The sequence below is a fragment of the Agelaius phoeniceus genome, chromosome 8 (genome assembly GCF_051311805.1).
Source record: "Agelaius phoeniceus isolate bAgePho1 chromosome 8, bAgePho1.hap1, whole genome shotgun sequence".
Classification (NCBI taxonomy): Eukaryota; Metazoa; Chordata; class Aves; order Passeriformes; family Icteridae; genus Agelaius; species Agelaius phoeniceus.
This window is the reverse complement of record NC_135272.1, coordinates 8,961,150-9,079,903: the sequence shown is the minus strand read 5'-3', so window position 1 is coordinate 9,079,903 and position 118,754 is coordinate 8,961,150. Positions and strand designations below refer to the sequence as shown.

The 118,754-nt window shown below is 42.5% G+C and overlaps 2 protein-coding genes across 5 annotated transcripts; one reads left to right on the top strand and one right to left on the bottom strand.

Annotated features, from left to right (window-relative positions):
- Positions 1-4,034: 4,034 nt before the first annotated feature.
- KIFAP3 (kinesin associated protein 3) lies at positions 4,035-74,319 on the bottom strand. 4 transcript variants are annotated; one of them, XM_077181944.1, is made up of 21 exons: positions 74,151-74,319; positions 69,760-69,891; positions 68,372-68,526; positions 67,219-67,274; positions 66,589-66,730; positions 65,439-65,538; positions 64,417-64,541; positions 63,859-63,957; positions 63,011-63,189; positions 60,743-60,905; positions 46,512-46,612; positions 42,130-42,238; positions 40,957-41,069; positions 39,839-40,004; positions 39,513-39,641; positions 38,800-38,898; positions 37,931-38,016; positions 29,329-29,518; positions 24,808-24,907; positions 23,039-23,064; positions 4,035-4,414 (listed from the first exon to the last, which is right to left on the bottom strand). In XM_077181944.1, exons 1-20 carry the CDS (start codon positions 74,180-74,182, stop codon positions 23,040-23,042), a joined length of 2,301 nt encoding a protein of 766 aa, XP_077038059.1. In that variant the 5' UTR covers positions 74,183-74,319; the 3' UTR covers positions 4,035-4,414; position 23,039. The 4 variants fall into 4 exon arrangements, with proteins under 4 accessions (XP_077038059.1, XP_054494642.1, XP_054494643.1 ...); XM_054638667.2 differs by lacking the exon at positions 23,039-23,064; XM_054638668.2 differs by lacking the exon at positions 23,039-23,064 and having other exon boundaries at positions 39,513-39,638; positions 74,151-74,318.
- Positions 74,320-90,261: 15,942 nt separating this feature from the next.
- Positions 90,262-112,206, top strand: NTMT2 (N-terminal Xaa-Pro-Lys N-methyltransferase 2). Its single transcript, XM_054638672.2, has 4 exons — positions 90,262-90,593; positions 99,739-99,914; positions 107,660-107,909; positions 111,245-112,206. Exons 1-4 carry the CDS (start codon positions 90,440-90,442, stop codon positions 111,517-111,519), a joined length of 855 nt encoding a protein of 284 aa, XP_054494647.1. The 5' UTR covers positions 90,262-90,439; the 3' UTR covers positions 111,520-112,206.
- Positions 112,207-118,754: the final 6,548 nt, after the last annotated feature.

Sequence of the window (118,754 nt, the reverse complement as noted above, 5' to 3'; positions counted from 1 at the left end):
GGTGTGATTCATGTGGCTGTCAGGAAGAAAAAGCAAACTTTGGCTGTTCTGCATCATTTCTGGTGTGTTTCCTTTGCTGGGCTGTCTCTGTGGAGCAGCATTTTACCTTTTCCTGCTTCTCCCGAGTGATCCTGCTGTCCCACACAGGCTGAAGTGGCACTGAGGGGTGTGCCCTGCTCAGGGCCCTGTCCCCAGGTGCTGCACAAACACCCCAGCTGGGTTTCTGCCCCCACACTTCACCCTCTGCCTTTGCTCCTCCAGAGAACCACCCAGGGATTAGGATTAGGGAGGTGTGAACCCCTCAAGGGCAGAGATGGAACCAGCAGGATTACAGAGCTCCTAGCAAATGCCTCATCAGGACTGGAACTGATTCTTTAAGTCAGGGAGGCAAGAAAAGATTGGCATAGTGGAGAGAGAGGCAGCTGGTGACTGCAGAGGGGGATGGGGCCACAATCACTTCAGTGGAGTGGAGCATGTGAGGTCTGAAGGCACAGCTGGGGAGCACTGCCTTAGCATCCCAGAGTGGTTTGGGTTGGAAGGGACCTTCAAGCTCATCTCATTTCAACCCTGGGCAGGGTCACCTTCCTCTAGACCAGGCTGCTCCAAGCCTGTCCAGCCTGGCCTTGAGCAGCCCCAGGGATGGGGCAGCCACAGCTCCAGCCTGCCCAGCTCACTGGCAGCTCTCAGTAGAGCAGAGATGTTCCCAGCTCTCTGGGAAAGGCACAGCAACAAAGGCTGCTTCTCCATCATGTCCCACTCCTGCATGGCCATGTGAATTACAACTACAGCACAGCAGCCTTTTGCCTCCAATGATATTTCTCAATTTCTTAATAAACAGAAGTGAGTTTTATTTTATGGGGCAGGGACCCCAGCATATTTTTTCCAGCTCTGGAAAAGTCCATGTTTTCATTCAAGTGGCTGTCCAGACCAAGTGGCTGCAAGAACCACCTTGTGACTATGAAACCCATGCAGGGGAGTGCAGCCCTCCTCTGTCTCTGCAGCTCCTACACCTCCCTTGGCACCTCAGAGCTCTTTCAAAAGAAAACCCCACAACCTTTACCTGAAGGAAAAAATGAGCAGATCACAAGAGCTTCAAGGCAACATGAATTGCAGCAGCAGTCAGCTCAGGGTATTTAATGGGTTTTGAGGATGGCCACAGAAGGAATGGAGGCTGTTGTTCCTCTCAGCCTCTGGCCATGGTGAGTGGACAGTGAGTGCTGCACTACAGGAATTCCACTACAGAACCTGCCAGAGAGGCCCAGAATCTCCTGTATCTAAACAGAGCTTGTCCTGCTTATTCCAGAGGAAGACACATCTTGTTCCTGTTTCATTTAATCCAGAGTGGAGACAATTAAACAGAATCAGGGCAGTCTGATTGCAGAATGAAATGCACATGTTGGACTGCAGACAGCTCCACAGCCCCCTGGTATTTGAGAGACCTTGAATCAGGTCCTCCATGAGCTCTCAGGGAGGAGAATATTTGTTTACTTTTGCTTTCCCCCACTCTGTTGCCCTGGAAAGCTCCTAAGTACTGGTGTAGTACAAATAATAATTTAACACAAGATCTTAGGCGGCTGCATGGAGCAGATTGCTCCTAGAAATGAGCCTGTCCATCTGCACAAAGCCTCTCTAATAGCTACCAGACATAGGAGCTTCTCAGCCATTGCTTATTTCATTGTGCTGTTAACTTTACAGCCTCATTATATCTAAAACACTTGCCTAACCAAACTCATTAATTAATTAGCAGCAGGCTGGGAAAGAGGATACTCCTAGGATGGTTCAGGATTGCTGCTGTAGGGAAAGAAGAGAGGAGCTCCACAAAGCCTGGAAGAGAAACTAGAAAAAAAGAGGACCAAAGTTGCAGAAGTTGCTAACAGAAAGCAGATCCCTCCTTGCCCTGTTCTGTGCAGTGTACAGTACCCAGGGACTGAATCTATAAAATACAGATAATTAAACAGCTCAGACTCTCCCATCTTCCTCTGACACCCACAGGAAACGTGATATAGGAAATGTGAAAAGTCTATGTGCTCCTATCTTTTTTTTTTGCCCTTTCTGGCTCAGGAACTGTAATTAAAGGGAAAATCAGCCTCTCCCCTGCCTTGGAAGTGCAGTGGCACAGCTGGTTTTCATCTTGGCGAGCAGGCTCTGTCCTCAGGCTACTAAGTGCTGAGTAATTTTTACCAAGCTCTGTTTGCAGATAAACGATGTTCTTTTCTTAGCTGCTGCCAGGCAAAGCTACAAATACTTGATCTTTTATTCATTTCCCATAAACTCCTAACATTGAATACTAAAATTGCAGCCAGAGATTTTTTTTTTCCACTGCCATTTATTCTCAGCATGGTCACAACTGGATTACAATTACAGACACCCACCCTTCACTGGAGCTCCACTGCAGCTCCTCGTTAACCTGAAGCTTCCAATTAAAGGCTCCTTCAGTTTCATTGATAGTTTGCATATACTCTGAGGACCCACTTCATTTTGGTTTTCCCCCAAAACACATTCCATGAGCAGGGCAACTGCTTTAAATAACTTCACACTAATTTCTGGAAAAGCCTGATGAGTGAGTGCCAGGCTCAAAGAATAGCCTGAGTGTGCAGTTTGGGGGATTTCTCTCACAGCAATAACTATAAAAATATCTGAAAAGCTTTTGACTGAACATGGCACAACCTCTGGGCAAATCCAGTGTGGACTCAGAACAAAGGAAATGATCTAGAAAGGTACAACACTGGAAACCTGTTTGAGTAGTTCAAGTTTTCTGCCGTGTTTCTTACTGAGAGCTTACCTGTTCTAAGAAACTGCGTAAGAATTAGTTAAGAATGGTAAAGAAAAGAATTTCAAAAACACTGCTTCATCTTGGCAACTCTTCTTCCACCTACCTCCAGTGAGTGAAGCCCTGAACAAGGAGCCAGCCCAGAGAGAAGGCTGAAAACTGCTATGAAATACCATGGCTAATTTTAGACTCATTTCCAGTCACGCAGTTGGAACACAGGGAGTAATGGTGCTTATAAAAGTACTTGCACACACTTTGTAAAGATAACACAGGGTTTCAAAACAATTTTTATTTCAAAGGTATTTTTGAAGTATAAGACTAAGAGTTTGTCAGATTCCCCAAACAATCCCATGCCTTTGAAGATCACCTTCCCAGCACAGACCCCAGTGTTATGGAATTACTAGTGACTGGTCTCTGTAGGATCAGCCCCTGATGCAAGTCAACTTTCTGTTTAAGCCATAAAGGAGGGAGGAGGAAGGAGAAAAACAAATCTGCAAATCAACAGGCATTAACAAAAGAAAAAGGATGAGGTAGAGGTAACTTTTCTTTTAAAAAGTGAAAATTTGAACTGCTGCCTTGGTAGCTGTGGCAGAGAGGGCATTATCATCCCTTTCTGCTGTCTGTTACAGTGGGCATGCACAGCTGAAGAACAGCTTCAGCCTGAATTCAACATTTGCAGCTTATTTCAAAGCATGACACAAAACAATCACCACACTGCAAGTGCAGCATGAAAGGGTCCTGGCCTGACTCTGCTGCTCACTGATCCCTGCTTAGATCCAGCTTAAACCCCAGAAACCAGCAGGACAGGATGGATTTGTGTTTCCAGATAGGAAAGCTGGGGTAAAGGCTCTGCTTGGGATTCTGAACCAAGGTACAATGTTTCTTGTTCTTGCTGGCCTTTAGGATGGATGTGGCTGTCTTCTCTCAGCCCACAGAGCTCTGTTTAAACACTAGGGTAAAGGTATTCTGTTGTGTAGTTTCTAATTTTAAGTGTTTTCAAGCATTTAAAATGGACTGTAAATGTCTGAAGCTCCAGGGGAGTGAATCTGTGCCATCTTTCCATTATTAAAGTGGTGACCCAGGACTGGACTTTGATCCAAACTATGTGTCAGGGCAGTGCCAGGAGATGCTGGGGCTCAGTGCTGTTCTGTGACTCAAGTGTGAGAGGGAAACAGTCCATGTTAAACACGCTGCACATGGAGCACTCTTCTTAAGTGCCTTGTAAAACACATAAAACATCACTTAGAAACACATTCACCACTGCTGACCACACAGGTTTTTCTATTTAATAGAAATTAAATTAGTAGCTTAATATACAGAATGTGACACTTTCCAGTCCAGTAGTTTCCAATTCCCGCTTTCAAGTCGCAGTTACTGTACAAAAATAACAACAACAAAGAGCAACCCAAGACTAAACACTGTCACTAACACACTGGGCCCAGGAAGGCTAAGTTTACATGGAGCTACACATGCCAAAGGATACAGAGAGCTGGAGCCCGGGGTGCAGCATGCAGGAGCAGGCGGTGCTGCGGCCCTCACCGTGCCCCGTAGCCGTACAGGAAGGGCTCCTCTGGCCGGTAGCCGTAGGCAGTCGCGGGGCGCCCGGGACCCGCCGTGCTCGGAGCGAAGCCATCCACGGCCAGGCTGCAGAAACGAGAGAGAGAGAGAAACTGCACAGCTCTGTGTGCCAGGGAAGGAACAGCAGTGCTGCTGGCTCCAGCTGCTCCTGCTGCTGCTGCCTGTCTGGGCTTACCTGAAACAGAGGGCACACAAAATAAACAGCAGTTCTGTTTGTTGAAGGCCCTTGACGACAGGTCAAGGATTTTCACACTTTTGTAAGTTTAATCCCCAATATGGAAATGGACCAATCTTCCAATTCCAGCTTCAGCTAATGAAATCATTTACCCCAAGTTTGCTCCCCCCTAACTCACTTTTGGTTACATCTCTCAGGGCCTGAGGAAGTGAGGTGTCCTTGATAGCCAGGCCTGGAGAGGAATTGTGTCTGCCCAAAACGTCAGTAGCTAGCACTGTATATGGAGTTTAGAGCTATACACTAAAGAACTGCAGGATTGCAAAGAGATGAAAAATATACAAGCTAAAATCCTAAGGCATGATGGTTTTGTGAGGGAACTTTGCCAGCTGTGTTCCCCTTCTGGACACCACTTCCCTGGTGGAAAACGAAATGCTGTGGAGACATCAGTGCAACTCCAATCAGGGAAAGGCTTTCAGATCCAAGAGGAATCCCAGGAGAGACCAAAGTCTTCTCTTCCCTCCTTTCTCAGATTTACTGGCCAAGCACTTTCTTCCCTGACTCAGTGTTTCCCTCTGTACATTACAGTTACCATGTCCTTCAGGCTTCTGGCAAAACCTGCTGTAAGCCTGCCCTGCACAGCACATCTGAAGAGTCTCTTTCCCTGCCTTCAGTCCATTTCTGAGGTACATGGAGAACACCAGCTAAAAGAGAGAATATCTGATGAAAGATGGTGCTTCTGGTGGGATACAAGAGTGGCAGCCAAATGGCAGAAGGAATTAAACACATACTGAAAAGCTATGTACTAATGAGACAGAGTAATTATTTTTTCATGTAAAACAGCATCTTTTACACCTAAAAAGTCCCACAACAATGAGTTAGATACTAAAACACAAGAACTGCATAGGGAAAAGTGGCACATATTTCATGCTCAGCAATAACTCATGCAGGAGGTAGAGGAAAAACGAGCATTGCCCAAGACACTGGACTGCTGCCTATTCAGAGCTATGTCACTTCTTAGCTTCCCCTTCAGTAGGGGACAAATGGAAAAGGATCCTGATTTATTGTCTGACTAAAGATGCATTGAAAGGAGCCAAACTTCCCCTGTGAAGACTGTCAAAACACAAAGCAAAGTGCTTTTGGAGTGGGGAAAAGCTGAACCTCATTACTGCCAATTATCCATATGGAACATGGGTTATGCAAGAGCCAAGGCTGGGAAAGAACGACCCCTGCAGAAGATGTACAATGGGTGGGCCCCAGGCCCTGGCTCTGCAAGAAGCTGGCACAGCTGAATTGCTTGGGCTGAAAGGGCTCAGCTGCATGGGGGGGACCACGTCCATCTCTGTCCTCACAAAGGCACTTTCCTTGGATTGTATCTCAGTGAGGCCCTAGAAAAGGATCCCTAGTGCCTGGTTTCTCAGAAAAGGAGCTCACTCATGGGATATCCTGATAGTCAGGTGAAGGTGGAAGGTCTGAGGCTGAGATTTGTCCTTTGAGATGGAAGGGGCACAATCAATAGCCAAGCTACAGAGAAAAAAAAAATCACTGTTTTACTTGATGTATCTTGAGAAATGCTGTGAGCTGAAAGTGCTTTGCATTTCCACATCTGCCTGTGTGTATCTGAACTGGCAACACCCATCTCCTCACTGCTGCAGAGCCCTCAGCCCCACCCTGCAGGCTGACCAGCCCTTCAGCACAGCAGAGAGCAGCAGAGTGGCCCTGGTGCATCCTGCAGTGGTGAATGCACTCCTCTCACCACCCATTCCTGCCTGTATCCACTCCAAAGCCCTCTTACCCTTTTCCAAGCCCATTAGGAAATGAGCTGGTGACCTCTGAGGCACCTTCCCCAGATGCCTCCTTTGTACCTTGCCAACAACAGCTTTCTCATTATCAGGCCTGAAGCTTTGAAAGACTCCTGAAAGAGGGGATTAAGAGAAATCCTGTTACTTTGTGTTTATCTCTCATCTCCAGAAACCCCAAACCCAGCGGTCACCTCAGCCAGCCCCTGCCTCTCGTGTGTCACTGCTTTCAGTGTGCAAAGGCACAGACAGACAGACAGACAGAGCTCACCCAGGCTGCCCTGGGCTGCAGTGTCTCCATATCAGGCCCAAAGCTCTTGTGAACAAGCCAGCCAGGACAAGCATGAAGCTGACCAGTTTGTTTGGCAGTTCAGAAAACAAACCATTGAACAAACTTCTATAAACCAATGCCAACTCCTTCAGGGTTCTTTCAGTACTGTCAGTGCCACAAGTTAACAATGTACTAAAAGGAGGCACAGTGGGAATTGGGAGTGCAGGGTCTGGGTCTGCTGTGCTTCTACAAATTCCCAGTGACACCAGAGATGTTCCATTGCAGAGAAGCAGGACCCTGTAAGGCTACCTTTAAACTTAGGAGTTTCATTGCTTTCCTCCAAAGATCCTTAAAACATCTACAGCTGATTTCTAATGAAGAGTTATTTAACAGAAAATGCTTTTCTGGGTTTATCTTTCCATGATGTTTTCTGTGACTGTAACAATGTTAGCTGTGGGTAAGTTGGTACAATAGGGCCTTTTTGCATTCCTGCCAAACACTGCACAGCTCATTCTGGAATGATGCTCAGGTGACTGAGGAGGCTGTGGCTGCCCAGGGCTGCTGACTGCAAGTGAGGCTTGCAGCAACCGTGCCCAGGCTCACAGCAGTGCCCTCCTCAGGTCCCTGTGGCAAAGGGACACATCAGAAACAGGAGCCTGGAACGTGTCCTGAACTCCTTGGTACAGCCCAAGCTGAGCCAGCACGGGCTCTTGGGGCGAGGTGTAATAACGGCCTGAGCCACGCGGTGGCAATGGGCCTCTATCCCTGCAGGCTGAGCTCTCCCAGCCACTTCCAGCTCAGGAATCCTCACTCAAAGAGCTTCTAAATGTATTTAAACTGATAACGAGAGCAGGGAAAATATGGTTTCAATCACATTCTCAACAAATCAGGTTTTTAATATCTTTTTTATAAATGTGTAAGTAATTAGGTAAAGATCCCTAGAGTTTAAACTTTGAGGAGTATCAGTTATTTCCAAATGGTTCAGACATATGTTAGTGTCCTGAAGAAAACTGGAAGAGATGGATCAGCTGATAACTGCTTTGGACAGTCAAAAAAAAAACACCCCTCAAAAACCCAAGAACAACCACAGAAAATCACATTAAAACACCTTGATCAAATCACTACACTCCCTCCTATCGAAATCTTTCCCTGAAGTAAATGAAGTCTTGACCATGCTTGAAAAGAACTGGCCTCATTTTTGCACATTAGTGCTCTTGAAGCATAGCAGCTTTGCCTGCTGGATTGTTTGCACTGGCAGCCTGCAGCACGGAGCTGTGGGAGCTGAAGGAAGGGTCCTGAGCCCAGGAGGTGACACAGGGTGGGACAACCACAGAGCCAGCACGGGCCTGGAGAGAGAGCCTGGCTCGCTCCCGAGGCTGCCAGGCCAAGGGCACAACCACCGAGGTGAGGATGGATTTAAAAACAAGTCCTGATGAATCCCTGCCCCTTCTGCCAAGAACAGCACAAGGGGAGAGCCAGCAGAGATGGCAGCTCCGTGGCTGTAAACACTTGCTGGATAACAACTGGCCTGAGATCATGATCTGTGCCATGTGTGCTCAGATTTATACCAGCAATCAACCTCAAGACTTGCTCCTAAGAAAAACATTGTTGGCTTTATGCTACAGCATCTACCAGGAAATTCAGTGCAAGCAGCAAGCCTGTCTCCCATAATAATGATACTTTACTTGACTCAGTCCTCACAGGGATTATTATTCTTGCTGGGATGCTAATATAGCTGTAGAGTTTATGCAGGAGAGGAATTGTCCACTGGGGCAGCAACACTCATGCCTGAGCTGGTGTTTTTCCTCCCAGTGCTGCCTGGTGTGTACCTGGGCAGCCAGAAGTGCAGGCAGCCCTGCAGCTGCAGGGTGATTGGGAGGCCAGAGCAGCAGAGCAGGCTCAGCTGCAGGCTCAGCTGCAGTCACTGCAGGCAGCCCTGGCTCACAGCACAGCCCTGCTCTTGTGCAGAGCTCAGCCCCACGCCTGGGGCTCATGGAGTTAACCAGTGAGCAGCCCAGCTAATTACTGTGTACTGCTAACCTCAGTTGCTGGTTCATTTTGAGACCCTTTAAAATATGAACTGTGTATTTTACCCCTATGCACTCTCTTAATGATTTGTTTTTTTTAGACTGAAATCACTTCCAGCCATCAGTTATACTCGAGGTCTCTACACATGCACTTCTCCAAGCACAAATATTTCTTTTTCCTATTGGTCTGCCAGCCCCTGTCAGAGCAAATTTCACTTTAAACTAAATGCTGTGATACTTAAAACCTCTTGGATTACTCAGGCTGCTAGTGTGATCTATGACCTTCCCCAAATGACAGCTGAACTTTCCAATTTGCTTGTACTGCTAGGGAACTGAGGAACACATGCTGAAGAGGAAAATGTTCCTGATGTGCATGAGTGAGGAGAGATTTCTGAACAGCCCTGCTTATTGGTGATTCAGAGCATCCAAATTAATATAGCCATGTAGGATCTTAGGTGCCCTGACAGAATTCAAGGTGTAAAGAGCAGTTTGTGTCCTGTCTCCCAGCAGGAAATGGAAGCCAGCATCCTGCTGCATCCACAAACCCCTTCTGAGCTAGACAGGCTTTGGACCAGACAGAATCCATGGATGTGTGGAAGGCTCAGCAGGCTCCCACAGGGAGCACTCCTCTGGGAAATCCTCTGTGGGGTGTCTGTGCTGCTCCCCAGGGCAGGGCAGAGAGGCTGGGCTGGGTCATTAACACCTGGCTAATTAACACCAGGGTGCAGAGTGACCGTGGCACTGCACACCCCCACCCTGTCCACAGCAGTGCTCACACTGGGACCAGTGCTGCTGCTGACAGGGGCTCAAACCACAGCCTAATTCCCAGGTACTAATTCCACCAGCAGGGCCTCAGAAAGAAAAGTCCAGCATCACTGGGGAGATTCTTGGTCAAAAGTAAACACCTGAAATCCAACTGAAAGCCCCCAGTAGGATCCATGGATCTTGGAGTGGTCCCAGCAGGAAGCAGTGCCTGGGAAGCAGGTCTGAAGCAGTTTGGCACACATTGTACCAGACTGTCACTGTGTAAGTGACAGTGGCTCCAGAAAAGCCTTTGAGGGTGAAATACCAGTTTAGGAACTTACACTTTAGAGACAAAATTTCATTTGTTTCTGCCCAAAATTAAGGCACCCTGGAATCACTGCCCCCTGAAAATGAACTGCAAGCTAAACACAGAGCGCTTCCACCAGAGCCAAGATTTTACCTCTAATTCCTTTCATTCTAAGCTTTTTCTAAAACCCAAGATACAAGATTTATAAGCTTATTAAAAATAAAATCTGTTTTTGTTAATCTATAGATTTTTAATGATGTAGATGCTCAGACCAGCCAAACACTACTTGCAACTCTCAGCTCATCAGCAGCCCTACCAATCCCAGTGAAGGGCTCACACCCAAAGCTCTCCAATGCTCCAGGGAGCTGCCAGGGGGTTTCCATGCAGGTGTCAACAGGCAGCCTCTGCTGACACAAGTGGCACCTCTGATCACACCTGCAGCTCTCCAAAACCCCTCTTGAGGATCAGAGAGAGGGGTTAGAACCAGAGGGGCTCTGAGCATCTTTCAGAAGCCTGGTATCAGTTCAGTTCACAGCAGTCCCACTGTTTCCTCTGTACCTTCTCTGGCTATTACACACACACATACATAATACCCTGGTTATTACTGTTCCTAAAAGTCACTCTGCACTCCCAAGCCACCCCCACCTCAGCCCAGGCAGGTGTTCAGAATTTCAGCTGCACATCACTTAAATCCTACATTTTCTGTTCCAGGAACCCACTCATGTGTGACAGCACAGTTCCCATCCCATTTCCTTATAAACTCTCATGCCATGAACCCCTGTATTGCACAATGCTGGACTGATTCCTGTGTGTAGCAGACAAAACAAATTCTGTTCTGATGAACACTGGAGGCTGTGCTTTCCCCTCAGGAGGTGCCAGAGCCACGGGAGTGGCACAGCAGTCTCTAATCTCCAGACAAGCACAGCATTATAACCTGTACAAATGAGATGCAGCTCACTGATCAGAACTCTTGCCAACAAAACCCAAGTTTGCCAGCAGCAAAGGCTGCATTTTTTCTCTCATCTCGGTGTTTGTGTTTGTTCCTGAAGTGTTGATGAGAGCTGGTGTGAGACAAGGACTGCAGTACAGGGCAGTGTAATGACAAGGGGGATGCTCAGCCCTGCCAGCCCCATCAGCAGACTGCTTGGTGAATGCTGCAGCTCCCTCCCTCCCTCCCGAGGTTCCCTCTGCACAGAGACCAGGCATGGAAAGCCAAGGGAGCTGGGGCACCCAGGCCCTGACCCATTGCACAAGCAGGGATTAAGGCACTGTGTGGACCCCAGCAGAGCAGGTGGGAAATGGTTTTGAATCCCCCAGAACACACAGACCTCCAGCTTCCAAAGCTGCCTGCAGGTGTGACACATTGAGCTAACCCTCTGCAGGTACCAAGGAACCTTCCCACCTGAGCCAAGGCTCAGAGCTCCTGAAGCCATGGACTCTGGGGCCTTTCTGCTGACATTCCCTGGCAGATGAGCCCTGGGTGGCACCCCAGGTGAAGGACATCACAAAGGGACACAGTTCCTTCTGTCCTTGCTTTAAACCCAGGGATTGAGATGATGATCCCATTTCCTCCTACAAGCCAGTTACCTCTGGTTTGCCTTCACTGACCATAAATCTTCTGTCCTTCAGAGTAAGAGCAGAAAGCAGGGGTTATGGAGAAAGTCCATACAACTGAGAAGCCTTAGGAAAAAACAATGTTTCTTTATATAATGTCTTGTAACTGTAGATTCTCCCACTGCTGCTAATGACGTTAAACTATAAACCACAAATCTCCTAAATTCTGCCTCTCATGACCCCAAGTTGTTCTCCCCTATCTGTGAAGCTTTTTGTTTTCATGCTTTTTATTCTTCAAGCTCAAATGGGAGGGGGGTTTTGTGGCAGTGTCTGTGACTGTGCTCGCTGCATCAATCACCCAAGTCCATCCCTACATTAGCAATAATGTCCCTTAAACAGTAAAATTGTACCTGCTCACAAGACAGAAAATATCCAAATGAACCTGTGCAATAATACTTTAGCTCCCTTGTGCATCATAACACAGCTTTTATGGATATGATCATGTCTGTCCTTTCATGTGATCCAGCTTTCTTCAGTCTACTTAATGACTTCAAGTTTCCAATTGCTTCTGGACTTGTTGCCCAGTTGTATCTCAGCACAATCCTGCTGTTTCTCCCATTTAATTACAAACAAATGGAAAGCTGACAATGCTGGAGAAATGAGCACTGTGTCTTCTGTGTCAGGCTCCAGCTATGCACCAAGCAATAACCACGCCAAAATTCACTGGGGGAAGGCAGCATTAAAAAAAAATATTTCCCAACTGAATAGTAAGAAAGCATTGAACCCAAACCAAATGACCTTGCTTAGCCAAATTCAGTGTGAGCCTTGCTTGAAAGCTGTAGCTGCTGCCATCCCTGCTCTGCAAACACAGCCTGGGATTTGGCCTCATTTTCTTGCTCTGTCAGTTACCTGCTGTGTGATCCTGGACAAGTTGCTCCTTTTCTCCATGACCTCAGTTTCCCATTGGAGTATTGGAAGAGAAAACACCCCAGACATTAAAGACAGCCAAATGACAAACTACAGTAATGAGAAGACTCAAATTAGACTGACATAGACAGAAAAGACTTTTGCTTATTCTATAAAACTCTTTAGGAAAAAAGATTATCTGTGCTCTGCTAGAAAGGCAACCAATCCCCAGCAGGGCCAGGGGGCAGGACAGCAGCTCAAAGGCTGCAGTTGTGTCCTGCAGCCACATTGCTCCTGAGAAGGGCACCAGGAGAGCTCCTGCAGCATCCCTGCAGCCAGGCTCACAGCTCTGCCACACAGACAGGGAGTTACTCAGCCATTCTCTACAGGATTTCTTAAAAGGTCAAGTGCACAGACAGAGCTGGAACGGAAATCAACAGCTCTGGCTTTCCATTCTAAGCCTGACAGAAACATCTCCTGTGCTCTTGGCTCAACTGTCCAAACCCACTGATTAGATACATCCATTTCTTAAGAATTAATTAAGAACTAAAACAAATAAAAAAGCCCTAAGGAACAGGCAGTAAAAAGCAAGATGTCCTTTCCTCCCCCTCTCTGCCTGCACAGTCCAAAGTGTTCGTGTCAACTCCATAAACTGAAGAGTACATTGCCTTAATGTGAACTAGGGATAGGCCTGGCTTGGGAAGCTTTCACACCTCTCCTTTAATTCTCTTCAGCAAGCTCAGTGTTAGGCTGGGGACAGAAAGCTTCAGGCAAATACCTGAGCAGAGTGAGATGCTGAAGTTCCACAGGGGTGACTGGTGTCACTGCCCAGATCAGGATGTGCTCCAGCTTCCATCAGCCTTCCCATTTGCACACAGAAGTGCTCCTTGCTTCCTTGCAGAGCAGCTCACTGAAAACGTACTCAGAGACAAGTAGCTGAAGCAAAAATGCAGCTTTTTGGTGGAGAACTTTCCCTTGAAATGTTTATACAAACTCCTCAAGCCCAAGCACAGCCACTCAGTTCTGCCCATGAACACCAATGGTGGCAAAGGCCTCTGTTGTGCACCAAAGCAAGGCCCAGGGCACTGGTGACACCGTGCTGTCTGCAGGGCAGCCCAGTGGGGATGAGAATCCAGATGCTGGAGGGAAGGAGGGAGGGAGAGTCAAGAAATCTGTTCTGCTCTGGCTTCCAGCTGCAGCCAATAAAAGCTTTCAAAGCCTTTCTGAAAGTGAACATTGCTGGGGGATTTGCAGCGCTCGCTCCAGCACACGCAGCAAATGCAGTTGCTGTGTTACTACTGATGAAGAAACTTTGAATATTCTTTTACCACCACAGAGGATTGTCCTGATTTCAAACACTTTTATATATATCAGCACAGGGCCCTAGTGAAATCTTGTTGAGATCTATCCCAAATCAGCAAAGATTTTCGTGAAAATCAAGAAGAAAATAAATCTCAATGTCTCTTACTGATTTTTTTCTTAGGAATAACAATGGATATATCAGGAAACAAGGCAGATACAAATACAGACAAGGAATGTGTTCTTGGAGATCTATATCTTGGAGTAGCATTATTATATAAAAAACTCAAACAAATGAAAAATCAAATGTTTCCAGACTAAAAAGGTTGATCAGGGAGTACTGGAAAAAAAAATTTAAAAAGCTCAAAATCCCAAAGGCAAATAAACTTTGTAAGCCAATTTATTATTTTTTTAAATCTCAGAGTTAAAAAACCATCACCCTGGTTTTCCAGAGGGAAAAGGGTGGGTCAGTCTTTGGAGTTGGATGGTTGAGACTGATAAACACAGAATCAGAATAAAATTTTAGAATCAAAACAATTCTAAGTATTTGGCAAAGAAATTAATTTGATATATTCATTTTTATGCTAGAGACTTGCTCAGAGCACATGTTCAGTTCAGATAATAACCACAAGAAATATCCCACTGATATATGGGCCTTTTTAAAACTCCTCATTTTAAGTTTAATTTTGAATCCTGTGAGCATGCTTAAACCCAGCACACAAAACACCCCTCACTTTATTACAGTTTTAAATCTTTCTTCCAGATCTGGCCTTGCAACCACTTGTCTTGATAAAATAGGTCACTTGAAAAAGGAAAGCTCAATAAAATGAATTACAAAACCAACAAGATTAAACTGATTGTGCTGTTTTTGTACAGTGCAGCCGAATTCTGCAAATATGCTGCTGGCTGTGGTTTGGCATTTAACAGCATGTGATCAGTGAGAAGGAGGAAATTTTATTCTCATTAACTGTTGCAGATTTACTGCAGTGAAAAAGGGCTATGTAACCTGAGAAGTGACAGAATGGAAAGATCAAAGCAGCAGTCTGGAAACTAAATAAACCTTCTGGCTACTTCCTGCAAGGAAAATTCACTCTGGCAATGTAAAACAGAGTCCAGTTAAAAACTACTCTCAGTTTTATGAGCTGTCACAGCAGCTTGAGTGGTTTGGACCAGTCAAGTTTAGAACATTATATTTCCTTGTTTTTGTCTCAGATACTTCTGTAAGCAGTTTTATAGTTTTTTTTCTTTTTTTTTTTTATTTTTTCTTTTTAAAGAGAAAAATAAAATTCTTTTCTTTTGGTTGAAATCGAGAAGGTCACAGCTAAACTCATTAAAAACAAGCAGGTCTTCATTTGCACATTCCATTCGCCTTTACTGCATTTTAATATTTTACTTGGAGATTTATAAGCAATGTACATTTGCTTTAATAACTCTTCCGCATTCTGTTCACTTATTGTTTAATATAAGTGCAAATCAGTTTACAGAGCCCAGATGGCTTGTAACCAGGGAGCCAGTCTATTCCTAGTAGCACATCTGGAGGGACTGAGCAGCAGACAGAACGTGGGAATTAATTAATGTTACATTTCAGAAGAGACAGGCCCAGGTTTGGGGGATTTTTTGCTAAGACATTCCAAAGGACTTGAGCTCACTGCTACAGCATTTGGGTATTCTTTTAAAATTCTTAATAGCAACCTAAACCATGATGGTTAAATGAGGCCAACTGCAGGTGGAATATAATAAAATAAAAAGCAACTAAAAAATGTAAAAAAAAAGTGACTGCAAGTAAAAGAGGCCCAAGTATCCTGTATTCCAAAAGAGCTGAAGTGCATTAAAACCTCAATACTTATTCTCTTCCCAAACAGCATCTGCAACTTGCTGAAAAAACTCTGCTATTTTAGCACTGTTAAAATATTCCCCAGCAAGCTATTTCATCTCTACCATACTGCTGCAATTGTTGGAGCAATTAAACCTCTCTTACAGTAAATGAAACAAGGGCAACCTGATCCTTCCCAGCTCCAGACCACACACCTTGGTGAGGTGGTGTGGTCTGGTCACTGTGGGAGGAATCAGGAGAGCCCTGCCCTGCTCCGTCCCTGGCACCTGAATCTCCAGGAGGAGCTGCCCTTCTCTGCTCCATCCCTGGCACCTGAATCTCCAGGAGGAGCTGCCCTTCTCTGCTCCATCCCTGGCACCTGAATCTCCAGGAGGAGCTGCCCTTTCCCTGCTCCATCCCTGGCACCTGAATCTCCAGGAGGAGCTGCCCTTCTCCTGCTCCATCCCTGGCACCTGAATCTCCAGGAGGAGCTGCCCTTCTCTGCTCCATCCCTGGCACCTGAATCTCCAGGAGGAGCTGCCCTTCTCCAGCCCCATCCCTGGCCCCTAACTCTGCAGGAAGAAATTCCCTTCTCCTGCTCCATCCCTGGCACCTGAGTCTGTAGAAGGAACTGCCCTTCTCCTGCTCCATCCCTGGCACCTGAATCTCCAGGAGGAGCTGCCCTTCTCCTGCTCCATCCCTGGCACCTGAGTCTGCAGGAAGAAAATCCCTTCTCCTGCTCTATCCCTGGCACCTGAATCTCCAGGAGGAGCTGCCCTTCTCCTGCTCCATCCCTGGCACCTGAATCTCCAGGAGGAGCTGCCCTTCTCCTGCTCCATCCCTGGCACCTGAGTCTGCAGGAAGAAAATCCCTTCTCCTGCTCTATCCCTGGCACCTGAATCTCCAGGAGGAGCTGCCCTTCTCCTGCTCCATCCCTGGCACCTGAATCTCCAGGAGGAGCTGCCCTTCTCCTGCTCCATCCCTGGCACCTGACTCTGCAGGAACAAATTCCCTTGTCCTGCTCCATCCTAAGCACTTGAGTCTGCAGGAGGAACTGCCCTTCTCCTGCTCCATCCCTGGCCCCTGACTCTGCAGGAAGAAATTCCCTTCTCCTGCTCCAGATGTGGCACCAGACTGCAGGAGGAACTGCCCTTCTCTGCTCCATCCCTGGCCCCTGACTCTGCAGGAGGAGCTGCCCTTCTCCTGCTGCAGATGTGGAATCTGACTGCAGGAGGAACTGCCCCTCTCCTGCTCCATCCCTGGCACTTGACTGTGCAGGAACAAATTCCCTTCTCCAGCTCCATCCCTGGCACCTGACTCTGCAAGAACAAATTCCCTTGTCCTGCTCCATCCTAGGCACTTGAGTCTGCAGGAGGAACTGCCCTTCTCCTGCTCCAGATGTGGCACCTGACTGCAGGAGGAACTCTTTCTCCTGCTCCATCCCTGGCACCTGAATCTCCAGGAGGAACTGCCCTTCTCCAGCTCCATCCCTGGCACCTGAATCTCCAGGAGGAGCTGTCCTTCCCCTGCTCCATCCCTGGCCCCTGAGTCTGCAGGAAGAAATTCCCTTCTCCCTCCCTTCCCTTCTCCCTCCTTTCCCTTCTCCCCCAGCTGTGCTTCCCTGCCCACCTTGGCTGTCAGCTCCCAAGGACTGTGAGCATTGGCTGTGAGTGGGGGATACATGGAGAGCTCTTGGGAGCTTCTCCTCATGCTAAGGACACAGTGACAACAAATGAACACCCAAGTACATTCAAAAGTTGTTGTAGATCAAATATTGGATATGAATAATCTTGTCCTTTTATGGATATTCCTCAATTACAGCCCTAATCTTTCAGTGGTGCAAAAATTCTCCAAACTCTGGGAAAATCACATTGATGAACTGCCACAGGGTAAAATCTTCATACTCTGGAATAATCAGACACCTGTCTTCCAAAATGCTCCAGTAACTGTCCACAGCATAACAGCAGAATTTGGTCAGACACTTATTAGTGACACCTGAACTGGATTATATGATCAGGCTGCAGCACCTCTATAAACAAGGCTTTGAGCAGACAGTGTGAAAAAATAATGAAGTGACAGCCAGCAGGAATATGACAAGACCCCAAAAAAACCAAACCAAAGCAAACAAAACCCCCCAAAAACAAAACAAAAAGCCCCACAACAACAAAAATCACACACACAAAAAAAAAATCCCAAAAAACCCCACCAAACCAGAAAGAGAGAGTGCTCTAGTTTAGTACTGATGCAGAAACAAATTCCTGTAAGACACAAGGAAATTGAAGCTCTCATTCCAAAGCTCTCAGCAATGAAGCCTTGCTGTTCTGGAAGCCCCAGTGCCACAGGTCAGTACTGAAGGAGAATAACTACACAGTGAATTTTGGGGCATTTTAGCTGAGCCATGATCCAGGCAGGACCTGGAGCAGTCAAGTGAAGTCTTTATTCAATAAACTTGTCCCAGACTGTGACCAAAACCCTCCAAAAGGCAGCAGCTCCCACTTCCTTCTCACATTCTTTTAGATGTAAAATCTCAATTCCAGGAGTATGTAGCACCTGCATAGGCACTGAGGAACAAAACATCTCTGCCAGGTCCCCAGGAATAGTCAGTGCCTTTAACTTCCATAAAACTAAACTTGTAGGCACAGTTAGGATAACAGAATATGATAAAAAGGGGACTCTGCTGCCACTAAGAAGATTTTTGTGGGATTAAAAAAAAATACATGAACCAACCAAAATAAACTCCCTTATTTGTGTCCAGGAACTTCATTGGTTCTGGGCTTTTCTTTAAGGTCTTTTCAAATTCCTTTCAGTGGGATTTACAATTTGCTAATACTGATGTGTGATAAACTAATAAAACCTGCCTGCAAGGTTATAGGCCCAATTTACTAATAAAACCTAATTTAATTCTCCTGGGAAATGCAAATTAAATAGTGTCCAAATGGCAGAAGCTGAGTACAACTCTGCTGAACATATTGCAAAGGCAACTAAGTTGGGTTTTGTTTTTAAAATAAGGTTTAACTGTGGAAAAGAAGAAATTCTGCCCAGAGCTGTAGGAAATATCATTATGGTAAAATGATTCAAAGTAGAATCATCTTGTAATAGTAATTTATACTCTTTCAGGTTTTCTTTCCATTAATTAAAAGATTTTATACTCAGTATATGACCACCTCTAAGACAGGGAAGTATTACTGCCTCTCTTCAAATGGGGAGGAAAGATGTGAGTACTCTCAGCACAGACCCTGCATGAGAACAATTTTTGTCTAAAGGAGCATGGAACAGTTTGTTCTGCCTCTGATCCCTGCTGCTGTCTGCTAACACAGTGGGTTTTCAATTTTCACCCTCAGAGACAGCCTGCAAGATGGTTCTTACCTCCTGAAAGGCTGGGAAGGGAATGTTCCAAATTCTAAATAAATTGTGCTGAACTTTACTGAAAACAGAGGATGGATGAGACACACTCCCTGGCTGGGGCACCAAGATCACCAAGTCCTTCAACCCTTTCCTTCAGCAAATCTAACTGAAGGTGAGGATCTGTCTGGAACACAGCTCTAGATGTCAAAGTAGGATGCAAGTTACAGGTACAACCATTTAAAAGCAATTTGATAATCATTCACAAAGTGCACATTTGCAGTTCCTGTAGTTGACCCAGATGGGAATTCACACCACACTGCAGCAATCAATGGCAGTGAAAGGCTACAGCTCTGGGTTGTTCCACCATGAAAATTCCCAGGTTTCCAAGTGAAAAAAGGCCATGGATAGGAGCATTCCTGCCATTCAGGGTGGACTTGCAGCACATGCAGACATCAGACATGCTTAGCTCAGCTACAGATGAGCCAAGTCCCACTGAGAGTGTTGGAGCACCAGGAGCTGTGGCCAGCTCCTGTTTCCATCAAGCCCAGACACAAGAGCCTGGCTGTGCAACCTGGAATTTGCCAGGAGCAGCCACAGCTTCCCTGGGGCCAGCACAGAGCAGCCTGCAAGGGCCTGGCTGCAGGCACTGAGCCCCCAGAACATCCCAGGGACCTGTCATGGCAAAAACATGCAGGCACAGCTTTAGGCTGTAAATGCAGGCAGAGGAAAGCTGTCCCACCAAGGACAGAGACATGCAGTCACCCCATCAAACTGGCTGTGCTTGGCATGCCAAACCTCAGTGCTTCCTGGGAAGAAGCCTCAGTCAGATCTCTGCTGGGAAGAGCTGGGAGTGCACATGAACAGTGCTGGGAACAGCACACACAGCAAGGCCTTGGCTCAGAGAAAATGAGGCTTGGGCAATGGCAGCTCTGCTGCATTTTATAACAAGGTTAAAGGATCCTGCACTGGAGAAAAACTTCCTCAGGGGAAAAAAAAAAAAAAAAAAAAAGAGTTCTGGCCAGCTCTAGCATTCCTAACTATTAATCTTTTCAAAGCTATAGACTGAGAAGATTTGAGAGCTCTGTTGAGGATATTAACCAAAAATTGGCTTTTGCACTCAGAGTTTGTACCATTACCTAGCTGTAGCTGGGAAAGGTTAAGAAGTTGCCTCTTCCCCAAGGGGCAAGAAAAATACTGTGGCTATCTCTATTATAAGGTATTTAGCCATCACTATTATGTTTGTGTCTTAAGAAAGTAATTAGTCTCCAGAAGGTGATTAAAATGTGATGAATGACCATAGATTCTGGAAGATGTCTTTCAGCTGGTCTTTATCCCCTGCAGCTCAGACACTAAGCTGTCATCACATCAGCCAAAGGTGAGGGATTTTTGTTTGCCACAATCATAAAACTTTCACTCAATATTAAGCCTTATCAGAACCAGAAACCTTGAATTCAGATTTTCATAACAGATGAAAATTTCAAATCTATGCCTAATGCCCATCTGCTTCTGAAAGACAGAAAGATGATTCAAAGCTGGTAATCTAATCACAAAAGTCTTTTCCCAGCCAATGAAAAAAACCTGGATAGAAGCTGTCAAAACAACCTCCTCAGCCACATCTTTTCTGCTGAATGGAAAACATACCTTACAATCTGTCTGCATTATGCTCCAAACCTTTGAGGAAAACAAGAGATGCTGTTTATGGACTTGATCACTGCTCCTGTGGATGTTACATTCTGAAATAATTCTATTTATAGGCCTCATAGGTAACAGTACAACTCCACTAAGAATATAGTTCATGGATAAGAGCTGTAAACAGGAGCTGCAGAACACACAGGCTAGATCCCCAGAAACACAGCATTTCCCTGGGTGGCACTACCAGAAAAATGGCAGCTGCCCAGGTCTTCACTTTTGTGCTGCTTCTGCTTCATGATGACAAGTAACAGAAATAACAATTATCAGGATGTGGACATGTCCTGAATACAAAGTGAATTCAGGGCTAGATACTTTTACAATTCCCTTCAAAGTTGCTCTTTACTTCACAGTGCATGATGAGGTGAGGTGGCATTTCCAGTTCCTGAGAGTAACACTACTCCAGGTTTCAAAGTAAAAGATTCCCATGAAGGGAAGGCAGTGTCTTTGAAAAAAAGCCTCTTTCCCCAGATCAAGAGATGCTTTTACTGCCAATGCTGCCACTTCATGTTTCCCTCTTGAAAATGACAGGGAAGAACAGCCCCAGTGTGATAACCCAGTGAGTGCAGATGCCTACCAATAATTCAACTATTTGGAATTCCTGTTCTGCCTGATTTCACAAAAGCATCTCCCTACCCTCCTAGCACTGTGCAGCAGCTCCAGGTGTGTGGGTCCAGGGTCTCCTGGGGCAGGGACTCCACAGGAGATGCTGGTGGTATCCCTGCTGCATTACTGGAGAGTCAACCACTTCAGCAACTGCACCTTTGCACCTGAATCTTCCCAAATGAAGCAGCCTGGAACTGCAATGGCAGAGTGTCCTGGTTTGAAAAGGATCTGAGTTTTCTGGGTGCCCTGGAGCTCTGCTAGAACAGCATCTCCCAGCCCTGAGAGTTCACAATGAAACTGGAGTAACAATAGGACACATGGCAGGTGGTGTGGGCTGGGTTATCAAACAGAACTTCCAGAGAGAATCTTCCAGACAGCTTGAGTTCCACTGTGGTCCTTGAGAGCCATTCCTCACAGACACAGTTCTTTGGCTCTAAAAATTAGGATGGTGCTCAGAACACACTCAAGCCCTGGTAATGCGCTGAGGGCACCAACACCAGTACAACACAAACTCAGCTTCTCAGCAGCCACTAAAACCATGGGACTTTCTGGCTGCCTTTTCAGCCCTCCTGGAGGCAAGGCAAAGTCCTGATCCACTGTGAGCACATTGCAAGGACAGGAAACAGCCTCAGAGAAATTAAAGAGGTAACATATCCTCATTCTTTCTCATAGGAATGCAGAGAGGAGAAGAAAGGATTAAATTATTCAAGGCTGAGAAGCAAGAAGTCAGCTCATGGTTGTTACCTACCTCAAAATTCACAGGGTGGTCTGAAGTGGCAAAGAGACTCTCTCTTAAATGACAAAGAGATTTCAGAACTCACCCCATTGCTTAGCAAAAACTGCTTCTATTACAGAATTGAAAAGCCCAATATAAAAGGCAAAGACCAGAAGACAGAGGCATAACAAATAAATGTATAATAAATGAAAAAGTATAACAAATTAAAAGACCAAAACCCAGAATCTACTCATAATTAGCAATCTCTCTCTGAACTTCCAAGACATGTTACTATTAACTGACTTGCTAATTGTCTATGAAAACCACAACTCAGCTTTCTTGCTAAAAAAGTTCCTGAAAACATATTCAAGTATTATTAATAGAAAAAATGAACCATTTTTTATAACAAAAATCTTGATTTATTAAAAGCTGGAACTGGTTAAAAATAAATCCTTGACATAAGGTTCTTGTTAGCTTTAAACTGTAAGCATAAAAATCCCCCAGAATTATGTTTTGGTATGGCTGAAATGTACACTATATAACACATAAAAAGCGCCTTGACTTGCTGCTATTATTTTTAATTAGGCTCTGTAGCACGTATGGTTTTACCTTCCAACACCAATTCCAGTTGGGAAAAGGGAGCTCCAGACCCATGGGACTGGCAATTCCATGGCTCATGCCTTGGAGCACTAATGCATTTTACATTAGGTCTGAGCATCAGGAAATCCTGGCTGCTGGCGCCAGGCAGCTCCAGCCCATAATGACCCACATGTGAGAAGTCAGATTCACCACTCAGCTGCCAGTATCTATTCTATCAAACAATTCACTCCTGCTCTGCTACAAATAAGACAGAACATTTGCACACTCCACACTGTTTCCAATTAGTCTGTGTGTCTGGACTGCAGATAAGTCCATGGAGCAATCAGATTGAAAGAAATCTTCCTAGAAAACAGAAATCCCAATATTTCCAGAGGCCATCAGCAATGGGCCAACCTGCAGAATTTTCTTGCCTTAAAACATGCAAGAAAATTCGACCAATACTTAATTTAACTAGGAATACACCAGATGTATTTTGCTACTCATGTCTGTTGGAATACAATCAGATTAAAAAGCAGGTTACTGTTAGAGATCCCTGATGAGACTGATGTGCCTTCACTTTTAACCAAGGACATTGAAGATGCTTTTGTTTCCCAGCTGAAAACTCTCTGTTTTCAGAGTATCTTGACTGGGACTTTCTCTAAGTTCACTAAGTAAGGAGTTTGCAAGTTCTACCCTACACACCTTTCCCCACACCTCCAGGTGGGCCTGGAGACCACAGGGAGCACCCTCCAATGTTCTGGTGTACAGAGAAATCCATCACCTCGTGGTTCTGTGTCTATGGTGAAGTTAAAAAGGGTGAGTCACCCACTGAGACCCCAAGAGCAGCACAGAGCTCACACTTACCTCAGTTTCTCTCCCACCTGCAAGCTCTGCAACAAAGGTTGAACATTTGGAAATGATCAGTCCAGGCACCAGCATCCCCTCCCCAAACACAGACTCACACTTACCGAGTAGAAATATTTACTTTTTTCTAGAAGATCCATCTTAAATCCTGCTTTTTTTGTTCCCTGAGCATGTTAGTTATTTTAATTTATCCTTAAAAATGTTACCACCACTCTAACCCACACTCAATGTTCAGCTTTCTGGGGCATCACAGTAGAATAAACCAACAAAAGTAACTGTCCACCACCCTTGACTAATTACAGGAAGCCAAAGTAAGGCAGGAAAATCTTTTTTACTTCAGCTGTACCTACTGTGAATGACTTGCATTTTACAAATGTAAGGTGTTAGTGGTGAAAAGAACATTCTTCCTCTGGAAAGAAACAGCTTCAGCCCCAGGGCTGGGCATATCCAGATAGCTGGATCTTGGTCAAGTGAATGCTGTACCTTGACTATCAAGTGTTTGAAGTATTTCCTGCTCATGAATGCACAGAATTCATGTTTTATAAAAGGCACTTCCTAAACTCTACAGCATCAGGATTTATGAAGATTCCATTCTTGTAAATGAGTCTTTTCTCTTTTGAACTCATGGGAGAAGTTTACTCAGAAATTTAAACTGGAACAACTTGCCAACATTGAGAGGGAGAGGTCTTTGAGCAGAGGGGAAATTCAGAGAAAGATCTCCCAGAATATTAGCAAAAGCTGATGCCTTTTGCCCCTATAGCCCATTTTCAGGAATCTAACTGAGAATACCTTGGGAAGACTTAGATTAATGGAAAAAGACCAAAAACCACCAAACCCACAGCAGCTGAAAGACTTCTTTTAAATTTAGGAATACTGGAAACAAACATCATCTGGGTAATCAGCATCTCAAGCCTCTCTCTAGATGTTTCCCAGTGTCTGAAGAGTGTCTGAGTAGTTGTCATAAGAGGTGGTGTATTCTGTGTGATTGTTCTATTCCCCAGCTTTTGGAAAGCTGTGGTGTATTACAACATGTCAGGATGCTAAAACAGACATGTGATTCAGAACAACAAACTAGAACTGCTCATGCAGTGGAAATCATTGCACTACAACATGTCAGGATGCTAAAACAGACATGTGATTCAGACAACAAACTAGAACTGCTCATGCAGTGGAAATCATTCCACTACAACATGTTAGAATGCTAAAACAGACATGTGATCCAGACAACAAACTAGAACTGCTCATGCAGTGGAAATCATTCCACTACTACATGTCAGGATGCTAAAACAGACATGTGATTCAGAACAACAAACTAGAACTGCTCATGCAGTGGAAATCATTGCACTACAACATGTCAGGATGCTAAAACAGACATGTGATTCAGAACAACAAACTAGAACTGCCTGTGCAGTGGAAATCATTGCACTACAACATGTCAGGATGCTAAAACAGACATGTGATTCAGACAACAAACTAGAACTGCTCATGCAGTGGAAATCATTCCACTACAACATGTTAGGATGCTAAAACAGACATGTGATTCAGACAACAAACTAGAACTGCCTGTGCAGTGGAAATCATTGCACTACTACATGTTAGGATGCTAAAACAGACATGTGATTCAGACAACAAACTAGAACTGCTCGTGCAGTGGAAATCATTCCTACAGCTATGGGGGCAGTAATTACTGAGCACTACAAATGAAGCCCTGAAAGAAACTTGAAGAGCCATTGTTGGATGATAAGAATTCTTCAGGAGGAACAACTTACTTGGCAGAGAAGGGGTGCTGCCCAACCAGGTCTCCATTCTGCAGCTGGTAATCCCCAAAGATATCCGGACTCACTGCTCCATCAGGGACTATCAGCCCATCTAGAAAACAAAACACAGCCACTTGTCAAGAGCAGGATTGAGGGCAAGCGGGCAAAACCACCTGTCCTGGTTTCTTTTAGCAATTCATTAGGAATTTAACTTACAGTATTTCTGTGAGGAACAAAAATCAACAATAATACTGAAACCCAGCAACTTCAAGTACGTAAAAGTCTTTACTGGTGCTCCAAGGAGCTTCAGCCCACTGCCCTGAAAAATGCTTTACCTAAGAAAGATTCTCTTAGCCCTTCTTCCTTAAGACTATAAAAGTTATTTCAAGAAAATCTTGTCTCACCCATCAAAATAAGCCCAGAGAATAAGTAATGAAAAAGGTAAAACATTAATCTGGGCCAACAGCATAAAAATAAAAAACCAGCAAAGATCTTAATTGTTCAGATTTTATACTGCACCACTGTATCTCTTCAAACTTGTAGAGAAAAACAAGAAAGTGACTTCAGAATTATTTATTTTATCTTGCCCATCTTTTAATATCCCAGAGCTCTTTCCAACAAGGGCAGGCTTTTCCTGTGATATCCTCTCAAGAGCACAGGTTACAGATTTTCTGTGCTCCCTTTACATTACAGCACTACATTACAGGTGAAGATGCAGACATTTGTAAAGCCAGAAGTATTCCTTAAAGGCTTCACAGTCTCTGCCTGCTTTATGAGGAAAAGAAAATCAGGAGCTAACATCTTCCTTCTGTTACATCAGTGTAAACCCAGAGAGTGTCTTTGAAGTAAAGGCACTGAACTGACCCCAGATGAATGAGAGCCCAGCTTAACTCTTTGCTGCTCCCATTCACAAAACACATTTCTTTTTAATATTAAGGGCACAGTTCTTACTTGGTAATTAGTATTAGGCTCTAATCAGATAAAACAAGCTCTTTCATTTAAACAGCCCCTACATCAGTTTGTCTCCATCACTGTATGAAAACCATTCCAGACCTGAAGTGCAGAAAGCATCCCCATAAACCAGGGCAGAAACAGGTACATCCAGACTGATCCATTAAGAGTTTAAGAGAGGGAACACAGAGATTCCTAATGACTAGGAAGTTACAAATGCCATTCCACTTTAAAGAAAGAGAGATAAGATCCAGGGAGTCACAGGCCACTTAGCTTAACCTCTGTGGTTTCCAAACTACTAAAACTGCCTGCACAGGAAGCAGTGCAAAGTTACTTACAGACACAAGGGCTTAGAGATGACGACTCTGGCATTCAAACAAATCTCCCCGTGCTTTATGAATTTACCTGATGTTTTTTGAAGATAATATAGTGACAAGTGATAAAAGGAATAGAATTGACACATCTAGATTTCTAACAGACATTTGATGAGGTGCTACAGAGATTCATTTAGAAGATAATACCTCATGGGAAAGTGACTGAATGCAAGGCAGCAGATTGCAAATGAAAAATGCCAGCCATGATCAGACCACATTGTAGCAGCATCAGATTGCTGTACATGGCCATGTTCTAATTGCAGACATGTGTGTACAGTATGTGAAGGAGTATGAGTTGACAAGCAGGAGTTCTGGCAGGGATCAATATTCCTGTCTCTCAGCATGTTCAGAGGACATGGGTGCCCTGTGACATCACACAAAGAGAAAATGTCCAAAGAAGTGAAAGTTGAAATAGCCTTTATTAAGGCTTGTGCCAAATTTTTCTAGCTCACCTCCTAGTCTGTATGCTCCACTGAACTGAAATGAGGAGGACCATTGTCACTTTTATACCTGCAGTACTTCAGATCAAAAGCAATCCATGTAAGTGACTGTGAATTCTCAATAGCCAGGCTAGGTTAAGAGAAACTTGAATACAACATATGTCTCTGTATTAATAAAGCAAGCACTGCATTTTAACTCTGAGGCTACTGCTACCACTACTTAAAGTGTCTTCAATCAAGAGTGTTAACAGTCAAACCATAACACTCAGAGTTATGGCTCCCATGAATTTATAGGAAAATGAAAGCACATGGAGAGCATCAGCTGCAGAAAATGTGATTACACAGTTAAAGGACATCTGTTGTTATGTACATTTCAACATAAATTAGGTTATGTACTTTCAGAGCAAGAGAGGCACTGAGCTCAGGAAGGTAACTTCAGAGATTCTACCACATTTTTCATGTAGATTTAAATTACTGTGCAAGAGAGAGATTGGTCTGTCATGAATTAAGGAACTCATCTTGCCATCAGTGAGCTCAAAAACGATTATGGTCAAGGTGGGACTCGTACTGTCAGCCATCAGTGTAGATCACTTCTAAAATTATCAAACTGAAATACAAGTATTTGATTTCTGACTGCACAAAGATTTGTACTTTTGGTGGGTTTGAGTTTGTTTTTGTTCACTAAGTAATGTAATGATCTGTCCTTCAGAACCCAAATCTCTGCTCCAATTGGTACCTTAACTTTCAAAGGAATATTATGTCCCTTTTGAGATGCCACATTTCAAAAGTTGAAGTCTAGGAAATTGCAGGAGCACAAAATTACTGACATTTGCTGCAATGAACCTGAGAAGTGAATCTACCTTTTGAATATAGCCACTCTTTAAAAAGGGCTACTTTTAAAACCAAAACCACATTTCAAACATCTGCAGAACATATCACCAGAATTCTACCCTTCCTTTCCAGTCAAGTATCAATTCCAGCACAAAAAATCCAAAAGGGAAAAACTATCACACTAAGAGGCAAGTTGCTATGGCAGAAGAAAAAGAAGCTTTATGTTCTGATATCCTTTGAGAACAGTATTTGAAATGCTACTGAGATCTTGCACAATTATTTTCTTGCAGCAGCTATGAGTGAAGACAATGGGGTTTAGTGGTTTTGTTTTTCTAATTACTCTTCCTACAAATGGATCCAGAGTCACAGAGTTTTGTGACTCATGCTTCATGGCAGAGGACTGGACACTTGTGTGGAAAATCAAAAACACAGACTCAAACCCAGCAATTAAAAAAAAAGCAAAAATTCATGCAGTCAGTTATCCAGGAGTTTGAAAAGGATCTAAACCCACAAGTTGGAGAGGGTAAGCCAACTCCTAGTTACAAAAAGTTATGAAGACATTTATCCACTAGGCCAAATTATTTCATTATTGTCTGCTGCAAAGTTTTATTGCACCCTCGTCCTGAACAGCTGGCAACACTGGATTAGATAAATCAGCATTTCCAGAGGAGATTCACACACCTCCCTAAATCCTAGATATACAACAGCAAAAAATCATACAGATAGATTAGTTTAAAGTCATGAAATGATGGCCTCTGCTGAGGAATCTGCAAGTTTGCTGAGAATCAGCAAACTGAAATCTTTCATCAATATCTGCAATAAAAATCCCACTGCGCAACTAACACAATAGGCAGAACAAAATCCAGCATAAATCCACACAGCTGTGAATTTAACAGGGATGAGAGGATTTTGTTTACAGAGCAAATAAACTATGGACACAAGAAATAGGTGGGAAGAACAAGGCTGGGCCACCTTTACTTGACTCCACTGTCATGGTCCATCAGCTCTCTGAGACAGGTCTACTCATATTCCTGAAGACCTGTAACATTTCCTAAAATCATGGATATCCAGTACTTAATCCATCACTATCATCCCAATGCCTTAGGAATTTAGCTTTTCTATTTTTCAACTCCAGTACTGATTTAGTGTATAACTCTAAATTCTATATAGAGTGCTAGCTGCTGTCTTCACATTTTGGTCAGAAAAGTACAAACAAAAAGTGAAATGGGGAGGAGCAAACTGGGGGAATATGACTTCATTATCTGAAGCTGTAATTGGAGGATTAACCCTTGGTATGTAAATTAAAAAACTTTTAATTGTCTGAAAAACTCATGACCACTGTCCATCTTGGGTGCAGCCCCTTGGAGGCTTTTGGAGGAGGCTGCCCAAGGAGGAATGAAAAACAGATTTTCCTTTGCACTTTAATGTGGTTGCCCTTTAATTGGCTCTGTAATAGGGTTCATTTGATGGGATTCCTCATACTGAGCCAACACTGCTGTACAATAAGTAGAAGGCTCATTATGTTCAAGGCTCTACTTAGTGATTTGTTACATTCTTCATTTAAAACCTACTGTTTACATGAAAGATTCAATTAACCATTTACTAAGAAAGAAAAGATTTCTCTTGTCTAGCTATTCAAAAGTTAGGCATGTGATTTTAGCTCTGTGCCTCTATAAACCAAGGAGAGAAACAGATGCCCAAGGTGTAGCTATTTGAAGACCTTCAATAAACACCCACTTTTATTGTCTTAATCTTGTTCTAGGTAGCCCCTCCATGGCATCAACCTTAGCAAGGACAAGCCCATCCTTGGCTGATCAGTGCTGCTCCCAATGCCACAAAACAGGAACTGTCCTGCTTTGAGTCAGGCCCAGCTCAAGCTCCCCCTGCAAATGCAGAGGTGGCAATCCCAGTGCTGAACGCTGCCAGTGCTGCTTTACCTGCATTATAGAAGAGGTCAGGTCTCTCCAGAATGTCCCCCTCGTGGATGTAGGGCTCGATGGGATCATCCCCATACAGGTACTGCTCGCTGTCGTCCATCTGCCGGCTCTCCACCATCTCCAGCCACTGCGAGTTGTGCCATCGGAACTTCTCCGTCTGGATTTTTTTAGCCCATTCCTCATCATATTCCTGGTAAAAATCACCACACGCTGGTTTAGGAATAGTTGTAGACAAAGCTGGTGCAACAGGGTGACACCCTGCCATTTCCTGATTTTTTAAGATTTTTTTCTAAGCCTTCTGATGTTTCCATTCTTGTAACGAACTTTCTCACACACTTTCTGTAAATAAATTATTGTTTTGCATTCTTTTATGGAGGAGGAGAAACTTGATGGACTGTCCAGTGTCATTGGAGAGGTGGCACTGTCACCCTCCAGTCCACTGTCACTTTTGGAAATCTATAAATGTTTGAGTCAGAAATTAATCTTCCCTTTTTCTTCACCTTGAGAGCAGCAGTGTGTGTGCTTGTGCTGTTTTGTGTCCTATAGTGACATCAGGGGATGCCAACATCAGCAAAAGATGCCAGTTCAGGGCCCAGTGACTTAAATGCTCTGTTCAGCTGCATGTTCTTTGAGCAAAAGGGATTTTGCAAGCACTGGGCATTATTTGGGTTTGTGCTACAGCAGTACAATCTTCCCTTCATTGTTTGGAACTTCACTCCATCCAGAAAAAACTCCTGCTTTGAACAGAACAGTTCCATCAGCAGTCTCCTGATTTGGTTTAATTAAGAAGACCCAATTACTGTCAATCTTCAGGGGATTTTTAGTAATTAATTATTAACACTGGCCAAATACCCTGCACATCTTCATTAGATGAGCATTTCCTAGGACAACTAGTTACTAAAAACCTCTATTAAGAAAACAAGCTGTGATAAAACCAATAAATTTCTTTCCTTTCATGAGCTCCAGCAAGAATTTAATTTCAACTTCATGTCAAATTTTATGTATGATGTCTAACAACCACAAAAATGGTAGGCAAGTAAACTCTGAGGGGAACTTCTCCAGAAAGCTGAGTAAAACAGGATATAGGTTCCAGTCACTATGGAAAACCATGCAGGCATGACATTTCAATCTGGATTACAGCCTAATTGTACTCAAGTGCTGTGATAGTCATGTAAAGGAACAGCAGCATCAAGTGAGACAGCCTATGGCCACTGCAATCAGCTGTTCTGAGAGGGATCTCTGAAGAGAGCAGATTTAGGGCTGGTGATTTCCCATGGGTAACACTCAGCTCCTCAATCCTGCTGGGATGATAAGGCCCAGCTATCTCTAGGAAGCTCATCAACATATGAAATCTGCAGGTGGTATCCATTTGGGAATAGTCACAAATAATGCACCCCACCTGGTGCTTTTTCAAACCAAAGTATTGTGAGCAAGAATAATATCCCTTAGCAAGAATGTTTCTTCTTGTGGGAAGAAATATCCTTATGGAACACATCCCACTCCACTGTCTTCTAACCTAACTACAAAAGATATTTGAAAATAATTTCTGAACCTTCATGGTGGTGAACACATGATCTAGACAGACTTTCCTCAGAGATCTAAGGCTTTAAAAATCTGTTTAACTTAGCCCTGAACAGGAAGATGTCACACAATTAGTGACAATGCCTTGCTTGTGGAAGTGGGAATTTCTGACATGCCAAAGTACATCTGTCTACAACCAGAGGCCATAAAATGGCAGAGAAGGCAGAATCAGCTGGCTCAGGAGCTCAGGTTAAACTTCTGAAAGCTCCATAGGCTGACTGGACTGACTTTTAAACTGACTCAATATTCAACCAGCCTTGTCTTCATTGCTGTCATATGTGTTCCACACTCTCTGCCCTGTGCCTTTTCCACCTTTGGGCTGGTGGATGACACAAAAGCCCTGCCAGTCTGGCAAAGGCTTCTCTGGCATTGCCAACAGGCATCTAGAACATCCAAGATTTCATTATTCTCAATTTCTCCAATTCCACCTTTGATCAACACTAATTCCTAGACCTTGCTAATTCCACTCCTCACCTTCCTGGCACTCCTGTTCACTGATCCTGTCCAAAACCTGGTGTCCTGCACAGCTTCCACACCAGGTATCACCTGTGGGATCTACAGATATTCTTAGTGCCCAGGGAAGCAAAATCCCACTTTGGGTCTGGCAGGATTACTGCAGCCTTAGGAAGGGAGAAAAGACAAGACCAAAACCCAACAAACACCCACACCTCATACTGCTTGGAAAAGAACACCTCTTGATTTTTTTTTCCCTCATTTCCACTCTCGATTATAAAGAAAAACTTGGAAAAAGCAAGCTCATCACTGAGATTTATAAAATTACCTATAAAAAAAGACAAGGCATGACTTTCAGTGATGACATCTGACCAGCACCTTGAAATCAGCTCCATTGCTGCATCTGCCAGAGCTAAACCCTGGGCTGGCTGTTATGTCACCCTCCAGCAGTTGGAAATTACTTACAAGCTTTAGAGAAACATCTTGTAAGTGCCAGAAATCATAGTGCACTCTCAAGAACACTATTCCCAGAAGTCATGATTGCAAAGAAGGGGAGGAAAATAAACAAATTTAACAAACAGCAAATTAGATTAACCTCTGTGAAAGCTGAATCCCTTTTACATTATCCTGTTTACTTTGAAAAGTTTTCAAAAGCCAAAAGGCCATCAGCTAAATCACCTCATTCACATTTACCATCAATGCACTTGGAAAACACTTGAATATTCCCAGAGTTTCAGCCCTAAATGTATCCCACTTTCAGACATCAGAGCTCCAATCACACCACTGTCTGAACATGCTGACTGTCTGTCAGAAATAGACATCAACTTCTTCTATCTTATTGCAAAAATCATTTTACATTTCTCAGATTCTAACTGATTTTTCCTTCAGCTCATGACAGCAGGGCAGAGTATTCCTATATATTCTACATTTCCCATCCTATATTAAGAGGTTTAAGAGCCCCAGGTATTTTTCCTCTATCATTCATCTAAATTTTGGAAAACTATTAGCAATTATTTTGGAAAAGTATTATTTTGAAAAAGTATTAGCAATTGAACAGCAAATACTTAAAAACCACAATTTATCCATTCAAGTACTTTGACATCTTTGTTCTTGTTCATTCCCAGTGAAAACAACAAGGTACAAATGTCACAAAGAAGTGACTGCACCAGAAGTAGATCAATGAGCTAGTTTTTCAGGAGTTTCATTCTGGCAGCAATCACAGAAAAGGAAGATCTGCAATAATCTAGAATGATTTACAGAACCTCAACACTAAAGAAGTTCATTTAAGTAGTGCTAGATCAGGGATATGTCTGTAGATTTTCCATGGAAATATGCAGAACCACCACTGGGTAAATGATTAATGGAGTAACATCAGAATGGAAGAAAAGCTGTAAATGCAGGACTACAGCCAAAAGGCACAAAGAAACCAAATTAAAGACATTTCGAGCAAAACAATTCCCTAAAACACTGCAAGCCTTCCAGTAATTATATTTTGAGCTATTAAAATCTTTTTTATTATTATTTTGTGGGGGAGGGTTGTTTTGGTTGGGTTTTGGTTTTTAAACACATGAAGCACTCCTTCTTTACAAGGGGATTTCTGCAAACACGAAACCAGAAAGCAAAAAATTATGAAGATCCAGCTATAGCTTTGAGCCCTCCAGTGCTTTTAAATGTTAGGCTACTGGAAAAGCACTGCAAGGGAGAATGAGAAGGTGAACAGAATGTGCCTATTTTCCAGCAGCACCCCCCTCAAACATCGCAGTCATGGTCAGAAACTTAAAAGGAGGAATTCTCAAAGCTGATTTTATTCTCTTTGGAGCTCCCTGACATCACTGCTTTTAACATTCGGTTTCCATAAATCCAGAAGTGTCATAGAAGATGTATGGCTTGACTCTGGGAGGAATGTGCCATCCTTTTTGAAGTTCTCCTTGCAGCTTTGTTTACTACTGAAGCATTGAAATATTATGAAGCGTTAACTGGCCCATTATCAGAGCGTGTCTGTTCCCTATCAGGGTCCCCTTTGTCACTGGCTTCCGTCACACCTTGTATCTGATTAACACACTATAGGATAACACAGAGCTACACAGATCTGCTTTGTGTTCCCTCACAGCTGATGAAAAACAGATTTTCCTTTGCACTTTAATGTGGTTGCCCTTTAATTGGCTCTGTAATAGGGTTCATTTGATGGGATTCCTCATACTGAACCAAAACTGCTGTACAAGAAGTAGAAGGCTCATTATGTTCAAGGCTCTACTTAGTGATTTGTTACATTCTTCATTTAAAACCTACTGTTTCCATCAAAGATTCAATTAACCATTTACTAAGAAAGAAAAGATTTCTCTTGTCTAGCTCTCTGAAAGTTAGGCATGTGATTTTAGCTGTGTGCCTCTATAAACCAAGGAGAGAACCAGATGTTAGGGATCACCTTCTGCAGGTGTCTATCACACCTACCTTAGGGTAAGCACCACTGCAGGGCAATTCCTTCACAGGGCAGGAAAAAAAAATCCTTCCACCCCTTCCACCTGTGCAAGCTGAAGTCACTGCTTCACAATCAGCTTCATTGCTATGAATATATTCTGACAGGAAGCTCACAGAAATCTGACAGCTGGAACTAATGGCAAGGCAAGGAAAAAAGAGTAACCATTGATGTCTTTAAATTTAGGTGGATCCATAAAATGTAGGGCACCCTCAAAGTTCCTATATTGGAAGTAGCAGACTAGAGAAACTTTTTTTCCCCTCCTTTTTGGAGGAATGTAAGATATCTCACTGGCAACCTGCTATGCTGGTACCAGATCAGTGGCTTGGCTCACCTTCCCAGTCCCACAAAGCCAGAGAGCAGGCACCAGTGCTGAAAGGGAATCTGGTCCAAGGCAGGTTTCATTTGAAGACAAAAACTATCAGGACACTCTTAGCTGCCTGTGGTTACTCTGCTGCAGGCAGAGACACAAAAAACAACCAACACCAAAACAGGCTGCTGGCAAATTGAACAATGAACAGAGGAAAGTTCAGCTGCAGCCCCAGCCCCTCAGCGCCCTTCTGCCCACCCTTCTGTTTTCATGTTTGCTACAGGGTAACAGGGCAACAAGATGCATCACAGAAAGGGGGTCCTGTCAAGTGAAGGGAGAGCCCTTTTTTCCTGGAGTGACTACAGCACTCTTCATGGAAGAGGACACCAAGCTGGAGTCAAAGGTTATCTATTTTCAGAGCATGCTGCCTATTCAAATAAAGCCCACACCAAATCCCTGTGGTCTGCTCTTCCTTGACTCTAAGAGAGCTGGCCAACATCTCATACAGCTGGCCCCAGAGCACAGAGGGTTCACAGCACATTCCTGCTTCTTAGGTGAAATTCCAGCATTCCCAACATGCAGGATTTCTATCAGGGAGCTTAGCTAACCCAGAAAGAGGCAAGCTGTTCATTAACAATGAATTCCATACAAGGCAAACATTATTTGCCATTTATTACAAATACCCAGGGCAAAGAATGAGAGCTGGAAAATCACCTTAGGCATGAGGCCCTTCCTAAATCCCATAGACAACGCTGCAACTATCTAAAAGATGTTTTACTGCTGCAGGAAGTGGTGTGATCCACTCTTGATCATAAGAGACACAAGATGGTACAGCAGGTCTGGATTCAAAGCTGCAAAGGCACCCAAGAGGAAAATCAGGGGAAAGGGAGAGGGTCAGACTAGAGAGTCCTAGGAGCTGATGATGGTTAATTAAATATCCTTTGAATAAATGAGGAAAATAGTTTGACTGCAATAAAACTCAGCTAGGAGCAGAAAAATAATAAGAAACCTGAGAGATTAGTAGCTCCCTTGGCTCTTGATAATGTTGTCTAAAGTGAACAGAATAAAACCATCTCAGGTAAGCTGACATCTCTTTCCACAAGCTTGGAGTTGCAGTTCTCCAGGCTTCTGAAGCAGGGGAAAAGGGAAATGAATTTGCTTGAGACTCCTATGCCAGCTGCTGATTGCAGGCTTTCAGCTAAGCCCTGAGAGCTGCCCCACTTCAGGGGTACAAGAACACTGAACTGGCTGCTTGCTGCAAAGCTCAGCACATGACTGACACTGAAGCACCCTTAAATCATCAGCTCAGACTTTTTCTGACAAAAGGGGTACCTTGCTTCTCCCAGTGCAAAGCTGAAACTGCCCAGTATATATATACAGTGCTAAAGCAGCACATCTGTTTCAGTTCATCAGTGGCAGTGTCCAGCCAAGCTACATTAAACAAATCATCACTAGTGTACCGTTTCCATCATTTCTGTGACAATTACTTTACTACAGAAAGCATTTCTCCCCTAAGGCTTATAAGCCATGTGATTTTCTCCAGTGCTATTTCAATCACAGCATATACAGCTCATTGATGAGTGAAAGAAGCATTTGTCTCCCTGAGTAGAAATTATTTTCAAATCTACTCCCCAACATTTATTTCTGATTTCCATCAGAGGACCTATTCCTGTCAGCATGTGTGCAACATGACTGAGAAGTGAAGGTTTGCTTGTCGTGGATTTAGCACAGATAAGAAGTTCCACCACTCTTGGAGACTGTTCAGTCACCTCAGCAGGCACTGCTGGTGTAAAACTGCCCTCCAACCAAACACCTCTGTGTTTACAGCCTGCTGTAACATTCCTTTAACACCTACCCACATCTGAGCTTCTGATAACTGACTCTCTTACAATTCCTATCACCACTATTTAGAATACATTGCCTTTTTTCCTTGTGATTTTTTTTGTACTGAGAGACACAAGTGCAACCAGATTCCAACATGACTGAGAAAGCAATCAATTAATTAGTGGTTCATTTTTGTCTTCCAGAAAAGAGAGCACATTATGCTTCCTGTTCCCCTCAGGGGCATGGTGTTTATGCAGCTTATAGCCCCAACACCCAGATAATAAAGCCAGAAAACCTTCTTGGAAAAGGAACTCTCCTAACTCACCAGCTAACACCATTCTGAGTGTAGCATTGCTCCACAAGAAAAGAAAAATATAATTTACCACACTATTCAAGCTGCTCTCAGTATGTGTTTGGTATCTCCTCCTCCACCCCCAATAACCAGAGTAACACATCACTTCTTCCCTTTATTCTTCCTCAAGAAAGAAGGAAGGTTTTTTCCTTCCTGAAAGCCCTGTCCAGTGCTTTTTGCAAGCTGAGGAGCCTTTCCTGTCCATTATCTTAGCACTCCTCACTGACTCACGGTGAGCATAAAGATTTCATGTTCATAGGAAGGGAAAAAAGCCAAGTACATGTTATTCAGATGGTAATACTGAATATGAAGCTGTGTTTTTGTATGTTCATTCTTCTAGATTCTATAAATTTTGCTTAATAATATTACAACACACTTCACTGTAAAGCTTTCCCATAGGAACAAATCAACATGTGAGTCACTTGGAAATTGCACTGGCCTCAAGGTAAAACAAGTGTTGGATGCACTCAGATTGTGTAGCCTCACCCAGAAGAGAAAAAAAGTCCTTCCACTGTTCCCATTGGAGATGTCCCTAGAAATAGCTAATTGTGTTAAAGTGAACATGGTGCCCATCATAAATAAGTACTAAGTGCAAATTCATCTGAGTTTAAATCTAATCCTTAATGAGAATCAACAGCAACTCTGCCTCTGGAGCAAATTTTCATTCCATACCTCCATGAAGAAAAGACAGAGCCAGCTAAAAAGAATTCCAGTTCAGAAAATGTTATTTCACTATTAAATTAGAAGACTTTATTAATGAGTATAACAGAAGAAGCCAAACTAGACTATATATAGTATTTTGCAGTGTAAGTTAGGCTTACACTGTTCTAACTAAAAGTTCAACTATATTGAACTTTTCAGAGAACAAGCTGCAATACACGTAATTAAACTGAAAAAGGAACAATATAGATGACTGAAAAAGTCACAGGTACTGCTGACTTGCTAACTCTTGACTCAGTTAAATTGTTTTTGACTATAAAATTTAATTTTCATGACAACTACTCTACACCCAATAGGATGCAGAGTCACTACAATCCTCAACAGCACTTGATAATTCAGTATTCTTTTTTCCAATTTAGCAGCACAATACAACTGTTCCAAAAGCTGACTGTGATCCATGGATAGCTGGACAAACTAAGTTATGTAGCTAAAGGAAACCTATCCAAAAGGTGAAGACAATATTACAGTGCCTGTTCCCTCAGCAGGGAACAGCCAGCATCAGGATTGCTGCCACATTTTCTTTTTGAAACAAATATTGGCACCAGGCAATGCAGAGAAGCTGAATAAATCTGCTGGGTAACAAGAGCCATTTGTTTGGAGAACTAAGAAATAATGAAAGCTTGGCACACTTATGTAATGTGATTAATTTATAAAAGTCTAAAAGCACTTTTAAAAAGTGTAACGTTAACTTGTATGAATTTTCAAAGTACACACACACTTCTTGATGTACAGCCTAATGATTATCATTGTGCCCTGAAAATTCATCTTTTATCCATATGATTAGAATGTTGCACAAGAAAAATACTTCCAATTTGCAATATATTCAGGTCTTTTAGCACTGCCTTGTGCAAAGAGGCTCTGGAGGGATGAAGGAAGGCAGACCTACCGCTATGATATCCAGAGTGTTGTCACAGACCTTGCGGATCTCAGCGTTTTTATCGTGCATCAGGTCTATGAGGTATGCTGGAGCTTCTGCACAGCAACTGTTAAGGAGAAAAACATTTTTCCCCCCTCCCACAACCCTAGGTTCTTCAAATTTCACTAATTTGCAGGAATTTTTCATCTCATGCAGCAAGAAAGCATTTTTCAAATGTTGGTGCTTTATCGTTCCAGAATTAGCAAGAGATGCAACTTCTTATCTTTAATTTTTTAAAGCCAGCAACCTAGGAGTCCATCCAGAACACAAAGAACAACCACCCAAATGGCTTCTCAGATATTCCACAGAGACTAAAGGCAAAAAGAACATGAAGAAGGGTTCTTTGTATTGCTAGCAATGTAATCACTGATTTGCTATCCCTCCCAGGGCTCGTTCAACCCATTCTGAATGCTTCAATAAAATTCAACATTCAGTTAAGGCCCACAAAATTTCAGACCACGCAACATATTTGTATTATGGTGCAATACAAAAAGTTTGTTTATGCTCTACATATGTTCTTCTATGAACTGAATTTCATTATGATTTGCAAAACAAATTCAGACAGTAAATCAGATTGGATAGCAACTAATGAGTCAGCTGGATCAGTGATCCCCTCCTACTCCCCTCCCTGCTTCAAAGCAAACTAAGTTTTAACCTTTACTATTAATCTTACAGTACCTTTCCATGCTTAGGCTGCTTGGGTTTTTTCTTCAGCTGAAATAAACATTTACAAAGAAACCTCTGAGATCATGAGGTTACTGCAAGAGAAACAGAAGTCAAACACCAGCAGTGGCAAATTAAGTGCTGCAATTCTAGATGTTTAATCTGTAAAAAGATACGTGTTTCCTTGATGATGACATCTCTGGTGGCTTGGTGGAACACCATCTGATAAAATACATAGATGATCTGGCACACAAACTCATCATCTTCCTGCTGAGCTGCAAGGAGAAGAAAAATCCAGCACAATTTCAAATCTCACAAATAGAAGTTTTTGATGGTTAAAGAGTGTGACCATGGTCACAAGGGTTTTCAGGATGAAGAAGAGACGAGAATGTTGACTCTATGATCAGAAGGCTTGATTTATTATTTTATGATATATGTTACATTAAGACTATACTAAAAAGAAATAGAAAGGAAAACGTTTCTTCAGAAGCTAGCTAAGCTAAGAATAGACAAGAATGAATAACAAAGATCTGTGTCTCAGAGCAAGAGCCAGCTCTGCCATGAGTGGTCAGGAAATCCCAACATCCACAGGAGACCAATCCCAGGTCTACCTGTTGCATTCCACAGCAGCAGATAACCATTGTTTACTTTTGGTTGCTGAAACTGCAGCTTCTCACAAGGAAAAATCCTAAGAAAGGATTTTTCATGAAAGATGTCTGCGACAAAAGAGTTGTGAAGGTGTGGGAAAACCCCAATCTATGGAACAACCACTCAGAATCTGTCACTAACAGAGGAACTGCTGCTCCTTCCTCACACCAACACCAAGGCCTGCCTTGCAAGGGAACAGCAATGCCAATGACAGCTCCTGCTGTCACACTGGCCAATTTACCATTCAGCAGCTCGATGAGGGCAGGGATGATCCCAGATTTAGCCAGCAGAGCAGCACAGGAGTCATCCATGGACACGGTGCCAATCATGATCACCACTTCCAAAACAAGGTCATCCTCAGCAGAACCTGCTAAGGCACAAGGCAGAAGTAGGAAGTATTACCTCTCTCAGGAATTCTTAATCCCATCTGCTGTCATGATTCTATTCTTCAGTGTTATGTTTTCCTAAACAACCACAAATTAGAAAGGTAAATGGACTCTACTCTGAGCACTCTAAATAATCTTAGTGAGACTCTGCTTTGGAAGCCCAACCCAACATTGTACAGACCTGGTTTTAACTTGTCCTTGAGATATGGAACCAGTTTGTATTCCTTCAGCACAAGTTCCCAGTCCAGCTCTGGTAAGGTCAAATTTGCAAGTGTTCCCAGGCATTCAATTACAAATTCTTCTTCTTCTGAATTTGATATTTGAGCTGCTAAATCACCAACATATTCCTGAAGAAAATACAGCAACAAGCATTACAAATGAATAATCTGGGTTTCTGAAGAACTCCCATCTCAGCCAAACTAAAGCTAGTTCTCAAAAGAAAACTAAAGAGACTTTGCTCCTGAAATAAGGACTAATAAGGCAGTTTCAATTCCAGTTGATGAATAATCCAAGAAAACATTTCAGCACTCGTCCTCTACATCCTTTCACTTTCAAGGAATGTGGATCTTTGTTTCAATGTTCCAAAAGTAGTTACTACAGCACAGAGTTTCAAAAAGCTCTTAGAAAAAAAGGAAAAGAAGAGAGAGAAAACCATCCTGTGGTAGTAATGGAGTTCTTTACCTAAAAATTTTAATAACTAACTATAATATAATATATAACTAATTTCTGAGGACAGGAACAGGGGAATAATGGCTTCTACTTATTTTATACTGCTTTAAGACAATTTGATATTTGATTCACATTTTAAGAGTATGTTTAAAATCTCCATGATTAGAATGTTGTGTTTTCCTCCTTTCTTTTGACAGGGTGGCTTTACAGGATCAATATTTAAATTTTTAATATTTAAAATACCCACAAATAAGACACACTTAATACAGTGGCAGAAAAAAAAAAACAGCAGATTTTTCTCTCTAGGTCCAAAAGCAGAAATTTAGGATAACTTAATTGTTATGATGTTCACCCCAGCAGCTGGGGCATTTTTGTTTGTTTGCTTGGGTTTGTGTGTTTGTTTTGAAACTTACTGGATAAGGCTTAAGGCCTGTTTTCCCCTTAGTGGGGGATCCAAACTCTGATCTAGCAGCTGAGATAGCCTTATAAAACAAAACATAAATCACCCCAGGACAGACAAGGAAACTTAAACTGGACACCCTACAAAACAAACCACGGCAGCTCTCCAGAGCCAGACCTTTCCAGAAGGATAAAAAACAGAGATCACATCAGGTAAGACCCAATACTTACAATAAACTGGCTTTTAGTTGGCCCATCATGCTGTGAAATATTTCTGATCATCTTCATTAACAATGGATCCTTAAACTTCAAAGCCCTCTTCATGAGCATTTTCAAACCATTTCCTGAAAAGAAACAAACACTTAGAAAAGTCTCCAAATTAAAAAGAAAAGGAAAAAAAAAAACCCAAGAAGAAAAACCAGGGAAGTACTGGCTGATCAAAAATCAACATGCACACAAACAAATGCTTTAAGCTGTAAAAGTTTAGAAAGAAAAAGTGCACAGCAGTTAGTCCAGGCACAGAGACTGCTCTCCCCATTCCATGGGATAAATATGTTGTTAGGGTTTTAGAAGTTTATTTACCAAAGGTCAATGCATGGGAACAGATCTGAAGTACTTGACCACATAGAACAAATGCCAGTGTTACCATTATGTTTACCCTTGCCTACCTGAAAGGTGCTGCTAGCTTGAGTTTCACCTTCAATATAAAATTGGATCTCCCTGCTCCCCCTTCTACAGAGCTGTGTACAGAATTGAAAAGTGGAATTTCACAGAATCTCCTGACAGCAATTGTCCCCTTTGAAGGCCAGAAAGTGACTGCAGCAGTTTTTGGGAAAATGTTGAGCACAAGTGAAAATTGGAGCTACTGAGTAATATTGTTTCATTTAAAAGTGCTAGTATGAAAATAATGAAACTTTAAAAGCAGTCCAGAATACTGAAAGAACATCAGAATTATCTAGACCATGAATCAAAATATTAGAGCCCAAAAGAAGTTCAATTATCTTAAAAAAATAATGGAAAGATGCAACTGAAAGACATCTCTGCTATTCATTTGATACTGGCAGGTGAAACACCAGTCAAAGATGGATTTTAGGCATCAGGCAGAATGAAATCCTGATGTCTCCATACAGCCATAGTTTCCCATAGCAATGTTATCAGCTTGTTTTTCAGAACTGTGGGCATCTCCTTCAAATGCCATTTCTGCCACCAAGAGCAAACTGTGAGGAGGATGTGGCCATTTGTCTGCAATCATTACCCAAACACATGCATTTTATTTTTGAAAAACACATCCGTACATTTATAACTAACTCAAATATACATAATTTACTTATGTTAGTATAATAAAGGAGAAGACACAAAGTGTTGTCATCTCTAAAGCCCCCAGCAAAACCTCAGTCCAGTTACCTTCACAGATAAGCTGCACATTTCTTTTGTTGGCAGCAAGGTTAATACAGAAAGAAATAAGTTCCAGGTCAACTCTCTCATCAGGACATTCAAAAAGCATCTTCATTAGCTGCCAAGAAACACAAGCACACTTGGGTCATTAATCTTTCAAAAACATTAGAAAAGCAGTGTTATGATATCAACTGCAGTACCTTTTTTAAAAATCAGTATTCAGCATTTCTGCAAGAACAGTGAAAGTTACACAGGTCAGGGGCATGACATGTAGAGTTCCATTATTTAGGGATAACAATCCTTTAAAGTGCCAAAAATGGCAATCACTCATCACCTTAAATTAACTTGGCTTAGTTACATTTTATTGCTACCACTGAAATTTTTGTTTGACTGGTTTTTAGTATTTGTGAATGGATAAATTTGTTTTGAAAGCTTAGGTGAATTTAATATGGGAAAAAAACAATCCTACAACTTAATTCCACAGAAAGTCAGATTAATACCTATTAGCTTAATAAAATTATGACTCTAAATGGGTATTTAAGTGCAAAATAATTCTACTACTATTTTGCTGTGAGTTACTCCATCAATAGGTAATTTTAGCTGTGTCTGCAGCACTGTTCTTTCTCTTTACAGCTGCCAGTGTTCAGCTAGAGCTGAACTGCCACATCCCACAGACTGCTCAGCAGTAATCCCATTCTTCTGTAACATTCATGTAAGTAGACAATCACCTACAATCCTGTTCAAACTGCTCAGCAAATGCCAGGGAATTCCCAAGGCTGCTACCCCATGGACTGCCATCATTTCACACACCTGGCCCTGCACTGTCCATTACATCACAGGCTGCCTATCCTGGCTCATTTGGTTCAACAGCAACATTGAAAAGGCATTTGGAATATATGAACATGACTGAAATAAACCCATTTCTTTTCCCTCTGGTTCCAATCCTGGCAGACAAACCCTGCACAACTTCAGGGCTGGGGGACATCACCCTGTTTGCTGCTAAAACCCACTCAGTTCACCAGACATGGTTAGATTCTAATGCAAAGCAGTGTGATGACAAGACTGAGATCACTGGAAGAAGAAACAACTAAGCCTAAAGATAAGCAGGACATAAGGTACAAAAACTGCAGCTCAGAAAGGGATGGGAGGACAAGAAAGCAACAAATCATTAAATTTCATGATTAACTAATCATTAAATATTTGTGTGCTTGCCCCCTGGTGGAAAGACAAGTTTGTAATGCATTAAAAGCTAGAGAAAGTAGGTGAAGAATCCATTTAAACAGGAGAAAATAAAAAGAAACAATAGGATTGCAGGAATTCTCTCCAAATTATTTTACTCCAGCCATTCTGTATGTTTACCTATTAGCAGATATCAGGCCCTCATTCCAAAGAGAACCAAAAACCCCCAAAATAAAAACTACATTACAACATGGCTATTTATGACTTTCCTGAGATTTTCATGTACTCATTTAAAAGCTATCATTGATTTCTTCCTCCTTTTCTTAAGAAGGTAGAATCAGATTTCTCTAGGTTGTTTTAAGAACTTATAAAATCCCTGGTTTATTAAATCCTTAAGCCTGACAGTCACATAAGAGGGAATTAACAGAGAAGAAAATTGCCATTTAACAAGTAGAACACGAGCATTCAAAAATCACCCCCTGCAACTCTTCTGTTACAAAACCTTTAAAAACAGATTTTTAAAACCCTTCAAATAATTTGAAGGGAAGCATTCTCATTACTTACACAATACAAAATCTGTGGAAATTAAATGTTTAACAAGATGGGATTACACTGTTAATTACTGAACTACTTCTCTATAAAAGAAAGAATATATCCAGTTTCAATTAAAGCCGTTCAAATTTTAAAATAATAGTTTCATACGAGTTCCATGTTTCCCATTATGTCTTCATTTAATTTGATTGCTTCTTGTGCCACTTCAAAAGGAAGAGTAATTGCTGCCAAATAGGAAATATTAAAATTAAATTTGTTCTGCTTTTACTATGTCCATTGTCATCTTTTACTGATTTAACAGGAAGGCAGTAAAAAGGCTGCAGCATGTGCAATGAAGAGGCAGTAGTGTTCAATCAGACAAGTCCCATATTGAGTATCAGATACCACAGACCAGCACTGAAATCACTGTGTCTAGACTCTCTGGCACCTGCCTTCACTTATTTACCAGTGACCAGAGGCCAACCCCCACAGCTCTGTGTTCACATACACCTCTGTCCAACCCCCTCCCCAAGGCCAGCTCCAACATCTTTGAATGATTATGCCAGAACTGCATGCCTCAGGAATCTCTCCTGAGCGGTTACTCCCGACTCTGCTGTTTGAAGTGATGCTCTGCTTTCTGAACTTCAGCAGATAATGGCGGACAGGAGCAAAGGGGGCTGTCAAGAGACGACGTTTACCAGCATTAAGCTGAAAAGAAGCTTAGAGATCAAAGAGGGCCCAAACAGGACAAGCGTGGTGGAAAACATGTGGGCAGCTTTGGAGAACCTTGCACACCGCTCTGCGGTAAAATATTAAATATCACCATGACATCACTGCCTAACCATGCCCTTTGATTGGCCAGGTTATTACCAATAAAGGCTTTTATAAGCATCTGGATGGCATTTGCACCTATTTAAACAAAACACGCATTGCTGAGGTCTAAACAAGAATGAACTGTTAATACTCACTTTTAACTGTTACTGGAGTAGCACTCACTAACTCCTGCAATCCACGAGCCAGCCCCGGGCAAGCCCTTCAGGCAGCCACAATCACACAGGGGCTGCTTTCTCCAAGCACTTGCTATACTGCTAAACATTAATTAGTATTTGTTAATGAACACCTTTCCTCAAAGAGACAAACCCACACGAGGGTGTATAGCATTCTGAAAAGAGACAACACTGGAACATAGAACACTGAAAGGAGATTTTGGGTTTCTCTGGTAGAATTAGATAGCAGTGAGTCCATTTAAACCAGTAATTGTCTTTTCCTGATGCCTTACCCACTTCCTAATGCTTTCTGCTACCTGTCTTCCTTGATAACCATGCTAATTTTGAACATTCATTAGTAAAATTTAAGCTCTGGTTGCTCAGCTTCTTTTTGAACAGTGTGCAGATGTGACCTGTGAAGCATCAACAGCCACAGTTATACTTTCCACCTTGGTTGTTTACTTCACTAAAGCCCAGTGAAGGCAGCAGAATTGCTGCTCCACCAGTCTTTGGAGACAGCTCTGCAAGGATTGGGGGTGCAGGAGTCACACCAAGATCCCCTGAAAGCACAGCACAAGCAAGTCCTAAGACACCAGTGCAGGAGTTTGAGTTTGGCTGGTAACTGCCAGAACAAAACAGGTGCCTTACATCACACAAATGCCTTAAAAAGTAATTCCTTCTTGTAGTTGAAAAGACAGCAGGATGTTTACAAGACCACTTTGTAACATATATTAGTTATTCCCACCAGTTCTCCCCTCTCTATTACCCAAAATCATCTTGCATGTGGAAAAACTTCACTGATTTTGCCATAAGGTAATGAGCAGAAACATTCTGATAACTTTTCTATGACAACTTTCCATTCTGGAAGTGTTTGATGTTAAAAACCGATTTGGCAGGAAAGAAGATACCATGGTGCAATTCTGAAAAAGCTACCAAAGAGCTTTTACACTTGGGCAACACAGGCTTTCTCAACTCCAGCCTCACCAGGGCTGAGAAAAAGGTCAGTAAGAAAGGACTTGGTACTTGAGAAAAAGAACAAACTAAAACCAACAAGAAACAAAACACATGCACACAAAAACCCAAACATACCCACAAACCCCCAAGCCCCATGATATTGTGTCTGCTTGAGTCAATGAGTTAAGTAACAAAATGCAGGCTGAAAGAACAGTGCAGAGCCTTCCACAGCCATCAAGTCTCCCTTGCTGTACATGACTGCAGTTGGAAAAGGAATTGTCATGTAGGAATGTAACCCTCCTTGGCTGGTTTCCAGTTCATATCCTGCAATACTGGAGACACTGACATTTTGATACCCAATGGGATCAGGCAAGAATGCCTTCTAAAACTGTAAAGGAAATACTTTCCACTACATTCCCTAAGGAGCTGCTCTGCACAAGCTTTAATCTCTCTGAAGCATTCCCAATCTTCTGTAGGAATCCTTCGGGTCACCTGTAATTTCAGGAGTTCATTAGTGCAGCTCAAGTGTCAGCAACAGTGACAGAGCTCAGCCACCTCTGCCTTTGCAGGGCACCGTGAAATCCCAGAGAACATTCCCTGCCTGAGGAGGGGGTGCCTCAGTGCCAAGCAGCTCCGTGGCTGTTCCCGTTGTCACCTGCGGGTGTCAGTGCGAGCTCTGCCATGAGCAAGGGAGGCACTCGGAGCACGAGGGAAGAGGGATTTGCTGGGCTCATCACGTACCTGAGGGATACAGTCTGTGTATGCAAACATCGATTTAAAGCAATCGTCCATGCTGATGTGATACAGAATGCAAATCGCGACTTTTTTGTTATTTTCGTTTCCTAGAAGGAGAAAAAAAAAATTATTACTCTGAGAATTTTTAGCTGTTGTTAAATATTTAAAAGAGGAAAATGAAAAGCAGAACAATCCTAACTAATAGAGGGAAAATTTAAATCAGAAATGACACCTTAATGAAAGGGTCCTGGCCTGGCCTAGCCAAATGAACCACATATTAGTGCATATTAGAGGGAACCAGGGCAATGGTAAATACTCCTTCCTCTTCCCAGCACCTCAAAACACTTCCTTAACTCCACTTTACAAGGTACTTATTTTGTGAAAGGAATGCCTAATAATGACTGGCCATGCAGAGAAAGGCTTAATCAGTTTCCAGCTAGAAAATTAAGATTTAGCTGTGGATATTCCTATTGAAATTAATAAAGAATGCACCAGTGGCAGAGAGAAAAATAAGAACTACCACTAAGAGGTGGTAGAGAGAAAAATAAGAACTACCACTAAGAGTGAAGGAATCCACTGCCTTTCAAGCAAATACTGGTTGTTTTACTCTCCTAAATAACAATATAATCCCATTGGTGGCTTTTGTGTTTCATACATATCAAAAACTACATCAGAGTATGTTCACAGTGATATTTACTAAAGAGAAAGATTCCTAGGGAAAACTGGAGCAGTTACTGTGAGTGGGGTATGAAGTATTTAACTGAAAGGTTCTAAAAAATCATCTTACACAAACATACAAATGTTTAAGAACAACACAGACAAATTTGCTTCTGACTCACTGCTGAAACCCACTGAGCATTCTCAAGTTCTCCTCCAGCCCTGCACTAGCAGGATATTGGCTATATATGGGATAAACCCTGCATCTCAATGTGTACATTAGTTAAACCAGGATGTAATAAGGTCACCAACTCCAGATTCATTCACAGTTCTTACACAACTCATCAGCAATACCCTGCCTCCCACTTCTATTGAAGCTAAGTCAGAAAATATCTGTGTAACAACTTGGCAAAGCACAAAGACCTCAATCAGCAAAATTTCCCTTCTGCATACATCACTGGGAGCTGGAATTTCCTTTGAGCAGCAAGGATATCATGCCTTTATCCTGAGAATGAGTGCTTTTCAAAACTGAATTATCCAAAGAGACCCATGAAAGGCCTCTGGCAGCTGCCATACCAGTGAGTGAAGCATTCTTAGCCATGTTAAATCTAAAATCAGAGCTGATGTTTCAAATCTTTTTAGAGTCTTACCTGTTTGAAAAAACATAACTGATACCACAATCTTCCAAACATATAATTGTGGGAGGAAGGATAATGCCCAAATGTGAAAGCTATTCTGATCATTATGAAAATAAAAGCACTGAAGGTAGCAGCAAACAAAAGGAAGTGTGTGTTCTCTTTAGTGCTTCTCCTGTGACTGGTCACATTACCTACCTATTCACCTGCAGAACACTGGAAAACAGTAATTTCATGAGAAAAACTTCCCATACATACAGGTCAAGGTTTCTTCTATACAAATTTAGAAGTTTACAGAAGAAATTATTCCTCCAAATTTCACAGGTCTAAAGAAAAAATCTGTTTACAATGCTCTTAACACTCCAAGACTGTATTTAGGACTTTTAAGACTCAATTGACAATTACACTTAGCTGGGTAATGCAGGGAACTGTGTGTGAAATAAAAGGTAAGCCAGTATAAAAGAGAGAAAAGCTCCCCAAAACACCAACAAGAAGAACTGGAATAAAGTTTGACCAGACCTTCAGCACACATGAACTGCCAGACCATTAACAAGAATGATACTAAATGTTACTGTTTAACCTCTGTCCTTTGTGGGTTTTTTCTTCCTCATTTTTGCAAGTGTCATTTGTGCTAACATAGAGCATCAGTGAAGGTACAGTTTTATATTTGGTAAGCTCAGCAGCTCCCTGGTATTTGGCAATATTAGTGGCTTATTTTCAATCATAACAGGCTGATATAACAGTAAAGACCTTCTGTTTTTTTTCTTAGAGGAAACTCTGCAGGATTTTCTAACCCCTTTTTTTTCAAAGGTCTAGCTGGTCACAATAAACTTGCTGATGCCTGAACACCACCTTGGCTGTCAGTGCTAAATGACAGCACTACCTCAATTTCAAAACTGCCAAAAATAATCAAAAATACCCAGATACTCAACCTAAAGTGTGAAGAATATGTGGAATCCAAATAAACTTATTTAATTCGAACAAAGTCTTAAAGAGTTGCTTTCTAATGACCAGAACTTAAATAATTCTCCAAAAATGCATTCCACAAAGTAGATTTCATGACACACAAAAGGCAAAGACAGTTCTAGCTTCCAAGAGAAGAACTGAATTTCAGTTCCTCCTTGCTGTGCAGTTACCTGACCAATTTTCCCTGGATTGCCCTATCCTATTGTCAACAGGGGGAAGAGAGAAGGGTTTCAAACATTTAAGTCACAAACAACCATTGCACAGCCTCAGCAAGGAAGTACTTTTCAATTGTGAGTAAAACAAGTGAACTCTACAAACTTGTGGATAAAAGTAAACTACAGAACAAAAGCTGAAGGCAAACAGTCTGCCATTAACTCATCTTTGAAGTATTTAATGGTGTATGTGTTTTAAGTTTCATTTCATTTCAATTTCCCAGAAAGGAAGAGATTTCAGGCTGATGTCTGCAAGTTTCACTGTTCTACTTTCCCTAGGGATGCACATAGGAAGGAAAAGCAAAATCTTGTGATTTTCTAAGTTCTCACACAAAATTCAGGGACAATTCCTGATCCAGAGAGTAAAACACTGCAGGAAAATCAAGAGGAGGTGGTTGTTCCTAAGCACATGATTTAACACAACTGTTCATCTCATGCTCACTTGGAAGCACACAGCCTGCAGGGAAGCTGACTGGAGAGCAGGGACAAGGAGTTGGTTGAAGATAGGAAGGGGACAGACACAGCAGCTGAAGCATTTAAACTCAAGCATCACCTGCATTTTAAATTCAAGCATCACCTGCATTTTAAACTCTAACATCACCTGCATTTTAAACTCTAACATCACCTGCATTTTAAACTCAAACATCACCTGCATTTTAAACTCTAACATCACCTGCATTTTAAGCTCGAACATCACCTGCATTTTAAACTCAAGCATCACCTGCATTTTAAACTCGAACATCACCTGCATTTTAAACTCGAACATCACCTGCATTTTAAACTCAAGCATCACCTGCATTTTAAACTCGAACATCACCTGCATTTTAAGCTCGAACATCACCTGCATTTTAAGCTCGAACATCACCTGCATTTTAAACTCAAGCATCACCTGCATTTTAAACTCAAGCATCACCTGCATTTTAAACTCAAGCATCACCTGCATTTTAAACTCAAACATCACCTGCATTTAAACTCAAACATCACCTGCATTTTAAACTCAAGCATCACCTGCATTTTAAACTCAAGCATCACCTGCATTTTAAACTCTAACATCACCTGCATTTTAAACTCTAACATCACCTGCATTTAAACTCAAAGATCACCTGCATTTTAAACTCAAGCATCACCTGCATTTTAAACTCAAGCATCACCTGCATTTTAAACTTGAACATCACCTGCATTTAAACTCTAACATCACCTGCATTTTAAACTCAAGCATCACCTGCATTTAAACTCGAACATCACCTGCATTTTAAACTCAAACATCACCTGCATTTTAAACTCAAACATCACCTGCATTTTAAACTCAAACATCACCTGCATTTTAAACTCAAACATCACCTGCATTTTAAACTCTAACATCACCTGCATTTTAAACTCTAACATCACCTGCATTTTAAACTCTAACATCACCTGCATTTTAAACTCAAGCATCACCTGCATTTTAAACTCTCACATCACCTGCATTTTAAACTCTCACATCACCTGCATTTTAAACTCAAGCATCACCTGCATTTTAAACTCAAGCATCACCTGCATTTTAAACTCGAACATCACCTGCAGGCTGAAGGTTACACACAAGGGGAAGAATGACAGACTCTGAAAAACCTACCAAGCCAATTCTCATCCTTTTACATTGGTACTTCATTTCCAAAAATATCAACTGGCAGCTGCTGACTATTACTTGAATATGTCAGTACCAAGCTCCTTTTTTCTCATTATTTTCTACTCATCTGAATGCTAATTAATTAACCCTGAGTCAAGCATTGCATAAAGATTGGCTGTAAAAATGTCAAACCCTGCCCAGCAGCTGGCTGGAAAGCAGCTTTCCAAAGCACCAAGTGATAACTTTTCTGCTATTTTTGACCACTGCTGAAGGCCACACATGAAAAAGGAGACATTGCAAGGAAGATTTCCTTATGGCTGGGTAGAGTAAGGATCAATTATTGCCCTAACTGGAAAAAGCAAGAGAAAAAAAAAACCCAAAAAACAGAACTCTGCCAAATGTGTTCATAAAAATCACCAAAGTTTTGGTGGGGTGCCAGAAAATTGTGGCCTACAAAAGCTGGTAAGTTTTGAGCATCAAGCTTTTTATGACTGAAGGTGGAATAGCCAAATGGCCTAAAGCAGTAAGGGCAGCCCTGGAAAATAATGGCCTAGTCATTATGGATTCTTCTGGTATTTATAATAAAACATGAATCATAATGAACTCATTGGATATTAAATGTGGGGGTCATGAGCACTTTGATAGGATTTCCACAAGAATCTACCATTAATTAAGCAAACAATTATTTGAAAGTGTAACTGAATTAGCTTTAGTTCTTATACAGCCATTCCTGAGAAATTGGTCATTCCCAGCTGAGTGCAGTTAATGCCTTAACAAACCAGTCATTAACTGCAGTTACTGATTTTGTGGGAATTATTGTGTTATAAAATACACTCAACAGTTTATAGAAACAATACTTAAGATTTTTTTTTTTTGCAGCTGTAGTTCAGCTGGAGCAGATGGGATGGAAAAATATCAGGTCCCTGGGGCTGTTTTCACAACTAGTTTTCTGCAAATTAGAGAGGGAAATAAATACATGATGGGTTCTGAGTTCAAAATGGCTTCAGATTTTTAGCCTTTGAACATTAATAAGAAGCCATGTGCCAGTTCTGGGGACCAATGCCTGAATTCCATGTTTAGTTCTTATTATGGTTCAAGATCTAAATAGGATTAGTAGCAGAGGCTAAAGAAAAAAATATGATTTCTTGATCACAAGATCAAGTCCTACATTTTGGTTGACTTTGTGAGCTTAAAATAAAAAATCTTCCATTAGCTCCATGACAAAAGAGAAACCCTAAAGCTGTAAAGCTGAATTGCCAGTCTCAAGAGCAGCATTCAGCTTTCAAATGCTAAAGTAAGGAGGAGAATATAAATTATGGATTAAATTATTCCAATATAACACTATCAGTAATCAAGCAGCCATCACTTCTAATGGAATAATCAATGTCTCCACATTAGATATGAAATATGCCCTATCCCACCCATGTGCAAAACATTAACAACACTAAATCAAAACCAGAAGACAAATGAGGATAAATACCTGTTAAAATAGCAGAGTGAGTCTTTATTTCAGTTTCAAACTCTAACACCCTAACATGATCTGCTGCAGGATTAGGCAAGCAAGAAATCTAGATTATTAGAAATGCCACAAACTGAATATCAGATCTATATCTGTCTCACCCTAATGTCAGAAAACAGATTAATCAAGAGTTTATTCAAATGTATCATAATTAGCAGTGATTTTAGGAAAAAACTGATAGAAAGCTATCTCCACTTACCTCTATCCCATCTCATTCCTCACAACCAGCTCTGAAACAGTTGGACTGAGTTAGTCCATGTGTGCTCTAGACACATATTGGTTTGATTTACATATGTAAATATAAATCAGATTGGCTATATCAGTTTATTTTATCAAGAGAAACTGAAAGAATTTTCAAATCTGCTCAGACTCAAGGAGACTAGACATTGTAAATAAAACATTATGATAGTAATTACATACTAATAACCCCTCCTGTGCCCCCTTTATGTTATTTAAAACTGGCTTTATACCATAAGTCTAATTTAAAATCTCAATGTTGCCATGGTTGGGTTTGGGATTTAATTTTTTGGGATTTTTTTCCCTTTCTCCCAAAGAACTCAGTACATGCCACATCTGAAACCTGGTTACATTTTTTTTCCTAGGACACAAAAAAAGAACTTTAGTGATGAATCCTAAAGGACTAAAAACGGACTAATTTGAGTTATTTAATGTTGCAGCACAAGAAAAAACAAAGCTGCATGTCTGGAACCTCAGGCTCTATTTCTAAGACAGACTGAAAAATATTCAGTAAGCACCTCAGTGTAGGACTGCCACTCAGAAAGGCTGGTAATTAACACACTGCTCTAATTAGGGGTGTCCTTTTGTGAGGCAAAACATACCCCATTTTTTGTCCTTAGGATGGGCTATAACCAATCATACTTGAACTCATGACTTCACACAGAAACTGGAAGCTGATTAGTTGAGGTATATCCCAATATACCTCACAAAGCAGAAAGAAATCAACTAAAATTCAGATTAGAGAGAAATCAAGAGGCAATAGGATTATCCCTGAAAGAAGAAGATAAAACTGCTTCTCTTTTCTCCACAGAATATTATGGTTTGGGTTAGGCTATGACCAAGAAAGAAAGCAAGAAATAGAAAAAAAGAGTTAAGGACTGTTGTTATTACCAAAAACCAGAAATCAGAACAGGTTCTCAGTCTGATTCAAACTAGAGTAAACACACACTTCCAAAGTAAGTGGAAAAAATTCTAAGCAAAGATCTTCTAGAAGTCTCCACCATATTATGTAGATTAAATGGAAGTGTACAGGACATGCATAATGTTTGCCACATCTGCACTATGATTTCATTAATTCAGTTGATTTCATCAACTGCTCTGATTAAAATTACTAGAAAATATTGAGACTTTTTGGATCTAAAGACACCCTTCTAATCTAGTTTGGCATTCAGAGGGAAATAGGTGGAGGCTTCCTGTGCTCCTCTGAATGGATGGTGCAGCTGGATTCCAACATGCTCCTGCTTGGAGGAGGAACAAAGCAATGCAGGATGGGTTCTCTTGCCTTGAGAAAGGGATGATTCACCACTCTGAAATGGAAACTGGTTTTACCTGTCTTGAAGATGCTGAAGTACAAACCTGAGGTTCAAATCTACAAAACCCAAAAAGGGGAGTTAAATATTGGTTGAGTTTTGAGTCTTCCAGATAGCAAAAATTGAATTCCATATTCTTCAAGCACCCATTTAAAAGGGTTTGAAGAGAATATTAACAACTGACAAAGCATTTCTCACCTCAGCAACTGCAGATATGAGGAATCTACAGTTGATTTCTTGGACTGCAACAAGCATTTGAGAAACTCTTAAGTAAAGAACAAACTTGTGAGTTAAGATGCTTCCACATCTTAAAGGAAAGCAGAGTGTAACCTTCTCCCTTACATCTGAACTTGTAAAATCCTCAGGAGCTCCAGGACTACCCCAGCAGCAAAATTGTTCCATGTGGTGCTTTGAAGGTGCCCCTCTGCCTGCAGCCTTCACAGCAGCTCTGGGAAAGGTGCTCCTCTCTTCCAGCCTGGCCCTCTTCATGATGATGTTACCACAGATCAGGAAGATTAGCAGAAATGCCCCACCCCTTCTTTATGGGGATTTTTTCCAATAAACCAGAACTAGTTGTGTTCTGTCATGCTTCAGGCATCCAAGTTAAGCTCTGTAAAGCTTTCAGATGTCAACAGCTCAGCAGAAGATTTACTTTTTACTGTTAAATATTAATTTGCTCTTGCAATAAGCTAAGAAATCATTAAAAGCATTGAATTAATCAGTCACATCTTGTAAGCTCTACAACAGAAATACTGGCTCAGGGATCTTTCCATTCCGGAGTTCAAAGAATTTCCAACAACTTGGCTCCCTCATCTTTAGATTGCTGCCATCTCTTCCCTCCTGTCCTTGCTGCTGCCATGAGCAATTTTATTTTCAGTCAACACACATGAAGTTAGTTCCTTATTTTCCACTGAAGTTATCCTCTTTACTAAAAAAGCCAATAACCCAGGTAAATTCACACAGGCACTCATGACCAGCACACAGAGCAAGGAGCTCCACTCACCTGACAGTGATGAGTCTCTGTATTCAGTTCTGTATTTCTCAAAAGGAGAAGTCATTTCTTCTTTAAAGTTTGCTGTCTATATCCACATTCAAAATATCTAAATTTAAATGCTGAGTTCTAAGACACATTGTGCAACCCCCTCTCCTTATATCACTCAGACATGCTTAGGTCTATCTGCACTTCTAACAAGGATTTTGAAAATTAATATTAAGAGATGGTTTTGGTTTGTGGGGATTTTTGTGTTGGGGTTCTTTTTGTTTGTTGTTGAGGGGTTTTCTTTTTTTTTTTTTTTTGGTAAGTCATGGCCATACTCACCACAAATGATAAAAAAACTACCATTAAAATAAATCCCTTAATAATTGCTGCTTTCCAACAGACTGGTCCCTGTAGTTGAACTGTTACTTAATGTGCTTCAGCCAGCCTTCACAATAAAGGAATGGAGACACCCCAGGCAATATTCACACAAGCAGTATTGGAACCAGCTGCTGCAGAGCCACCTTAGGAAAAAAAGGTTTCTCAATTTAATTGGGAAAACAGGAGGAAGCATAAATTTTACTGCCATTAATAACTTCAAGCAATCCCGATATGACTTTACCTCACCCTGATGGCTGGACATGTGCTTTTTGTTAGGGTCTTTGCCACATCTGACCCTCATTGTTTGCTCACTTGATCAGGTAAGAAAATGTATGTTTCTTTATAGGATAAACGAGGCCTATTAAAGTCAGAAAAAACACTGCAGTAGCCTATAAGAAGCTCCATTTTTCAACAGATGTGTGAAGCTCCATAATAAGTTCATTACAAAAAGGCCAAGTGAACTCATAAAGAGAGCACATCTACTTTAAGCCTTCTTAAAAGAAACTTTCATAAAAGGAATAGAGCATTAAAAGCCCACAGCACTCCGTTAATTAGAGAGCAAAGTACTACTTGGCTTTTTAAACAGCAGTCACCTTGTAATCCAGCTTGGCTGCAGACCATATCAAGCCTTGATTGTTAAGAAGCCCAACATACAACTGTTTGGCAATTCTTTGATTGCTCATTAAACCCAACTTGTAAAGAATGGAAAAATATCAGAGGAATTTCAGCAGTTCCCAGAAAAGATTCTGTCAATGAATCCAGTGAAGACAGGCTCCTCACTGAGGACTAAATGTGACTGTCAGTGCTACTCTCTGCTCTGGTTTCTCCAGCTTCAATGAACAAGACAGAGAAGCCTGACTTACTTTGGAGTTTCCACAGCCTGTGAATTTTTATCTGAAATTAGGTGGATACTGCTTCTTATTATGCTTATAATAAAGAAATGAAGAACATCATGCCAGGATGCTCACATTAATAAGGCAGAGAGGCTGGGCACAATCTGTGACTGGGAAAACCAAACTGGTGCTCCCTGGGGCTGCCCACACTGTATTTCAGAGTGCTGTATAACAAACACTGCTCTGCTTGGCTGAAACACAAATCCACAAGGCCCAAGTGCTTTCAGCCACTGTAATCTGTGCTGGAAAACATAACCCAGGATGTCACAGACATCTTTCATGAAAAATCCTTTCTTAGGATTTTTCCTTGTGAGAAGCTGCAGTTTCAGCAACCAAAAGTAAACAATGGTTATCTACTGCTGTGGAATGCAACAGGTAGACCTGTGATTGGTCTCCTGTGGATGCTTGGATTTCCTGACCACTCATGGCAGAGCTGGCTCTTGCTCTCTGTCTGAGACACAGATCTTTGTTATTCATTCTTGTCTATTCTTAGCTTAGCTAGCTTCTGAAGAAACCTTTTCCTTTCTATTGCTTTTTAGTATAGTCTTAATGTAACATATATCATAAAATAATAAATCAAGCCTTCTGATCATGGAGTCAACATTCTCGTCTCTTCTTCATCCTGAAAACCCTTGTGACCATGGTCACACCCAGGATGTTCCTCACCACCTAAAATCTATTTGAGATTGACTAGCTTGGCACTGTGTGGCACTTTCAAGGCTGTATGCACAACCCTTCTGCACTCCAGGTTCCCTCTGGGCCTGATTTGCAACCAATCCTGTTTTGTGACCCACCCACTTCTCAGCTCAACAGGGTCTGTGTTCAGTCTTCAATTTTTAAAAGCAGACAGTAATTGCAAGCAACAGAAGTCTGACTTCCAAGCATAATGGGTTTTTATTCTTTCAGCATGGCTTGCACTGGGGAGTGAGTGAAAAGAAAATGGCATTTCAAGACAATATCTATTGAGTACACCTGAGAACTGTCCAGCAGCTCTGGGAGATGAACACACACATCATCAGAGATATTTGTTCCCTGCACAGTCAGTTCTACTCCTTTTACTCTCTGAGCAGCACCACAGCTCCTTCCCACTGGAACAGCTTTTGCAGCATTCCCTGTAATTTGCAGCCTTGGACAGGGATTTCTCACTGATGGGAGGAAGCAGAGATGCCAGCACTGCCCCCCACAGAGGGATGCTGCCAGGAGCTGCTTCTCAACAGGGCTCCAGCAGAGCCTTTCAGGCTGCCTCAAGCCCCTCAGCAGCACTCAGCTGGCTCTGCTGTACCAGCTGCCTGCTGTTCTCATGGCAAATGGGCAACTATTTGTCTCACTTCACAAAGGCTGTGAAACAACTCAGAGTCAGCATAAAACAGCACCCTTATTAGAAGACTATGCATCACAAGCTGTGCCTATATTTAAGAGAGCTGTACTAAAAATTTTGTATTCAATTTGGCCACTTAACTGAAAAACAAAGTGGATTTGGTCCAAACAAAGAGTGAGGGGGTTTTATTTTTCCTTGAATGTTTTCTTCTGTTTGCTGCCAGGGCATTTACTTTAGAAGCCAATCACACATCCAGGGGAAGAATTATGAAAAAGGGTAACATTTCCCTTATGTCCAACAATGGAAGAGCATTTCCAGGAATCAAGAAAACAGATTTGTATCCTGTTTTGAAGTTCAGCTCTGTGTTTCCCCCTTTCCAAACTCTACCATAATTGGAGCAAGTCATTCCTGTTCTCCACTTCCCCTGAATTCTTCCATGCAAAGCACAATGAGAGCACTCTAAGAGTGAAGCAAACCTTCATGGAATAGTGTGTAGCAGGCTGCTTTGGTCCTTCTTTCCAAGGGGATGACTGGAAGACACTGAACCTGTGTTTTCCACATTTCAGGCAAACATCTAGTTTAAACCACTTGGTGAATTCACATGAATTCTCACCTTAGGCAACTGAAGTCACACTTCATATATACTGGCATGGAAAGGAAAGATCACTCTAAACATAATTTCTAAGTATTAAAACAAAGCCACACTACAAAAAACATTCTCTGCAGGGCCCTGGTGATTCAACATTTAAAAGGTCTTCTTAAAGGATGGAAGTCACTCAAAGCAACAAAATCTCTTTTCCTAGCTCCCAACCACCCTATGTATGGAAAAAGCTGAGTACAGCAGGCTGTATCTTACAGGCCTCCACAGCTCTGCTCCAGCTTCAGATCTCAAGTCTGAGGCCAACCTTCCCTCAGCTGCACACAGCTCTTGGAGAGTCCCAGCCTAACAAAGATCAGCTGCGGCTCATTAATTTGGGTGCCTGCAGGGAGCAAGAGGAGCTTTGTCGCATACAATGCTTAAAACTTGTGAAGAGAAGCAAGTGGTGCTGACTGGCACAGCTACATGGGGAAGCAGGCATTGGCACCATTAAAAAGAAAAAGCCAATTAAAATGGAAACCAAGACTTAAGCAGAGTTTCTCATGTCCATGCTTTCAACAGCAGCCTCAACACTCTGGAGTGTGATGGAAAGAAAGATGTTCCTTCTCCATCACACCCATGGTGAATTTATTCCTCTCCTGAGAGCTCAGTTGGAGCCAGTTCATCCCCACTGCTTCAGCCTCTACCTCCACTTGGAGCCTTCCTGCTCCCAAGCAATTCACTGACCCTTGGGAAAGCAGAACATCCTCCAGAACTGCACACTGCATTCAGCTCCATGCTCAGCCCTAAACCCCTGCCAAACAAATCCTTTCATTCTTTGCAATCTCAACTCTCCCCTTAACACCTATTACACTTAATTTGTACCCATCTCAAACGCAGTGCTAAAGACTCAGAGGCCCAGCATGCATAAATGCTAAATTTCAGGAGCTTGAGTCAAGCACACTTGACCTCTTGGCATTAAGAGTTGTACAAGGACTTGTCAACAGCTGTTGTGCTGTGTTAGCACTTGGAGATGACCTGCAAATGTAAACTGAAGGGTACTGACTTGAATAATGTGTGTTTAATACCCAAATAACCTGTATAAATGGGGCATCTGGCACATGGCTGTTTTATTATTCAGATTGCAGACTTCTCTCAGACAGGATATGGCAAGTGATGCATTTGAGAATTGTTCAAATCACCATACCAAGAAAAGTCTCACAAACCCCAGTGATGGCTTAAAGAAGCAAGTAATAGAATTTTTAGCACATCAAAAGTAAGTATCAACCAATTCTACAGGGAGAAGCAAGAACAAACAGCACATGCCTCTATGAAAAATTCAAATTAAAAAAAAAGAGAAAGAATGGTTGAATACATCCTAGATGAGAAAAGAAACACACTGAACATTCTGGAAGTACCAGCAGGACTTGCAGTAATTATCCTAACAGCTACAATTTTAGAAACCAGTTCTTCTGAGCTAAACAGCCTTCACACAGGCCTAGTTACAACTCTAAGAAAATGGCATTTGAAAAGCAATTCTCCTCTCCACATTACAGACAGACACTAGAAAGCAGATATTTAACTGGTGAGCTCAGTCTGACTCTGATACTAAATGGAGAATTTCTGGGAGCAGGGACTTCAGTGATTTGTGTCATTGCCTGGGGTGATAAATCCCCAGAAGCCTCCCTCAGACCACAGCATTATCTGCTCTATGAACAAAAGGGACAAGCTCCTGCTCCAAAAAACTTACAACCCAAGCTGAACCAAACTAACCAGATCCTCTCTCAAACAAGAGGAAAGATTTCCCCATCAGCTTCCATTTCTGTTCACTACCAAATAACATTGTCTTGAGGATAAAAAGATAAAGAAGAAGGCTTTCAAATGCCAATTTTCATTGTCCTAGCTCAGACCAGAGCAAAGAGAAAGTATAAAAGGATGTGAGGCATTTCAGGCTGTACCTGGTAGCTGTTGTATAATAATCACCAACAGGATTAAGGCTTCCAAAGCACTCTAAGTTTTCATGGTGTTCACTAAAGAGCACTAAGGCTTTGTTGAGACTGAAGTAGAATTGAGGAGACAAACAGCCCTAAGAGACTTCACAGTTGGAGGAGAAAGCTCCCTTGCCCCAGCCAGGATCTGATCCACCCTCTGCACTGGATTCAGCACATCCCAAAGCCAACAGGTTTCAGAAGACTTTAGCAATGTCTTGCATCAGTGATTCACACAGACAAGATTCCCTATTCCCACTCAGCAATCCCTAAAGTCAAAAGCTGCAAAACCTTTAGTGTATCAACCAGAGCAGCCTCCAGGCAGTATCAGCCAAAGAGCACAAAAAGCAATAGAGTCCCTCCTCAGAACTCCAGCATACAACAGTGATCAAACAGAACAATCCTCTGCTTTTTCCAAATTCCTTATTGTTTCCATGGCTTTCCCCTTGAGACAACAAAAAGTTTCACTTGTAACTGATGTACTTACATGATCTTAACACAAGTCTAGAAATCAGTACTGCCTAGATTGAAAACTAACAAAATTGGGAGATTTCTGATCTCTCTGGACAAGTTACAAGAGCTAGCAGGTATACCAAGCTTCACTAAAAATAAATATTTAGATATCTAGTTTGTACCTACATCACCTAGGCCCTGTGAAGTTGCTGGCTATTTTTCCTAGGTGCTCCCCAGAATTACAAACATCACTCATGTGTCAGCTCATGTGGTTTTCAGACAGCTACTGAAGTAATTTTTAAAGACTGGAAGATTCATTCTACAGTTCAAGAAACCCTAGAAGCAAATCTACTGGAAAGCTGTGTGTGAGAGGATGATGTGAATGTCAAGAAGCTGGGAGTGGTGAGGAAGTGGCAAAAACAAGAGTGACCCAGCAACTTTTAGGTACATCATACCATGATGCAAACAGCTTCACTGAAATGCCTGTGTTAGACCAAAAGAAGACATACCCAGGAGTGCAGTGAGCTTGGGGAGCAAACCAACATGGACCATTTTACTTCTCAGGCCTGTGTCAAAGGAGAGATTCAGCAGCAGTCGAAGAGTGATATTCAGCAGGTCTTCATGTTCACATGGTACCATTTTCACAAGTTTTTCAACAATATCCATTTCAACCTGTATTTCAAGGGAAAAAAAAAAAAACCAAAATCATAATCCATCCAAACTTACTCTGGCTTCAATAGCCAATTTGTAGCCATAACAGTGACTGTTAATGCAGTTTCATCTGAAGTAGTTTCACTTATGCCTTTGTGGTTGAAGTCTTCTAGATTGGCTCACTGGGAAACATTGATTAAAAAAGGCTTTGAACCAACAAGTTCATGTGTCTTGGAAACATTCCTCACTGTTGGAATACTGCAGGAATGTGGTAAAGACATCACCTGCAAAACTAGTTTGGGGTGAACAAACTCATTTAAACTTTAACACATGCAATCCTGCAGCAACTGCCAGTGGAGTCAAAGATAGACCCAAGTGAGAAAGACAGAAAATTGGCACCCAAAAAGAATTTGAGACCTTTCATTATGAATTTCAAATGAACCCCTAGCCAGAAGTGTGCATGTGCTCTCAGAAGAGACATGCCATCCTACATGTCAATTTAATAAAAGCATGAAAGTCATCTTGAAACATGTATCACTTTCAAATTAAAAACTGGAATCCAGAAACTGAGAAGTGGTATCAGTTCCTGAGATCATGTTCACTTTACCAGCCAGAAAACACATCTGAACTGGCAAGACTTCAGAAAGTTTTTATCATGTTTTAAGCAACATTTCTGAGCTTTTATTTGACACAATCTTTTAAATGCATTCTTTTTTTTTTTTTTTTTTTTTTTTTTTGTTTCCCAGACCCTTCTTTGGCCAGAAGGAGGCACATAAAATGACTTGGCATTCCTCAGACTTCTCCATGTACATTACTAGTCTGGTTATAAATAGACACTGAATGAACACTAAGAAAAGAAACTACAGCTCTCCCCACACAGCACAGTGCAATCATCAACAACTGCCTGGACAGCTTTGATCAGAAACAATCAGAGAGCAACAACTCCTACCTCACTGCTTTGAATTTCATATGGCCCTGCAACAGCCAAGGAAAGAATGTGCTATAAATACACATGGATTATTCACTTGTACTCAGAATCAGGTGCTGCACAACTCATCTTGGATCATTTTGTATTACTGCCCAATACAAACATCAGAACCCCTTCTCCTTCACTGGTAGCTTTCCTTAATAATACCATGGAGAAAAAAGCATCATCTTTGTTATCAGTAAGGAATGCTCCCACAGCTGACCTGAAGCACACCAACATTTCCAAAATTGTTAGAACACTCTGAAATCAAATTGATTCAACAGCTTTGTTTATCTTTCCAGTAAATCAGGAGGAATGGGGAAAGTGTGCCAGCAAATCAGTAGCTGCAGAGCTAATTCTTATTTTCCTAACCAAGTCCCATATATAAATACGGGAGATACTTCTTGTCTGCACTGTTCAGTGCACATGCATGCAAAGGTCCAGTTAATTCACTGCTGCTTTTACACAGATCTTTTCATCTCACAATCTCTGTACACCACTGACCTCAGATTACCTCTTGGATAAAGCAAATGTATCATTTTCATCTAATTAATTGAAATAGAGGCACAAAGGTGAAGTCAAGCATCTATTAAAGTATCAGTAAAGGAGGTACTTGGCTAGAGTTTGAAGTCACAAAACAAATTATGCTACAATTTCAGAAGTGTAAGACCTCACCAAAAAAAAATTATGAAGAATAACTGCCTCCAGTTCTTAAGAGCTACTGGCAGCAGGAAAGAACCAAACTGACACAGGAAATAAGTAAATTACAATGAAGAGAATAAATATCTCTCTTCCTTAGTCAATACATGGCAGAAGCAACAATATGTTGCCCCAGGAGTATAGTCTGGGGGCAGAGTCATGGGCACCACCACAAGTGGGAGTATAACAAGACTCTGAGGTGCTGAATTCAAAATCTGGAATTTTTTTGGATCATATTTTGCATCATATTGTCTGTTTGGGATTTCCTCCAATGTGTTTGCAGTAGGTTACATCTGGATGTTGTGCTTTTCTTGCACTCATTTTACTTGTAACAAAACAGGATAATCAGTGCTAGAGATACTCAGTGTGAAAACAGAGATGTTTCCCTTTTCCCTCCAGCCACACAAAGTTTTCAGATCTCCAACCTTTCCAGCATTCAGTAGAGTGCTACAAGCCTCACCATATCATTTTTGTTCTCCATGAAAATGCTGAGTTTCTTCAGGAAGGTTACAACAAGGATGAGCAGCTCAAAATTATCCCGGTCCAGTGCTTTCACCAACATGTGCACAATGTTCTTGTTCCTCATCTTCAGCTCAATGCGAGTGTCCTCAGCCAGGTTTAGCAGCAGGTAAATCGCAACTGGCAAAGGTCAACAAAATCACAGCAACAGATCACACCCACCACAGCTACACAAGTCTCTATTTACTCTTGAAGTGCTCAAGACAAGACTTTCAGAAGCATTTTGCTCCCTTTGCAATAAATTTTCAAGGAAATTGCCAGTGAATTCTTTTTTTTGGCCTCTTTAAAAAGCATTAAGACCATTAATCTAATCTAATTTGAATCGTGGCTCTAAAAAAAATCAGAATTATGATAACTAGAAGCTTTTTATGTTGTGTGGTTTGTATTTTTTTTAATTTCAATTACAACAGGAAGCAATAAAAAGCCCCTCTCAGGAAAGGTTTGCCACTCAGATAATTTCAATTTAACATAAAGTGTATTTTAGTACAAAAACTGAGATAGAATGAGATCTATTCAGAGTCAGATACAAGCTAAATTAGGCAAATTTCAAAAAACCCAAAAAGAAGAGTGGATCACTTTTGCTCTTCTTCTGACAAATGGCTTTTAAAATTATTAATAGTGTCAAACAATCTGATTAAGTATTTGACTTTTCCCTATTCTTTGGCAACACTCTTCCATCCAAATCCACACCTTCAGGATGTTTAAGACATCCTGGTTGTAACAAGAATCAAAGAGGATCCCTCAGCCATTTTACCAACAACAAAATAATTTGCTATTTGGATTTGGTACCTCTAAGCAGCTGCTCCTGCTTGACAACCAGCCCTTTGTATTTCTTGTAAGTTTTCTCATAGTCCTTTTTCAGGGTTTGGTTTTCAGGATCTTCATCAAGTGAATTAGAGAAGTTAAGGAGTTCAGAGAAAAGTGCTACAGGCTAGATGACAATTGTCCTCTAAAGTGTTCCTCAATCACCAGTGAGAAGCAAGGCATCTGTGGAATACCCAGTGTCAAGACTCTCCCTGAGCACCAGCAATCCAGGCCATGCCTGTTCTCTCCTTGGCCAGGATATTTTACACCCTCCTAAGCAGCACAGATGTTTTAAGACATACTGCTGATAAAATACAATTTTTGGTTTTTTTCTTGTGTTGCTTTAATAGCTTCAGCTTAACCTCTTCCACATCCCAAAATCTTCACTCTTGGTCTTTCTCATATCTGCAATTCTATTTTGCACTTTCTGGTAAATTCTACTGTTTTTACAGAAGGTGCTGTGTACTCATCTTGTGTGACCCAACAACACTCATCAAGACAAGTCAGAAGTCATTAGGCTACACCAGAACACCAAAAGGATATCAGCTTTCTTCTTTTTAGCAAGTTCTTCCTGCCAAAGTTCATGTCTCTTCAGCTCATGGTCTATGATATTCATACACAGAGCTCCAATTTTGTAATGTGTGATTATCCCATGAAATTGAGAGAAACTACATTGAAGAAATAATACTTGTGAGGAATAGATGCCAACAAATCTGTATCTACTGTGACATCTATGGTAGTAATACATGAAATATTAAAAAAGGTATTTACAGTTTACCCCATTAAAGCACTTTCCTATTGGAAAATTATTTCAAAACAAGAACAATCCCTGAAAATATGAATATTTTCTCAACTTGCAGAAAGATAAGGAATAGTTTGTTGATCCAGATCAAAATAAAAACACATTGCAATTTTCATGCATAAAGGAAAAGGTTTTCCCCTCAGCCCTGCCTTCCATTCTGCAAGTACTTCAGAGCACTCTCTCCTCACCAGAAATAGAATAGAGACCTAAAATCAAGGTAAATGCAACTTCTGCTTGAATTATTTCTAGGCAGGGTATGCAGAAACACTGGCATAGCTAAATAAGAGCAAGTGCTCACTTCAGTTTTGAACATTGTTTCCCCCCTGTAGGTGTGCAGATGGAAATTAGAGGTGGCAGCTCAGCCACCTTTCATTTCTGACACAAAGCAATGAGTCAGAATCTTTACTAGCTTCTTCCCAGCTCTCTTACAAACTTCCTCACCACGAGAGTTCTTTTTGTTATAAGTGATAAAACTGATAAAACTGAGCTTCTTCCCAGCTCTCTTACAAACTTCCTCACCACAAGAGTTCTTTTTGTTATAAGTGATAAAACTGATAAAACTGAGCTTCTTCCCAGCTCTCTTACAAACTTCCTCACCACGAGAGTTCTTTTTGTGATAAGTGATAAAACTAAGGCACAAGTGTGTTTCTGTCTGTTTTTGCTGTTTCAGTGAAGTTTTGCAGCACAGAGCAATCAACAAATGAAAAGCCACTAAGCAGAGCTACATTCTTTATGTTCCTAAATCCAGGGACTCTGCACTCACCTCGAAAAGCAGAAGAAAATGTAAATGATATTGGTAGCCAGTTCAATGCTTTGTTTCCAGTCTTCCCTCAGCACTCTAGCCAATGCACCCAGGGCAGTTTCTGAAGTGAAACAAGATTTAGAGAAGCATCAGCATTTTTGTCCCTCCTTTTTAGCCTGTGAGCCTCAGAATTTGAATACATCTATCTGTTTTCTAGTGGAACACTCTCACAGGTACCTCACTTTGACAGGCAGCACTGCTCACCACTTCTGTTTGGAGGCAGTAGCAGAGAGTGCCCTGGGTGGTCACCCTGTCACAAAAGCTAAGGGGCAGCAACATGGAAGGAAAGTGCAACCAAACACTGAATTCATCTCCAAACTACCACTAACCTTCAGATCCTGTGGCCTCTGCCAGCTCTGTGCTCCACACTACATTGTGTCCCTGCCTAAAACACCGCAATTTTCACTTTCAAATCCCCTTTAAATTCTGCCTGGACAGACAGTATTTCTCATCCATCTTCCCATTTATTTTCCCCCCTGAATCTACTTCATATTCTTTAATAATTTGGTTTCTTGTCTTATTTAATTTCACTTTCCCAGTCACCTTCCCCTAGCTAGTCTCTATTCATGTTACACCATGTTCTTTGATCAGAAAAGCAGCAACTAGGAACATGAAGCACTAAATATTTTCAACAGCTCTTAGGGATAAGCCATTATTTCATGGCTCACCATTCCCATGCCATCTTCCATGGTGACACTAAAAGATGGGCATGAATTGAAGTCATCAATACATGAGGGTATAAGGGCTCAGAAAAAGAGACAAAAAGGTCAAGGAAAGAAAATGAAAAAAAATTAACTCATGTCAGCTGGAAAATTCTCTTTTCAAGGCAAGTTCCCTGATCTACAGAATACACCAACACATTCCCATCTCCACCAGTAATGCCAGCTGGAGTTAATTGAGCATCAAAATAAGGAGGAGGATTTCAGTAGTAGGCTCACCTAAGACCAGTCTGAGCAGCATCCATTTGTAGAGCTTTGATGGCCACCTTATTCTATACAGAGAAACAGAGCCTAGCAAACTAAAGAAAATCCCAAATGAAAGATGAACTACTTTCCCCTGGACACAAATGAACAGCACATCAAGAGAAATTACCATTGGATTTTAAAATTACCATTTATAAGCAGCTCTTCCAGATTATCAGGATTCCTGGCCAGCTGCAGGATGAGGGCAGAGCCCCTCACCTTGTCAGGAATGTCCTCATACAGTAACTCAATGTACTCATCCATGTCATTGATGTTGGCAACTTCATCAATCTGAAAGCATCAGAGCAAGGCCTTCACTGAGGGACAGGGCAATTCAACACCAGCAATCACAATGTGACTCAGTTGTCACACCAAAGGGCACTCAGCTTCTGAGTACACATCTTAGGCAAAGATAAAACACAAGTTAAAAAACCCCAACACATGCAGAATGACTGTCAATGAACAGCAGGAAATCTGAGGAGATAGAATTCCTAAAAATCAAAGGATGCTCAGGATGTCCTGTCTGATGTTCCAGTCCTCACTGTCTGTCCTGCTGTGTGCTATACTTGGAGGGGTAAGTATGCAAGTCAAATATTTTACCCTTTTTGGAGATAATTTTTTCCCATTGTGCAGTATTTCCAAACCAAGTTCTTTGTTTAAAAAACAAGAAGCAAAAAATACCACAAGAATTCAGCATTTCCTCTGCCCTCCTCCCTTTTGTAACTGCTTACTGGAGTAGTAAACAGGGTTTGCATTCCTCTTTTAACACCAATACTTACCTCTGTTCCTTCAAATGGGGGTGGATCTTTTGGCTTGCTGGTTTTCTCTTTCCTTTCTACAAAGAAAAAGACATGGGTGCAGTTAAGTTACACACAAACACAGAGCAAACACATATCCATTGTTCTCATGACCACTCCAGTTAAATCAAGGTCAAAGTCCTTTGGTGTCCAGCTGACCTGCCAGACTAACACAGGTTTCTGAACCTGAACAGTCCTAGGGAGTAAAACAAATCCTCAGCTGCCTTGTGACAACTCAGTCTAAATGATCAGTGATAGCCCTTATCAGGTGGGGAGACAGAGGCTGATAAACCTCAGAGCAAGCCCAGAGTGACAACACTCACTCCCACAGTGAGGGACATCAGCAGCTTTGATCCTTCTTGTGCCCTGTGACACACCAAGACACAGAAATGCAGAGTGAAAGAGGGTAAAACATGCAAAGCTCTTACAATCAAACCCCATATATTACATAAATCTTCATTTTCAATTTGTCTCACTAGGAATCCAGTTTGAGAACAAAGCTTACCATTTCAGGCCTGCAAGAAACCTGGGTAACCACAAGGTAATGTAGAGTCTAATGTCAAATATTTGAGCAGAAAGTTTAGGGTAAACTTGAGACATAAACAGGAGCACCAAGAGGCCAGGAACTTTAGATGAGAAGATGAGAGAAATACCCCAGGCTGTCTGCTACACTGGACCAAGGCTTGTGAGGCTCTGAGACTCTCCAGCTTTACACAGAGCCCAAATTCAGCCTAGGCACACTCTGTACCCTTGCAAGAGGTGATGGCAGAGATCTTTCTAGGAAGATCCCCTTAGAGACTTTTGATGTCACTCTAAGTGCAGATTCAAGATGATGAGGCTGTACCCAATAGCCAAATCTGTACCTCTCAAGTCCTGCTAAAGCACAAGGCAGCCAGTAAGAAGCATCAATACTAAATGTAACCAAATAATAAAATTAATTTGGTTATTTAAAAGGTAATTTCCTCACTTCAAGATCATAATTATTTCCAAGGGTGATAAAGATATGTTTCCTACTGTAACCATCCCCAGAGAATTGGTACATCAGGCACATTGGGCTCTCAGCCAGGAACACCTCAGTATTTGTTCAAGGCTGAGGCATCTCAGGCCCAAGCTGCTTTGTTCCTGTATTTTTTACCTTTTCCTGCTGAAGAATCTCTGCGATTCTGCAGGTAGTACAGCAGCTGCTCCACTTCTCCCAGCTTGGAGGGGTGAATGAGCTTGCATTCTTCAACCACCTTTCGAGCCAGGGAACCAATGTCTGTGTTTGCATTAAGGCTCTTCAGCCGAATTCTGCAACACAGACAAGTCTCTTTTCAGTTTTAAAATTCTTTTTCTCTTCAGTCCTTTGATTATGTTTATACAGTCAAGAATTTCTCAAAGCAGAAATGATCCTGATACACCCAGTGCCTGTGCCTTTCATGTCAAAGTGGTGCCTCTGAACTCCAAATGGCAAGCAAGTGTCAAACAGATTTGGTGCAGTGTAACTGTTCACGAGCTGACAAGCAGCAACATTAAAGGCAGCTGCATGAACAGATCCCTTACAGGCACCTTGGATAAAAAAGACAGTAATTGATTTGGATATACCCCATAAAAACTGCACAGGACCACAAAGGAGTATTGCAGACAAATAAAGTCCCAAATGAGAGACAGCTCTGGGTGTTTGTCTGCACAGAAAGGTTCTTTTGCAGTGCCAGGAGTCTCCCACAGCTCTGGCAGATCTGCAGCCAGGTCCACAAGCAATGAGCAGGAAGAAATCTCTGTGGTAATTAACAACAGGCTGGAAAAAAAAGGAATTCCACCATCATGAGGATGCAAATTTTGTTGATTATGTTGATTCATCTGATGACAGAAGTATGCTTCTGATATTTTCAAAAATTTGAGACAATTTAAGGATTCTCTTTTCTTTTCCCCCCAATTATTCTTCTAACACATACTCACACAGGCAGCCACTTCAGTTCAAATTTTCAAAAAGAAATCAGTACAGAGATAAACCCCCCCTAGAACAGATCCAACCTTGCAGCTTGAAAAATGCAGTTAGGAAAGTTCTCTTAGCTTTTCCAGTGGGGAATATTTTAATGGTCTTGAAAGAAATTAACCAGGCAAAATTGAAATGCAGATCAAGCAGTGAATTCACTGGTTGGGCAGATCAAAACACAGGAGAGGCAACAGCTGGAACACAAGGCTGTCAGGAGGTTCCCTGGTACTTCTTGCTCCAACATGAACTACCATTTGCACAGGAAACAATCACTTTTCTCTGCCTCAAGTACCCATCATGTAAAACAGAAGTCATCATTTTTCTTTACAAAACACCTTAAAGGACATGGCTGAAAAGCAATTCACAACGTGTGTTTCAGATGTTACCCTTCCCAGGCACGTGGTATTTCCTGCCTTTGAAATCCTCTGCTAGTCCAGCACTAAATTCCATAAAGATTATAAACTACAATTTCTCAGAGGTAGGTGGTACTCTGAGTCACTGAATCTATGAAAATTGAAATAAAATATCAGAGCTTGCTATGACCTTACATTTTCTGACATTCCTTGCGTTCCCCCAGCATGGGGTCTCCCAGCTCTCCCAGAATCGTTGCTTCCACTTCATAATGGACAATGAGGGCTTTCTCAGATGGATGCACATCTATGTTACCTCCTTTTACCTTCCTGTCATAAAGGGGAAAAATGGATTAAATGAAAAGCTCAGAAAACACACCAGAGCAGAAATCAGCTACCTGCTATGCAGGCCCTAAAGCCAAGCAGTGCTCTCCTTCCACACCATATTCCATCCCACAAAGCCTGGTGCTACTGGCCCATTCTTGGCTACTACCTGCAGTACAGAAATGTCCAAGCCACTGGTACAGCCTCACTCACAGAAATCAGGAAAGAAATCAAAGAAATCCTGTTCCACATCACCACCACCATGAGTACAAAAATGCATTTCACCAAGCAGGTGAATTTCCCAGTTAGTTCCCTATTACCTTGTCAGTATTGACAAATCTTTGTCCAATGGCCTTCACTTAGTGCAGTCCTAACTCCTAGTAGTTCCAATTCTCTGAGACTGAATCACAAACCATTTGTATTTCAATTTAACTACTCTCTCTTGAAACACAAACCTCTTTGCTACTGTTCTTCACCTCATTGTGCCTGCTGCCAGGCTTGAGGGATTACAAAAACCAACAGCTGCCATCAAAATCTATAAATCATGTCTACCTGCTTTTCTACCATCAAAATCTATAAATCATGTCTACCTGCTTTTCTACAGCCACAGATCCTTGGGAGAAGAGAACAAAAGGGCCTGTCCTGCTCTCTCCTCCTTTGTGCCAACAATTCTGTGTCCATGCAGATCCAAGGCTCCTGAGGAAAGGCTCAGATGGATGAAGACACAGCTCATTCCTGTTTTCAAGTAGTGGCAATACAGGGACCCATTTTTATGTATTGGTAAAGATGACACTTGTCCCTTTTCCACTTGTACAGTCATGCCATGAACCAGGCTGCTAAACACTGCAAATTAAAAGTACCTCCAAAATGTGGGTTTGGCTTTTGGGATGTGGAGTGGGTTTTTTGTTGGCTGTTCAGGTTTTTAGACAGATCATGTCCTTAAAGAGAATTACAAGTGGCTTCACCAGTGGTCATATCAGCATCTTGGAGATAGCCATGGCATTGGGTCAATTAGATCAGGAAAAATTACTTGAACCTCATAAAGCTGGAAATGTCAGCAAATCCAGATGCAGCCTGTGCTGTAACCATTCTCAGCAGAAAATGTTTGAAATGTGTCTCCATCTACCCAGCTACTCTGCTATCCACTTTTCCTTCGGCAGATACAGCTGCAAAAAATACCTTTGTCCTGAGATACAGCTGCCCAAAAAACCCCACAAACCACAGAAGGGTCAGGAAACGAAAAATCCAGTTCAACTACAGCCTTGCAAGGACATAAAGCTACACAGAGCCAGCAGAAATATCTCCCTAGTGCTGGAGAGTAACATTTTCCATGAAAGCATAGCAAAACTCCCTTTATGACTTGAGATATTTTAAAGAGACCTGGCTTTGTTCTCCTTGAGCAGTACCTTGAAGCAGGTGCTTCATTGCAGTCTGTGGTCACCAGGTGCAGGCTTATGGCAAATCTATTTCAGGAGAATCCCTCTCCCCACCTCCAAATGTATTTCTCCTACTGAGATCTATCAGGAGATGCCAACTGCAAACACTCAGGCTCCTGACAGCCAAAGCTCTGCTTAGAATATTTACAGGGATATTAGGAATATTTACAGCTATAAAGACAATGGATAGAGAACAGAGTTTGGTAAAGTTTTGGTAAAGTTTTACAGGAATAAAGCTGGACTAACAGCTGATCATTGCCCAAAGGATTAGACCTTGCCATGTGTTCCCTGCTCCTGGCAGGCACCTTGCAGTTCAACATGAGGACTCATCAGTCCCTGTCACAGTCAGTCCCAGCAATCCAACAGAAAACTCTCCATGGTCTGGAGAGGAACTTTTCCACTCTGCAACAGAACTAAAGTGCTCTGTAGAAAAGGAACAACACTTCCTATTTCTCATCAGGGAAAAGAAGGAGTGAAACCTCCTCCTTTTGGCAACAGTAAACCAATGATGAGCTTAGCAAGTAGGAGAGCCTTAGCTTAAGACTGCTTAAAGAGTTTTAGGACTCCCCAGATTTAATTTTTTCTTTCAGAGGGATAGATGGGTAAACTGAAGAACTTAGAGCTGCAGAGATTTTCTGCCCTCTCACACTGACACCCACCCTCCCTGCCTGAGCTATTTCTGAGCTAATGAAGTCACCAATCAATGCACAGCCAAGCTCCCTCCTGAAATCCTACCTTGTGAAATGCTTGAGGACCTACACTAAAATGTACTCTCCAGCCACTGAAGTTGTTTTTCATTTGGAAAACACTGCATTTGGACTGTCAGCATCACAAGGCAAATCCTCATTTACAGAAAAAAATCCCCTCCTCTCCCCCAAATCTACAAACATCTTTTTTACTGACTTTCTACACATCCTGAGTCGGTAAATCACGTCACAAAACATTTGAAATTGCAAATATTATAATGAGCAGAAACAGCAATGCACTGGGGAGCTCTCATGCACATCAGCCTGTCCTTTCACTTCACTGCTTGCTTTGTCAACAAGAACCCAGCTCAGTTCAAGCTTTAAAGAGGAAGGCCTTTTCTACAGACAAAAGCTGCAAGCTGAGCTCACATAACCAAAGCTGGAGTGTTAATATCCTTTATTAACTGATTCCTTTAGAGGGAAAAAGCAAAAGCAAACTATCCTAATGAAAAGTGGCACAAAGCACACGTGGGTAAGGCTGAAAATTCAATAACAAATCCCAGCGAGTCAGACTGGGTGGGAGGGGGAGTGCCCATGCAGGGTGACAAAGGGAAACAGGGAGCAGAGGAATACCAGACTTGCACACCAGCCTGGCCACATTAAACAGCACAGCAGGTAGTTCTGGGTTTGTGCTCCCAAAAAAGAGAGACAACTACACCTGTTGCAGGGATGACTACAAAACAAAGATTCCTACAACATCACATACGATGGCACAAACTGAACAGGTAAGGCTAAAAAAAAACAGGCACTGCTCTAAAGTTACAGCTGTTGATTCAGTTAAGGGTGGTATTTGATTTTTACCCATCATGGCATTGCTATGACAGAATAGATGTTCAAAGATTATCAGGAGGGTTTTTTTCCTCTGCACTGATTCCAGCTGTGGAGTTTAATATGTGGCATGTAAGGGGAAAAAAAGCAAAACCTAGACAGTGTAAACAGGAAATTCTGCAGATACTAATAAATGGAAAGGAAGTAAAAAACAAGAGCAGGAACTCCTTAGGATTCAAGACAGGATGGATAAAATCACCAGCACGATAGGAGGAAGTGACACTGTCCATTTGTGACACATGACATCTGAACAGAGGCCTAGATGACCTAGCATCTTTTGGGATTGATTCACTTTTGCTCTGAAACCACTGACAGAGATCCAAGAGCTGCCAGCTCAGGCCCTATTCTTTATGGTGACTGCTCTCACTGCCAAACTGACAGATAAAAGGCACCATTCATTCATCACACCTGCAACACCAAACCCAGATCATACACTTTATACCCCACAGTTACCTCTGGCATTCACAATACCTGTCCTGCCCAATCTTCCATGGCATTCTCTTAACATCTCCTTCAATTCAGTCTCCCAGCTGCTCCCTGAACCTGGCCTTACTGTCTCTTATCCCATCCCTGATCCCCAAAGCAGCCACCTGCACTAATACACAATCATCCTCTCCAGTCATCTCCTAATAGCACCTATTCTCCTCTCAACCTGCTGTCACTTCAGTGCCTCATCCCAAACACACCATAAAATGCCACCACAGCCATCCCCAGGCCAGGGCACCCTCCAAACCCCACCTCTCTGCCCACCCTGCCTTTGTAACCTTCACTCATCCTTAACCCTCCCAGTGCTCATCCAAACCTTCTTCCCAACAGGCCGGGGCAGGCTAAAGAGGGGGATCGCCCAAACAAACCTGTCTCCCATTCCCTCACCCAGCACACCACAGCCCCCAGCCAGCTTCCAAACCAGCCCCTCCTCACTCGCCATACCTCCACCCATCATCATCATCATCATCATCACCCCTCCCAAAACACTCTCCATTGTCACCTCCCCAGCTATAATCACCCACCCATCCCCAACCCAGTCCTCACTACAGCCTCAGCCTCACACTCCACCCCACAGCTGCCCCATATTCCCCCCCTGCAAACACCCTGCAACACCTGTGTCTCGCACCCCACAACCTGACACACTCCATCCTCCCTCTACACAACCTGCCGCGCCCCAACCGCCGCGCCTTCCCCCCACCCCCCCTCACCGCGTTCATCCCCGCAGCACGAACCGCCGCCCCTCGTGCCCGTCCTCCTCCCCGGTTACCTCTTGAGGTACCGGGCGTCCTCGCCCTGCATGGCGGCGGTCAGGGGCCGTGAGGGGAGGGGATGGGATGGGATGAGGGCGGGGGGGCGGCCCGGGCAGGGCGCGGCCCCGCGCGCGCGGTGCTCGTTACCAGGGAGAGCGCGAGCCCCGCCCCGCCCCGCGCACGCGCGCCGCCCTCACCCGCCCCCCCCGGCCCCGCCTTTCCCTCCCCGTTAGCGCCCCCTGCAGGCGCGGGGGAGGCGCTGCCCCGCCGGCTGCCGGCCCCTCACGGCGGGGAGCGGGCCCTTCCCGTTGGCTTCCGGGGAATCACGACGTGAAAAAAAAGAAGCTGTGTTGGGTTTTTTTCCCCTAAATAAATATATACGCAAAAGTGAAGTTTATAAACTTGAGAAATGCTGCGTTTCTGGGCGTCGATATGATTCAGGCCATTTGACGCTTGGCTGACAGTGAAAGGTGACCTGACCTCAGTACAGTTGAGGCAGCATGGTACACTTTACTTAGTCTTCTGTATTTGTTTAATGCTTATTATTTTGAAATTGATATGCATCACTGCCAAACTATGAAATGGTTTTTCAGTTAATCAGCAAGTTGTTTTTGGTGAGAGGTACTTGAGGACACTGCGAGCAGCAGGAGTGAGGGAGCTGGGTTGGAAGGGACCTCTGGAGATCGTCCTGGCCAAGGCAGGGTCACCCCAAGCAGGTGACACAGGGATGCACCCAGGTGGGTTTGGGATTCCACATGGTGAAATGGTTTTTCAGTTAATCAGCAAGTTGTTTTTGGTGAGAGGTGCTTCAGCACTCTGCAAGCAGCAGGAGTGAGGGAGAATCTCAGAATGCTCGCAGAATCACAGCACAGCTGGGTTGGAAGGGACCTCTGGAGATCTTCCTGGCCAAGGCAGGGTCACCCTGAGCAGGTGACACAGGGATGCATCCAGGTGGGTTTAGGATGCCTCCAGAGAGGGAGAATCTGCAACCTTCCTGGACAGCCTCCTCTATCACACTCCATGCAAAGAACATCCTCATGTTGAGGTGGAACTTCTTGTGTTTCCATTCATGGCTGTTGCACCTCACCCTGTCACTGGAGAGCATCGAAAACCATCTGGCACCATCCTCCTGGCACCTCCCTGGAGACATTTACATGCATGGATGAGATCCCCTTTCTTCTCCAGACCAATCTGTCCCAGCTCCTGCAGCCTCTCCTCATCCAGAGATGCTCCAGACCCTGTGTGCAGTATCTAGAGGAGGATTGAAGAAGGGCTCTTGTGGTGTCCTGCCCCATTATGGCCACCTGAGCTGGTCACTGCTCCTCAGCACCAGCTCCTTGACTTAAGGCAGCCTTGGTGTTTTGGCACATAATCTTCCTTTTGGGTCACTGACACACAGAGAGCACGGGAATGACACAGCTGTAGCTCCAGACTCAGGCACAGTGCCTGCATATCCAAAATCATGTTGGAAAAGTTACATAGTCAGCCAGCACCTGAATTTTCTGTCCCTTTATCTTGTCTCCAAGCCACTCTAAAGAAGAAGCAAATAGCATCATATCCAAGAGGTCTCAGAAAGGCTCTTAATGGGATGTAGTTTTCTGGAGTACTCTTTACAACTGAAAATTCTGTCTGCCCAGAGTCATGGGGTAATGCAGAAATAAATAATAGACAACAAAGGTTTTGGTTTTTATTGTGGCAAAATATTAAGACTAAATACTTAATATCTACTGATCCCATTAAAGACTAAGAATTTTTATACTTTCATAATCTGTAACAGAGCAGAATAAAGTATTTTGTGGAATCCACACAGTGCCTGCCTTTGTTTTAACAGAAAATGGAAAAAGAAAGTACCCCGTGAAATATGAAGTGCTACCTTAGTGCAATGAATTTACAAAACATTGCTAGAACATAACACCCTTGTTACTTATTCTATTTTTATCACAGTAATATTGTCATAAAGAAAAAAAAATGCAGATACCTAATCAGAATGATAATTCTCCAGTGATTTCAGCAGCTCTCCTGATAAGCATAAGCCAAACATTAAACTCTGAAGCCATATAAATAGTCTGATATTTCCTGAGCACTAAATGCCTGACAGTCTTCATTTATTTCACTACGAATTTATCTTATTGATCTGGTCACACGTGCCTGTGAATGGAGTCTAGTTTTAGACACCTATGGAAAACAGGCCAAAGATTACAAGATGAGACTGATACAGAAGAATGTGAGAACTGAAAAAATACAAGCAAAGGAACATTTATTCCAGGTAAGTGTGCCATGATGTTTGGGCTAAAATTGGCTGTTTGTCAGGACCTGAAGGGACAGCAGAGGCTGGAAAGAGTCCAAGTGAAATAAATATCTCAGCTTTGTAGGTATTGAGCCTACAAAGATCAGACAATTCTGCCAAGATCAGACAATCCTGTTGGGCAGTGACAACCAGTTGATGCTGGGTTCAGAAAACCACATGGCACAAACACCAAACCCCAAGTATTGCATGCTGGATTCTTCTAAAATTCAATTGTAGAGCACGTGCTGCCTGGGGTTTTGTTCTGCAGCCTTGCCCTGAGCTTCTGATGTTGTTTTGCACAATTCCTTACATCCCTGTCCTTACAGTGTGATGAGGTTTATGGGATGGGAACTCTGGAGATCCCTCACCTGCATGGTAGAAGTAAGAGGAGGAAAGAGAGGGTGGAATTTGAGGCAGAAGGGTGATCAAGTTGCAAGCAGAAGCTGGAATACACAAGATTTTTGTGTCTCTACTTTGTTCTTTTGTTTGTATGGTTTTGGGGTAGTTTGGCTTTTTTCATAGAACAGTTGTAAGAAATATGGTTCTGGAGTCAGCTAGAAGGAGAGATTTTTTTGTAGTGAGGGAATATAAAGGAGGGTGTGAAAAAGCTTGGGAGGTGCAGAGAAAATCAGAATAGGAAGAGAATGGTGGAGAAAGTTGCATGAGAAGAAGCTGAGCAAGCAGAAGCTAGAATACACAAGATTTTTGTGTTTGTTCTTTTGTTTAGGTGGTTTTGAGGTGGTTTGGCTTTTTTCATAGAACAGTTGTAAGAAATATGGTTCTGGAGTCAGCTTGGAGGAGAGATTTTTTTTTTTGTAGTGAGGGAATATAAAGGAGGGTGTGAAAAAGCTTGGGAGGTGCAGAGAAAATCAGAATAGGAAGAGAATGGTGGAGAAAGTTGCATGAGAAGAAGCTGGGCAAGCAGAAGCTGGAATACAGAAGATTTTTGTGTTTGTTCTTTTGTTTAGGTGGTTTTGAGGTAGTTTGGCTTTTTTCATAGAACAGTTGTAAGAAATATCGTTCTGGAATCAGCTTGAAGAAGAGATTTTTATGTAGTGAGGGAATATAAAGGAGAACATGAAAGAGCTTGGGAGGTGCAGAGAAAATCAGAATAGGAAGAGAATGGTGGAGAAAGTTGCATGAGGAGAAGCTGGGCAAGAGGAGTGAAGCAAGTGGGTAAAAAACAAGAGGAAAGAACTGTGGAGTGTTCCCATATGGTACATGTATCTATGTGTATTTGTATATATATTTATGGTAGAATAAGCACAGATGGAGTAATTAACAACAGTTTTATGCAAAAACTCCCAAATTTATATTTTTTTGGTCAGGCTGCAGACATGTGGGCAGAATACACTCAGTGACATTGGAGCAACACCTGCCACATTGCCTCATGGTAAACTTGATTTTATTTCTTCTTGTTTGTTCTCTTAGCATTGAAAAGTATTGATACTAGCAGTGATTTTTAGGTCAAAAAAGGTGTTTCCATTGTCTTCAATGAGCCTTTGGTATATGACAAGACTGCATGTTGAAAATGCATTGGGACTGGTTTCTTTTACATCACTGTAAAAAAAAAATTCAACCAAAATAGCCAACATTGTTTTTCTGTAGCAATAATGTTACATTATTGAAATGTAACAGACTAATCTCTTGTCTCTTGTGGAGTTGAGAAACCAAAGCAACCCTGAAATTTGTAATCTATCCATCAAAGACTGCATCTTGCTCTCAGGAAAAAAAAAAGAATCCAGTGGTTTGTAGGGAAAAAAATAATGAATTTGGGACATTTGCCTAGACCTTGTAAAATGAACTGTGCCTAAAACTCCTGAAGACCCTTTATTAGCTAAAATAAAGTGGAGCACTCTGAAAGGATGACTTCCAGGGAAACATGCTAGGTGATTAGGCTGTGCAGCTCAGTGGGGGATGGAGATGATGTTGTTCTGCTGGGCTGTCACACAGGAAGGGACTCAGGAATGGAGGTAATGAACCCTGGGCTTAAAAGTTTATACTGGGAGGAGGAAGTGAGACAAGGCACAGAAAATCTGATACACAAAGGGAAAGTCTGGCTTAACTCCTCTGGATGGAATTAATCTTGGAGCACAGATCAAGGTGATTCCTGAATGCCTTTTTGATCAGCAGTGACAGTGACATCTGCACAGGAGAAGGTCATTTTCAGTGTGACATGTGGTTGTGCTGGCACATCCTGAGTGCTTTTGTTATTCTTGAACGTGAGACTTCACAAAAATGAGAAGAAGAGAACAAGATCCTCCATGAAGAGCTTGGTTTGTATTTTATAATATATTTAAAATACAAAATATTTTAAAATAGATTTAAAATACATTTTAAATGTATGAAATATATTATATATATAAATATTTAAAGATATATAATATATAATATATAATATATAATATATAATATAATTAAATAATAAAAATTATATCATATATATTATATTATATACTATATTATATCTATTAATATATAATATATTTTCATATATTAATATATATACTATATTAATATAAATTAATATTTATATATAATATATTAATAAATATAATTATACATTATATAATATATATTATATATATTATATATATTCTCAATATATATATTTCTATTTATTTTTATATTTAAATGTATTATACATATATTTTAAATATATTAATATGATGTTATGTGGTATGATATGATATTATATAATGCAATATAATATAATATAATATATTTATTATATATTGAATATAAATTTATTTATTAAATTTATTACATCTTTTAATATATATTTTATATATATTATTTCCATTTAAAGATATTATAAATATATTTTAAATATATTAATATTATGTGATAGATGATATTATGTGATATTATATTATATTATATTATATTATTAGTTTAATATAATATAACATAACATGGCATAATAACACTAAGCTAAGTAAATGCATCAATTTTCAACTCATTCAAACCAGGGAAGAAAATTACCTGTAGGTTTCTATTGTTTCAGGTGTAAAAAGAAACATCTGGAGATGTGAGAAGAAGCAGATCTCTTCACACAGAGTTCACTGTAGAGCAGAGTGTGCTGCTTTCTCCTTTGGCCTATTGAAATCAGAATTGCTGCCTTCCATGGGACTGATCTTTGATGGCCTTGTAGCTCCTTCTGGAGCTGGGGTTGTGCTAAAGTAACAAACTCCGTGGATTTCCATGTGCCTGACTTGAGACCAGGCCTTTAAGAGGGAATTTTGCTGTGAGGAAGGCAGAACAGCTCATTGTACACTGTCACAGAATCTTAGAATCATGCAGGTTGGACAGACTTTTAAAATCAAGCCCAAGAATAAACCTAACACTGCCAAATCCACCACTAAAGCACATCCCCAAGTGCCACACCTACCTGCCAGCGTATCCTGGATATGGATGTTCAGTGTTTGTGCTGCACTAGGATTTGCATTCTCCATTTCTCCTCATTTTCTGGCAACCAGCCTGAAAAGATTAAATATGGAAGTGTCCACACAAGAAGGAACAGATGGCTTCTCTCTGTTTGTGTCATCTTGTGACCCCTGATGACAATGAGGGGCATTTCTTGTGCAAAATCCTGGTTTTGCTGAAATCAATGGGAGTTTACCACTGACCCCAGTGGGGACAGAATTTCACCTCTTAATGTTTATTAGATGCAGCAGGCAGAAAGCAGACTCATAGCTATAAAGGCTGTGACATTTTATGGTTCTGACTCTGCAACCACTCAAGCACATGGTTAATTTTGCCACAGTAATAAAGTTAAGCACTAGCTAAAGTGTTTTCAAGGAGGGGTCTCTTTTACACTTGAACAAGTCTATATTTCATCATAAATCAGGAATTCCTCCCTTTCAAAAGAAAAGAATTCTGCATGTGATCATCAAATTGTTTCTACTTTGCACAACAATAATTGCCCTTTTGTTTTTTCAGTTTCTGTCCAAATAAGGCAAAGGGGAATGAATACCTCAGCTGAAGTAGTGTTGCTCTGGTGACATTTAACTCATTTCAAATGGATTCAAGAGGGAAATATCAATTTTTCAATTTTAATTCTAAATACTTCAGACACTGGCTATTTCATTTAAAAAGTGAAGATTTTGCACAACACTTTACAGCCAAAATATTTTTGTTAAGTTTTTTAACTATCATGGACAACATCAGCATTGTTCTTCATATCTAGGAAAACTCTTCTACTTTTGCAGTATTTTTGTATTTGTTTCCACCTAATTTTAGCCAAAGCACATCAGGAGTGTAACAGAATGGAAGTACAAGGAAAGGCATTCAAGCTAGATGAATTCAGACCTGAAATAAAGCATAAAATTTTACTGGGATAGCACTTAACACATGGAATGACTTACCTTAGGATTTATGAGTTGATGCTTCCCCATTATTACCAGTCTTTATATCAGGAGTTTAAGAAAGAGAATGTGGGTGAGTGTAGAGTAAATCCTTTCCCAGGGTCTGTCCTGATGCTAATTTGTTTTGTTTCCATCGTGGAAGGAACCAAGCAGAGGCTGAACTTGGGTCTGATTTAGTGCACTTGCTCCTTTGCCCTGCTTGGTGAGGGAAAAGCAGGAGAGCATTTGGAGCACCTGGGAGAGGCTGTCAGAGGAGGATGGTGATGGGGTGGGGTGGCAACAGAAGACCCAGGAGGTGGAAGGGAACATGGGCCAAAGAATATTCCTTCACCCTCCCAGCTGTGCTTTCCAGGAGCCTGGAAAGGACTGGGAGAAGGAAAAAGCAGGGACTGGTCTGGCTGGCCCATGAGTAAGAAAATAGAAGAGCCCAGGAGTTCAGCTCTGGAAATTACTGGTTCTCAGGAGCTTCTGGGTTACAATAATGGAGGTTTTACAGTGCTGTTGAGCTGTGTGTTGAAAAAACAATCCTTCAGCTTTCAGCTAATTTAGTTACCATCTGTAAGCTGTTTAAGCCATTCCCCTTATTTCACTTTTCCCATTTAATTTTGCTCTGTATGCTTTTTCTTCATTCCACCTCCTGTGCAGGCACAGAGAAGCACATAGGTGTGCAACTGAGGATTTTCTGTAGAGTAGAAAAACACCACTATCCCTGATGTTCTTTGTGGGCTGCATTGCTCTAACCCACCCACAGACTGCTGGCATTTTGCTGTGGGGACCCATGGCCTGTTCCTCACACCAATATATTTTATATAGACACAGAAACAGTGAAATACATTTTTTTTAAAAAGTGCTTTGTGGTGCAAAACTCCAACATTGGCGTTTGTGTAGATGTCTGAGTTTTATTTTGTACAAAACTCAGTTTGCTGCTACTGGATTTCAGATTTCAGAGGTAGCTTGTTAAAGTTGTCCTTAGCTCACCCAGTTGAGCATCTCATATGTTTCATGAGATTCCCCTGGAACCCAGGGGCATATCAGTTGTCCTGGCAAGGCATAGTGAGGTGAGTTAATTAGTAGCATTCCAACATATCCTGGGCTTTACTGGCTAGAAGTGAAGAATCCCAGAAGAAGGAAACACTGTAATTGTGCCAGATCCATCCTGTGCTCCCTATAGTTTCATTCTACAATTTTTTTTCATACATATTGTCTCCGTGCCAGTGCTTGTGGTCTCTGAAATTAAAAGCATTTCTCATAAAGGGGATTATGAAATTAAAAATATTGCTCGTAAAGAACACATTGATCCTTACTGGGAGGATGACAGACATAAAACCATCAAATTACTGATGTCACTAAATAAAACTAATTTAGGAGATAACAGTGCATTTTTAAACAAATAGTGGGGATGTATTGGATTTACAAACTGCAAGAATTTTCCTTCCCAGTGTGCTCATTCTTCATTTATCATTTTATAAGAAAAACCTTTTAACTAAAAGTTAGTCTCATACAAATGTCACTTGCTAGCTTTCTTGCTAATCCAGAGGAAATATTATCCTAGTGGTCCCTGAGGTCCAATGTCTAGGTGTTGGATACATGATAAACTTACTTGAAGCTTTCTCAGTGAGATATAGTCCTCTGGAGACAGCTGTGGATTTAATTTTTCAAGCTTTAGTACAACCTAACCTCTTAAAAATAAGATTTAAGTTTCCCTTGTCAGGTCACTTAAAAGTTTCTTCTTTTATTTTGCTTTTTTTTTATTTCCCTCCTCTGCTGCTTGCCCAGGCTGTTAATCCCCAGCCTCTGGAGGAAACATTTAACCATCTCAAACCTTTCACATCTTGATCATTTTTTGGTTCCCAAGGACAGCACACATACATTTGGCTTTTGAATTGTTCTAGTCTGAGAGTTTATCAAGAAATTATCAATGCAAAGCAAATAATTTCCAGTCTTGATCATGTAGAGTTCAACATCAGTGCTGAAAAGAGGTTTTTGCAAATTTTTGAGCCGCTCCTCAGTGTAAGAGCAGTATTTCACACAAAGAGGTGTGTTTCTAGTTCATGCTGTCCAGGAGTTGAGTTTAATCTAGTTTTCTTTCCCCTGGATATTTATCACTTACTGTTTCAGAAATGGTAAATTTAATGTTCCAAGGCATGCACAGAATTTCACTGGCGAGTTCCTGGTATTGTGAAACTCCACACAACTCAGAGCCAGGTTAAGCATGAAGGCTGATCAAACCAGCAATGTCACAGACACTGAAATGTGTCTGAAATGCAAGAGATATTATACTCCTGATACTTTTACTGATCCAAAAATGCTGCTTGCAGCTCCTGACCCCCCTCATCTCCCTGCTGTGCTCACACAAACACACTCACAGGCTTCTGCCAGACTGTTCCTTCTCAGGAGCTAAAGGTGCCAGAGGTCTTTCAAGGTCACTTGTCATATTTGTTCTCTAGAGTCGACTTTTCTTTTTTCCCTTTCAGCTCGTTTTTCTTTGACTTCCTGAGGAAATGAGTTTTATCTTGCCTTACCTATCCCTGCATTCATCAGGCTTCTGCTCCCTCCCTCCTAATGCCCTCGTGACATGTGGGCCAAGTGCAATCACCACTGAAAGATGTGCAAGTTAATTAAGTTTCTAGGGGTTTGTGTGCAAGTCTGCAAGTTAATTAAGTTTCTAGGGGTTTGTGTGCTCTGGCTGCTGGGCAGATGAGGGAGAGACCTGTGGTAGGGACTGTGCTCAGGGGGAGTTAAGCAGAGTTCAGCTCTTTGGCAGCAGAGAGGGGTCAGTCCCTCCGTGCTCACTCTCCACACAGACAGACAGACAGACAGACAGCACAGAGGAACTGCTGGCTAAGCTGTCCCACAGCAGCTCCTATTGTATTTGCTGGGAAATGCCCTGAAAAAGGCAGGAATGATGAATCTAACTCCATGTTTTCAGAAGGCTAATTTATTATTCTATGATACTGTATGATATTAAAGAATGCTATACTGTACTAACTAAAGAATACAGAAAAGATACTTAATGAATGCTAAAAAAATAATAATGAAAATTCCTGACTCTTTCCAGAGTCCAAACACAGCTTGGCCCTGATTGGCCAATGAGTGAAAACAACTCACAGCAGAATCCAATGGAAGAATCACCTGTGGGTAAACAATCCCCAAACACATTCCACACCAGCACAACACAGGAGAAGCAAATGAGATAAGAATTATTTTCCCTTTCTCTGAGGCTTCTCAGCTTCCCAGGAGAAAAATCCTGGGCAAAGGGATTTTTTCAGGGAATGTGAATGCCACAAGCTCCAGCCTGGCTGCAACACAGGCAGTTTCTTGTCCAGGGTGGATCTTTCCCAACAGATGGCAAGTGAGAGGAGCTGTGGGGCTTATTTCAGGTAGAAGCACAAAGACACACTGCTAAAAGAAGCTCTCCTGTTGCTCTGTGGCTCACAGAACAATCTATTTTCCCCTTTAGTTCTAACAGTTCTGACTGATGTTCAGCAGCACTGCTGTGAAATGTTCCTCTGTATCAGGTCAGGGAAAGCCAGTCTGATGTTTGCCCTCCAAGCCAACAGCAGGGAGGGATCCACAGAGCTGCAGATCTGAAAGCCTGGATCTTTACATCTCTGCTTCTGCAAAAAGAGAGGCAGATTGAGAAGGTTAAATGGTCTCTCTTGTCCTGGTCTGCACACAGCACTTCTTTCTACAGCTCTGTTGTTACCCATGGCACTCTCTTCTTTCTCAGGGTGGAGTTGCTCTTTTGTCAGGATGTTCACACTCCACACAAAGGCTGTCTGTGAAAAATGCTTATTTTATGATTGGCTGTTGGCAAATATTAAAATGAATATGATATGTGTTGTGTTAGAAAGTAATTCTGTATTAATTCTCTTAAGTAGTGTGGTAAATATAGTTTTAGGTTATAACAAAATGTTAAAATAGAAACTATGCTATGTAGGATACTTTTTTTTCTATAGAAAGGACTCACACTGAGATAGCAGCCACAGGGACACCTGAATCTTTCAGAGAAAGGGAATTTTCCCTGCCTGACATCACCCCTTCCACATCACATCCATTGTGCCCTGGATTTCCCACACTGGGGGGGCTTCATGCCTGGGCCTTCTAAGAGTTCAGGAAAATACCTGGTCTGGCTCTGTGCTAAGTGCTAAGATCTAGCCAAAGCACACTTCCTACCTAATGGATTTAGGCTGTTCCCTAAATCTGCTGCCAGTGGCTGTCAGACACAGGATAACAGGGCAGTAGCTCTGTGGTCTGAGCAGATGGGTCAGTCTCATGCCTTAGGTAGGAAGGATCCAGCTGAGAGGAAGTGGAAAGGCATGTTTTTTCTGGCAGTGTTGTGTGCAGAAGGAGCTTTGATGGTGTGGGTTGCCATCTTTCTCTTGCTTTGGAATTGAAAATAAATCCTTGAGAGACTTTTCACCAAAGCATTTCTGGCAGTTGCATGCCAGAGCTGAAAGACATTGAGGCTAAATTATCTCCCACTTGCCCAGTTCTCCCTGAGGGGTTTCTGCATTGCTTTTTGTGCTGTTCCATGAGTGTGCAACATCCTCTTTAACCCTGTCACCAAACCATGATCCTCTCTGATCACTTCTAAACACTTTCTTCTTGTGTGCAGTCTTCAATGGCCAAGCCAGGCAGTTTCCAGAGCCCCTTCCTCCTTGGTCAGAGCTGTGCTAATAAAAAACCAGAGCTGTGGGGGCACAGGAACTGTGCACACTCACATGCATAATGCTGCAGCAGATTTGATCCTGCATTTTCCCCACAGTCCTCCCCACTCGGTCAGGAGGAGAATTTTGTTAGCTTTCACCTCAAAAAGGAGCTTTACCCTGCACTTGAGCCAACAGAGGGCAACAGACTCATAATTCAATATTGAAAAGAAATGCTTTTAAAAGATGGCTCTGAGCAGCCCAGCCCTCACTGTATCTGGTGTCACATATCACAGTGAAAGGCAGCATTCCATGCAGGACCTAAAACCTTCTCAGGCTCCATCAATTAAACCACCACATCTGAGGTGGAAGAGACTCAGCAAGGAACTCTCACTAGGGTTCAATGAGAACCAGATGTTGTGGGCACAGCTGTCATGCTTCTTATCAAGAGCAACAGAGCAGCCCCTGCTGCAGTTTCACCAGGAACCCTGCCCTTCCTTCCCTTCATCCTCAGCACTACTGAGCAGCCCTAACCAGAACCAAATAAAATCCTCCTGGCCAAAGCTCAGGAGTCCTCCCCAAATATTGCTGTTTGTGTTAGCAAACTGTGGATCTCCAAATCTGGCTCCTGCTGGAACTCTCACTGTGCTTGGGACACAATCTTCAAGCTGCCTCTCCTACTCAAGAGTGGCTTAACTCACTCCCTTTCTAATGTAATTTATAATGTTGGCACCAGGGCTAGAAGGATTAGAGGGAAAGAAGTGTGTGTTCCCTCCATAGGAATAGAGCTCTGGCCAATTTCAGTGACATTAATTTGAATATATTTACCCATAGGGCTCAGATGCCGGTGTTTTGTTGCTTTAGATGGAATTCCAGATTGCTAAATTCCAATTGTATAAACGGTAACAGATTGCTGCTGTGGCTGCACCCATGAAAGCACATGGGAATTGAGCAGGATATGCCCTGAAGGCTGTGAGTCATCCTGACCTACAAGCAGTGAACTCTGCTTTGGAAATGTGGTTCAAAGCAAGGGTTTCTCCTGAGACATCAGGAGTCCCATCCTCCCAAGGCTGGGTCTTTACCCAAGGATTTGCTTTGCTCTGCATTTCCTTGACACAGAGTGATTTTGCAAGACTGACCAGTCTGCTGGAGACATTTTTCTTGTTTGCACTTGTAAATGATAGACTGAAACCAAATCTACCTGAATCTGATTAACAATAAACAAATAAAAAATTAGAAAACATTTTGTTTGGCCCGACAGAGACATTTTTGTGTGAGAAAAGGGCAGTATTTCAGGTTCTCATCAACCCAAAGCATTCTACTTCTTTTTTTTTGTTAATTCCACAATCAACTCAAAACTAAATTATTTCCACAGTAATAATTTTGAAAACTGCTAAGTCTGATTGGACCCATGAGTGGCATTCAGGATTGTGACTAAGAGTCTGGACCTCAGCAAGTCAGACAGTTTGTGCATGCACTGTCATATTGCTGTTTTCCAGCCTGACAGGGGCATTCACTGCTGCTCTGAACCACCAAAGCTGCACCAGAACAATCCAGGCACTTGTAAAGGTTACCAGCTGTCATCCAACCTGCAGCTGCTCCTCACTGCCCTCAGAGCTGCACATGTGCTCCCTGCCCTGCCTCTAGTGTGGACATCATCCCCTGGCTCTCAGGAACCCTTAAAAACCTGTTGTCAAAGATAAAGCAAAAATGACTTGCTTTAACTGCATCTATTCCTGCCAGCATATGCCAAGCATGAGTGTGAGGGAGAGGAATGACTATAGAGGCCTTTCTAAGATAAAGAGAAATCTTACAGCAGTCCTGATGGCTGGCTGTGTGGAAACTGGATTGCACACCAGGTGTTTTGTAAGCAGAACACAATAATTTAAAGGCAACATTGACCCTTTGTGATCTATTTGATATGTGGAGATTGTGCACATGTTTTTATTTCTCTCTTGTGTGCAGCTGATGTGTTTCAGAAATACATGTACAGCTCCAATCTGCAGGGACAGATGGTTACCTACTAATATAAAAGCACATCCAACTCCTCCTTAAATATCCTGATGTTCCAACAAGCAGATGCACCTTGGATCTTGTAGCAACTCATCATAAACCATCTGATACATGATTTTAATTGGGCTACTTAGGCAGAGATGAGCTGCAGGTGTTTTAACAAGGAGCCTCTCTAGCTGATCCCTCATTTTAATTTCTGCTAAACCTCTTGTCACAGGGCTGCCTGATCTCATGGGAAGGAAGAGGAAGGCACACAGAGGAACTGCTGGCTTACCCACACAAATACAATCACATTCCTCTTCTAGACCAAAAGCTGTTCAAGCCAATGACTGGCAGGCATTATAGATGTCTAGACTGTTAGTTTAGTTTAGTTTACTCCACTTTATCCAGAGCTCTGGATTCTCCAGGGTCCCTACCACCAAGAAAAAGGCTGGTTAGCTGGCTTCAACTTCAGAAAGAGTCAAGTGGCCATTTGTTGAAGGAAACTCAGGTTGAGATGTGGGTTTACTCACATTTCAGCAGTCACAGATAGTGTGGGTGTCATTGTGCTCCTACTCAAACCCCGCACTCCTCGTGAATGCAGATGTGGGATGTGTAACAGTGCTTGAATTGTTCACAGCTTCTGGGTGGACTGATTCTACTCCTGTTCAGAATATCAGTTTAGGAGACAGCATGAACCACTTGTGAGTTGTTCTTAGCAGAAAATATTAATATGCTGCTGCTTACAAATACAAAATGAAGCATCCACTTAGTGAAAAACCAAACAAAAACCAAAACAAACAAACAAAATCAAAAGCAAAACCAAACCAAACCAAAAAAACCCCAACAACCAAAAAACCCCCAAAAAACAACAAACCAACAAACCCAACCCTGCTGTTTATGTGCTCTTTATCACGCAGTTCTGGGCACAAATCTGTTTGATCTAAGCTTTGACAGCAGAAGGAAGTGCTTTGCAAGTGCTTTAAAAGGCTCAGTGCTCTTGAGATTCACTTGGTTGTCTGCACTAGGATCTGAGGAGCAATGGTGTGTCCACAGCAACTCACAGATGACAGAGCTGCAACAGGGATTTGATCACATGCAGGTAAAATAATAGAAGTGGTGTTTATGCAGCCTTCTGGAGAACTTCACTCTTTTTGTGTAGGGCAGGACTATTGTGAGTCAAACCCACCATTTATTTATCTGAAAGAGTCATAACCAACATTCACTCTGAAAAACTAACTCTGTATTTTTCAGAACTGTTATTTCTGACACATTTGTGTTGGGTGAGAACTGTACCATGGAAAGACAAGTGTGGGTGCCACTGTGCCCAACAATTCTTATGGGGTTTATGGTGTCTGGTAAGAGGAAATCTCACTTTGCTGAGTGAATCCAGGATTACCTTTGGCTGTTGTGGCACCATCTGGTGTGGATTTTTTGCTTCTTTTTGCCAGGATTGGGATTAAATGCATGTAGATGGTATTTCTTGTTGGGACTCAGGTGTTTATTAGTTCTTATCTATGTTACAGTCTCACAAACCCTGAGCTCTACAGCACTTCACTCTAACAAACTAAAAATGGAGCCCCATCTCTCTCTGCAAGGCCTTTTTAGGATAAACTGTCCAATTAAGAAATGACACCTGAATTATTTTCACTTTTAACCCAATAACCAACCACCCATGGCCTGCAATGTGGACTTTTTTAATCCAATTACACAAAACCACCCAAACCCATGGAGAAGAAGGTGAAGAAGAAGGACCAGCCACTGCTCTAAAACCTCCATCTTGCTTTATAGATATTACTATATTATAAACCCTTCAACTCTTAAGTTTTCCACCATGTGATATCACACACTTCTATTCAAACTCCACACCCACAATCCCTGTTCTATCATTCCATTTTGGAAGCTTCTCTACGGCCTCAGGTCAAATGCAGTGTTCTCTTGGGGGTCAGAGTCTGTCAGCACAGAAAGTCTCAATTCTCAGCAGCCAGGGCTCTCTAACAGGATGGAGGAGCAGAAAATCTGCATTATGGATACAGCCACTGTCATCCCAGGTGGCTGTTCCAGCCCCCAGACTGTGGCATGTGACAAATTCCCACGTATCAGCTGTGAGCTGGAATAGAGAACTGATCCTGCTTAAAAGAAAATCAAGTCTATTTTTCCAAATAAGATTTATTTTGCTTGGTGAAGGCTGGGTCACCTTTGTGCTGGTCTTAAAAACTTGCTCAGATATTTGTCAGAAGGGTGCAGTGCTGCAGCACTGGGATGGGATGGGATGGGATGGGATGGGATGGGATGGGATGGGATGGGATGGGATGGGATGGGATGGGATGGGATGGGATGGGATGGGATGGGATGGGATGGGATGTAGGGCAGCCCATTTGTATTGGGAACATCCAATTTCCTGACTGTGCTTCTGCAGTGCAGAGTACTGATACTGCAGACACCTGGAACAAACAGCTTGAAAAGGGGAAACTTTGCTTGCTGGAATCACAGTTCATTAGGGCTCACAGTTTGTGTAGAGGTACATCCATGTTCTGTCTTCTGGCCTTCCTCTTGAGTGCCCTGCACTCAAGAACCAATAGTGAGGGAGAGACAGAAACAAAATCACCCTGCAAGGTGTTAGAGGGAGATTCTGGATAATATCTGAGTTCTTTTGGAGTGAAAGCTGAATAGATTAAGAGAAGTACGATTGAATTAAAGCCACTCCTTTTTGGAGCGGATACTCTTTAACATTGGCTGAGCAATTTCCTGGTGGATTTTTTTTTTTTCACTTTCCAGCACCTGCTTGTTTCAGAGGGCAGCACTCCAGGGATCACCGTGAGCCAGTGCCAAGAGCCAGCATTTCTCACTCCCCTCTCAGCCGCCTCCGCCCCCTGGCACACACCCCGATATAGAATGACAGCACATTGCCACAATTTAAATGACTCTGCCTCTGCCCCTGTGGAAGGACAGCTCCTCCAGAGAACACCAGCCACAACACCAGTCCATTCTCCCAGAAAAAAATCTTCACCATGGCCTATAAAGCCGCACATTTGGCCTTTAAGTCGCGCTGGCACAAGACAGATGAGGAGCTCTGTCGGCACAGCATGTCCTTTGTCCTGCACAAGGCTATCCAGAATGACTTCTTCAAGTGCTACCTCTACCTGCTGGAAAAGCTCCCCCTGGGTGAGTAGCTGTGGGCAGGAGTGTCCATGTGTGCTCTGGAAAGATGGATTGTGTCAGATGGGGAGATGGTCACTGGTACTGAGGAGGAGGAGGAGTAGTTTTGAGAAACCCAGCTCAAGAGACTGCAGTGCTCACTAAAGAGTTTGGAACTGTGTCTCCCAACTGCCTCTAATCCAGCATTCTGTTGTTTCACCTAAATACTCCACAGATTTTTAGAGGAGGGAGAGGGAAAGACTTGCAAGAGTGAGGGAGAAGTTTGGTTTCTGGCTGACCGTTCCTATTTTTGCCATCATTTGAGTAAAACGTGCCTTGACCTGTTTGGAGCTTGGAAGGACAAATCCAAAACTAGCAGAGCTAGCAGGTGGCTCTTTCTTGTGCCTAATGCCTGTTTTGTTGTCATTCTGGGTGTCCTCAGCTCTGGTGTTTGCATTGATTTGGACAAGTGCTTGAAAGGTGCTGATTTAAATTTTTTTTCAAGAGTCTTTGTTACATGGATCTCTGCAGCAGATTGTCTAACCCACTGTTTGCTCTCTGGGAGGAAAATGCTTCCAAAAATCTGTTTATAGACAAATTTCAGTGACAGCCTATGGTACAGAATTCCAAGAGGGTTTGGTGGGTTTTTTGCTTTTTATTTTTTTAAGATGTAGAAAATGAATGTTCATTTCTTATGCAAATTTGACCCTGAGTATGAAACAGAATTTCCTTGTGAGAATAAAGGTAAAAAGTAGATTTGACTTGAGTCTGTATTAGGTTAGCATGTTCTGTTTTAAGCAGAATTATTCAGCCTACACTCAATGTCAGACCTGTAGGAATTTTAAGATGGGATGGATGAGCCTGTGCAATCTGTTTAAGTGAATTCTTGGGGGTTCCTTTCTAACTGAATGATCCATTTAGGCAAAAGGAATATCTTACCTATTTGTGTGAACTGTACAGATGCAAGAGTGTAGAATTCATTAATCCTGAACATTTCCATGTTATCTTAGTATTTTAATGTGCAATTTAGTCATATTATTATTATATAGAATGTGCTATATTTATTAATAAATATATATATTTATGTACTATATTTATTATCTTAGTATTTTTAATGCAGCAATATCTGCAGCTATTTAAAATGAAACATGGAAGATAAATACTCTTATCCTTGGTGGTGGGTAGCTGTGAACAATGGAAAGGAAGGAAAGATGGAAAGGAAGGAAAATCAATTACAGGTTGATGGAATCTCATGAAGTCGATGAAAATGTTATTCTTTCATTTGTTTTGAAAATAAAAACAACTTATTAGAAACTGAGCAGGATTTCCTACAGTGTTAGCTGTTAGGGTAAGTGCCACTGCATCATTTTAAGGTTAGAAGGTACCACTGTGAGCATCTAACTTAGAATTGAGTGTAAAAATTCTGGCATCATGCTTGTAACTTGTCTGGGTCACAGAACACAGAATTTATTTAAGAACACAGAAATGCCTTGGTTTAAGTGTTTCAAATGGCTGAGAACCCATCAGGCACCACTTGGCTGTTTCCAATTGCTTCACTCATAAAACTATACTTATTTCTTGTCTGAATTTTATTGAATTTCCATTCCTGGCCAACAGGCTTTGGAAAATGTTCCTATCAGACCAAGGGTCGCCTCTGCCAGGCTTTTCATGACCTGAATCATTAAAACTTAACTAATGATCTTACAAGCCCATTGCCAGCCTATCCAAGTTACTTTGACTCCGTGGAAGATGTGAGCCCAGCCTTCAGGTGAATAGGCAGCATGTTCCTGACTCCCTGAAGTAAAAGTGGGCATGAGGACAGGTGTGTGGAAACCCAGGGCACCAGGAATATTTCTGTGCCTGCTCTGGGGTGTCCTGACCCCCAGGGCAGCACTGACTTTGACCCTCATCCATGGAGAAAGTTTCCCAGACTTCAAGATAGACTGGAATCCACAAAAGTGTGAAATAGATTATAGAGAGCGGTGCAGGTGTGTCACTGGGCGAGAAATTTTAGGATTTGGGATTTTTAGTGTGTTATGGATGGAAGCAAGATGGAGGGCACAGGGTGTTGTCCTGAGTTTACTTCTTCATGCTTCTTCTTGCTTCTTCTTCATGGGTTTGGGTGGCATTTTGTAATTGGGCAGAAAAGTCTGCATTGTGGGCTCTGTGGGATCAGTTATTGGGTTAAAAGGGAAAATAATCCAGGTGTCAGCTCTTAATTGGATAGTTTAGTTTTAGGGAACCTTGTACCAAGAGATTGTTGGGCATTTTGTGCCTTCTACTGAAAAGCTGCTGAGCTCACAGTAGTGAGACTGTTTCACTGATAAGAAATAATAAACACCTGAGTGTGAACATGAACTATCATCTCAAGTGCCTTCAATCCAGACCCAGAGAAACCCACAGTTGGGACCCCCACACAGGTGGAGTGGTTCATGTGCTGTGAGTACACATCCAGGGAAATTCACATCCTGCTATGATGGCAGGGTCTGGATAGGGGGACAGTCAGGTAGAGTAAAAAATATTCAGAGAGTTGTGGTCAAATCTTGAACTCACTGGAATCCTACGAGGGTCTGTCCTGGGACCTGTCCTGTTTAGAACCATGGAATGGTTTGGGCTGGAAGGGACCTTGAAGTTCATCTGGTTTCTGAATCAGTCAGTTCATCTGACCCCCCTGCCCTCTTCATCAGTAACTTGGAGGAGATGCAGGACTCCAGGTGGAGGTGGTTTTATTCTCACATTTAGAGATTGCAGCCCACTGCCAGGACTTGCCCACAAGCTCTAAGTCAGGACTGCCAGCCAGAGGCACCTAAACAGGCTGGAGGAAAGAGACAGCAGCAACCTAGTGCCATTCAAACCCACTGAAATTCCAACCCAAAAGCCAAGTCATGTACCTGGATAGGAAAAACCCTGGGCAGCAACACCACAGACTGGTCAGCATCTGGCCAGGGAGTGTCCTCCTGGTGGGGTTTTGGTAGGCAGCAGCTGAATGCCCTGGCAGCCAACAGAATCCAGGATGAATTTACAGAAACATGGCTAGTTGTGAAGGAATGATCAACTTTTCTGTAGCAAAAGAGCCTTGAACTGCCAGAGCAGGAAATGACATGGAGTGGGTTGGAAGACCCTCATTGTGGTGAGGGAACTGGAGCAGATGCCCTGAGAAGACAGATAAAGGGAATGGGGCATGTTCAGGCAGAAGAGAGACCAAATATCACCCTGCTAGTACCTGCAGGAAGGTCATGAATAAGATGGAGCTAAGATCTGCACAGTTGTGTGCAGCATGAAGACAAGGGCTGGTGGCCATGAATCAAGTGTGGTCCAGAGTGGTTATAATGAAAAAAATCTTTTTATGTGAGGACAGTCAGGCATTGGAACAGGTTGCTCAAGGAAGTTGTACAATTCTCCATCACTGGAGGCTGTCTAAACCCTGCTGAGCCTCATCTGGCATCATGTCTGTCCCTGCTTTGAGCAGCAGTTTGGACCAGAGACTTCCCTAGGGCTCTTTCAACTTGGACTATCCTGTGATCCAGTGCTCTCTGTGATGGAGAGAACAGAATGTGGCACATCTGAACACCTCTGCATAATGACAGTTTCCAGCTCAGTTCAGAGTGGACCTGAGCAGAAATGAGCTGAGCTTCTCAGGCTTCCAGAGTGGAGCCAGAATCTCTGTGTAAACAAAGGACTAGAGCAAGACTGTGACCTAGCAGGGAAGTTAAGCATGTGCTTAACCCAGTTTATGAGTAATAACGCTGAAACCAGGCCTCACACTGAATCCTGCAGTGCTGCCCAGGGTCAGCATGGTCCAAAGCTTCCTCCAAACTCTGCTAACTCCATTCTCCCCCCACTCCATTGCTGGGCTCAGTGGTGGAGCTCTTCTGGGCATGTTTACTTAGGAGCTGAGCATATCTGGTATCACAGCCTCTTAAGAGAAACATGTCACTTTTACAGACCAGGCTAACATTTATAAATAAAAGACATGAGTAACTTCAGGCCCTGATCCAACAATGTACTTAAATGTGTGTTAGAGCCCTTAAGCCCGGTGGACTTTATTGGAGCTACTCAGATGCTGGAAATGATGCACGTGTTTGCCTGGGCTGTGGGACTGGGTGCCAGTGGGCTGAGATCTGCAGTGGAAAACTGAGAGGATCCACCCCTGGAGACAAATATTCCTGTGTGTGAGGCACGTGGCTAAAAGTAAAATCTGCTTTGGGGGTGGCATGATGTTCATCCTCTATAAACCAGAATTTACATGGTACTCAGACCACAGCAGAGAGGTAGATTCTTCCATGCACACAGATAACTCTTTTTCAACTGATGCACAAAGCAGATGTTGCATTTAAAAGGGAGCACTCAGCCAAACTGGAATTAGTTCAGTATCTTGCAGAAAGCAATTGGAACCACAAAATAATGTTCACAAATAAAAACTTCAAAAAAAATTACTTGCAACATTTACTTCTGCCAGGGAAATTTAGTTGAGGAAACCCTGAAGTCAAGAACTGTAAGTCAGCATACTGCAGGTTGGGATTGCACTGGGTCTTATATGCTAAGTGGTCCATTTCTTTAGAGATTTAGACCAAATGCACTGGAAAACAACATTTTTAACTGATCCATAAGAAAATATGAGAGGTAATGTTTTGAACTTTGCAGGGGAAAAGGCTCAGGTGGATAGTGTCTGTCTAGTCCACATTGGCTGGCATTCAGCTGTAGATCACCCCTCTGCATCCAGACTGTGTTTGCAGTGACTGAAAATTATTGATGTCTCATGACTGGAGTGACCTTTAGGGAGCCACTTGGTGCCCTCAGCCTGCCTGAGCAGTGGGTTTGCTTCAACCACCTTCCCTTGGGGACTTGCCAGCAGATTCAGCTGAGGGACAACTGCCATGAAAAGGTTTCTTCTTTAAAGTCAGAAACACATTTCTGACTTTAAATCTTACAAGTTACCTGCCTTAACAGTGAGAACCTCATATGTTAGCCAGCTGCCTGCCCTGTGATGTCTGAGGAAGTTGCAGCCTGCGTTGCTCTATCCTGCTCATGCCCTACTTTATGGAATTTGTTGAAGGCAGCCTGTGTACCCATAGCAGGCCTCACAAGTATTTAATTTCCTGATGCATGAGGCAGTCCCACACGGGTCATGGAAAGGGAGATGCCTCTGGCTAGGCAGGCCCTGTGATGAGGGGGAGGCACGGCTGCAGCCCTGACAGCCACCAAGGACATGTGGCACTTCTCTTTTGGGGTAGATTCCTGCAAGCTGGCAAACCTCCACCAAGGACATGTGGCCCTTCTCTTTTGGGGTAGATTCCTGCAAGCTGGCAAACCTCCACCAAGGACATGTGGCACTTCTCTTTTGGGGTAGATTCCTGCAAGCTGGCAAACCTCCACCGAGGACATGTGGCACTTCTCTTTTGGGGTAGATTCCTGCAAGCTGGCAAACCTCCACCGAGGACATGTGGCACTTCTCTTTTGGGGTAGATTCCTGCAAGCTGGCAAACCTCCTCCTCCTCCCTGTGGTGCTGCTGGAGCCTGCATGCCAGGCACAGCTGCGAGGCAGATCAGAGGTGAGGTTGATTGGCTGTGTCTGGAAAACTGGGTTGTGCATTGGGAGAGTTGGCAGTGCTGCAAATTCCTGAGAGGGAGGAGCAGCACTGAAGGAGCGAGAGGTGGAAATCACCTCTGTGGATCTCACACTGTACAAGTGAGGCTGTGGGTCCACGGGACAAAATTTGGGGTACAGTGCCCCTCTTTGCACTGTCCTGTGTCCTTGCATGCCCTGGGGTGGGAGACATGCATAAAAACATCTTTGCACAGTTTAATGCATGGGGAAGCCCCTGTGGATACTCACCCAGAGCTGGTTTCAGATACCAGCACGTAGGGCAGGGCTCTGGGGCCCCAGATGGCCCAGGAGGAGCTGCAGTCAGCTGGTGTGTGCATGCAAGTCCTGGCAGGAATTCTGCAAGCCTGATATTGGTTCTGAATGAGAAATGTGAGAGCAGACACTCCAGATCTGATATCCTGAACACCATATCGTCCCCATGTGTTGCCGCAGGTCAGGCTCATGTTTTGAGTAGAAGGACTCTGAATATTTGTTGTTCATGCTGTCCTGGTGTGCAGACAGCCTGTAAATGTCCTTTCTTTCAATCTAGCAAAATGAGATAAATCACTGTCCCTTGACAGGTCCATGGAACACCCCTGGAATCATCACTGGGTTCTTATATGGAAAATCTCACGAAGCAAACATACAGGGATTCAGTTTTGTTAAGCAGACAGGCTGACCTCTGAAACAGAGCAAAAGCAGACACAGAGAAGACAAGATGGTGCCACTTCTGGATAAGGACAGAGATTCCTTACTGGGAAAATCCCAGCTATGGATGGGGTCTTTTTCCCAGGCTCTGGGAGCCACCCTGGCCAAGCTGTTCTGGGGATTGGCTGCTGCCCCCTTCATATTAATTTCTTCAGCTAAATGGTTTCTTCTGAGTATGTGAATATAATCAGTGGAGTGTGTAAAACTCCCAGGTTTGACCCTTGCTGGGCTCAGTGCTTCTTGTGGTATAAATTTCTCAGGCATAACATAAATGTGTAATGGATTAAAGCTTTAATAGTATCCGTTCAGCAGTTGACTTAAGCAGGTGATGACAAGAGGGGCTGGTAATGCTGCTTTTGTTGGATGAGGGATATGCTGGGCATGCTGCTTATATGTAACCCAATAGCACTATTCTGTTCTGAGTGGTCCTTGGTGGTAATTATTCCCTATCCTACTTCCTTTGTCCCCCCCTCATTTGCCTCCAAAATGTCACTCTCCTGCTGAGGATGGGCAGGCACACACTTATCATTCCCCGCTGAGCTTGCTTGCCCTCAATTAAACACATTCCAGGCTTATATTCAGGGCCTCTGGCCTTGCTCTCCTCCTCTGTGTGGAGGGCATAATTCCTGTTCCCTGGCCTGCAGAAGCCTATTCAGCCCCTCATCACAGGAGCTGGCAGTGCTCCCATGGAAGTTTGAAGATGCAGGGACAAAGAGCTGCTGCCTGGTCCTTCTGGCAGGGAGCTCTCCCTCCCTCTCTTGCCATGAGCTCAGAAGGTGTTTGCTGCTGGAGCATTTCCAGTTCCATGGGAGCACTGGGAAGCGGCAGCAGAGCTGGTCTCACACTGCAAGGTGGTGCTTGCAAAGGCTTCTTCCCAGTGTGACTCTGTCCCTCCTCGTTGCTTGGTTTTCACTGTCTTGGAGTTGTGTTTTTGGTGGAGGGTCTGTCACACACACAGGAGAATGCCTGGGCAGTCAGAGGTGATGACTTGCAAGCAAAACTCACAGCCTGCCTCAATCCAAACTTCTGATATATCCATACTTTTGATATGCTGATGCACATTGAGTACAGAAAAACCCAGGCTGTGGAAGATTCACCTCAGTTTTTAAAGAACAGGGCAAAATAGCTCTTTATCCAGCAAAACTCACAGGTTTTAATAAAACAGCTTCAAAATATTGATTGCTGTATGTTACCAGCCACATAGCCAAGCCATGGAAGGAAACCTCCAAGCCTCTGGCACACAGGAACCTTTCAGTATATCACCCACTGATTGCCTTGCTCCTTGACCTATGCCAGATGAAAATTTAGGACTGTCTCTTCTAAATTGTGTCCCCCCTGTGTACTCATTTAGGTATGAGACTACATCTGCTCCTTGGTTCAGCTTACTTGCACTGCCACAGACCATACAGTATCACTAAAAATAAACCAGAGCAAGTGCCTCATTCATCCCCTCTCTTCCTGGGGCACTCCCTGTGCAGCTGTCAATAGCTGGAAAGCATTTCTGGAAATCTGCACAACTGTTAGGTCAGTGAGAGCAGAAATGATGACCCTGCTCACTAGTAAATGCTGCCCACAGCTTTTCCAGGAAAAATCAGACCACTTGATGTCCTTGGCATGTGTGTTCACTTCAAACCTGAAGTGATTTTTCACTGACACGAAAACACAGTGTGATGATTGAAATGACTTCTGAACCTGGAAAGCAGCAAATTTTCATGAGGAGGGCTGGATCCCTGCAAGGCCTTGTAGGATTCAAACCAACACCTTTCCTTCCACTGTTGCTTTAGAAATGGATTTGGTGTTTTGAAGGCTCAACTTAAGTTTACAGGTCTTCATCTGTGGAAAATGGATTTGAGAAAATTCTCAAACCCTGGCAGAAGGCTCACATAATGTGCATCTGTATGTAAACCTTGAGATAAGAAATGCTGACTTAGAAATGCCATGGAATAGGACAGACAGTGCTGAGAGAGAAATGGAACTAGAAACAAGTTTCAAAGGATGGTTTTGTAAATAAGACTAAATACTTTGGAGAAATAGAACTATGAAAGATGCATTGTAGTAGGAGCTACAAGGGGTAATTTTAGATTATTGGCTTTAAGGCATTTCCAGCATGATGTGGCAAAAGATGATAGGCCAAGAAACACTTCTGGTGTATTGTAATTAAGAAATAATTGGCTTTTGATTGTGATGGTGTGATTTATAACATCTGTATTGTCTCACCCTTCTCATGAGATTGAAAATAAAATAAAAGGTTTTAAAACACCTCTCAGTTGCCCCATCTCTGGGTCAGAAAAGGGCAAAATCCAACATTCATCATTGTGCCTCTGGAGTGTTGCTGTGGCGCTTGATAAAGAAGGATGCAGGACAAATTTTATGGTGCAAAAAGAAAGGATCCAACCCAGTTTATTTTATTAAACCCTTTTATAGGGTTTTTTAAGAGCATCCCCTGTCTATCCCCAGTTGGTCACAAGTTGTTGCCCTGTATTGATTGGTCACTCAAACTCCTGGAGTATTCATGCAGGAAAGGTTGTTTGTGAGAGATAACTTTCATTTCTCTATCAAAAGGTATAAAACCAGTTTATACAGGTGACTGGTGTTTATCACAGTCCTAGAGTCCTTTCTCAAGGAAAGTTGTTTTCCACAGTCTTAGAGCTCTTTCTGAGGAAAAGCAAGTTGTTTTTCACTGCTGCAGAGCTCTGTTCCCACAAAGAGCTGTCAGCTCCCTCATGGCTCCTGTGGGCTCGGGTCAGGATTGGGCTTGTAGGCCTTGGGCCTGCTGCTCCTCATGTGCTGCACCACATGAGGCAATTAGCTAAGGCAGAAATATCTGTCACTGACAATAAAATGGTGATTTATAATGGTGATTTTCACTCCTTGCAGTGAAGCTTTACGCCCTGACAAGCCAAGTGATCAACGGGGAGATGCAGTTCTACGCCAGGGCCAAGCACTTCTACCGCGAGGTGCCCGCCACGGAGGAGGGAATGATGGGGGACTACATCGAGCTCTCCAACACCGACGTGGAGTCCTCACGGGAATTCCTCAGGAAGTTTGTTGGGGTGAGTCATTTTATCTCATCTTCTGCAAGGAGTAGTGGTGGATTGTGTTTAGGTTGCCCCCAGACGGAGGAAGGAATGATGACTCTGACTCCATGTTCTCAGAAGGCTAATTTATTATTTTATGATACTATATTATATTAAAGAACACTATACTGAACTATACTAAAGAATACAGAAAGAATACTTACAAAGGCTAAAAAGATAATAAGGAAAAAAAACCTCATTACTCTTTCCAGAGTCCACAGCTTGGCCCCAGTTGACCGAAGAGTCAAAACAACTCACACCAAAATCCAATGAATCACCTGTGGATAAACAATGCCCAAACACATTCCACATGAGCACAACACAGGAGAAGCAAATGAGATCAGATTTGTTTTCCTTTTCTCTGAGGCTTCTCAGCTTCCCAGGAGAAAAATTCTGGGTGAAAGGATTTTTCAGAGAATATGAATGTGATGGTGGTGATGTGTCAAAAATGACCTGCACGGTGCCCAGGCACACCTGATTTAAATGGCACTGTGTGTCATGTTTGATTTGTAGTCATCACTGTCGTTGGGTCTAGTTGTGTGTTCTGGCAGGTCATTTTTAAGCATGAGTACATGTGGCATTCACATTCTCTGAAAAAATCCCTTCACCCAGGATTTTTCTCCTGGGAAGCTGAGAAGCCTCAGAGAAAAGGAAAAAAATTCTTATTTCATTTGTTTTTCTTCTGTTTTGCTATGTGGAATGTGTTTGGAGATTATTCACCCACAGGTGATTGTTTTACTGGACTCTGGTGTGAGTTCTTTTTATTCATTGGCCAATCAGGGCCAAACTGTGTCAGGACTCTGGAAAGAGTCACAAGTTTTTATTATTATTATCTTTTTAGCATTTAGTATCCTTTCTGTATTCTTTAGTATGGTATAGTATAGTATTCTTTAATGTAATATAGTACCATAAAGTAATAAATTAGCCTTCTGAGAACATGGAGTCAGATTCATCATTCCTGCCTTCATCGGGGCATTCCCAGCAAATACAATAAATACACATTTTGCCTGGTCCTACATTATTATTTACCTGTTTTGCATCCTTTTCTAATGCTCCCAAGCTGCAATGAGGAGTTCTTTTACCTGGGTTTGATTAATTCTGAATGCAGGACTGGGACCTTTCACGATAAAATCCTTGTTGGCTTCAGTGGCAGATTTGTCTGTGCAAATTCTTGCAGTCCAGTTGGGAAACTAGCTGAGACTAAATGCCCAGTTTCTGGTTTGCCTATTTATAGGTATTTCTGAGAATGCTGCAACAAAACCCACCTTCTCCTACACATTGTAAGTATATAAAAGAGGCTACACATTAGGCAAAATATTTTACCTTAAACATTCCAGTGTCACTGAACACCTTTTCAGGCACATTGCTAAAGGACTGTAAAGTCTTGAAAGGTCTGCTTTGGCCTGAATTGCAAGGAGATGCCAAGTTGGATTTTAAGAGCAGTATCACTTTGGTCCTTAGATTACTGAAAATCCTATTGGGTCCTAAAATTTTCTTTAGAAATCTGAAAACCTTTAGAAGTGTGGCCTGATAGTTTTCTGACTGCCCTTCCCTTTTCCCAGGGAAGGAGCCCACTAATTCAGCTCAACAACAGTATTAGAGGTTAAGGAATCCACAAACAAATTTGTGATGTTCTACTGCTGACAAAATTACTAATTCTATATAATGCTGCCACAGATCTTTAATTTTCTGCTCAAATGTACAAATTTGGGATAGCCAGATGACCTTTTTTTAGCCTTAGTGATCCACTGTGGGAAGTAAGCTCAATAGGTTAATTAGATGTTGTATATGGGAAAAAAAAGGGCACCGTTTAAATGGATTGGGGTGGAAAATGAATGTGTCTTGACAGCAGAAAGAAATCATGCACAGCTGTGAAGGGCAAGTGATGGCAAAATTTGCTGTACCTGATAGAGGGAGACTTTTGGGGCTCTGAGCCAGAATAGCTGCATTTTTCTGTATCAACAATCATTTGTATTAATGCTGAGGCAAAAAAGGCTTCTCAGATGCTCCCTGTATCATGCTGTCAACAAACACAAAGTGAGAAAATACAGAAGAGGTTCAGTGAGGAACTGAAGCTGATGGTAACATTTCTGCATGACTGTGGTATTTTCGGGATCCCCCATGGCAGGAAGGAAATCATGAATCTGACTCCATGTTCTTAGAAGGCCAATTTATTATTATATTATATTATATTATATTATATTATATTATATTATATTATATTATATTATATTATATTATATTATATTATATTATATTATATTATATTATATTATATTATATTATATTATATTATATATTCTGCTCTACTAAAACTATACTAATGAATAGAGAAAGGATACTTACAGAAGGCTTAACAAGATACTAATGAAAACTCATTACTCTCTCCAGAGCCTCAACACAGCCTGACCGTGTTTGGTCATTAAGTAAAACCAATTCACCTGTTGTATAAACAATCTCCAACCACATTCCAAAGCAGCAAAACACAGGAGAAGCAAATCAGATAATTATTGTTTTCCTTTTTCTCTGAGGCTTCTCAGCTTCCCAGGAGAAAATCCTGGCAAAGGGATTTTTCAGAAAATATGACAGTGACACATGACATTTCTGAAAACAGCATTTTCAGAAGGAAAATGAAACTCAGTCAAGGCACGTTCCTTAAATTTTATTTAAGTCTTGTTTTAAGGACATTTGTGGCATTCAAGTGGTGCAGAAGCTCAGGGGAAGATTTCTCCCTTCCTAGACATCACACAGATGCAGTTTCCTGCAGCAGGTTTGTGTCACCTCTCCAAGACCCGAAAAGGAAAGAAGTACAGTCTGTGACAGAGTTTCACATGCCAAAGGGGAATCATACCCAATGCATCAGCTGTGATGACAGATACAAAATACTCCAGAGCAAAATTCCCACTCCTATAATTAGCCAGGGATAGAAAGGATACTCTGAATGGCCAAGATCAAACAAGAAAAAAAAAAAAAAAAGGAACAGAGAGGAGTCTGCACCTTTTGCTTATTCTGATTCAGTTTGTTAAAGCCTGTTGTCTGTTTAGATGTAGCCAATTGATTATGTTACTTGTGGTTTATTTTTCTTTCTTACTACAGAAATTTGAATCCTGCTCAACCAGATAAAGATATTTAGTGGCCTTCTGTAGCAGAGACTTGATAATAAAGCTAATGAACTGTCTTACTGAGTTTATGGCTCTATGAATATTTTTTTTAACCCATAAGGTGATCAAGATAGAAAAAAACCAGTATGCTTCATGCTAAAAAGGTGAAGCAAACTTCTCTTTTAAGAGAAGTTTAACAAAATTGGGAAATAGGAAAATTTGTTTCAGATGAACTGAACAATATTTTTATTGTTTCACCCTCTGAAAAATTTTCCCCTTTGTTTTCAAGAGCGCAAGTCAGTTCCAAAATAAAAAATGCTCTTTAGAAATGAAAGTTGACAAGTTTGGTTTCTTTTTTCCTTGAAAGTTACAAAAAAAAAAAAAAAAAAAGTACTTTGACATTTTCAACATACTTTCCCATGTTTTTTTGGCTAAAAACTATTCTCTAGATTTGAAATACCAGTTTCACAGAGAGTTTTATTCATTTAAAACTCTGCATTCTGGCAAAACCGGTGCTCCCTGAACAAACACTTGCCCAGTTCCACTCAAATTACCCCTCCAGAGTTAGTTTGGCTGGCGTGGAAATGCCACACAGTGACATTTCCCTTCCATGACTGATGTTGCATTCCTTCAGGTATGGCATTTCTTAGCGTGATCCTTAGCACCACTGTAAACTGAGCTACACATTTCTTTGGAGAAAAGAATTCATCTTGCCTTGGGCACATGGAAGGAATTACAGGAAGGGACTGAGGGCTTCACTGACATTTCAGCTCCATGGGCGAGTCGAGCGAGGGTTGAAAGTGCCACTGTGCTGGAGTTAAGAGGTTTTATGTGTGTGTGGGCAGAACTGAAACCAAGAGCAACATGGCCTGAGCCAGCAGGGCTCTGCAGACAAGCTCCAGGCTGTCTCAGGTACAGGGTTATCAGCACAGCCACAGCCCTGCATATTTATGGCAGCCTGCTAATGCCTCCGTGTCCACACAGCCACCGTGTTCCCAAGTGCCTGATCCGGAGGCAGGGAGTAAAAAGGGAAATAAAGAAAACAAAGGAAGCATTAATTCAGCGTCGGTTGGGAGCTGTAGGTGTGTAAAATATTACCAATGGAGATTATATTGACTTTATGGCTCCCTCTCTGCCCTCAACGCTTTCTGCCTCTCTTGCCCCCAACTCACCTGTGTGATTGGTTACTTGCTGAGTGAAAACTTCTTGAAAAGTGATTTTTCTCCAGTTTGATCAGGGTGATAGAAGAGATGTTGTTGAAAACATGCTCTTTTTTTGTTTATTTAGAAGGAAAACCACTGGGATTTTTATCTTTTTCTTGAAGTGTGATTCCTTTTTTTTGTCATATACAGCTTCACTGCCTTTCTGCTCTTCCAAAACCTGAAGTAGCACTGGGAACATATCCCACAGCTCTTTTATTCCAAAGGCAATTTATGAGCGCCCAATTTAGCTTTAGAGAACAATTTTGGGGTGTATATGTGTCCTAAAGGACAGTGATTCTGAGTAATGGGAAGCAAGTAGTCAGAGGAGCAGTCAGTCTCAAATTTTGAAGCCTGTTCTGGCTTACAGTTTTCACTTATAACATTTTTTTGAATAAGGAGTCTGATTTTCAACTCAATTAGACTTTTGGGAAAATGTTTGCCTTCCAAAGAAAATGTTAATACTCTGTCAAAGCCCTAAGCACTTCCAAACTGAAAATATATTAGCTGAACATGGAATTATGTCAACATTTTCATTACAAATGGAGCCGTGGTGTTTCACAGGGCTTCTCAACTGACTGCTGGAAGCTCTCACTCCTTTTCAGCAAAGTGTGGGATCCAACTTCATCTCCCATGACCGTTCCCTTTCCTTCTTCTCGATGGCACTGGAGATGTGTCATCAGAGGTCCTTGCTGTGACGTGTCATGGGAGATGAATTCCCTGTTTTGAGTGATGAATTCCCTGCTTTGAGTGATGAACTCCCTGTTTTGAGTCCCTACTATGACTGTAGATTCTGTGAAATACAAATGTTGAAGGAATTACCTGGCTTTTTTGTCGAATTCTGTTGGGTTGGTGGTTTTGGTAAATCATCCCAGTTTTCTCAGCAGCTTTCTCAAAGATTTTTAGTTAATCCCATCAGTGCAGACCTGTATGTACCTGCCAGCCAACAATATGGTAATCCACCTTGTCAAGATCCAAGACAAAGTTCCTTCTCCTTTCCTGAATTCCTTGTTACCTCTTAGTCTGGTCCTCAGTAAAAGCCACGTGCAGGAGCTTCCAAGACCTGAAGTATCATTGGGAACTGTAAGCCAAAACAGGCTTCAAAATCTGAGCCTGACTGCTTCTTTGGCTACTTGCTTCCCATTACTCAGAATCACTGTCCTTTAGGACACATATACACCCCAAAATTATTCTCTAAACCTATATTGGGCACTCATAAATTTCCTTTGGAATAAGAGCTGTGGGCTATGTTCCCGGTGCAGCCTGTGGATGAGGAATGGCTCCCATTTTCTGGCTAACTACAAACAGGTAGTCTCCAGAGCCCAGCAGGGTTGAAGGTCTGTGGACTCGTGCACACACCAGGAGATTAATCTTCCTGGGCATACAAATTGGGAGCAGCAGCCCTGGAGACTGGTGAGAGCCCTTGCGTGCTCTTTCTACAATTACTGTGTGTAATCAGATGCTGGCCTGGGCTATTCATAGTCATGTCATTGACAGTGCTGTCCTTTGACCTTAATAATCCACTGAATTACCCACTGAAGCCAGGCCAAAAAAGTGTGAGTTCCATGATTTATGCTGGGTTCATTACACAGGGGGGGTCTCCCAATAAGCAGGAAGAGCAAGACTCTTCCTGGGCTTGTTGCCTTTGAGTGCAGGGAAGTTGCAGCAGGAACTTTGGCCCACGGCTTTCACTTCAACGCTCAGTTCCAGAGGACAGGGAAAAGGTGTTTACATTTGCTTTTAATATGTTTGCTTAACAGATAGCTTTGGCCAGGGCAGCTCCTATCCCACAGTCAGTGCATGTGTAGGCTCAGAATTTCTGTTTTATAGAACAGCAGCAGGCTCTTAAGAGCTGTTTTATAGCTAGAATGGAAGCTTTAGGGGTGAAATACAGCTTTCATTATAAAGCCTTTTTTACAGCACTTCATTATTGTCTCATAGTCACAGCCTTTGTGCCACACTTTTCCATGTCTGATCTCTGTCCAAAGATGACATTTATGAAGAAAAAAGGAACAGTTAAGCAAAACCTAGTCAATCATCTTTCTTGTCTCTATGCCTAAAAGAGAAATTCTGTATATGCTCCAGCCCAAACTTCTCGAGTTGTCATAAGTTACCTACCACTCTGAGATCTTTGTTCTAGCACAATTTGTTTTGAGGACTGCACTTTGATCCCAGGGATTCTGTGTATCTGTAGAAATGCCCATGGGCACCTCAGGAGCTGTGTGCTGCAGAAGTTACTGCTTGCATGCAGTATTTGGTGTATGCTTCCTTTTCTATTGGCCTTTCCAGGGCACAGAATGAGGCTTATCTAGCCACATAGTTCCCTGTGAGGTGTGAACATTTGAAGTTGCAAGGACTTTACAGAGAGTAGTGGATCTTCTGAGAAAGCCAAGAGCTTGTGAAAGACTCTGTCTCTTCTTACACCAAGTAAAAATTTCCTGTACAGCAGTACATGCAATGAGAAGTCCCAGCAGCAGCAGCCCGGGAGTGTGACAGCCCAGCTCAGCTCAGACAGAGGTACCCAAATCTGTGCTGATTCTTATCAATCTCCCAACAGCCCTGCAAAGATAAGGAGAGAAGACACCAGGTTGGACAAGCAGTGGGTAACAGAGTGTCTTGGTTTGAACAGAGAGGTGTCTGCCAAGGAAGGCAGGAGCCTCTCTTGAAGTGGAAAATGTAAATCCCCTCCCTCTGAGTTATTATAATTTTGAAATTAAGGGGCTCTCAGGCAAAGATATGGGAATAGGAATAACAGTTATTTTATAGGAAAATTAAAAATACAAATGTAATAGGTACAAAAAAAGAGAACAAAGACAACAAAGCACTGCCAGAGTGAGAGCAGTCCCTGTCCCCCTGTGTGTCAGGGGGTGGCACAGCCCCATCCCATGGGGGCTCAGCCCTCCTGCAGTGCCAGCTGTGGCTCTGCTGGAGCAGGGATCCTGCACAAGGGGGGAGTTTTCCTCTGCAGCTCCAGGGCTGCTGGAGATGGGCCTGGGCTCCCTCTGGCCATGCAGGGCAGCAGAAGCTGCTCCTCTGGCAATGCACTGGGCAAAGGCTGCTGTGCTGTGCCAAACCTCAGATTGGATCCAGGTAGGAATGCTTGGCTCCTCCCCTGGGCGGAGCATCTCCCCATGGGATGATGGGATTGGATCAGCCCTGCAGGGACACTCACTGGCCATGGACAGAAGATAATTAATAATTAATGGCCCATGAACAGAAGAGATCTCCTGGAGGGAGGATTGGTTGTGGGAGAGATGAAGAAAACTGCCCAATGAACAGCAGAGAACTGCCCCAGCTCTGACAGATGGCAAATAGAACACACACCCCAGCTAAATCTTTCAACCTAAGACACACAGTTGCTGTGATATTTTTTTTCAGGTGGTATTTTTCAGATTTCCAATGATTTTCTTGTATCCCCCAGGGGGTGGGGAAAGCTGGCACCAGCCGTGCCCTGGACTGTGGCTCTGGGATAGGTCGGATCAGCAAGCATGTCCTGCTGCCCGTTTTCAAGAGTGTGGAGCTGGTGGATATGATGGAGAATTTCCTGGCTGAGGTCCCAAACTACCTGCAGGGCAAGGAGGACAGAGTAGAGATGTATTACTGCAAAAGCCTCCAGGAATTCACACCTGCCCCACGAAGATACGACGTCATCTGGATTCAGTGGGTTTCAGGTTAGTTCTGCACTATCCTCTGGCCTGACACCTCACAGAACAGGCAGCCTCTGCTCCAAGGAGGTTCTCAGATCTTTGGGATGACTTCCTAAAGCACCACAAGAGACTTCTGAGAGTTCCCCACATGCACATTGGGTACAAATCAAGTTGGTTTTTTCAGGTCATGTGTTGGAAAAATGTGCCAGTTCCTGGAGAGCAGCCTGCATGCAAAGGGGCAGCTGAGGGTGAGGCCCCACACGGGGATTTTCTGGTGCAGAAATGCTCTTTCTTAGGTGCAGAAAGATACACAGGGCTGACCACACTTGCAAACAGTGGTTTCTGAAGCTGCTGACTATCCAGGCTTGGAGGTATTTCAGGAAACAATCAAGAAAAAAGCCATAGTGGAATCACCAATATCTGTAAATCAGATCAGGTCTTATTACCTCCACTGCTGTTTATCAGACATAGGTTCCCTTTGCTATGTCCCACAGGAGCCTCTCCTATAAGAAACATCTGCTTCTTCTCCTGCAGCCACCCCAGTGAATGCCCTGCAGCATTTAGGGCAATCACATAATGAGGGCTGTGTACCTTACAAAAAAAAAATTAATTCTGTACAGTGGAAAGAATATTTTCTTTTAATCTGTGAACTGTAGTGTCCAGGGTGCAGTTTCAGAGAGCAGAAGGAATTATTCAAGAGGAGGTCTGAACAAATTGCTTTAGAGCAGCATAATTTTCCTTTGTATTTTTGCTTTTCTTTAATAATGAGTCATTGCAGTAAATGTGGCTCCTGCCTCACCTTTTGAGCAAATCCAAGTCAAAATGAGGACAAATGAGCTTAGATGAACCATCTAAGGCTGTGCTGGTCAGATATGTGGCTCCTAACTAAGGAGCATATCATATTCTTAGCACAGAGCTGAATCTTCTTGCTCCATTAATGTCAAGGAAATATGGAGTCATCTTAATCATTAATCAAACCTCTGCCTCTATCTTGAATTTGGCTCAAATATGCCAGCAAATTCATTTGATGGAGCGAGGGCAGAACTGTCTGCTAGACAGAGACACCTCTAAGATCTCATTTTCTTAGGAAACTACACTAAAGGCCAAGTAAAGAGAAAAATAAGCTCCAAATTAGGCGTTCAAAAGCTTCAGTGAATCTTGCCAATGAAATCTTGATTTGTCTTATGCATGCATTAGCATGTGAAGCCTAGCAGTCATTTTGTATAAAAAGTAAAAGTGCAAGCTTACATTCCGTATAGAAATTACCATTTTCCTTCAACTTAAAAGGTATTCAGCTTTAGGTTTTGGGGCTTTTTCCTTTTTAATTTTTTTTTGCTGTTATTGTTTGTTAGGAGTGGTTAAAAAAACTTGACATGCTATGTCAAAATGTGGTTTTGAAATGACAGCTTCCATTTAGAAAAGTTTAAATCTCCCATGTAGAAAATGAAATAGTTTTACTAGAAAATACAGGTGATTATTTTTACCAAGTTTCTCATTCACTTTCTGATCACCTGTCTTTGTTTATTCATGTTAGATATTTCACATGTGCGAGTTCTCATTTTGCTCTTCTCTGAGCTCTGCATCATTGTTCTCCACAGAACTCCTGATCTTTGACAAGGAAGGATAAGAAACAGAATCTCAACAACATATTGGAAAAAAGCACTATTTTATAATATATACATATCTACAAAAATCCTATGGGGTATGGAGTAACGTGAGGAGTTTAACTGGCATTGTGGAATTGGCTTTGCTGGATCTTTGATCCAGAACTCCTTTGATGGGGGGATACAGTGCTACACAAAGTTACAGCGATTTTTAGCAGTGAAAAACAGAGAGGACTGGGATTATCTAGTCTGACCCACTCTATAGCCCAAGCTGCTCTATTCATTCCTTTACCCCCCATGCTAACCCAGTAGTTTGTGTTCAATTAAAACAAATCTTGAAAGATTCAACCACACTTGGTTTGAGGACTTCAAGAGGTGGTAAACCCCACTTCTGGTGGTAGTTTCCAATGGGTAATTGCTTACACTGTTAAACAGTTGTCACTTATTCCCTATATGAATTTGTTTGGCTCCAGCCTCCTGCCACTGATTCTTATTATAACTTAAACCACCAGATTAAAGAATCCTTCAGCACCCACTATTTTCACCACTCAGTGGCTTCTGTCCACATCTGTTGCTGCTACCACTATGGGTCCCAAATATTGATTGGAGCTTGTATTTGTGGATCTTGTTTATTTGCCCAAGATTTCCTGGTTAAATCTGGCAGGACTAGAATAATAATTTTCTGCAATAAACAGGCCATGGAGACTCAGATCAAGGCACCCTTCTGACGTGTCTGAATGGTTAATAGCGATCTGTTTTTGATCTGTCTTGGTTTGAACAGACAGGTGTCTGCTAAGGAAGGCAGGAGCCTCCCTTGAAATGGAAAATGTAAACTCCCTCCCTCTGAATTATTATAATTTTGAAATTAAGGGGCTCTCAGGCAAAGATATGGGAATAGGAATAACAGTTATTTTATAGGAAAATTAAAAATACAAATGTAATAGGTACAAAAAAAGAGAACAAAGACAACAAAGCACTGCCAGAGTGAGAGCAGTCCCTGTCCCCTGTGTGCCAGGGGGGTGGCACAGCCCCATCCCATGGGGGCTCAGCCCTCCTGCAGTGCCACCTGTGGCTCTGCTGGAGCAGGGATCCTGCACAAGGGGGGAGTTTTCCTCTGCAGCTCCAGGGCTGCTGGAGATGGGCCTGGGCTCCCTCTGGCAATGCAGGGCAGCAGAAGCTGCTCCTCTGCGAATGCACTGGGCAGAGGCTGCTGGGCTGTCCCAAAGCTCAGATTGGATCCAGGTAGGAATGCTTGGCTCCTCCCCTGGGCGCAGCATCTCCCCATGGGATGATGGAATTGGATCAGCCATGCAGGGACACTCAGTGGCCATGGACAGGAGATAATTAATAATTAATGGCCCATGGACAGAAGATAATTAATAATTAATGGCCCATGGACAGAAGAGATCTCCTGGAGGGAGGACTGGTTGTGGGAGAGATAAAGAAAACTGCCCCATGAACAGCAGAGAACTGCCCCACCTCTGACAGACAGACCCCAGCTAAATCTTTCAACCTAAGACACACAGTTGCTGTGATTTTTTTGTCAGGTGGTATTTTTCATATTTCCAATGATTTTCTTGTATCCCCCAGGGGGTGGGGAAAGCTGGCACCAGCCGTGCCCTGGACTGTGGCTCTGGGATAGGTCGGATCAGCAAGCACGTCCTGCTGCCCGTTTTCAAGAGTGTGGAGCTGGTGGATAGGAATAGAAATACACAAACCCATTTCCAACCTAAGGTACCATCTTTTCACCCACAGGATACCTGACAGACAAAGATCTCCTGGAGTTCCTCATCCGCTGCCAGGGTGGCTTGAAGGACAACGGAGTGATCATTCTGAAGGACAATGTGGCCAGGGAGGGCTGCACCCTGGACTGCCTGGACAGCAGCGTCATCCGCGACCTCAACATCCTGCACAGCCTCATCGAGATGAGCGGACTCACCATCCTCAGGGAGGAGAGGCAGGAGGGCTTCCCCGAGCAGTGTGTCCCTGTCTGGATGCTGGCCATGCAGAAGGGCCCTGGCCACTCCTGACTGCCCTGTGACACCCCAGGGACTGGGCTATGGATGAACCAGGGGACTGGGAAGGAGGAAAGCACCTCCTGGGGTCCTCCTACCCATGCACTGCTCCAGGGCAGCAGCTTCTAAAGGGTCAGGAGAGAGCCACAAAGCTTCTCCCAGGAACAGTCTGCTCCTAAATCCTACCTGCTCCATCATTCTGCTCCTAAATCCTACCTGCTCCATCATTCTTTCCATTTTTAAAAGCTTTCCTGACCTCCCTTTCAGATCTCTGTTCCGTTAAGGAGTCAGTGCTGTACAAAACTCATGCAAGAGAAAATAATTAGGTCTGAATTTTCTGTGGTAGTTAATAGTTTTGGGGTGTTCTCTATGAGGTGTTAACAAGCCTGGTTTTTACTATGGCACTTAGGTCTTCTTGGAATTTAGGAAGGATCTGTCAGAACACTGAAGCAGGAAATTCAAGCAAATTCTGGAAAACTTCACCCAAATTTTGGCTGTCCTCTCTACCTGTACTTTAGAATATTTAAACCAAAATATAAGGAAAGTTTGATCTTTTTGTTGGCATCAGCTATGCAGTTTTGGGGTTTTTTGGGGGATTTTTTGTGGGTGGTTTTTTTTTTTTTTTGGTTGTTGTAGTTGTTTTGGGGGTTTTTTTGTTTGTTTGTTTGGGAGTTTTTGTTGGGTTTTTGGGAATTTTTGTTTGTTTGTCTGGGGGTTTTGGGGTTTTTTGGTTGTTTTTTTTTTTTCCCTTTCATTTCTGTCAATTTGGACAATAAAACAACCTGGTTAATTTTCCATTTGTAAGAGCTACTTCCTCTTCCTGATGTTCCTGCTGTAGAACAATAGTGGCACATAAGCGATTTCACACTCCAGAGGAAAACTTGGCTGACAAATATCTGCATGTTTGCATTGAAATTTTGTGAAAAGCTTGCCCCACATATTACATTCTGAAATTTTTAATTTTTTTTTTCAGAATGTTCACAGTGGAAACCACTTTAAAGCCTCTCTTGATTATTCATACCACTGTACATTTCTTTTTTCCCACATTCAGAACAAGCCTGGCACCATATGCAGAGCTAATGGGATTTCATGGAATGTTAATAGTAAGGCTGTAAGAAGAACTAATACAGTATTGTATTAATTAACAACTGTGCTAAACTGCAGAGAGTGTTAGTGTTGCCCAAAAGCAATGATTTATATTCAAAGAGCAGCTGTGTAAGCCTGCATTTGAAAATACTGACATGCAGCCCCATCTCCTTAAGGCTCACAGAAATTGTATATTGAGCTTCTTGTCCTCTTCATAGAGGCACAGAAAGTGCTGTGGGAAGACAAAGTTCATTTTGCAAACAAATTCAGAATTTGGAATTCTGCTTCATTCTAAAGATGGGGGGAATTTTGATATTTGTTATGAGGGAAAGCTACACAACCACAGTTTTTCAAGCTGATTAAAGTTTTTTATCCAGACAACATGAAATGCTTCTTTTGAATTGAACTTTTAACCTAATTTGCACTTAAAATGTTACTAAGGCTTGTTCAAAATTTTAGAAATTAATTCTGACTCTGTCAGAATTTTTATCACATCTTACTCCCCTGAAATGCAGTCCTGGCCAAGCTTTTCAGACTTTGTAAAGAGTTGCAATTTGACAAATCTCCCTGTGCTAGGGGAAAGGAGCTCTATAAAACATCCCTCACATGACAGCAGGCGCAATTGGCTGTGTCAAATATTGTCAGCTGTGTTGGATTAACTAAAAAAGAAGCCTGAAGATAACAAGATAAGGGAGCCTCTCAGCTGGATTTTAGCACACATTGCTGTCCTTTGATAACAAATTTCCAATTTTGATTTTAATTGCATAACTCATCTTCTCTGGCAATATGTTTGCACATGTTGAGAATTACCAGTTTATGGCAGAAGGCTTTCTGCCATCAACTCTTATCCACTCACTCTTCTGTTAATGTTCCATGGCTAATTGTAGCATTAGGGAAAACCACACTGGTGATTTGGTGAATATTCTGGTGTTTCCTATAGCTATGGTTCCCACAACACAGATGCTTCTGGAATGTTTTGACTAATTCTTCCATTCTCATCAGCTGGTATTGCATGGAAACTGAGTAAGTAACATTTTTTTTTATCATGAAAGAAGCATCAGTCCTATAGCAAAAAGAAGGGAATATTTACATATTTTCCTCTACAAATGGATTGCAAATCAATTTGCCCTTCACCATTTTTTCCTTCCAGCCAGAGACATCTGCCATGGTGCAGAACACTTGGGGCTGCTGGAGATCCTTGAGCAGTGGTGTCTGTGCCAGGCAGGTCTGAGAGGTGCTGCCACTGCAGTGCTGAGGGAATGGCATTGTGCAAAAAGGGGCAATAAAGAATTTATTCCCAAATCTTACAGGGCACAATATATCAGCTGAGTTGGTGCAGTTCAGTCATGAGAGATGTGGTTCCAAGGTGGATTTAGAATACAAAGTGGTTCAAGATGAAAAATGGAATATAAATGGTTGGTGTGGTTACCAGTGAAATACATTTTTCAGTGTAAAAATGTTCTTCCTGTGTTTTGTGTATCTTTCCTATTAGAATTTCCAGAATGCATGTACATAAATATATAATGAAAATTGGTTCCCTTAACTATGTGAGAAGAGAGAAAAGTAAAATCTTAATTTAGTAGAAAAACCCACATTTCATGGTTTCCACATTCCTGGAAATTAATGTTTCATGGCTATGTTGCTTCCACAGTAAAATAGTAAAGCTTTTCTGGTGACATAATGAATCTCAAGAGTAAAGAAACAAAGTCCTTCAGGAGCTTAAATGCATGAGAAGGCTGCAGACTGAAAAATATTTTGGTTTCCTCCCTTTCTGAGGCATGTTTTAATTCCAGAACTCCCAGTCATCTGGTACAGGCCACCCTTAAATGTCCCTTAATTTGGGTAAGGGCCCTTCTTGGCTTAAAAATTCAGGGCTGTCTGCAATTTACCAATAATATATAATAATATTAATAAATAATCACAAATTTCAAACAGGAGATTTTGCTTAGAAATCATCTGTGTATCAGTTGTTTTTGGCATTTCCCCTTTTGGTGTTCAAGGACTGGATATTCAATTCAATGGCTCTGCCTCAGCTTCCCTGTTATTTAAACCAATCATTTCAAGAAGCCTTTAGCTCCCTGGAGGTTTGAATCCCATTTGTTTTGTGCTCATCTAAGACTTGTTCCTGACCTTGATGTTACCAGAGGTTTAATCCAAGATCAGGACCCTGTCTGAGACAAGGCTCACAGAACACTGAGGGTCCTTCAAGCTCAAATCCTCATTAGCACTGAAGGTGATCAGGGAAATATTCAAATTGTCCTTCCCTCAGATCTTTCTCCCAAGCAACCACACAGAGTAAAGGTTTAGCCCAGCACAGTAAATTCCATTTCTGCCAAGCCACCACCCAAGTTCTGGTGTCACTTGATGTCCCCATATCAGGTCCAGCTTCTGTTCTGTGTGACTGAAGGCCAAAACTTACCTTTGCTGTATGAATGTGAGCCTCAAGCCCTGGCTGGAGCCTCCAAACACCACATTTTCCACAAAAATGTAGGAAAACAATTGTTGCAGCATTCTGAGCAGCAATCCCAGCCATGCAGCTCCAGCAACCATCACAGCTCAAGCTGTTCATGTTCCAAATGCAATTCAGACATTGCAAATGTCCTTTCCTTCCTAACTGGAAGAGAGAGCCATCATTTTGAAACATGCAGCTGAAATGCTTTGTTTCAGAAGTACTGAAATGCAATCAGGTATTTTTAGCTTGATTTTTTTGTTTGGATGTTTATATAAGCTCGTTTGAGCTGACATGTTATGTGAGGTGACAGTGTAATACACTATATGGTATTGAAATAGTTGAAGTGAAACATCAGTTTCCTGCAGAACACACTCATAAAATCAGCACATTCCCTGGCCCTAAACTCAGTGAAACAAGTCAGCAATTTCCAGAGGAAACTGGTTTCAAGAGGTACAGCCCTGTCAAAGGCATTTCCCCAAGCTCTCTTTGTCCAGACTCTCCCATCCACTCAGGCAGCTCTAGAAGCAGCCACTGGAGGCTCTTGGACAGGCAAGGAGAGGCAGCTGCCCCCTCCAGAGCACTTTGACCAGCTCAGAGCAGGATTGGGCTGAGCACAGAGCCTCCCCTCTGTGCAGGGGCTGTGCAGTGATGGTGCATCCTTGTTAAAACCAGCTCAGCATCTTCATTGTGGTGGGGCTGCCAAAAACAAGGCAGGGGCTTGGATAACCAAACACCCTCTGGAAATCACTCATGGAACCAGCACACTGCAGTCAAGGGCCACTTCAGCACTGGAAAAAGCTTTGCCAGTTAGTCCACCAAGAGTCCTGAGGACCTTTGTGCCATTCTCTTGTTTTTTTCCAGGCTCCCCAGGGTGTTTACAATGGCATATCAGAGTGGGCTGTCCAGAGGAGCTTCACTCTCATGTGTGATTAAAACCAGTTGTGCTGCATCCCATCCTTCTCTTCCTTTGATGCTTCTTCCAGCTTGCCAAAGAAAATCCTGCCTCCACTTGCCAAGAAATATTTGTTTTCTGTGGACATCACCACATCCCACTGAAATAAAACAGATTATCTTTGATTTTGAGAGGAGGTAATTCTATTTGTCTGAGAGCAATAACAACACTCTGCATTTCCAACATGCAGGTTAGTTCCTGTCTTTTCCAAATGATGGCAAATGGGCACCCCCAGACCACCAAACAAAGCTCATGTTCCCATCACCATACACCCCTAAGCTGTGAAGAATGGGGTTTATTGTGTTTGGGATAAGGAAACTGAGGCACAGAAGGGTGATCTGGGCAGCATTACAGCTTTACCTGAGTGGTAGCTGTGAGTGAGTAGCACCTCTACAAACCAGGCCACCAGAGGAACTCCAGAATGTTCTGCAGGCAGACATAAACTGATCCTGGCTGTGCTTGGAACAGATTGGGACAGCCCAGTTGTGGTTACCCTGCTTAACCCCACCTGGAATGTTCTCCAAAGAGAGGGCTCAGGCTGAACCTTATGCTCAGGAGTATCAACAACTTCTGATCCCTTCAAAGCCTTGAAGCAGCAACCCAGGGTATGCCTGCAGCAAAAATAAAAACACAAAAGTGATGAAAAGTCTCTCCTCCCTGTATCTCTCTCCAAAGAAATGTTGAATTTGCAGGATTCCAACCTGTTGTGGTGTCTTCAGGACTGAGGTTTTTAGAGGCATCTCCATTTCACTGTGCCTCTTCACAGTGACTTGAACTGATCTGTAGGTTCATTGTGCCTGATTGCTCCTCTCTCCCTCATCAAGTCAAAAAACCCAGATTTAAAAATCTTCAAAAACCTTTCAAAACCTTTGTTTGGGTTATTCCCTCTGTGTGCACACCCATGGTAACCACAGTTTTACCCATGCACACAGCTCTGTGCAGAACAAATGCAGTTTGAGCTGGCCAAGGTGACCTGTGGTCCTGGCTGTGAGTGTGGCTTGCCAGCTTTCCACGAGGCATCTGCTGCAGTGGAACAGGGCCTGCTGTGTGAGCTGCACCCCCAGCCACCCAAAGAATTCCCTGTTTGCCAAGGGAACTGTGGCTGGATCAGCACTGGATGTCATCTGCTCAACCTGGCCCCATCCCAGGACCCCATGGCAAATCCGCATGGTGACATCTGACACCATGATCTGGCTCGTCAAACCCACTCAGATCTGTCCCAGCCTCTTTGAATTAATGCTGCTTGTGCCTTAAGCCTCTCAGTCATGTGAGGATTTTGTAATGTGGGACACAGCATCAGCTGAAGTGCCCCAAGCACCTTCTGGCTGCCTTCTCCATGGCTGCACACACCCACAGGGCACACCAGCTGCTTCTCACCTGATCTGGACATCTGAAAGAAACTCACCTGGGGTTAAGGCAATGTCAGCACCTCCCACAACTGTCACTGGGCAGAGGTCAGCTCCCCCAGAAAGCTGCTTCCCTCCTGTGATGTTTATCCCAAGGTTATCCCACACACACAACTGTAGAAGAAGCCATGGGGAGTGTCTTAGGTCCAGACAAGGAATTCTTGGTGTCTAAGAGGGGTGGGTGAATTTCAGCTCCAGTGTATGGAAATTCATGGACCCCACATTCAAATCTGCTTTCTCCCACCGATGCAAACTTGGATCTGCAGCCCCAGCTGTAAAAATCTTACAATTCTGAGAGTCTCTCCAGAGGTCTGAAGTAAAGGTTGTTGGAAATGGCTCCATCTTGGACCTTTTGGCATTTCCCTTTTAGAAGGTATGGGCACAGAAACTCCTGAAAACTCAGTGGAGTGCAAACCACAGTGATATTTGGCTGGTACCTCCCTCAGATAGACAGGATGAGTTTCCTGAGAGGTGCTTTTTGCACTCTGGATTGATCAGTTTACCAATGAACCAAGGCTGACCTTCTGTTGGGTCTTATTAAATAACACACTAGTTTTATTTATGGATCAGTATGTGAGTGCACTGCTAAATAAACAAGTGACTTCTCCTAAAATTGGGGTACCATTGGCAAACTCTTAAAAATCCGACCTGTAAAATAAACAGGCTCCAGGAGTTACCTCTTACTCCTGCCACTGCAGGAACTTCAAGGTAACAAGAAGTCAATAAACCCCCATCAACAAAATCCCCACTGGGATCCAGGCAGCTGGGACTCTGAGGCAGCACTCATCAAGAGAAACAAAGTGATCCAGTAAAACATTAGAGCTCCCAGAGGAACCATATTTGCCTTGATTTGAGGCAGACCTGACTGCCCACCAAGGGCAAGGAGGCTCCTGTTGGATGGTGTCTGTCTCTGCTTCCTGATGTGCTCCCTGCCTGGGTTTCAGCCCTAAATGTCTGCAGGCCAGGGCACAGGGACCCTGAGCAATGGGAGCTTTCACCCAAAACTATTCCACTGCCCAGGGACCCTGAGCAAGGGGAGCTTTCTCACCCAAAACCATTCCACTGCCCAGGGACCCTGAGCAAGGGGAGCTTTCTCACCCAAAACCCTTTCACTGCCCAGGGACTCTGAGCAATGGGAGCTTTCTCACCCAAACCCTTTCACTGCCCAGGAGCTTTCTCACCCAAAACCATTCCACTGCCCAGGGACCCTGAGCAAGGGGAGCTTTCTCACCCAAAACCATTTCACTGTCAGGGACCCTGAGCAATGGGAGCTTCTCACCCAAAACCCTTTCACTGCCAGGTAGGGTTAAGTCCCTGTTGCTCTGTTCTCCTCAGGCTGATGTCTGATAACACC

Coding starts and splice junctions, on each gene's coding strand:
- KIFAP3 (XM_054638667.2), bottom strand. CDS start 74,182: ATGCAGGGCGAGGACGCCCGGTACCTCAAGAG. Junction 63,190..63,858: donor GCAGGAGCAGCTGCTTAGAG/GTACCAAATCCA, acceptor GACCTTTGCCAG/TTGCGATTTACCTGCTGCTA. Junction 29,519..37,930: donor ACACTCTGGATATCATAGCG/GTAGGTCTGCCT, acceptor GATTTTTACCAG/GAATATGATGAGGAATGGGC.
- NTMT2 (XM_054638672.2), top strand. CDS start 90,440: ATGGCCTATAAAGCCGCACATTTGGCCTTTAAGTCGCGCTGGCACAAG. Junction 90,594..99,738: donor GCTGGAAAAGCTCCCCCTGG/GTGAGTAGCTGT, acceptor CACTCCTTGCAG/TGAAGCTTTACGCCCTGACA. Junction 107,910..111,244: donor CTGGATTCAGTGGGTTTCAG/GTTAGTTCTGCA, acceptor TTTCACCCACAG/GATACCTGACAGACAAAGAT.